This window comes from Oncorhynchus tshawytscha, linkage group LG19 (assembly GCF_018296145.1).
Source record: "Oncorhynchus tshawytscha isolate Ot180627B linkage group LG19, Otsh_v2.0, whole genome shotgun sequence".
In the NCBI taxonomy this organism is placed as follows: Eukaryota; Metazoa; Chordata; class Actinopteri; order Salmoniformes; family Salmonidae; genus Oncorhynchus; species Oncorhynchus tshawytscha.
This window is the reverse complement of record NC_056447.1, coordinates 22,597,305-22,741,483: the sequence shown is the minus strand read 5'-3', so window position 1 is coordinate 22,741,483 and position 144,179 is coordinate 22,597,305. Positions and strand designations below refer to the sequence as shown.

The 144,179-nt window shown below is 43.0% G+C and overlaps 1 protein-coding gene across 1 annotated transcript; it reads right to left on the bottom strand.

The window, feature by feature from the left end:
* Positions 1-39,152: 39,152 nt before the first annotated feature.
* Positions 39,153-125,935, bottom strand: LOC112218486 (zinc finger protein ZFPM1-like). The gene is made up of 9 exons (XM_024379323.2): positions 125,491-125,935; positions 80,736-80,873; positions 75,939-76,073; positions 58,713-58,846; positions 48,179-48,281; positions 47,688-47,912; positions 46,289-46,519; positions 44,098-44,340; positions 39,153-43,064 (listed from the first exon to the last, which is right to left on the bottom strand). Exons 1-9 carry the CDS (start codon positions 125,528-125,530, stop codon positions 40,675-40,677), a joined length of 3,639 nt encoding a protein of 1,212 aa, XP_024235091.2. The 5' UTR covers positions 125,531-125,935; the 3' UTR covers positions 39,153-40,674.
* Between the last annotated feature and the right edge of the window lie 18,244 nt (positions 125,936-144,179).

The following is a 144,179-nucleotide window of genomic DNA, read 5'->3' as shown; positions in this document are numbered from 1 at the left end:
CCTATTCGCCAGTCTGAACCATGACTCTCTGAGTGTGCTTAAGATTAATAGCTTGACCAATTCTACTTTCAAGTTCTTGGATTCGGTTGCTTTAAATTGAATGTAGCTTTTCAGGTTTATTTTGAGAGGCGAGAAGTGGGAGCAATGGGATCATTCTTCTTAAGTGTTGTTAGGATGTAACTTGAAATCATTTTTTTGTGCTGTTTGGACAAACTAAGGTGAATTGTTCCGAATCTGAAGTGGTGTTGAATTTGTTGAATTAATGGCTACACAAGAGGGGTGGGGATCTGTCTGTCACCCATTTCTATTTTGGTTGAGTGGGTAATGCTTTTCTGGCTCCGAAAATGCTGCTTTAAAACATGAGACTGACTGAAAGTGTGCCTTTAGGCCACAGAGATGACCAAAGTAACTCATTGCTAATCATGGAACAAGGATCACCTGTCATTTTCTTTCATTATATTCAGTAGGCTTAGTGTGTGTGTGTGTGTGTGTGTGTGTCTGTGTGTGTGTGTGAGTCCTTCAGTCTACCTGAGAGCTGCTTCCTGGTGAGCATTTTTATTTTACATGGGACAATGATACGTGATTGAACTCAAAGGGTAACTTGGTGCTGTAACACTTTCTCAAAACAACACAACTCAGTGTAATGATAAGGTTGGCACACCGCCAACCAGGCACATGCCAGGCAGCAGCCAGGTGGCAGGGGGAGGTCGTCTGCGCTGCGGAGGGTCAAAGCTCGCGCTGACTCACAGATTCATGTTTAATTGGCCTGTAATTAAATTACTCCCTAAAAAACTCTGTGTGAATTATCTGGGCCAGACACCGCTTTCGCTCTTCCCTTTTCATTGCATATGGCGTGACACTTAAAGCATTGAAGGAAGGATAAATATGATAACTGCTCACTTCACGCAAGTGCAGAGGTTAACATTCTTGCTTCTTTTTTATGGAGTCGTCATGCTCTGAGCAGGTTCAAATGAAGCGTGAAAAAGACTTTGTGAAAGGCCTAGTAGCACAGAGGAAGAGGGAGAGATAGAGTGAGGTAAAGATACCCTTCAGCTATTACAGGCAGTCTGGGGGATGAATGACCTTGACAGGAGTCTGTCTGTCTGTATGTCTGTCTACCTCTGTCAAATTTTCAATCAAATGTAATTATAAAGCCCTTTTAATCCTGACCAGCCCTGTTGAACGGCAATGTACAAATAGGGCTGTGCTGTGTAGAGCAGTTACGACAAAGAACATTTGAATTCTTAATTATAGTGTCACCTGACCTCTTGAGCATGTCTCTCCAGAGGTGGCACCACTGGTCCCAGAGTGGCGGGCTGATTTTTTTCCTTCTGATGATAGACCTAACCAGGTATAACTCCGGAACCTAGTTGTAGCAGGTACAGTAAGGATTGTCCTTTTGTCTCAGAATAGTTGAGCGTGCTCCAAAGTTGCACCATTTATCTTTTACTGAAAACAACAAAACTGTAAAGAAATTCCAGTAGGCCTAGCCTAAAACTATTATATTTGCTTCATCCCCATTGTTTTTTAAAAGTAAAACATGGGCAATGTATGGCATTTATGGCAGCCAGGCAAAGTTGAGGCTGCTCTGTGGTTGCACCATGGATAGCGGAGAGCGCGCTTTGCATTTTTTGCACTACCTCCGATATCCATGGATCTGATTGGTCAAAAAAAACACACACACACACACACACACACACACACACACACACACACACACACACACACACACACACACCCTGCAGCACTGTGATGAGAAGGAGGATGTGAAACAGTTGGCAAATCATAAGGCATGGCAAGTCAGTCTAAAAGAACTATGCTTTGTCCTTCTTTTCAACACTTTTGCGTCACAATTTTTTAGTAAACCAAATCAAGTGGTGCGTCTCTCTGTCCTTAAACAAGCTCATAACAAAGCAACATGACCCCAGAGCCCTCTTCTCTAAAACAGCAAACATACTTGAGACACGGTTGTTCTCCACACCCTCCACATCATACATCGACCCAAAACCCATTAGTTAACCATGTAGCTTGAGGGGGATGTTCCTATATTATAGATTATGGACTGAAAAGGCAAGAGACAAAGACTACAATGTATCAGAGGTTACTTTACTTTTAGCTCTGTCGATGCCTATTGGAAAATCCCAGGGTTGTCAGAACATTCAGGCATTATAGAACAATGTTTCTGTTCTCTATCTGTTCTCTGTCGGCACAACTACGCCACAGCATATAGCGCTGTCTCTCTGAATCTGCCTCTGAGTGGGCTTGAACCAGGGTCCTCTACATCGCCAACACACAAGGCCGACCGCTTGACAACATGCGAACCGTTTGAGCAATACAAAACTTACCAATTGGATAGGTCCATCGGCAAAATTTAAAGCTAGCTGTTGAGTGAGGTTACGGTATGTTCTTAATTCCGTTACACTCACCCTCTTTAAACTTCCTCCAGTAGTAAAACTGCAACCATGGCATCCGTGACAGAGAGAGAGAAGCGTCTATCCATGTAGACGGGTAAGAGAGTCTAGCTAGCTATATTTCAGATATTACACATTTCTAATTTTGTTAGAAAGTTGTTTTAAATTCAAGTTAAGTGTACTGTTAGCTAGCTAGCTAATGTTAGCTGGCTGGCTAGCTAGCTAACATGACATGTATGATCTGTGTAGTAATATTATTTGTTTCGCAGAGACATTTGCATTGCTAGTTATAGACTAATGTTAGCTAGCTAACATTGAACCTGGTTGGTTAGCTACCTGCAGATTCATGCAGGGTAGTAACATTATGAGTAGGGATTATGGTTCATTGTTTAGCTAGCTAGCTACATGTCTAAACAAAGGGCAATAGTTTATGATGTCACTGCAACAACTGTCGAGAGACTTAGCTGGTAAATTTGCTTTGGCTATCTAATCCGATTTCAGAGCACTCTCGTCTGAGTGTGGCAGAGTGCAGAATAACTGACAAATTTAAAAACACTCAACACCCATTGAATATGGCAGATGTCAGTAAACGTTGGCAAAAAAAGCTTCATAAAAATTTTGCCAGCAGCACAGTTGCAGTCACAGATGATCTGGATAACATAGAAACAGCCTAACCAGCTCTGCTAGGGTGAGTAAAATTGTTAGAGTGAGCTGTTCTCTCATTTGTGTCTGTAAGTAGCTCGCAAGCTAGCCAGTTAGCTTGGGTGCTAACTGGCTAATGCCGGAGAACCTGTTTTCCTGTTCCCTCGTGTCATAGCCCCTGTGGTCTTGGATGTAGATGTGGACATTCGCCAGGCTCTGGAGAGGGAACCTGCTCCTACTACTTGTCCTCCTTAGCACATCTATGTTCCCACGATGACAAAGGAGCAACTGTTGACCTGGGAACACACAGCTGTCCTCGCTGGACATCCTGGGATCACCCGTACTATACAATCACTCTCCAAAAGTATTGGTGGCCCACCTTAGCGCAGGAAGTTACACGCTAGGTCAACTCCTGTTCTGTGCGTGCCCAAACAAAGCCTCCTCGGCACGCTCCAGTAGGGAAACTCCTTCCCGTGCCTCAGCATCCCTGGTCTCATCTGTCCATTGACTTTGTTACCGATCTCCCCTCCTCTGACGGTTTCACCACTATTCTGGTGGTTGTGGACAGATTTTCTAAATCATGCCGGTTTATTCCTCTCTCTGGTCTCCCTTACCTCTCTCCAGATAACCGAGACACTGTTCCTGCAGGTCTTCTGGTACTATGGACTCCCGGAGAACATCGTCTCCGACTGTGGACCCCAATTCACTTCATGAGTATAGAGGGCTTTCATGGAGAAACTGGGGATCACAGTCAGCCTCACTTCCGGGTATGGGCCTCAGTCCAACGGGCAGGTGGAGAGGATGAACCTGGAGCTGGGGAGGTTCCTGAGGAGTCACTGCCAGGACTGGCAGAGGGAGTGGGCTTGATTCCTTCCCTGGGCGGAATTCACCCGGAATTCATTATTTCACTCCTCCACCATGCTTACTCCCTTCCAGTGTGTCCTGGGTTATCAGCCGGCCTGGCTCCGTGGACTCCACGCCGAGGCCCCTGCGGTGGACGAATGATTCTGACTCGCAGAGGAGGTTTGGAGTGAGGCTCCAGTGTGCAGTCTGTCACCAGAAGTTAACATAGATAACATAGAGCAAAAAGCTGAGCCCCCGGTTTGTGGGGCTGTTCAAGGTTCTCTGGGGGGTCAACAACGGTAACGTATAGGTTACAGCTTCCCAGTGACTACTGTATCTCACCATCGTTTCATGTCTCCCTTCTCAGGACAGTGGTTCCTGGTCCCCTAGCTGATGCTGTCCCCCATGACACCCCTCCACCCCCCTTGGATGTTGAGGGAGGTCCCACCTATGCCGTTAGATCCCTACTGGACTCCCGGTGTCGTGGAGGTTGGCTCCAGTACCTGGTAGACTGGGATGGGTAGGGCCCAGAGGAGCAGTTTTGGGTTCCGGGGGAGGACATTCTGGACCCCAACATCATCCGTGATTTCCATCTTTGCTGACCAGCCCGCTCTTTGTCCTCGGGGCCATCCCTCTGGCCGGCGTCATCCTGCACCTGCTTCCCAACTCCCAGTGACCACGTTACATTCCCATTGTTCCTCAACTGTAGTGTATAATATACCATTTCCTAGCTCTGAATCTCTATTTTGATCCAATGTAAAAAACACAATTTTAAATTTTTGCTACATAAGACCAAATCGAGCCAGTCGATCACAAATATCCATATGTTTTCATGGCTATCTTTCCATATTCTGAATGCATTCTCCATAGACTACATTCTAGTCTTGAACCAATCAAATTTAAGGTACACAGTATTTAAAGGGATTGCTTTAGATAAATGAACAGAAAAACAAATTGAGTGTTTTCTGGGATTTAATTAAATTTATTCACTGCATGCAAGGGAGCCACACTCGCAAACCTTGTTATGCACCTCCATAAGGTAAGTCTGAATACCAACTACTGAGAAGTGCATAGGAAAAGCAGGTATAGGAAAGGTGTAACTTTCCTAAGTCTGAATCAGCCCCAAAGAGTATAGAAAAACAAAAATATGTGCCTCATTAAACTCCCAAACCCAACTGAAACAGAGAAATCCTTCCTCCTACTCAACCCTTTTGTCTGTGGGGAAACAAAGTAATACCTACCATAGGAGCTGAACAATACATACAGACTCAGATACATTAATGAAACTGCAACACTTCCTCACCTCCTGGCTTGTTCATTTATATGAGACTCTTCCATATCATTCTCAATAAACGTGTAGCAGCCAGGGTTAATGTGGCTAATCATGAATTCCAGTGAATCAGAAAATATGCAACATTGTTTCCAAAACACCTATCATTTTCATCCCATTTCATTCTTATATTTAGTCATTCAATGACACTTCTTTTCGATCATGTCCATGCCAAGATTGTTTCAGCTAGAGACATTACAATGTGGTCGAAATACATCACATCCTGAACTTACACGCAACAGAGGATCTCTGGATCAATAAGTCTGCTACCCTCAGCCTGCTATATATACAGTACTCAACTCACTTGTAAACCACTGTTTGTCCAATATCCCCAGATCATTTGACATACAGTATTCATGCTGTATACAGTAGTAGGAATACGAGACACTTGATGGCTAGAAATGGAACGGATTGTTAAAAAGTCTCCCCTAAGCACCTCAGATGACACCCCTTGAAAGAGAGTGATTCTTCATTTGGGCTGATCTGTGACCCCCTAGCACCTCCCCCAGTTAGAGTAGAATTAGGAGAATCTCAGAGTAACACACAAGGAAACTTTATCGACACACACAGGAATGAAATGGACATGGAAAGGTAATGGAAGTGTTTTTTTAACACACACACTGTCTCACTAGTCCAGAGATATGTCCAGATATTGCTGTGCAGGACAGAGGTGAGCTTGCTGATCGCTCTGTCACTGCTTGGAGAAGTCTGTGAAAATGTGTGACCTGCAGAGTCAGGAGGATGGGCAGATGTTCGGCCCCCTAACAACCAGCCCAGTAACTGCCCTGGCAACCACCATAGCAACCAACCAGTGGTCAGGGCCCTAGGTCTGACATGCCAGTTTATGGTCCCTGGCTTGCCTGCTAGGCTTCAGTGGGTGAAGGAAGCCTACTGCAAGATTTGGAAAGTTACGGAGTTTGTGTCCCTGAGAGAGAGGCCCGTGAGAATGATAAAACATTACTTTTGAATAGGGGTGGGCAATAATGTTGGCTCGAGGACCACGTAAGTTTTTTTATTCCAGACCCGATTTGTATATGGAAAGCAATTTGCTGGCCGGAAAAAGGGCATTTATTTTAATATATACTGTATACAGTCAAGACCAAAATTATTGGCACATTTCCTGCAATTCTACACATTTTCATGTGGCAAGACAAACATGTTATAGCTATTCCACACATTTTGCAGTGAGGGTGAGATAATTTAGCATTTGTAATGCCAATTTCCTGCTATTCCATACATTTTTTTTACATAAGAGAAAACGTTCCAGTTTTACTGCGAATTTCATAGAATTTTTTTTTTAATGACGTGTTCATATGCTATCAAATCAAATCAAATGTTATTTGTCAAATGCTTTATAGACAACAGGTGTGGACTAACAGTGAAATGCTTACTTAGGGGTCCATTTCCAACAATGCAGAGTTAAATATAACATTTATAAATAGAAATAGTGACACAAGGAATAAATACACAGTGAATAATGAATAAAAATAACAAGTAAATATAACATGGCTATATAAAGGGAGTAGAAAATAACATGGCTATATACATAGAGTACCAGCACCAAGTCGATGTGCAGGGGTACAAGGTAATTGAGGTAGCTACTGTATGTACTGTACATATACAGTGGGGCAAAAAAGTATTTAGTCAGCCACCAATTGTGCAAGTTCTCCCACTTGAAAAGATGAGAGAGGCCTGTAATATTCATTATAGGTACACTTCAACTATGACAAAATGAGAAAAAAAATCCAGAAAATCACATTGTAGGATTTTCAATGAATTTATTTGCAAATTATGGTGGAAAATAAGTATTTGGTCACCTACAAACAAGCAAGATTTCTGGCTCTCACAGACCTGTAACTTCTTCTTTAAGAGGCTCCTCTGTCCTCCACTCGTTGTATTAATGGCACCTGTTTGAACATGTTATCAGTATAAAAGACACCTGTAAGCAGCTTGGTTTGAAGAAATCAACTGTGGGAGCAATTATTAGGAAATGGAAGACATACAAGAACACTGATAATCTCCCTCGATCTGGGGCTCCACGCAAGATCTCACCCCGTGGGGTCAAAATGATCACAAGAACGGTGAGCAAAAATCCCAGAACCACACGGGGGGACCTAGTGAATGACCTGCAGAGAGCTGGGACCAAAGTAACAAAGCCTACCATCAGTAACACACTACGCCGCCAGGGACTCAAATCCTGCAGTGCCAGACGTGTCCCCCTGCTTAAGCCAGTACATGTCCAGGCCCGTCTGAAGTTTGCTAGAGAGCATTTGGATGATCCAGAAGAAGATTGGGAGCATGTCATATGGTCAGATGAAACCAAAATATAACTTTTTGGTAAAAACTCAACTCGTCATGTTTGGAGGACAAAGAATGCTGAGTTGCATCCAAAGAACACCATACCTACTGTGAAGCATGGGGGTGGAAACATCATGCTTTGGGGCTGTTTTTCTGCAAAGGGACCAGGAGACTAATCCGTGTAAAGGAAAGAATGAATGGGGCCATGTATCATGAGATTTTGAGTGAAAACCTCCTTCCATCAGCAAGGGCATTGAAGATGAAACGTGGCTGGGTCTTTCAGCATGACAATGATCCCAAACACACCGCCCGGGCAACAAAGGAGTGGCTTCGTAAGAAGCATTTCAAGGTCCTGGAGTGGCCTAGCCAGTCTCCAGATCTCAACCCCATAGAAAATCTTTGGAGGGAGTTGAAAGTTCGTGTTGCCCAGCAGAAATGTCCTCTGGTCTGATGAAACAAAAATAGAACTGTTTGGCAATAATGACCATTGTTATGCTTGGAGGAAGAAGGGGGAGGCTTGCAAGCCAAAGGACACCATCCCAACAGTGAAGCACGGGGGTGGCAGCATCATGTTGTGGGGGTGCTTTGCTGCAGGAGGGACTGGTGCACTTCACAAAATAGATGGGGGAAAATTCTGTGGATATATTGAAGCAACATCTCAAGACATCATTCAGGAAGTTAAAGCTTTCGCGACGCGGATCCTGTGTTCTGCCTTTCAAACAGGACAACGGAATGGTTCCCATGCTGCGACCCAAAAAGACGACTCCAAAAAAGAGGGAAACGAGGCGGTCTTCTGGTCAGACTCCGGAGACGGGCACATCGTGCACCACTCCCTAGCATTCTTCTCGCCAATGTCCAGTCTCTTGACAACAAGGTCGATGAAATCCGAGCAAGGGTAGCATTCCAGAGGGACATCAGAGACTGTAACGTTCTTTGCTTCACGGAAACATGGCTCACTGGAGAGACGCTATCGGAGGCGGTGCAGCCAGCGGGTTACTCCACGCATCGCGCCGACAGAAACAAACATCTTTCTGGTAAGAAGAGGGGCGGGGGCGTATGCCTTATGGCTAACGAGACATGGTGTGATGAAAGAAACATACAGGAACTCAAATCCTTCTGTTCACCTGATTTAGAATTCCTCACAATCAAATGTAGACCGCATTATCTACCAAGAGAATTCTCTTCGATTATAATCACAGCCGTATATATCCCCCCCCCCCCAAGCAGACACATCGATGGCTCTGAACGAACTTTATTTGACTCTTTGAAAACTGGAATCCATTTATCCGGAGGCTGCATTCATTGTAGCTGGGGATTTTAACAAGGCTAATCTGAAAACAAGACTCCCTAAATTTGATCAGCATATCGATTGCGCAACCAGGGGTGGAAAAACCTTGGATCATTGTTACTCTAACTTCCGCGACGCATATAAGGCCCTGCCCCGCCCTCCTTTCGGAAAAGCTGACCACGACTCCATTTTGTTGATCCCTGCCTACAGACAGAAACTAAAACAAGAGGCTCCCACGCTGAGGTCTGTCCAACGCTGGTCCGACCAAGCTGACTCCACACTCCAAGACTGCTTCCATCAAGTGGACTGAGAGATGTTTCGTATTGCGTCAGATAACAATATTGACGAATACGCTGATTCGGTGTGCGAGTTCATTAGAACGTGCGTTGAAGATGTCGTTCCCATAGCAACGATTAAAACATTCCCTAACCAGAAACCGTGGATTGATGGCAGCATTCGCGTGAAACTGAAAGCGCAAACCACTGCTTTTAATCAGGGCAAGGTGACTGGTAACATGACCGAATACAAACAGTGCAGCTATTCACTCCGCAAGGCTATCAAACAAGCTAAGCGTCAGTACAGAGACAAAGTAGAATCTCAATTCAACGGCTCAGACACAAGAGGCATGTGGCAGGGTCTACAGTCAATCACGGACTACAAGAAGAAATCCAGCCCAGTCACGGACCAGGATGTCTTGCTCCCAGGCAGACTAAATCACTTTTTTGCCCGCTTTGAGGACAATACAGTGCCACTGACACGGCCTGCAACGAAAACATGCGGACTCTCCTTCACTGCAGCAGAGGTGAGTAGACATTTAAACGTGTTAACCCTCGCAAGGCTGCAGGCCCAGACGGCATCCCCAGCCGCGCCCTCAGAGCATGCGCTGACCAGCTGGCCGGTGTGTTTACGGACATATTCAATCAATCCCTATACCAGTCTGCTGTTACCACATGCTTCAAGAGGGCCACCATTGTTCCTGTTCCCAAGAAAGCTAAGGTAACTGAGCTAAACGACTACCGCCCCGTAGCACTCACTTCCGTCATCATGAAGTGCTTTGAGAGACTAGTCAAGGACCATATCACCTCCACCCTACCTGACACCCTAGACCCACTCCAATTTGCTTTCCGCCCAAATAGGTCCACAGACGATGCAATCTCAACCACACTGCACACTGCCCTAACCCATCTGGACAAGAGGAATACCTATGTGAGAATGCTGTTCATCGACTACAGCTCGGCATTCAACACCATAGTACCCTCCGAGCTCGTCATCAAGCTCGAGACCCTGGGTCGACACAACAGTGGTATGCTTGATTACCAACAACGACGAGACGGCCTACAGGGAGGAGGTGAGGGCCCTCGGAGTGTGGTGTCAGGAAAATAACCTCACACTCAACGTCAACAAAACTAAGGAGATGATTGTGGACTTCAGGAAACAGCAGAGGGGACACCCCCCTATCCACATCGATGGAACAGTAGTGGAGAGGGTAGCAAGTTTTAAGTTCCTTGGCATACACATCTCAGACAAACTGAATTGGTCCACTCACACAGACAGCAACGTGAAGAAGGCGCAGCAGCGCCTCTTCAACCTCAGGAGGCTGAAGAAATTCGGCTTGTCACCAAAAGCACTCACAAACTTCTACAGATGCACAATCGAGAGCATCCTGGCGGGCTGTATCACCGCCTGGTACGGCAACTGCTCCGCCCACAACCGTAAGGCTCTCCAGAGGGTAGTGAGGTCTGCACAACGCATCACCGGGGTCAAACTACCTGCCCTCCAGGACACCTACACCACCCGATGTTACAGGAAGGCCATAAAGATCATCAAGGACATCAACCACCCGAGCCACTGCCTGTTCACCCCGCTATCATCCAGAAGGCGAGGTCAGTACAGGTGCATCAAAGCTGGGACCGAGAGACTGAAAAACAGCTTCTATCTCAAGGCCATCAGACTGTTAAACAGCCACCACTAACATTGAGTGGCTGCTGCCAACACACTGACACTGACTCAACTCCAGCCACTTTAATAATGGGAATTGATGGGAAATGATGTAAATATATCACTAGCCACTTTAAACAATGCTACCTTATATAATGTTACTTACCCTACATTATTCATCTCATATGCATACGTACATACTGTACTCTATATCATCGACTGCATCCTTATGTAATACATGTATCACTAGCCACTTTAACTATGCCACTTTGTTTACATACTCATCTCATATGTATATACTGTACTCGATACCATCTACTGTATCTTGCCTATGCTGCTCTGTACCATCACTCATTCATATATCCTTATGTACATATTCTTTATCCCCTTACACTGTGTATAAGACAGTAGTTTTGGAATTGTTAGTTAGATTACTTGTTGGTTATTAATGCATTGTCGGAACTAGAAGCACAAGCATTTCGCTACACTCGCATTAACATCTGCTAACCATGTGTATGTGACAAATAAAATTTGATTTGATTTGATTTAGCTTGGTTGCAAATGGGTCTTCCAAATGGACAATGACCCCAAGCATACTTCCAAAGTTGTGGCAAAATGACAACAAAGTCAAGGTATTGGAGTGGCCATCACATAGCCCTGACCTCAATCCCATAGAAAATGTGTGGGCAGAACTGAAAAAGTGTGTGCGAGCCAAGGAGGCCTACAAACCTGACTCAGTTACACCAGCTCTGTCAGGGGGAATGGGCAAAAATTCACCCAACTTACTTTGGGGAGCTTGTGGAAGGCTCCCCGAAACGTTTGACCCAAGTTAAACAATTTAAAGGCAATGCTACCAAATTCTAATTGAGTGTATGTAAACTTCTGACCCACTGGGAATGTGATGAAAGAAATAGAAGCTGAAATACATAATTCTCTCTACTATTATTCTGATATTTCACATTCAAATAAAGTGGTGATCCTAACTGTGTATGTAAACTTCCGACTATAAAGTGGCTAAGGTGTATGTAAACTTCCGACTTCAACTGTATGTATACTGTAGCTAAGAAAGAAATACTAAGTGTGTTGTGTAGTAGGTTGTTAGTAGCCCATGTGCCTCACCCTAATAATTTGCTCCCTTCCCCCCTCATAACTTAGTCTACTGTTCTGATTTAGTGGTGCACATTTAGCCTATAGCCTGTTTTAGAGAAATGTCATCATCAAATATAGTAAGAGCTTTCATTATCTGCTTATATGCCCCCATTATTTATCATACGGTTCTGACTTGGTGTACTGGGAGAATACTGTCAGAACGGCCCATGTTCTGAATTCTGTCGCTGTACATTTCAAAAGTGCTGAACAAATAGTTATATTTTCTGCGTCCGTCCTAGCTCACTCTTAATCAAAATTACAGATGGCCTCTTATCTGCTCGTCGACCCCTTATGTCTTAGTTTGTACATATCAATTGTTACTAGATTCCACATTTGTTTAATTAGGGTGGCCATATAAGCAATGTTTTTTTAAAGTCAGAAAAGGAGGCTGAATGAACTGTTTCACTGCCAGACAAGGCTCCGCTGAGGTCTAGCAGTGGTAAGGTGTTTGGACTGTTGTTGGGACTCTTCTGTTGGGACAGCTTTATATAGGCCCTAACAGTGTGTGGGCACCATGTATCACCAGTATAGTGCAATTTATGTATTGTTTAGTGTTGTGTTGTGTATTGGCTTTGCTGGCATGCATCTATAACATTTTTGGGGGACTTTGCCCCACAAAGATTTACATGCTAAAATCACCACTGATATGACCCCACTGTAGAAAGGGGAGACTCTCACAAACACGATGTTCTCTGTTTTGCTCTATGACCCCCAGAAGTGTCATGGGACTCGTCTAAAGGTAACCCATACAAATTAATAGAAGTATGGCGGTAGTTTTGTGCCAACAAAAATAAGGGCTTAAATATGTGTAAAAAAAACGTAATCTTTTCCTGAGCTTTCTCATATCTCATAGATATAGGACAAATACTTAACGTATTCCTTATGATAATTTTTTTCACTGTCTTGTTTTGACATTTATGAATGTGTTATTCGTTTCTATAGACTAAATAAGTAAAAGGAAAATACAACATTTTGTCAAATAATTTTTGTATATATATATTTAAACCTAAAGGGGTCCTAAAATTCCAAATCAAATAACTAAATTATCCATTATGTGACCTTTATAAAACAATTCCATATGTCAGCTTCCTCCACCCTCCAACGGGTTAGACTTTTAAGAATTAATTGACATGGAGGTGGTAAGAAAACGATCAGACATTCTGAACATTTATTTAAGCGTTTGGCCATTGTTGTTCTGCTATAGTTTAACCACAGTTCCAAAAAATGCTGGTATGCGATGGAGAAAAACTCTAAATTAAAAAAGTAGAAGGTCAATGCAGATTAAATTTAGCTTTATTTTATTTATAAGAATCGTTAGTAGTGCCAATAATTTTGACGCGTATCTTTCTTTAGATTTTTTAAATTATTGTTAAACTAAATATCTTTTCTCTGAGTAATTGTATTAGTATAAAATAATATTGTTTTCCTAATTTTTATGCATACGATATAGGTCAGTATTTGTATTATTTATTTATTGGTCTTTTTTACTCATCTTTATCAAGGGTGCCTATAATTTGGGTTGTGACAGTATGTCCATTATAATTTCTACATATATTTTATCTAGTTGAAGATGTTCAAGAGTGGTCTGAGTTTTTTTGGGTCAAAATAATAATTTGCCCAAAAAACGTCAAACCTCCTGCAGGCCAGATTGAAGGGCCTTAGTTTGCCCACCCCTGCTGTAGATGAAGACTGAGTACTGATGCACATGCTTCATCAGCAAGCCTGGCTGGCTGTGCAATTAAACTGACAGTCATATCACAATTAGACGTTATAATGTGCTGGTCTCATTAGCCTTTTATTAAAGTCTCAGTGCAGTCAAAAATGTGATTTCCAGTGTTATGTACATACAGTGCCTTGCGAAAGTATTCGGCCCCCTTGAACTTTGCGAACTTTTGCCACATTTCAGGCTTCAAACATAAAGATATAAAACTGTATTTTTTTGTGAAGAATCAACAACAAGTGGGACACAATCATGAAGTGGAACGACATTTATTGGATATTTCAAACTTTTTTAACAAATCAAAAACTGAAAAAATGGGCGTGCAAAATTATTCAGCCCCTTTACTTTCAGTGCAGCCAACTCTCTCCAGAAGTTCAGTGAGGATCTCTGAATGATCCAATGTTGACCTAAATGACTAATGATGATAAATACAATCCACCTGTGTGTAATCAAGTCTCTGTATAAATGCACCTGCACTGTGATAGTCTCAGAGGTCCGTTAAAAGCGCAGAGAGCATCATGAAGAACAAGGAACACACCAGGCAGGTCTGAGATACTGTTGTGAAGAAGTTTAAAGCCGGATTTGGATACAAAAACATTTCCCAAGCTTTAAACATCCCAAGGAGCACTGTGCAAGCGATAATATTGAAATGGAAGGAGTATCAGACCACTGCAAATCTACCAAGACCTGGCCGTCGCTCTAAACTTTCAGCTCATACAAGGAGAAGACTGATCAGAGATGCAGCCAAGAGGCCCATGATCACTCTGGATGAACTGCAGAGATCTACAGCTGAGGTGGGAGACTCTGTCCATAGGACAACAATCAGTCGTATATTGCACAAATCTGGCCTTTATGGAAGAGTGGCAAGAAGAAAGCCATTTCTTAAAGATATCCATAAAAAGTGTTGTTTAAAGTTTGCCACAAGCCACCTGGGAGACACACCAAACATGTGGAAGAAGGTGCTCTGGTCAGATGAACCCAAAATTGAACTTTTTGGCAACAATGCAAAACGTTATGTTTGGCGTAAAAGCAACACAGCGCATCACCCTGAACACACCATCCCCACTGTCAAACATGGTGGTGGCAGCATCATGGTTTGGGCCTGCTTTTCTTCAGCAGGGACAGGGAAGATGGTTAAAATTGATGGGAAGATGGATGGAGCCAAATACAGGACCATTCTGGAAGAAAACCTGATGGAGTCTGCAAAAGACCTGAGACTGGGACAGAGATTTGTCTTCCAACAAGACAATGATCCAAAACATAAAGCAAAATCTACAATGGAATGGTTAAAAAATAAACATATCCAGGTGTTAGAATGGCCAAGTCAAAGTCCAGACCTGAATCCAATCGAGAATCTGTGGAAAGAACTGAAAACTGCTGTTCACAAATGCTCTCCATCCAACCTCACTGAGCTCGAGCTGTTTTGCAAGGAGGAATGGGAAAAAATGTCAGTCTCTCTATGTGCAAAACTGATAGAGACATACCCCAAGCGACTTACAGCTGTAATCGCAGCAAAAGGTGGCGCTACAAAGTATTAACTTAAGGGGGCTGAATAATTTTGCACGCCCAATTTTTCAGTTTTTGATTTGTTAAAAAAGTTTGAAATATCCAATAAATGTCGTTCCACTTCATGATTGTGTCCCACTTGTTGTTGATTCTTCACAAAAAAATACAGTTTTATATCTTTATGTTTGAAGCCTGAAATGTGGCAAAAGGTCGCAAAGTTCAAGGGGGCCGAATACTTTCGCAAGGCACTGTATTTCCACATGATGAAGATGGAATAATACTGTGAAAATTATCATAATGCCCTTTTAGTGTAAGAGTTGTTTTAAAAGACTGCTTCAAGTTTCTGCCTGTTTTTGTGGGATGGAGTTTTGGCTTTCCGTGGTGACATCAGCATGCGGTAAATTAGACCAATAAGAAAGAGAGTTTAAAACCTCTCTGCCAATAAGAGTACATTTTCAGTTTTCCCTTCCCAACTCAGACCATTCCCAGTCAGTCCTGGCAAAATTCTTGCTTGAGAAATTGCCCTTTGCTAAAAAACTATTCTTGTTTACTTTTGACTATTTTAATTGAAAACAATCACAATAAGGTACTTCATTCTTACTCAAAAATGATTTGATATTGAGATAAAATGGCTGCATTGGACCCTTAAAAAAAAACTAAACTAGAGGGGGAAAAAAACAATCCAAATTAAAATGTGTCCCCATGACAGAAGAAGCCTCGACCTCAAATTACATTTTTCCATATCGAATGCCATTACCTGAAAAGTAGTCCTTGTAAAAATCTATGAATGTCTTGCCTAATGATGTTAACTGAGAGCTGTATGAATTTGTCCAACAAACAAGCCACATAACAGACAAGACTAATGCCCTCTATCCCAGGGGACATTCAAAGTATCTCTGGTCTGTGTGAGCTTTTCTTACTTTAGGCAGAGAAACTATTGTAAGACAGGAAAACTTTGAGGCTGGTGGGGGTGAACCACCGAGAAGTTGGCCTCCTCTGACACACTCACCCTTCTGTAGACAGAGCCAGACAAGAGCCCAGGGACTGAATTCTCTCTAGGCAACAATATGTAAGAGCACAGACAGAGGCTCACAAGTGGAACAGAACACTCACTCACACTCTTACACAAAAACACAAATGCTTTCATACGTGAATGCACGCACACACGCACACACAAGGTTCCCTGAATTTGGCGCTGCCTAAAGAGGCTATGAGGCATAACAGGATTGAATGCTCGAAGCTGAGGAAAAAAATAATCCCATGCTACAAAAAAACAGCAGTTATCCACAGAGGAGTCTTGAGTTGACAGATTGGACCTTTCAGATTAGTTTTAAACAAAGGGGAACATTGTGACAGGCAGCTGTTTTCTGACCTAAAAACAGGTGAGATAGTTCTCCACCTCAAACATTTGATAAGTATTGCATTGCATAAAACAAGTGGTGGAGAGGGATGGAGAGATATACCTGCATTACTACCATATTCCTGTGGATTAAAGCTATTCAGTGACTGGATAATTGAGAGAAAAAGCAGCACATGGGTGTCATCCTGTAATTATGAGCAACATCATAATCCCTTATATTTCACAGGGATCAGGCATTTTACTTACAAATCACTGGGGAACGGCAGTTGGTTTGAATTTGAGAAAGGAATGGCTAGAGGAGTTGAGGTAGAGGAGAAGGGTGAACGTCTGTATTTCGCTCCTGCATTCCCTCGATAGCCCTCACATACCAGTTAATGAAAAAGGGTTTTATCTGCTATGTGGCTCTCTTCATTCTTCTTTTTCCCCCTCTACAACCTTAATTAGACATTTTGAAGACAGGCTGCTGCCGCAATGTCTTTCCTAATTTTCTGTGTAAAATGCGGGTGAGATATTACCCATGATTGTGGCCTAATTAATACAACCTCACTAAAAGTTTGTGAAATGGAATGGAAAGGAGAGCGAGATAATCTCCGTCACTGTCTGATATGGCCTTGTAATGAGAAATATATTCAATAAGAATCTCAACCATGTTCCAAAGTGCTTTTCACATTATCTGGTTTCAGGGAGAAAAAGTGTGCTTGATTCTTGGAAAGATGTCCTTGCCCCTTTTGCACTGAATGAAAAGGCTTTAGTCTCATCATGACGAAATAAGGAACAAAGAATAAAGTATGAGTAATGCAAGTTTTTCACCTTTGAAAAAGTCCATTGAAAGTTGTGTGACTGTATTGCGAGGACTTGGCAGACCTCAGTCAATAACTGATATCCAACTCAAAGGGACACTCCCTGTGAATGGATCGCTCCACTGACCACAATGGACTGCTGCGGACACATCCTAAGAGCATGATCATTGCAGGAGAGATAAAAAACGGGTGATCCTCAGCAATTTCTGCTGCCATACAATTGCTGATGCTCAACCTTCCAATTGAACAGCCACACGGTTTTTTAGCATCACTCCAATACACACATTTCACTTGTGAGTTAGATAGATTATTAGGAAGTGTGGTTCATCATTATTTGGACAGTATAGATTACAGTGCCTTGCAAAAGTATTCATGCCCCTGGGCATTTTTTCTACTTTGTTGCATAACAGCCTGTAATTGAAATGTATTTTTATTTGGATTTCATGTAATGGACATACACAAAATAGTCCAAATTGGTGAAGTGAAATTTAAAAAGTAACTTGTTTAAAAACATTCTAAAAAAAATAAAAAACAGATAAGTGGTGTGTGCATATGTATTCACCCCCTTTGCTATGAAGCCCATAAATACGATCTGGTGCAACCAATTACCTTCAGAAGTCACATAATTAGTTAAATAAAGTCCACCTGTGTGCAATCTAAGTGTCACCTGATCTGTCACATGATCTCAGTAAATATACACCTGTTCTGAAAGGCCCCAGAGTCTGCAACACCATTAAGCAAGGGGCACCACCAAGCAAGAGGCACCACGAAGACCAAGGAGCTCTCCAAACAGGTCAGGGAAATGGTTGTGGAGAAGTACAGATCAGCGTTGGGTTATAAAAAAGATCCGAAACGTTGAATATCCCACGGTGCACCATTAAATCCATTATTAAAAAATTGAAAGAATATGGCACCACAACAAACCTGCCAAGAGAGGTCCGCCCACCAAAACTCACAGACCAGGCAAGGAGGGCATTAATCAGAGAGGCAACAAAGAGACCAAAGATAACCCTGAAGGAGCTGCAAAGCTCCACAGCAGAGATTGGAGTATCTGTCCATAGGATCACTTTAAGCCGTACACTCCACAGAGCTGGGATTTATGGAAGAGTGGCCAGAAAAAAGCCATTGCTTGAAGAAAAGAATAAGCAAACACGTTTGGTGTTCACCAAAATGCATGTGGGAGACTCCCCAAACATATGGAAGAAGATACTCTGGTCAGATGAGACTAAAATGGAGCTTTTTGGCCATCAAGGAAATCACTATGTCTGGCAAAAACCCAACACCTCTCATCACCCCGAGAACATCATGGTGGTGGCAGCATCATGCTGTGGGGATGTTTTTTCCCATCGGCAGTGACTGGGAAACTGGTCAGAATTGAAGGAATGATTGATGACGCTAAATACAGGGAAATTCTTGAGGGAAACCTGTTTCAGTCTTCCAGAGATTTGAGACTAGGATGGAGGTTCACCTTCCAGCAGGGCAATGACCCTAATTATACTGCTAAAGCAACACTTGAGTCGTTTAAGGGGAAACATTTAAATGTCTTGGAATGGCCTCGTCAAAGCCCAGACCTCAATCCAATTGAGAATCTGTGGTATGACTTAAAGATTGCTGTACACCAGCAGAACTCATCCAACTTGAAGGAGCGGGAGCAGTTTTGCCTTGAAGAATGGGCAAAAATCCCAGTGACTAGATGTGCCAAGCTGATAGAGACATACCCCAAAAGACTTGCAGCTGTAATTGATGCAAAAGGAGGCTCTACAAAGCAATGACTTTGGAGGGCTGAATGGTTATGCACGCTCATGTTTTCAGTTTAAAAAATAAATAATTTATTTCTTGTTCGTTTCACAATAAAAATATTTTGCATCTTCAAAGTGATAGGCATGTTGTGTAAATCAAATGACACAAGCCCCCCCCAAAATCGATTTTAATTCCAGGTTGTAAGGCAACAAAATAGGAAAAATGCCAAGGGGGGTGAATACTTTCGCAAGCCACTGTACTTTTTAACAGATTTGAATCATGTAAACACATTTGAAACTTGAGTTTATAGAATGGCTCATAGAATGGGTGACAAAAGACATGCGTAAAAACCCTGACGCACAATTAAAATATGAAACTAATATTGTCAGAGATGTCTGTCATATGAATGATGAAAACCTATGAGACAGAAAGGTGTGTGCTATTGAAACTGTCTGGGATTTCAAAAGTAATTAAATAATTTTATTCTACCTGAGCCAGTCTTGCTACCAGCAACCCACTTCCACAGAGAGATATGAGTGAAAATCCTCAGGAACACTGCAGCCTCAACTCACATGCATGACCTCCATCAAAGCTGTTTAATACCTCTTAAGGATCGGACATTTTTTTAAAAATTTTCATCTAAAATGACATACCCAAATCTAACTACCTGTAGCTCAGGACCTGAAGCAAGGGTATGAATATTCTTGATACCATTTGGAAGGATAACACTTTGAAGTTTGTGGAAATGTGAAATTAATGTAGGAGAATATAACACATTAGATCTGGTAAAAGATAATACAAAGAAAAAAAATGAGTTTTTTTTTTTGTTCCATCATCTTTGAAATGCAAGAGAAAGGCCACACTGCATTATTCAAGCTGAGGCGCAATTTTGATTTTGGCCACTAGATGGCAACAGTGTATGTGCAAAGTTTTAGACTGCTCCAATAAACCATTGCATTTCTGTTAAAAATGTTGTATCAAGACCGCCAAAATGTGCCTAATTGGTTTATTGGTTTATTGGTTAATTGGTATACATTTTCAAGTTATTAACTGTGCACTCTCCTCAAACAATAGCATGGTATTATTTCACTGTAATAACTACTGTAAATTAGACAGTGCAGTTAGATTAACAAGAATTTAAGCTTTCTGCCCATATCACCCTCTATCTAAAATGATCTGCCAAAATTGTTGCAACCCCTATTACTAGCCTGTTCAACCTCTCTTTCATATCGTTTGAGATCCTCAAATATTGAAAAGCTGCTGCGGTCATCCCCCTCTTCAAAGGGGGAGACACTCTAGACCCAAACTGCTACAGACCTATATCTATCCTACCCTGCCTTTCTAAGGTCTTCGAAAGCCAAGTTAACAAACAGATCACTGACCATTTCGAATCCCACCGTACCTTCTCCGCTATGCAATCTGGCTTCCGAGCTGGTCATGGGTGCACCTCAGTCACGCTCAAGGTCCTAAACGATATCATAACTGCCATTGATAAGAGACAATACTGTGCAGCCGTATTCATCGACCTGGCCAAGGCTTTCGACCCGGTCAATCACCACATTCTTATCGGCAGACTAAACAGCTTTGGTTTCTCAAATGACTGCCTTGCCTGGTTCACCAACTACTTCTCTGATAGAGTTCAGTGTGTCAAATCGGAGTGCCTGTTGTCTGGACCTCTGGCAGTCTCTATGGGGTGCCACAGCGTTCAATTCTTGGGCCGACTCTCTTCTCTGTATACATCAATGATGTCTCTCTTGCTGCTGGTGATTCTCTGATCCACCTCTACGCAGACGACACCATTCTGTATACTGCTGCCCCTTCTTTGGACACTGTAACCTCCAGATGAGCTTCAATGCCATACATCTCTCCTTCCATGGCCTCCAACTGCTCTTAAATGCAAGTAAAACTAAATGCATGCTCTTCAACCGATCGCTGCCCGCACCTGCCTGACCATCCAGCATCACTACTCTGGACGGTTCTGACCTAGAATATGTGGACAACTACAAATGCCTAGGTGTCTGGTTAGACTGCAAACTCTCCTTCCAGACTCACATTAAGCATCTCCAATCCAAAATTAATTCTCGAATCAGCTTCCTATTTCGCAACAAAGCATCCTTCACTCATTCTGCCAAACATACCCTCGTAAAACTGACTATCCTACCAATCCTCGACTTCGTCGATGTCATTTACGATACAGCCTCCAAAACTCTACTCAATAAATTGGATGCAGTCTATCACAGTGCCATCTGTTTTGTCACCAAAGCCCCATATACTACCCACCACTGCGACCTGTACACTCTCGTTGGCTGGCCCTTGCTTCATACTCATCGCCAAACCCACTGGCTCCAGGTCATCTACAAGTCTTTGCTAGGTAAAGCCCTGCCTTATCTCAGCTCACTGGTCACCATAGCAACACCCACCCGTAGCATGCGCTCCAGCAGGTATATTGCACTGGTCATCCCCAAAGCCAACACTTCCTTTGGCCATCTTTCCTTCCAGTTCTCTGCTGCCATTGACTGGAACGAATTGCAAAAATCTCTGAAGCTGGAGTCTTATATCTCCCTTTCTAATTTTAAGCATCAGCTGTCAGCTGTAAATAGCACACCCGACTACCTCATCACCATATTATTACTTACCCTCTTGCTCTTTTGCACCCCAGTATCTCTACTTGCACATCATCCGCACATCTATCACTCCAGTATTAATGCTACATTTCTATTATTTTCACCTCTATGGCCGATTTAATACCTACCTCCGTAGTCTTCTACATTTGCACACACTGTACATAGATCTTTCTATTTTTATTTTATTTTGTGTTATTGACTGTGCGTTTGTTCATGTGTAACTCTGTGTTGTTGTTTTTGTCGCACTGCTATGCTTTCTTGTCCAGGTCGCAGTTGTAAATGAGAACTTGTTCTCAACTGGCCGACCTGGTTAAATAAAGGTGAAATAAATAAATACAAATAAATTAAACTTGGCTGCTTAAAAGCTGCTTGTTGAACGGTTAAACTGCCCCATTTTCCTTCCACCACTTAAAAAATACCACCACGGCCACACCCGTGTCCCCACTCCCCATGCGCCAACTGTAGCGTGCAAAACATGTCTCTGTATCAGAACAGTGGGCTTTATGGCAACTATACCACCATATGTTCAAGCAAACCACCAAACTACCATTTTTTTACAGCAGTGTTAGTCAGTGCGGAGTTAGACAGAAACTGGTCATTTGACTTTTAGATTACCTCTTCTCTTACAAACTGTCCAGCCTCAGCACCACTTGTCAGTTTCCAAGAAATTGGCAGTATTTCTTTAACTGCTGGGGTAAATTGAATGGGAGAGTGCATTCAGCTGCCAATATGACAGTGATTCAGAACAACGAGCTAGCTTGGTCCTCATACAGTGTGTAACCACTCTTCTGGGATGTGCTTTATACTGCACATCTTGTCTCGAAATGACTCCTCTCATTGACTCACAGATTCAACATGAAGGCCACCCACTTCATTTTCTTAACTGTTTCATTCCATTTATATATCATTTTCTGAACAAACACAGGAGAGACATTTATTACACATGCATAAGAAATCTATAGTCAATACAGAAATGACAAAAAAATATCAAGGATATGGGGTGTTACGAGATGTCACCAAGCCAAGAGATGGCGCTGCTGTTATGTGTATCTGAGTGTGATACTATATAAGTACTAGCGAGCCAATTTAGGCATTACTTACCATGCTGTATGCATGCTACCGAGTGATGCTTAAGTAATGACTTTCTAATCAACATTACCTTGGTCTTGTATAGAACAAACAGCACACAAAACATGGGGGAACATCTCTCCATCTCCACTTAGAGAAGGATCAGTAGGCTACAGGTAGTTTCGGTTCGCCTCCCACAATAAGTTTTTTGTCCCATTCCTCCTGACAGAGCTGGTGTAACTGAGTCAGGTTTGTAGACCTCCTTGCTCGCACACGCTTTTCAGTTCTACCCACACATTTTCTATAGGCTTGAGGTCAGGGCTTTGTGATGGCCACTCCAAAACCTTGACTTTGTTGTCCTTTTTGCCACAACTTTGAAAGTATTCTTGGGGTCATTGTCCATTTGGAAGACCCATTTGCGACCAAGCTTTAACTTCCTGACTGATGTTGCTTCAATCTAACCACATAATATTCCTCCCTTATGATGCCATCTATTTTGTGAAGTGCACCAGTCCCTCCTGCAGCAAAGCCCCCACAACATGATGCTGCCAACCTCCGTGTTTCAGGGTTGGGATGGTGTTCTTCGGCTTGCAAGCCTCCCCCTTTTTCTTACAAACATAACGATGGTCATTATGGCCAAACAGTTCTATTTTTGTTTTATCAGACCAGAGGACATTTCTCCAAAAAGTAAGATCTTTGTCCCCATGTGCAGTTGCAAACCGTAGTCTGGCTTTTTTTATGGCGGTTTTGGAGCAGTGGCTTCTTCCTTGCTGAGTGGCCTTTCAGGTTATGTCGATATAGGACTCATTTTACTGTGGATATAGATACTTTTGTACCTGTTTCCTCCAGCATTTTTACAAGGTCCTTTGCTGTTGTTCTGGGATTGATTTGCACTTTTCCCACCAAAGTATGTTCATCTCTAGGAGACAGAACGTGTCTCCTTCCTGAGCGATATGACGTCCTCATGGTCCCATGGTGTTTATACTTGCGTACTATTGTTTGTACAGATGAACGTGGTACCTTCAGGAGTTTGGAAATTGCTCCCAAGGATGAACCAGACTTGTCGAGGTCTACAATTATTTTTCTGAGGTCTTGGCTGATTTCTTTTGATTCTCCCAGTATGTCAAGCAAAGAGGCACTGTGTTTGAAGGTAGGCCTTGAAATACATCCACAGGTACACCTCCAATTGACTCAAATGATGTCAACTAGCCAATCAGAAGCTTTTCCAAGCTGTTTAAGCTGTTTATTGTCCAAGCTGTTTAAAGGCACAGTCAACTTAGTGTATGTAAACTTCTGACCCACTGGAATTGTGATACAGTGAATTATAATCTGCCTGTAAACAATTTTTGGGAACATTACTTGTGTCACGCACAAAGTAGATGCCCTAACCGACTTGCCAAAACTATAGTTTGTTAACAAGAAATGTGTGGAGTGGTTGAAAAACTAGTTTTAATGACTCCAACCTAAGTGGATGTAAACTTCTGACCCACTGGGAATGTGATGTGAAAAAAGTGCTGAAATAAATCACTCTACGATTATTCTGACATTTCACATTCATTAAAAAACGTGTTAGTCCTAACTGATTTAAAACAGAGAATTTTTACTGGGATTAAATGTCAGGAATAGTGAAAAACTGACTTTAAACGTATTTTGCTAAGGTGTGTGTAAACTTCCGACTTCAACTGTACATATGAGATGAGTAATGACAGATATGTAAACATTATTAAAGTGACTAGTGTTCCATTCCTGGCCATAAGTGGCCAGTGATTTTTACTGTATGCCTATAGGCAGCAGCCTCTAATGTGCAACTGATGGCCTTGATATAGAAGCTGTTTTTCAGTCTCTCGGTCCAAGCTTTGATGCATCTGTACTGACCTTGCCTTCTGGGTGATAGCAGGGTGAACAGGCAGTGGCTTGGGTGCTTGATGTCCTTGATGATATTTTTGTCCTTCCTGTGATATCAGGTGCTGTAGGTGTCCTGGAGGGCGGGTAGTTTGACCCCGGTAATGCGTTGGGCAGACAGCACCACCCTCTGGAGAGCCTTGTGGTTGTGGGCAACTTGATTGCGGGCGGTACAGTTGCCGTACCAGGCGATGATACAGCCCGACAGGATGCACCACCCTCTGGAGAGCCTTGCGGCTGTGGCCGGTACAGTTGCGTACCAGGCGATGATACAGCCCGACAGGATGCACCACCCTCTGGAGAGCCTTGCGGCTGTGGCCGGTACAGTTGCTGTACCAGGCGATGATACAGCCCGACAGGATGCACCACCCTCTGGAGAGCCTTGCGGTTGTGGGCGGTACAGTTGCCGTCCCAGGCGATGATACAGCCCGTCAGGATGCTTTCAATTGTGATTCAATAAAAGTTTGTAAGGGTTATAGGTGACAAGCCAAATTTCTTTGGCCTCCCGAGGTTGAAGAGGCTCTGTTGAGGTTGAAGAGGCTCTGTTGAGCCTTCTTCACCACACTGTCTGTGTGGGCGGTTCATTTCAGTTTGTCAGTGATGTGTACACCAAGTAACTTGAAGCTTTCCACCTTCTCCACTGTGGTCCCGTCGATGGAGATAGGGTGGTGGACCCTCTGCTGTTTCCTGAAGTCCACAATCAGTTAGCCATTCTCTGGCAACGACCCATTTTTAATTACTCCATCATTTGAGAGGCGCATCCATGGAGCATAATGAGGTCTTGCTTAACGAGGCCTTGCCAAATGAGCCGTTGACTTTATTCCCCTGCCCTGTGATTGTTGTCTGATCTCTGGGTGGGTAGGGTAGGTACACTGTTGCACTGATCCCCTGAGCTCACCTCCCTTCTCTGCTCCAGACTCAGCAATCCACAGGATTCACTGCTATTACTCTGCTTACTTCACAACTATACTCTGCTGAGAAGGCCAATTGCTAACACAAACACGCGATAAGAATACGCCTTGTTTTCAATGTGCCACTCAAATATGCATGCTCACTCCCTCCCACACACACAGGCACACACAGATGAAAAGACAGACTCCAATTCCCTAGTTGGGTGTATTTTATTCTAAGGAGCTACATACTCCCTAAAGAGCTTTCATAATACACACACACACACTCCACTACCAACACATTTTACCTTCATAAAAGTGTACAAGACACAATGTAAGTACTCAGTCATCCCCTCCCCTGTTGGTCTGGGCTAGAGCTATATCAGTCTGCAATTCTGTTTCATTATGCATGCATGTTCCCTCAGCATTCCACCAGCACTCTTTCATTACATGTGTGGAGAACCTCTCGGATACCATGCTATCATTCATTAGGAGTGTGTCACATGTCACATGGGCCAAGAGGGCCATAGCATGTCCAGCATGCCCCTCCTCTCTGTCTGCCTGGAGGGGGGTCAAAGATCAGTGAACACAGGTAGAAGAGCACATTATTTTTTCAGGAGACACTCTTTATTCCTCTGCCCTGTGATCTTGCTGATTTCTCTCACTCCTCATCTCTCTCTCATTCGCTAGCTCTAATGACTTTCTGTTCAGGGCCAAAAGTACAGTATGACGATGTGCAGGGCTACACAAACAAGGAAGACTATGAATCACAGCTGCCTGGAGGGGTAGTCAAAGGTCAGTGAACACAGGTAGAAGAGCACATTTATTTGGCAGAAAATCCTCTCTCCTCATCACTCTCTCTCTCTCGTGCTGATTTCTCTCTCCTCATCTCTCTCTCACTCACTAGCTCTAGTGACTTTCTGTTCAGGGCCAAAACGACAGAATGACACAAACAAGGAAGACTATGAATCACAGCTGTACACACATGCAAATGGACTAACTCCACCTGCACAAAGTAAAATATTTTTACAATATATAGAAATCTATCTTATTCTTGTCCTTGGAGACTAATGAAGATGTCTAGCACTGTCGAGACAGAGAAAATTATTCAAACCATAAATGCGTCACAGTGGATTACTCACACAAGGGGGCGATGAGTTCTGTGAAGGTTACAGATATATGTAAATGTGTTCTCTGTGCATTTCATTATGTTATCCAACTCTTATTGTTTCAGGGCTGAAACTACTGAATTAACCTAAACTCAGCAAAAAAAGAAACATCCCTTTTTCTGGACCCTGTCTTTCAAAGATAATTTATAAAAATCCAAATAACTTCACAGAACTTCATTGTAAAGGGTTTTAACACTGTTTCCCATGCTTGTTCAATGAACCATAAACAATTAATGAACATGAACCTGTGGAACAGTCGTTAAGACACTAACAGCTTACAGGCAATTACGGTCACAGTTATGAAAACTTAGGACACGAAAGAGGCTTTTCTACTGACTCTGAAAAACACCAAAAGAAAGATGCCCAGGGCCCCTGCTCATCTGTGTGAATGCTGCAAGGAGGCATGAGGACTGCAAATGTGGCCAGGGCAATAAATTGCAATGTCCATACTGTGAGACGCCTAAGACAGCGCTACAGGGAGACAGGACGGACAGCTGATCGTCCTCGCAGTGGCAGACCACGTGCAACAACACCTGCACAGTATCAGTACATCTGAACATCACACCAGGGGGACAGGTACAGGATGGCAACAACAACTACCAGAGTTACACCAGGAATGCACAATCCCTCCATCAGTGCTCAGACTGTCCGTAATAGGCTGAGAGAGGTTGGATAGAGGGCTTGTAGGTCTGTTGTAAGGCAGGTCCTCACCAGATATCACCGGCAACATCGTTGCCTATGGGCACAAACCCACCGTCGCTGGACCAGACAGGACTGGCAAAAACTGTTCTTCACTGACGAGTTTCGGTTTTGTCTCACCTGGTCAGATTCACGTTTATCGTCGAAGGAATGAACGTTACACCGAGGCATGTGCTCTGGAGCAGGATCGATTTTGAGGTGGAGGGTCCGTCATGGTCTGGGGCGTTGTGTCACAGTATCATCGGACTAAGCTTGTTGTCATTGCAGGCAATCTCAATGCTGTGCGTTACAGGGAAGACATCCTCCCTCATGTGGTACCCTTCCTGCAGGCTCACTCTGACATGACCCTCCAGCAGGATAATGCCACCAGCCATACTGCTCGTTCTGTGCAAGATTTCCTGCAAGACAGGGATGTCAGTGTTCTGCCATGGACAGCGAAGAGTCCAGATCTCAATCCCATTGAGTACGCCTGGGACCTGTTGGATCAGAGGTTGAGGGCTAGGGTTATTCCCCCCAGAAATGTCCGGGAACTTGCAGCTGCCTTGGTGGAAGAGTGGGGTAGCATCTCACAGCAAGAACTGGCAATTCCGGTGCAGTCCATGAGGAGGAGATGCACTGCAGTACTTGATGCAGCCGGTGGCCACACCAGATACTGATTGTTACTTTAGATTTTGACCCCCCTCCCATTGTTCAGGGACACATTATTCAATTTATGTTAGTCACATGTCTGTGGAACATGTTCAGTTTATGTCTCAATTGTTGAATGTTGTTATGTTCATACAAATATTTACACATGTTAAGTTTGCTGAAAATAAACGCAGTTGACAGTGAGAGGACATTTCTTTTTTTGCTAAGTATAGTTACTATTCACTTCAGTTCTAAAAAGGCCTCTACCCATCAGCTTCACTAAGCCACACAGGAGGAGCACTTACAGGAGTGCAAAGCATCATCATTATAAATAACATCGGTCCGATTCTGACGCAAGCTTGTGTAAATGAATTGCAATTCCCTTTTACTGCTCTTTTCTTTCTATGCATCTGACCTTGAACTTAGGCATGGGAATAGCATGCTATTCACCCACTATTCGTTTGAGATGGAGCTCGGGGAAAAAATGAAGGTGTGGCGGAGGTGTGTCTACAGATACGCCGTATTATGACCTTGACTTCATTTTCTCACACTTCCTTCACCAGCGAGGAAACCATGAATAAGGTCAAGCAAACCTTCCCGTTCCAAGTGGAAAAAGCATCTACTTCATTTTTTCCTGATAGACGGCAGCATTCTCATTGCACTGTAATTTTATAAATTGATAAGATCTATTGAGCTAGGTAAATGAGTAATCCATTTGGAGAAGGGGATTGTAAATACAGATAGCAAATGTTTTAAATTATTTTTCCTTTTGACCCCTGGAGAGGAACGTGAAACCAACCATATGGAAGCAAACTGAAATCATATCAACATTACAGATATTGTTGCCCCTTATCCACAGTGAAATGGGATATAAATAGCTGTGCCATTATTCAGGATGCCAATTGTGTGCCATCACAATTTGCATGAACGAAATTTGGAGACCCAAGCTATAGGCTTCTGTCGGGCTGAACCTGCCGGGTTGATGTATACATTTTAAAATGTTTTGATTATATGCCCGGGCTTTTTTCTGTTTTATTTTACAATTTGTATCATATTAAATATGAACAACTATCAGGAGTAGTGGAGGCTCCTCACAGGAGGAAGGGGAGGACCATCCTCCTCAGTGAACATTTTTTATTATAATAATTGCGAAACATTTAAAAAAGTTATACTTTTTAGATAAAACTATACTAAATATATTGTCACCCAAAAATGTATTGAAACACACTGTTTTGCAATGAAGGTCTACAGTGGCCTCAATAGCACTCTGTAGGGTAGAAACATTGTGCAGCAGGAGGACAGCTAGTTCCCTTCCTCCTCTGGGTACATTGACTTCAATCCAAAACCTAGGAGGCTCATAGTAATTATGACAACTTACGCAGGACATCCTCCAACCTATCAGAACTCTTGTTGCATGAACTGACATTTTGTCCACCTAAGCTACAGCTAGCTAGCACTGCAGTGCATAAAATGGGGTGAGTAGTTGACTCAAATAGAGAGAAAGATCAGTTGAACAGTTTGTAACAAATACATTTCTTCAAAAATGAAAGAGGAGAGAGAGAGGTAGCTATATTTCATATTTTTTCCACTTTCACTTACTTAGCTAGGGAATGCAGCTAGCTAGTTTAGCCTACTCAAACACCCAGCTCAAATAGAGGGGTACTATGTTACCTAGCTGGCTATTCAACACTGGAACTCTTCCAAGTCAAGGTAAGCTTTTGGTTTTATTAATTTATTACCACCCGGGCCGGCGGGTGTGTCTGCTAAACTGCCTTCTAACTGTACACTGTACTGCTAAGTTTACTAATGCGTTAGTTCTGGTAGATTGTAACAGCTTTCCTCCTCCTCTTCTGAGGAGGAGTAGCAAGGATCGGACCAACCGTTTATTCACCTGGTCACAGACAGCTAATGTGTTGTGCACTGAAGTCGAGAAGCAAAGGGAAAAAGTGAGAGGAGTGTGTGTAGATGCGAGAAGGAATTATACAGTGGTCAAAGTGATCATGCTGTTCGTTTGTGGCTGCTATAAAGTGAACTGTGTTTATTTGTGATTAGGGGTGTATTCATTCTGCTGATTCTATTGACAAAGTTTCTTAAACAGAAGAAAAAATAACACAACGGGGATAAACATACCTGAATTTGTCCAATAGAAACAATTTTTTGCAACTGTTGGACTAATGATTCATCCCTAGATCAGCTAGATGCAGATAAGATTCTGCAAGGCGGTATTAAAATGTGTCAATGTCTGTCACCTTGATTACTCAAATTTCTCTCGACCTATTACCTGTTTACATTGTAAACTTTCAATCACAGGCTAGGTTGTAGCAACCTCATGATGGGTATGGGGGACATTTTTTTTTATCATGTAGTAGCCTAAACCTAGATGTTACACTGAGCTGGGTGAATGAAATATGAATAACAGTCGTCCAATATGATGTAATAGAAATAAGGCCATGCTCATAATAAAAATAATCAACCTCCTTCATCTTAAATGGCATAGATCGCCAATGATCAGGAGCCACCGTCAGTAATACCCACATACATTTATTTTTGCATCATTCCATTCCATTTACCTTTCTTTCCTCTGACACGTTCATGTAAGTTGTTCCTGAGGGTATCTAGCATTATTGGATCACATTTAGCACATTTTGTGCAAAAGTTTGGGACAAATACCCAATTTGAATCATTATGGAACTCGGACCACACGTAGCAGCTTAAACCTGGAGCCAGACGCATGGTTCATGACCACTAGAAGGTTGTCATACAGTTCCATGATTAGTGAGTATTAGGGTAGATTTATAGCATTATAGTTCAACCCCTATTGTAAACTTTTTTCCACCTTCTAATATTTGAATCGATTGAACTTGAATATGACAACTTTCAGGATGGATCAAAGCACTATTTTCTATTCATGAATATATTTTCTGCATAAAGGCTGTCTAAACCGTTCTTTATATTTCATACATACTTTACAAGATCATAGTAAATCTACCAGTTGGTGCTGAAACAGAGACAAAGATGAATAGATACTGAAGCATTCTTTAATTGATTCATATAATCTGAACCCTTTCTCTTGATGTGTTCCCGTTGAGTCTGTCAACAAAATTATAAGTAGACGGTATTTAAAGGCAAGGCTTATAAGATAAATGTACTGAAAACTATATTGGCCGGCAGGTAGAATGGTTTTCAACTGTTGACTGACATTTATTCAGTGTGTGCAAGGTAGCCACACCTGCAGAGCGAATTACGCGATTGAAAAGGGTAAGTCTAAATACCAAATACTGAGAAGTGCATAGGAAAGGCTTGTGTAACAATAGCATACATTCCAAAATCAAGATCGGGCCCATAGTGAGAAGGCATATTGAATAATGCAAGTTTAAACCCTGTCAGCCTCCTCCTCTCCTCTGCATCCCCACCTCTTCACCCTAAAGGCAGCAGTCATGATTTTAAATTATTAGAGTTTTCTTCTCAGTGAACCTTACGACTCCATATGTGGTACCAAATGATCTCTCCATGGCTTTTAATGTAACGTCCCACTGCTCTCATGTCTCCGTCTCTCAGTCTCTCCCCACTGGGCACACACTGGTTGAAACCACGTTGTTTCCATGTAATTTTGATGAAATTACATTGAACCAACGTGGAACAGACGTTGAATTGACGTCTGTTACCAGTGGGCCTGCTCTGCCCCCTCCAGCAGCGAGGAACACGCTGTAATCTAGTCTGGTCATTACTGGGAATGCTCAGAGGTGGCACCAGAGGGTTGCTGTGTTTTTACTTTCACTCAGATTGGATTGCAAGACGCTCAGTTATATAACGAGTTGTTCAATGGCCATTACAACCTTGACCTCAGAAAGGGTTTTCTTTACATCCTGACTTTAGAGATATATACACAGAACATTGTGTCCACTGTTTGTCACATGGGAGAGAACAGGAGCCAAACATATCAACGAGAGAAAGGACTTTATAGAGGCAATGTGAAAATCCTCCCATCAGACACAGGTTCATCATTTTCCACTGGGCTTTCATTCACCCTCCATCCTTTCCTAGGACTGAAAGCACAGTGGGAACATCCTTAGGAAATGATAGAGTCCAGATACAGCCCATCTCTATCTGTTTAATGATGAACTATAGCTTCAGGCTGAATGATGGAAAACCTCAGTTACAGCAAGAGCCAAAAGCAGAGGTAGCTAGTAGGTACATTCCTCGTGAGTCATGACACCATTTCTCCACATTAACACAACATTCTGTCATGAAATGTCAAACAGATTTAGCATGATTGAGCTTGTGGGTCTATCAAACATGCAAAAGCAGATATTGACCAAATCATTTCACCTGGACTCCACTTTGACGCCTACATAACTTTGTCCCCAGGCTCAATTGCTACTGCGTATAGACAGAGAGAGGGGTCCGACAGAGAGAAAGCTGGCTAGAGACGAGAACTATCCATCGACAGAAACCTCCACAATGGGTGTCTAATAACTGTCATCTATCCCCAGAAGGGGGCAGTATAGAACTCATGAGTCACATACCAGACCCAAACAAGCAGTTTTTCTTTTATGTGTCCTATCTTGATGTGGAGCTAGTCAGACAGCTAGGTGAGGATGTAGAACAGGGCTGTGGGGAGGTGACATGTAAACACTGGTTGAAACACTGGCTGAGGGGCATTGAGGTGTGTACTGTGGGGTGTTCTGGGAAATAGAGGTCAGTAACCCCATCACCAAACCACACACCCAGGATGATAAAAGCCAACGGGGAGGAGAAGAGGGCAACTGTTCTCCATTGAGTTCCAAAACACAGACACACACACAATCACCTTCCACAAACAACAACAGGCACACAGTAACGGACAGGTATTCCACACAAACACATGCATAGACACACAAAACATTTGTTCCTGATAATGAACAATGTCATCTATCATCACCATGCAAACAAAAATAGAACAAGTTGTCCAAATGCAGAAATGACCATGGCAATAGTCATGACAAAAAAGGGGGTAGCCAATTTTTTTAATGTATAACACACAGTGCATTCGGAAAGTATTCAGAGCCCTACACTTTTCCCACATTCTGTTACGTTACAGCTTTATTCTAAAATTGATTCAATTGAAACATTTCCTCATCAATGTACACACAATATCCTATAATGACAAAGCAAAAACAGGTTTTCAGAAATGCTTGCTAATTAATAAAAAACATGTAAGTATTCAGACCCTTTGCTATGAGACCCGAAATTGAGCTCAAGTGCATCCTGTTTCCATTGATCATCCTTATGTTGTTTCTACAACTTGATAGGAGTCCACCAGCGGTAAATTCAATTGATTGGACATGATTTAGAAATGCACACACCTGTCTGTATAAAGGTACCACATTTGACAGTGCATGTCAGAGCAAGAACCAAGTCAAGAGGTTGAGGGAATTGTCTGTAGACCCCCTGAGAAAGGATTGCATCACAGCACAGATCTGTGGAAGGGTACCCAAAAGATGTCTTCAGTATTTAAGGTCCTCAAGAACATAGTGGCCTCAATCATTCTTAAATGGAAGAAGTTTGGAACCACCAAGACTCTTCCTAGAGCTGGCCGCCCGGCCAAACTCTGCAATTGGGGAGAAGGGCCTTGGTCAGGGAGGTGGCCAAGAACCCAATGGTCACTCAGACAGAGCTCCAGAGTTCCTATGTGGAGAAGGGGAAACCTTCCAGAAGGACAACCATCTCTGCAGTACTCAACCAATCAGGCCTTTATAGTAGAGGGGCCAGACGGAAGCCACTCCTCAGTAAAAGGCACATGACGGTCCGCTTGGAGTTTGCCAAAAGGCACCTAAAGGCCTCTCAGACCATAAGAAACAAGATTCTCTGGTTTGATGAAATCAAGATTGAACTCTTTGGCCTGAATGCCAAGCACCACGTCTGAAGGAAACCTGGCACCATCCCTACGGTGAAGCATGGTGGTGAAGCATCATGCTGTGGGGATGTTTTTCAGCGGCAGGGACTGGGAGACTGGTCAGGATAGAGGGAAAGAGGGAAATATGAAAGAGCAAAGTACAGAGAGATCCTTGATGAGAACCTTCACCTTCCAACAGGGCAACGACCCTGAGCACACAGCCAAGACAACACAGGAGTGGCTTCAGGACAAGTCTCTGAATGTCCTTGAGAGGCCCAGCCAGAGCTGGACTTGAACACAATCGAACATGTCTGGACAGACCTGAAAATAGCTGTGCAGCGACGCTCCCCATCCAACCTGACAGAGCTCGAGAGGATCTGCAGTGCAGAATGGGAGAAACTCCCCAAATACATTTGTGCCAAATTTGTACCCAAGAAGACTCGAGGCTGTAATCGCTGCCAAAGGTGCTTCAACAAAGTATAATAAAGGGTCTGAATACTTATGTAAATCTGATATACATATTTTGTTTATTTATTTTATTTCTTTGCAAAAAAAAATCTATAAACCTGTTTTTGCTTTGTTATTATTGCTTTGTCTAAGAGCTTGATTTTAGACCGGGGCCGATATTGTGTGTAGATGGATTAAATTATAGTTTTTTTCATCAATTGTAGAATAATGCTGTAACGTAACAACATTTTCAATAAGAGAAAGGGTCTGAATTTTCAAAGGCACTGTATACACAGGCAGGGTAGCCTAGTGGTTAGAGAGTTGGACTAGGAACCGGAAGGTTGCAAGTTCAAACCCCCGAGCTGACAAAGTACTAATCTGTCGTTCTGCCCCTGAACAGGCAGTTAACCCACTGTTCCTAGGCCGTCATTGAAAATAAGAATTTGTTCTTAACTGACTTGCCTGGTTAAATAACACACACACACAATATTTAGAACAATGTAGAATAATAGTGAAGACATCAAAACTATGAAATAACACATTTGGAATCATGTAGTAAACAAATTAACAGGTGTGCCTTGTAAAAATTAATTTGTGGAATTCTTCCCTTCTTAATGCTTTTGAGCCAATCACTTGTGTTGTGACAAGGTAGGGGTGGTAAACAGAAGATAGCCCTATTTGTTAAAAGACCAAATCCATATTATGGCAAAAGCAGCTCAAATAAGCAAAGAGAAATGACAGTCCATCATTACTTTAAGACATGAAGGTCAGTCAATACAGAAAATGTCAAGAACTTTTAAAGTTTCTTCAAGTGCAGTCGCAAAAACCATCAAGCGCTATGATGAAACTGTCTCTCATGAGGACCGCCACAGGAAAGTAAGACCCAGAGTTACCTCTGCTGCAGAGGATAAGTTCATTAGAGTTAACTGCACCTCAGATTACAGCCCAAATAAATGCTTCAAAAAGTTTAAGTAACAGACACATCTCAACATCAACTTTTCAGAAGAAACTGTATGAATCAGGCCTTCATTGTCAAATTGCTGCAAAGAAACCACTACTAAAGGACACCAATAAGAAGAAGAGACTTGCTTGAGCCAAGAAATACAAGCAATGGACATTAGACCGGTGGAAATCTGTCCTTTGGTCTAATGAGTCCAAATTTGAGATTTTTGGTTCCAACGACTGTGTCTTTGTGAGACGCAGAGTAGGTGAACGGATCATCTCTGCATGTGTGGTTCCCACCGTGACGCATGGAGGAGGAGGCGTGATGGTGTGTGTTTGCTTTGCTGGTGACACTGTCAGTGATTTAATTTGAATTCAAGGCACACAACCAGCATGGCTACCACAGCATTCTGCAGCGATATGCATTCCCATCTGGTTTGCATCTGGTTGGACTATCATGTTTTTCAACAGAACAATGACCCAACACACCCCCAGGCTGTGTAAGGGCTATTTGACCAAGAAGGAGAGTGATGGAGTGCTGCATAAGATGACCTGGCCTCCAAAATCACCCGAACTCAAACCAATTGTGATGGTTTGGGATGAGATGGACTGCAAAGTGAAGGAGAAGCAGCCAACAAGTGCTCAGCATATGTGGGAACGGCTTCAAGACTGTTGGAAAAGCATTCCAGGTGAAGCTGGTTGAGAGAACGCCAAGAGTGAGCAAAGCTGTCATCAAGGCAACGGGTGGCTACTTTGAAGTATCTAAAATCTTATTCTACAATGTAGAAAATAGTTTTAAAAAATAAAGTAAAACCCTGTAATAAGCAGTTGTGTCCAAACTTTTGACTGGTACTACTGTATATGTTCCGGCCCCCGACCATCCGCTCAAGAACAAAATCAGCCACAAGCTGAATCTAGTTGGGGACCCTAGTTATAGACCATTTCAGAGAAATATAACCACTTGATGCTCTGCTTGATCGCAATACAATTGCTTAGAATCAGTCAACAATATGATGTGCTGTGATAAAAGTACTTTTCTTCACTCCATGCTATTGGGAACTGTCAAACTAGAGTTTTCCATGATAATACAGGCACTGAATGTAGAATTTGGCTTTAAAAAGTCATTAAGACAGCATTGAATTTACACAAAGAGCACCACTCATCTAATAACAATGGTTAATTCATGCTGCTAACAATTGAATTGCATAATCTATACATCTGATTTGACTATGTTTAGAAAAAAATAGTCCATCTTGATGCTTTGGAGCTTGTTGATTGGCTATAAATACTGACTGTAGTACTCCCGAGTCCTGACCAATCGACAAGCTGGGTCTCTGAAAAATTATGCCGCTCAGGATGTTAATATAATTGTTTCCCTAATTAGCTATGCTAAGCAGTGGTCAACACAATTCAAACGTGCTGTATAATGGGATATGATGAGGTAACTAAAATGAAAGAATTCAGTATGTCCACAACATCCATCATATTGGTTATAAAATAAGAAGTGTAGGACTGACTGTACTGTTAGTACTAAACCAGCATAGGCTTGAGACTTGGGGGTTAATGCTTTTCTTTAACAGGAAATATATTTTTTAAGCATGTCAGCACTGTGGAGATGACTCTTTCAGTTCTCTTACGTATGGAGGCTCACACATTCACCGAAATAAGTTATATGAAAAGAGAAATGATGTGTGGCCTGAAATCTATTGAAGCAAGCATCATAAAAGCCAAGAGAGATACAATTAGGAGAAGAGGTAAAACGGCAGGTCTAGTGTGTGGGTGGACCAGTTCAATCAAATGTGAAAGAAGACAGACGTTTGACACTCTTTAATGTCTCTCAGGACGTTTATTTCCCATGCATAGTTTGGACAAGTGTGTAGTGGAATTTGAGATTGAAATTAAAAAAAGAAAAGATCTGACATTCATTATTACTTTTCCATTAGGAATCATTCACAAAATGTTTTCAATTAATGTGAAAAGGTGGAAATTGATCAGCAACTCTTTCAAGGGATGAGTTTGGACGAGGAAAAGTGCTGTAAAAACATAAATACATGACAAAAAAGCCTCTAAAACTAAAACATTCAGCACATTTGTACAACACAGTGCAATATAAAGGGGAAATTCGAAATGGTTCTCAGCACTGAGCTCCTCGATTTGTCACTTGTTGAAATTGCTAATCTCTTTTAGAAATGAGAACGCAATCGAATTGTAAACATTATTGAGTAAGATATGACTGATACAGCACTGTTCAAAACCACAACAGAGCAAAAATCCAAAACTTTTCACTGCCATTTTGTTTTCCAGTTTTTAGTGCAGAGAAACATCTGCCTGTGTAACACAGAGAAGAGAACAGCACAAGTAACAAACCGATCCATGTAGATCATCATGAGAGGTAAGGATAGTGGAGCACAGGACCAGCTAACTCAACTCTACGGTAAGGCTGTGCCAGTATAGCCAGTTCTGACTGAGGAAAGATTGCATTTCGCAGGTCTATTCAACAACACTCCGTAAACCAGGGATGTACAGTTGAAGTCGGAAGTTTACATACACCTTAGCCAAATACATTTAAACTCCGTCTTAGGTCAGTTAGGATCACCACTTTATTTTAAGAATGTGAAATGTCAGAATAATAGTAAAGAGAATGATTTATTTCAGCTTTTATTTCTTTCATCACATTCACAGTGGGTCAGAAGTTTACATACACTCAATTAGTATTTGGTATCATTGCCTTTAAATTGTTGAAGTTGGGTCAAACGTTTTGGGAAGCCTTCCACAAGCTTCCCACAATAAGTTGGGTGAATTCTGTCCCATTCCTCCTGACAGAGCAGCTGTAACTGAGTCAGGTTTCTAGGCCTCCTTGCTCGCACACACTTTTTCAGTTCTGCCCACAAATGTTCGATAGGATTGAGGTCAGGGCTTTGTGATGGCCACTCCAATACCTTGACTTTGTTGTCCTTTTTTCCACAACTTTGGAAGTATGCTTGTCATTGTCCATTTGGAAGACCCATTTGCGACCAAGCTTTAACTTCCTGACTGATGTCTTGAGATGTTGCTTCAATATATATCTACATAGTTTTCCTGTCTCATGATGCCATCTATATTGTGAAGTGCACAAGTCCTTCCTGCAGCAAAGCACCCCCACAAGATGATGCTGCCACCCCCGTGCTTCACGGTTGGGATGGTGTTCTTCAGCTACTGCTCCAAAATGTAGGATCTTTGTCCCCATGTGCAGTTGCAAACCGTAGTCTGGCGGTTCCTTGCTGAGACGTCTTTCAGGTTATGTCGATATAGGACTCGTTTTACTGTGGATATAGATACTTTTGTACCTGTTTCCTCCAGCATCTTCACAAGGTCCTTTGCTGTTGTTCTGGGATTGATTTGCACTTCTCGCAGCAAAGTACGTTCATCTCTAGGAGACAGAACGCATCTTCTTCCTGAGCTGTATGATGGCTGCGTGGTCCCATGGTGTTTATATTTGCGTACTATTGTTTGTACAGATGAATGTGGTACCGTTCATCAGGTGTTTGGAAATTGCTCCCAAGGATGAACCAGACTTGTGGAGGTCTGAGGTCTTGACTGATTTCTTTTGATTTTCCCAGTATGTCAAGCAAAGAGGCACTGAGTTTGAAGTTAGGCTTTGAAATACATCCACAGGTACACCTTCAACTGACTCAAATTATGTCAATTAGCCTATCAGAAGCTTCTAAAGCCATGACATCATTTTCTGGAATTTTCCAAGCTGTTTAAAGGCACAGTCAACTTAGTGTATGTAAACTTCTGACCCACTGGAATTGTGATACAGTGAATTATACGTGAAATAATCTGTCTGTAAACAATTGTTGGAAAAATGACCTGTGTCATGCACAAAGTAGATGTACTAACCGACTTGCCAAAACTATAGTTTGTTAACAAGAAATTTGTGGAGTGGTTGAAAAACAAGTTTTAATGACTCCAACCTAAGTGGATGTAAACTTACGACTTCAACTGTATGTGTGTTTGTGTTTTAGACATGACAGTTTTAGGAGCTACAGTATCTACCGTGTGTCTCTCTACAATCCGTGAAATACATCTGCTGTCCTTGCCTGTCTCTTACACCTTCTCACATTTTTTCTTCTTCTTCTTCTTCATTACCGGAAAAACACAATAGAACAAGCAAACACTAACAGGTGTCAATTAATCAACATAGATTTAAATGGATCCCATGTCTAATTCAAGCATCATATAGCAAGATGGTTGTGTATCAGCAGCTGCAGATTGGCGGGTGTAATATGTTGATACAGTAGGAGGTTTGTGGGTTAAAGGTCAGGTTTAATGGGGAGATGGGTGGTGTTGTGAAGGGCATTATAGGAACAGGAAGTGAAGTGTCTTCATCCTGATACTCAGGTCCAGTCATCTTCGTTCTACCCAAATTTAAAACACCAGCATTAAAGAAAAATGCTGACAATAATGAAAATAAGATTCAGTGTCATCCCAGTGATTACTGTGAAAGATATTATATATCTACACTTACAAAAACACCTTTACACACCAAGATTGAAACAGTTCCTTCGAAAAGTTTGAAAACAATACAAATAAAAAATACAAATATTTTCAGACGCTAGGTAGTTTTCTGTTGACATGAAATCAGAGATAAATATTTCCCATGCTTTCCGTTGCATTAAGAGAAATTACAATTGTGATTTTGGAAAAACGAAAATCTATCCATTTGCAAATATTTCATCTGTAATTGATAACCTTGTGACACCCATTCCTGTAATTCAGCTAAAATGCTTTCTAGTTAACAAAAGAGCCAGTGTTCAAACAAAACCATATAATTATTTTAAAGCATCATACACTATGCACAGGTAGGTAGAAATAAAAAGGTGGAGATGGTCTGCTCCACAAGAGGGCCCTGTGGGACAACAGTTGTCCCCAATCAATGACAGGTCATGAGCATCAATGGCTCAGGAAAAGAAAGTTTCGTCATGAGCAAGAAATGCTTCAAACAATCACAATCAAATCAAGATAACTGTAATATAAACAGTTAAATTAAGCTTGCTCAGGAGATTAAATGTTGGATCTAGAAATCCCATTATCAACATTCTGTGAACCTTGGAGGTGAGAGGAGAAGGAGAGGGCTAGGGGACAGGTATTGAGGTGGTGGGGAAGGGAAGGTGGGCACAAATGTGTGTGCAGGTAGCGTATCTCCGCTCTTAGTGTAATACGAACTTTGACCCATAAGAAGAAATAAGTTACCATAGTAACAATACCGGGAGCGTCAGCGTCCGAGCAGCTAACCAGTGCCTGGCGAGTAACAGTCACATTTACTTCAGACTGTCCAGAAGTGGTGCTATGCCATGGTGGCACTGACACAGGTGAAGAGCTGGGGCTAGGCTGTGAGGGGACACTGTGCAGAGACAGGCATGTTCACTTGACGTGCTCAGCGCTGTGGGAGGAACAGTAGTACTTTTTGTGGGCTATGAACGTGGACAGGCTGCTGAACTTGATATTGCACAGCCGGCAGAAGCGGATGTTACCGTTCTGCAAAGGGGAGACCAGGAGGGTCTTGGGTGTGGTAGGTGCCGGGACAGCAACAGGGAGTGGGAGACCCAGGGTGAGGGCTGCCCTGTCTGGAAGCAGAGCAACAGCAGCCTGGTGGTTCATAACCCCAACCTCCCTCAGGACCTCAGGCACAGGGGACACAGTCAGGGGGAGGGACCTGGTGGGAGACACAGCAGGAGGGGCTGCTTTGGGGGAGCTGCCACCCCCAGCATGGGGACCCAGGGGGCTAATGTTCACCAGGGGAGAGGAGGGGGATACAGTGTCCATTCTGACCCGAATGTTGATGCTGTCCCTGCGGGTCTGGAGGCCCAGTTTGGGCGGGGTAACTGGAGTCTCATCCCTGGGGCTCAGGCTGGGGCTGATGACAGCTGGCTGGCCTTCCAGGTTCAAGACCAGGCCATGCATGGATCTGAAGTGCTCCACCAGGTCACAGGTCACCGCCCTATTGGGAGGGCAGTAGGGGCAGACCACAGGAGGAGAGCCTGGGCCTTTGGCTGCAGGGCCGCTGTGAAGGGATGTAGCCTCAGAGCCAGGCAAAGCTGAGGGGTGAGGGCTGGGCGAGGCCCCCTGAGGAGCCTTCTCTGTGGGGAGCCCATTGGCCTCTGGGGAAGTGGAGGCTGGTCTCTTCAGCCTGTGGAGCGTCTTCAGGGTGTGGGCCTGCAGGGTGGTGGCCGGGCAGTAGTAGGTCTTGTGGGCCAGGTAGTTTTCAATGCTGTTGAAGCTGATGCTGCAGGCGGTGCACTTGTGGTAGTCAGTGAGGGGCAGAGCAGAGATGCTGCTGCTGCCCCGTGGGGTGTCCCTCAGACGGGGCCTCTTACTCAGGTCGATTGGGCCGTCTCCATCAGGGCTGGTGCTACTGGAAGTGGCTGGACACAGGCCCAAGGCCATGGCAGGAACAGGTGCCTCCAGGACCTTCCCCAATGAGGCAGCAGCCTCCTGCTTCACAGCCGGGCTCATCCCTGGAGCAGAGGGAAAGGCAATAGCAGCAGCGTTGGCTAGGGCCTCAGTCCGAGCCATGTGGATCTCATACATCTTCTTCCTCTTGCGCGTGCGGATGGGCTGAGGCAGGAAGGTGGCTTTGCCAGCGCTTGACCGCTGGTTGGACGGATCGTGGCGTGAGGCACAATAGAAGCGCTTATGGACCGTGTAGTTCTCATGGCGACTGAAGTGAATGTTGCAGGCCTGACAGAAGGTCCTGGTGGGGTCTTCTTCCTGGTCCTCTGCTGAGCCGCTGGGGCTCTGGCTGCCCTCACTGACCAGGTCTCGTCCTCCTCCACCACCTTCCCCCTCAGAGGAAGAGGAGGACACAGCCTCCTTCACCCCAGGGTTCTCACTTTTCATCTCCACCAGCTTGCCCTCTGTGCCGGTGCTGCCTGGAACAGGGTCTGAGTCACTGTGGGAGGCTGTGGCAGCCTGAGGGGATGAACCGTGTCGGACAGAGGGGACGGTGACCCCCGAGGCCCCCTCCTTCACTGGGCCAGCCGCGTCTCCCTGCTGATGCCTGCTGGAGCAGTAGAGCTTCTTGTGAACGTAAAAGTTGTTGATGTTGTTGAAGGTGATATCACACTCTAAGCAGGTGGCCCCCTTGTGGACAGTGGCGGTAGTGCCTGCGGGATAAAAGGCTGGTGCTGCCCCAGGGGACACCTGGCCTTGCTTCAGCCGGCTGTGGACCATCTCAGACATCTTGGCCAGGATCTCTGAGGCCTGGGGCAGGATGGCTGCCTCTGGGCTGAACATGTACTGTGGCAGGAATACAGCTCCTCCAGGCAGCACTGAGCCAGCTCCTCCCGGGTGGGCAGGGCTGGAGCCAGGGGTGGGGCTGGTTGGCTCTGCCTTCACAGCCACAGCAAAGGGACTCCTGGGGGAGGTGGAGGTCTGAGAGCACCCTACCCCTGTGTGTCCATGGCTCTTCCCCTCCCGGTCCTCCTCCTCCTGCCCCTCATTCTCAGAGTCTGAGCGCAGTTCCTCTTTGATCCTCATGTCTGTGGGGAGGTGGTCAGGTGGGCTGCAGCCTCGCGGGGTGGCTGAGCTCCCATTGGCCCCAGGGCTGGAGGAGTCAGGGTGGGGTACGCAGGCAGGGGGCTCAGGGTGGTCAGCTGAGGACGGGGTGCTCTGGCGGGGTGAGGGGCTCCTCTCTGCCGGGACCCTCACCTCCAGGTGTGTGCGAACATGCTGCTGGAGCTGGCCGGGTGAGTCTGTGACGTGGCCACATATCTGACATTTCAACACAACACCAGAGTCCCCTGGACTTAGACCTGCCACAGAGAGACAGAGACACACACTATTAGAAATTGGTTTCTTACTATTAAACATAACATTAGATCACTGGTGATTATGCTTCATAGCCTATAGGACCGGGTCATCATCAATATACCCATAATCTCTCATGGAGAGACCCTCCAAAAAACACACGTTTTATTGTCACATACCCTGAATAGGTGCAGTGAAATGTGTTGTTTTACAGTTTCAGCCATAGTAAAACAGCACCCCTGGAGCAAAGTAGGGTTAAGTGTCTTGCTCAAGGGCACATTGACAGATTTTTCAACTTGTCGGCTCTTCGAACCAGCGAGCTTTCGGTTACTGGACCAACGCTCTAACCGCAAGGCTACCTGCCACCCTTACACTATGTAAACATAAAAGGTACTGTAGAATCTGTCTAGAGACAATGGGAAGCATCGGATAGCAGCAGCAGTAGTTCCGGGGCTTGAGTTTTTCGTATTTGGGTGTACCAGGGCGAGGGAGGTGCTTAAACTTGGGGCGGGGGTACGCTGCGAGGTTATTCCTCCAATTGCAGACTACGAGAACCTGGCCATGCTTGATATATCACATTTTTGCCATAGCCAGTTGGCAAGTATGCTAAAACATCTCATTTTTAATGTCATTTTTAAGCACAACTGTTGCAGTGGCTTAAAACGAAGTGATGAAATGGACACTGCTAATTCAAAATAGTGTTGAAAACAGCCTTACATATCCATGGTGAGTCTTACACTGCTTTCGTGTGTCAACATGGATGATAAATGCGAAAGGAGGGGGGCTTGGCTGAGAGTTTCTGTTTGCAAGGGTGGAGACTTTACAAATCACATTATCGCAATTTCTAACAGATCTCCCCCAGAACTTCATCAAGCATCTGACCAAATTTCACAATATTTTAGTTCTGGTTTAACCTATATTAATATACCCATAGAAAACATGGTATCTCTGCATAGTTGCTGTTCTGAAGTAGAGGCAGTGCTGTTATCCTCTCACTGCAATTGTAAACAAAAACATGTAGTCTGTTCATGTATTTACCTGTGGACAGAGGCAGTTTGGGCAGGCCAGGACCTGGGGAGTACACTTCACTGTGCGAGCCGGGCTGACAAACCATGTGACTGGTAACCAGGTGGCTATAGAGGATGTCCCTCGTGGTGGAGATGAAGCCACAGCCGTGACACACTCCGTTTTGCGTGTCCGTGTGCACCTTCAGGTGACGCTCACAGTTGGCTTTAGTGGTGAAGGCCGACAGGCAGATCAGACACACAAAGGGACGCTCACCTACAGACACACAGGATACAACACACACAGCTCAACAAAAGTGTGTAAAGCTAACATACACTGAGTGTACAAAACATTAGGAACACCTTCCTAATATGGAGTTGCACCCCCTTTGCCCTCAGAACAGCCTCATTTTGTCAGGGCATGCTCTACAAGTTGTCGAAAGCGTTCCACAGGGATCTATACTCGGCCTTGTCTCAGGATGATAAGTTGGTGGTTGAAGATATCCCTCTAGTGGTGTGGGGGCTGTTCTTTAGCAGAGTGGGTGGGGTTATATCCTTCCTGTTTGGCCCTGTCCGGGGGTGTCATCGGATGGGGCCACAGTGTCTCCTGACCCCTCCTGTCTCAGCCTCCAGTATTTATGCTACAGTAGTTTATGTGTCGGGAGGCTAGGGTCAGTTTGTTATATCTGGAGCACTTCTCCTGTCCTATCCGGTGTCCTGTGTGAATTTAAGTATGCTCGCTCTAATTCTCTCTTTCTCTCTTTCCTTCTCTCTCTCGGAGGACCTGAGCCCTAGGACCATGCCTCAGGACTACCTGACATGATGACTCCTTGCTGTCTCCAGTCCACCTGGCCGTGCTGCTGCTCCAGTTTCAACTGTTCTGCCTGTAATTATTATTATTTGACCATGCTGGTCATTTATGAACATTTGAACATCTTGGCCATGTTCTGTTATAATTTCCACCCGGCACAGCCAGAAGAGGACTGGCCACTCCACATAGAAGAAACCTAGAGAGGAACCAGGCTAAGGTTTTGGCCTTTCTAGGGAGTTTTTCCTAGCCACCGTGCTTCTACACCTGCATTGCTTGCTGTTTGGGGTTTTAGGCTGGGTTTCTGTACAGCACTTCGAGATATCAGCTGATGTACGAAGGGCTATATGAATAAATTTGATTTGATACCCATTTCAAAGGCACTTAAATATGTTGTCATGCCCATTCACACTCTGAATGGCACACAGACACAATCCATGTCTCAATTGTCTCAAGGCTTAAAAATACTTCTTTAACTCGTCTCTCCCCCTTCATCTACACTGACCCAAATGGATTTAACAAGTGACATCAAAAAAGCAAGTAACATTTTATTTGTCACGTACACATGTTAATGCGAGTGTAGCGAAATACTTGTGCTTCTAGTTCCGACAGTGCAGTAATGTCTAACAAGTAATATTACAATTCCCCAACAACTACCATATAAACACAAATCTAAAGGGGTGAATGAGAATATGTAGATGTACATTTTTATTTATTTTATTTCACCTTTATTTAACCAGGTAGGCTAGTTGAGAACAAGTTCTCATTTGCAACTGCGACCTGGCCAAGATAAAGCGTATGGATGAGCAATGGCCAAGCGGCATAGGCAAGGTGCAATAGATGGTATAAAATACAGTATATACATGTGATATGAGTAATGTAAGATATGTAAACATTCTTAAAAGTGGCATTATTTAGAGTGGCATTTTATAAAGTGACTAGTGGTCCATTTATTAAAGTGGCCTGTGATTGGGTCTCAATGTAGGTAGCAGCCTCTCTGAGTTAGTGATTGGGTCTCAATGTAGGCAGCAGCCTCTCGGAGTTAGTGATTGGGTCTCAATGTAGGCAGCAGCCTCTCGGAGTTAGTGATTGGGTCTCAATGTAGGCAGCAGCCTCTCGGAGTTAGTGATTGGGTCTCAATGTAGGCAGCAGCCTCTCGGAGTTAGTGATTGGGTCTCAATGTAGGCAGCAGCCTCTCGGAGTTAGTGATTGCTGTTTAGCAGTCTGATGGGATCATAGCTTTCACCTGGATTCACCTGATCAGTCTATGCCATATGGAAAGAGCATGTTTTGAACATTCAGTGTGTTATAACTGGCTATTAAAAGTGCAATACTTACGCAAATATTCACACTTAGGGAATCTGCTTTGAGAGAGAGAGCGAAAGTAATGTTTTGTTAGAGAGACGACAGTTCTCACCACTGTGTGTCCGCATGTGGATCTCCAGGGAGCTGGCGCTGGGGCAGCTCTTGTTACATTGTGGGAAGGGGCAGACACGCTCATTGGGGTAGGAGTCCTTGGGCTTGTCCTGTGGAGGGGAGCAGGAGGACTGCTGCTTCTGCCGGCTGGCACAGTAGTACATGAGGTGGGCCTGGAGGTTCCTCTCACTGCGGTACCAGATCCCACAGTCCTTACACGGAAAGATGTCCTCTGGACCAAGCAAACAAACAACTGTTATCACTTATCAAATGATTAGTACATAAACAATGCACGAGAGCAGTGCATGTTCATTCATAAAAATTCATAAAAATGAAAAATAGAGACAGAGAGACTTTCATGTAAACATCATGTTCATTGATGTGCACACACATCACCACACACGCATTCAGCTGCGTCACATGATCGATTCAATAGCGGAGCGAGAAAAAAAACACTTGATATTGCTCCGGGGTCTCCAAGGCAACAAGAGCACAGAGGTTGTGGGAGCGAGCGCCCGCCCGCGCGGGGTAATCGTACTGATCTGGTGTCAGGGCTCATGTTAAACAGGCTATTTTTGATAACGTCCGTAATTACCCACAGTCCTCAGCACAGAGCTTCTACAGCAGGAACCGGGATACGGCTGATCATGTTTTACCCTTTAGCTTGATTTGTGGTGATTAATCATGGACTCATCACAGCATGTCCATGCCTGCTCCCGCTGCTGACTACACTGCCAATAGGGGACTTTATGAAAAAGCGTGAAGGCAATTACAAAGCAGTCTCTACCTCTGAGACCAGGCGGTACAGAGGAGTTACATTGCCACCTTGTGGTGTACTGGGTGAATGAGAAAATGTGGCACGGTGAACCTTTGCACTTGCATTTATCTAGGTTCCAACATTGAGTCCCTCAATGTTGTTCACATTGACAGTATATACACAGTACAGTAACTGCCAATGCTTTGTGCTATGCATGTGCTCACCATAGACATTAAAACCAGTAGATGGTGTTAGCGCTGACATTCCTATGGAAAACTCCTGATGGAGCACGAAGTATTTTCATTTTTAGCGCCATATTGCTGAATGGGGCTGAATAGCACCAGAAAATAGCTAAAGATCATAGTGAAAGTGGCCGTAACTAGCAAAGGATCATGGTCAACGTAAATACAAATTTGTTCATAACTGACTTGCCTAGTTAATTAAAGGTTACAATGTACTTGTTTTCAACCTGCCTGTCGACCCCCTCTAAGTTTCTACGCAGTAGCCGACAAGCAGAGCTCGTGACTTCATGCTCCAGACTGGACACTGGGGGCTTGAGTGCTTACACAGACACATGTACGAAAGCACACAAGACACACTTATAAAAAGAACACATTATTATCCTGAGCAATCTGAAACTCACTGTTGACAACTGCTGTGGCCAAGATGGCTGCCATCCCAGCCTGCTGGGGGAGGAGCTGTATCTCAGAGTGGAGGGATGCTGGGTAGACACCTGTAGGCTCCTCCTTCACCGCTACACCCTGGGTCTTAGAGGGGGACCGCTGCTCCATAGAGGGTGTAGACAGCGTAGCCAGCAGACCGTCCCCTGTGGAGATGTCCTGAGTTACCTTACAATACAGCTCCTCACCTAGGGAGAAGAGATAGAGTCACACACACAACAACACACGTCACACCAGGGGCATGTAGTGAAACATAGATGGTATTGTACAGTATGTTATCTATGGAATGTATAGTAATCTATAGTAGGTCAAAAGATCTCCGTTCTGGTCTCACTCTAATAAGAGACCTCTGATTGTAAACCTGGATAAGAGCACCAGAACTAAAAATGTAACAATGAAAATGGTGCATTATCTGCATGAGTGCTGTGTTGATTGTTTGGGCAGTTTGTAGAACCTTGGCTGTAGATGGTACAGTTGGTATCTGTTGCATCAGAGGTTAACAGGACTCTACGGAGCCAGCAGTCTGTGTCCTCACACACCAGGCTCAACCTGGAGATCTGTAGACACACAAACAAACAAACAGAGACCGTCAGTCTTGCTCTGGAAACACAGGGTCACGTTTTTAATACAGAATGAGGTGCGGCAAATAATTATCATAAGCCATCATCACGTATCCTCTGATTCTCACACACTTTTCCAAGTCTTTTCAGACAAACTGATTTTGATACAGAACATTATACAGACAAAGACCTACTGAAAAGTGAGGTTTAACAATGAATTAATCCTGACAATGTCCTCTGAATAAACTGTTCAATAATTAAAGCACATCGAATATACACTACAATAAAGGGAGTAATCTTTTCCAGCAGTAAGGGGCAGGCCTGTAACATGGGCAATCAGAAGCATAGAGGGAGAGGAAGGGGGCACAGGCTGAACAAAGACTTGCTGAAAAGAGCTATAGACAGGGCATGGAGAGAGGGAAGGAACAGAGAGACCCCAGGAGAGAGGAGAAGGAAAGGTAAGAAAGGAGATCCGATGACGTCGTAGTGCTCCTTTTCACCCGGGCGCCCCTCTCAGGAGCTTCTCTCAATACACGATGGGACAAAAGGTGTGTGAGTGGAGGGGAGTCATAATCTAGCTGTGTGTGTTGAAGAATGTGTGTCAGTGTCTGCACATGTGTGAGTGCTGCTGAAGCCAGGGCAGGGCAGACCAGAGAGAAACACACACCTGTGCCGTCCTCAGCACAATCTTGTCTTTGTTCAGTGGAGGCTCACAGAGCATTCCACCTGACAATCACTCCCACAGGCTTATCGTGTGTCTGTATGAGACACACACTCATCTACGTACCTCTGTGTGTTACGGCACAGTTAAGCAGAGTGCGTTCGTAACCAAATATCTTATAGCAGTCCCAGTAAAATGTTGTCTTCATTGTGAGGTTCAATGATACATTCATGAGAGTGTGTAGTAAAACCATAAACACAGTCACATCAGGTGGAGCTCCACAACTACCGTATAGTATAGTTGCACAAGGCCTATAGCAGTTCTACACCTGTATGGAGGCCTGAGGACATATAGATTCTAGAACACTGTCTCCACTAGGTGGCAGCAGTCATTAAGCAGCAACAGCCCTGACAGACACACCGCTTCAGGGGAACCACAGTTCACTCAGTCTGCTTGCTACAGGGGATAACTCGGTACACATATTCCAACATGGCACCACATGGACTGAAACTTTTTGAGAGAATATGAGGTATGAGTTTAAACTGACGTGTGTACAAGGACTGGGGGTATATGGGGTGAGTTGGGAAGCAAGGGAGGACAGTGGAAGGATTTATTTCTGAATCGGTCTGTTCTAGCCTGAAGACGCTGCGTATTGTATTTCATGGAGAACTTGCGCTGATGTGGAGATATGGCTTCTTTTGTTTTAGTTTGTAACCCAATGCTGGAGCCGTCTGTGCTATAAGTGCTGCTAATTTGTTTCAGACTAATTTATCATAAATCTATCACGATGCTTTGGTATTCACTGAAGAAAAGGCCAGTGTGGTCCGACTTGAGAAAATTTCACAGGAACATTTCACACAAGACTACTGTATATAGGACAGAAAAATAAAACCTTACAACAGAATCAGTTGGGAGTTTTGGACAGTTTGAACAAATGCAAAATGCTCTCTGAGAGACTCTCTGAGACTAGCAGTGAGAAGAAAAGGTGGATATGGTGGTTTAGCTGGCTCTGATCTGGCTTTGGGCCCTGACTGCACTAGGGCTTGAATGATGGCTGGAACCAACACACAGTGAGATAATATGAACTAAAAGACATGGGGCAAGATTGCAGTTTGATAGGATGTGTAATTAACAAAGCCAACAGAGGCTGTGGCCGCCAAAGATTGTTAAGTTAAGAGGAGCAGAGAAGCCTCTAGTATCACATCTCCCTAGCCTGGAGGACATAATCAACAATCACAGTATCAAATTAAACATATAATCAAACAGCAAGTCCCTGCCTGTGAACACACACACACACATACACACATACACATACACCAGCTAACAAGCACACTCCACCACTAGTGATGTAAACTATCCCACAATGCAGTGTCCAACATCCCTAACTGAAACACTTTCTAATGAGGAGGGAGAGAACAAGGAAGGGGGAGCCAGAGGAGGACTAAAAGACTAAGAGGAAAAGTGAATGTTGCTTAGTGCTGCCTGTGTTCACCCTGGTGGTCTCCCTAGGATCCAGGCACTTTGAGATCGCTTCAAGTCCCTCAGTGAGGGAGTCTTTGAGGTGCAGTCTAAGCCCCCTCTTCTGGACCCTCGTCTCTCATGAATATTAATCAGCTCAGCCGGGCTTTAATCTGCCTGATCCCCGCACTGCTGCCGCCGTGACGATAGCAAATCTAATTATTTGGTATTCTGATATTAACCACCACTAGCCCCCTCCCCACACCATACAGCCTCACCATAGCCACCTTCAACTCCCAAACATGCACAGACACAGCCTCAGTGCGCACGCACCTCACCGCAGCCCACGACGCCCTCTCCTTATCACTCCCAAAAACGCCCTCTTCTCACACCGATAAAACTTGAATGCAAATGATGCTCGGCTGATTTCATTTCTGTATTCGTTCATTTTGTAAGCCCTGTCGTTGCGGAGTATAAAAAGGAATATAGAATTCACCCCAGATGCTCTTGTCTGGTGGTTGGAAATGAAGGGAGAAACCTTTCCCTGAACTAACCCAAAGTCTAACCTCGACTCAGATCAATTCAGCTTAATATACGGTTAAATGAAAGCAGAGGAAATAAGACAACTCCTCCCCCATCCTCCAGTAGATTAGAAGATTAAGCCTTCATACCACAGTCAACTCTCCACATATATTTGAATTTGCATACACATCATTGCTACATAATTTGCTGAATATTCCCTGGTGATTAAAGCAATTATAGAATCCTGTTCTCTGTGGAACCATGAGAAACACAATGAAATGATTGGTCAATAATGAGCTTCTTTTTCAATGTGTGCATCCTGGATATTGATATCATCCAAGTGTGTTTGAATGTACTCTATGAAGCGGACACAGCTGGACAGACAGAGAAGAAAAGAACAGGAAGGTAGAATAGTCTCTCCTTTCCTGGCCAGTGCAGCTGACTTCCATTGAATTCCACCATAGACCTCCTGACTATTGGGGCTGGCCTGGTCTTTTTTCATACTCGTTTTTCCTCTCACTCTCTCTTTCACCCCCTCCTACCATTTACCTCTTCCCCTTCGCTTAATCTTCCCATCCTACCCGCTCTACAGTACTGTATGGCTAATCATGCCCTCTCTCATCCCTCTCTCTTTCCCATTCCTCAACCTCCCTCTCTCATTCCTACCCCTCTGTCTGCCCTTCTATCTCTATCTCTCCCCTTCAGGAAATGGTTTCTTTCCCAAAAGGGGAATGAAGGGGGTACTCACTGTCCCAAACAAAGAGGTCACTGTGTGAATCCTCCAAAAATACAGAGAAGAAAAGGAAGGAAGATAAACATCAGAAACCTACTCAACATCCGCCTCTCACACACACATTCTCTCTCTCACACACACACAGACACACACACACACACACACACACACACACACAGACAGACACACACACTTCTTTAACACAAATAAATATGCACATTAATACACTAATACATGTGTACTTACTGTACAAACACACTGAAACCCATTCCCTTATACTGGTCTGCTCATGCACAGCCACACATCTGCATATACACTATATATACAAAAGTATGTATACACTCCTTCAAAATAGTGGATTTTGCTACTTCAGCCCCGTTGCTGACAGGTGTATACAATCATGCAATCTCCATAGAGAAACATGGCAGCAGAATGGCCTTACTGAAGAGCTCAGTAACTTTCAACGTGGCACTGTCATAGGACGCCACCTTTCCAACAAGTCAGTTCATCAAATTTCTGCCCTGCTGGAGCTGCCCCAGTCAACTGTGAGTGCTGTTATTGTGAAGTGGAAACGTCTAGGATCAGATGTGAAGTGGTAGGCCACACACGCCCACAGAACGGGACTGCCGAGTACTGAAGCTCGTAAAAATTGCCTGTCTTCAGTTGCAACACTCACTATCGAGTTCCAAACTTCCTCTGGAAGCAACATCAACACAATAACTGTTTCCATGGCCAAGCAGCAGCACACAAGCCTAAGATCACCATGCGCAATGCCAAGCGTTAGCTGGAGTGGTGTAAAGCTCGCCGCCATTGGACTCTGGATCAGTGGAAACGTGCTCTCTGGAGTGATGAATCACTCTTCACCAACTGGCAGTCCAATGGACAAATCTGGGTTTGGTGGATGTTAGGAGAACGCTACCTGCCGAATGCATAGTGCCAACTGCAAAGTTTGGTAGAGGAGGAATAATGGTGTGGGACTGTTTTTCATGGTTCGGGCTAGGCCCCTTAGTTCCAGTGAAGGGAAATTATAATGCTACAGCGCATTCGGGAAGTATTAAGACCGCCTGCCTTTTTCCACATTTTGTTACGTTACAGCCTTATTCTAAAATTGATTGAATAAATAAAATCCTCAATCTACACAATACCCCATAACAACAAAGCGAAGCAGGTTTTTCCATTTTTTTTGCACATTTATTGAAAATAAAAACAGAAATAACTAATTTAGATAAGTATTCAGACCCTTTGCGATGAGATTCGAAATTGAGCTAAGGTGCATCCTGTTTCCATTGATCATCCTTAAGATGTTTCTACAACTTGACTGAAGTGGTAAATTCAATTGATTGGATATGATTTGGAAAGGCACACACCTGTCTATACAAGGACCACAGTTGACAATGCATGTCAGAGCAAAAACCAAGCCATGAGGTCGAGGGAATTGTCCGTATAGCTCCAAGACAGGATTGTGTCGAGGCACAGATCTGGGGAAGGGTAACAAAAAATGTCTGCAGCATTGAAGGTCCCCAAGAACACAGTGGCCTCCATCATTTTTAAATGGAAGAAGTTTGGAACCACCAAGACTCGGCCCGGCGAAACTGAGCAATTGGGGAAATGGGCCTTTGTCAGGGAGGTGACCAAGAACCCGATGGTCACTCTGACAGAGCTCCAGAGTTCCTCTGTGGAAATGGTAGAACCTTCCAAAAGGACAACCATCTCCACAGCACTCCACCAATCAGGCCAGATGCAAGCCACACCTCAGTAAAAGGCACATGACAGCCCACTTGGAGTTTGCCAAAAGTCACCTAAAGACACTCAGACCATGAGAAACATGATTCTCTGGTCTGATGAAACCAAGATTGAACTCTTTGGCCTAAATGCCAAGTGTCACGTCTGCCACAATTTCGGGAATTGAAATTGACAATGCCCCCGTGCACAAACCGAGGTTCAGACAGAAATGGTTTGTCGAGATCAGTGTGGAAGAACTTGACTGGCCTGCACAGAGCCCTGACCTCAACCCCATCGAACACCTTTGGAATTAATTGGAATGCCGACTGTGAGCTAGGTCATCAGCACCTGACCTCACTAATGCTTGTGGCTGAATAGAAGCAAGTCCCCGCAGCAATGTTCCAACATCTAGTGGAAAGCCTTCCCAGAAGAGTAGAGGCTGTTATAGCAGCAAAGGGGGACCAACTCCATATTTTGAAATGAGATGTTCAACAAGCAGGTGTCCACATACTTTTGGTCATGTAGTGTGCCTCCAAGAAAAAATAATCCAGGTTTGATGAGCTGCATGCAAATGACATGTAAAAATATAAAACTGCGATACTTAAAACAGGCAAGATAAGAGATTTGAAAATGAGGCACTCTTGGAAAGCGGGCTCCAGAACTGCCGGAGATGAGCCTCGGAGATAGGTTTTCCCTCTCTCCTTTACTCTCCGCCCCGCAGAAGCAGGCGCAGATGACAGCGAGCTGCAGATACCAGCCCAGTCACAGGGACTGAGTGATGAGAATAAGCACCCCCTCCCCATCAACTCCATCTCTCCAATCCCACCTTTTTCCATTCCATCTCCCTTCCTCTCTGGCACTGCCTTCATCCTTTTGCTGGCTTTTGCCATTGCACTTTCCTATAATTTCTTTTTTTCTCCCTTTTGCCCCTCTACTTGCCCCTACCATAGTCCACCTATTTGGTCCATTCCCTTTCGCTAGTCAACATCTTCTCAGTGTCTGGCAGGGGCAGAAAGAGGGAGAGATGCCATAGTGGAAGTGTCTGAGGAAGAATTTAGGCCTCTAAGTTCTAAGCTCTGTAGCACAACCTCAGGTCCTTGTTGCCAATGAACATATACATGGACGTGCTCTCAACATATCTGCCATCAAGATTAAGCTAGTTTAGTGCACTTTATTATTATAGACATTCAGGAGCGATCAAGAGGGTGACATGTGCTAAATTACAGATTTGGGGTCTTCTGGAGCGACTGTTTTTTAATTAAGATCTCATTTGAGAGGGCAGGGTGCAGAAGGCTGCCAAAGACCGTCTCTGTTGATAATTTCAGATCAACTGGAGAGATTTACCAGGAGGTAAACAAACACTGCTAGATAGAGAATGAGAGAGAGTGAGAAGGTTCTCACCTTCACTCGTCCTTCGTAGGGAATGACAGAGCAGTGAGGGGGGAGAGACTCCCCAAAAGTGTGTTTGCAAGCCGTGGGTGGCGGACCTTATCATTTGAGTTCTCCTGGAGAGATTATTGAGGGATTAGTGCTAACGCTTGTTTCTAAAACATGATGAAAAGACGTTCCGCACGTGATAACGCTTTGAACTCCACACTCCACTGCTTCTAGGATCATGCCTCTAGGCTTCGTTTCTGTGAAAGACAGGAGGGTGAAGAGAGGGAACAAAAGTGATGCGTAAATTGAGTTCTTCTGCAGTGGTGTGTGCTCGGCAGAAGATGGTTTGGAGGAGTATCACTCAAACTATGGTGAAACTATAAGGCATGGTGCTCTTTTCCTTGTTGAAGCATTGCCATTATGAAGTTATTCTAACTTGGTTGATACCACCAAATCATCACTACATATCAGGTGTAACCTACTAATCTTAAGACTCTTTTGACCAAGATTTGATCAATTTGTGATGTAATCAAAACGAGGGGAACTATATCAGATTAGTCTGATCCAATCAGAAAATACACACCTCAGTTGCCATGAGACGAGGACATGTTCACTGAACGACAAACTCCCAGCAATCTAAGGAAACCTGGTCAGCTCATCAGTAAACATTATTACACTGTGTACCAAAGTCCAACATCCATATCAGACAGAATATATTTAAATAGATTTTAATGCCTCTTTCTCAAGAGATGAAAATGACAGGATTTCCATATGACACACACACAGCCCAGTGACATTGATAATCTAACGAGTGAGATCTCTTTAAGAGAGACCTGTCATGGATATCAACTCACTATCCACCCCGTTTCCTTAGAACTGACTGCCGCTCATGATCCCCACCCACACAAAGCAACAAACATATGCGCGAGTGAACACACACATTTCTTGTAGAAAAAAATGGTATCAATCCCTCCAATAGAGTTCCAGACACGTGTAGGTTCTATGCCAAGGTGCATTGAATCTGTTCTGACCTGTCGGGGCCTAACACCCTATTAAGACACTTTATGTTGGTGTTTCCTTTATTTTGGCAGTTACCTGTATATCAGATCAAAAAAGAACAAGTCTTATATTAGCTAGGATCTATGCTTGTTGTGTGAGAGTGCACTAGTGTGCAGTGTGTGTGGGTGTTCAAAGCGAACGCTTGTCTTGTTGTGTTACAGGGTAGGCCCGTATTAAACTGATAGCTTATCTGGCAAGATCAAATAAGAAGCACATTTGCTCAGAGAAGGCAGAGCACAGCAGGCAGGTTTGGCATGGATCTGCAGGTCTGCCAGGCGAGGCGGGTGGTGCCAAGTCACCATGTGATGTGATGAGGGGCAGAACCCCAGGGCTCTAGACGCCACTGCAGGCTGCATGACACCACCACTGGGACAGGTCTGAGGTGGAAAGGGACAGGGAGGAGGTCACACTAACAGGACAGCACATGGCATACTGCCATGAAACCAACACTGAATGTCTCTTTTCTGTTACAAAAACATAATCTTGTAGCTGAATCAGGTAACCCTTTGTCCAATCCCCATACACATAATATTCCCTACTGAGGCCAATCAAGCAGAAAGGTTGGTAATAAGTGTAACTCAATCACAGCAAAATAAACAAAAGTTAGCTGTGTAAATTGGGTATTTGGAATTGTTTAGACTGTCAATGTTGAATCTTTACACAGTACACGATGGCAACAATCATGCAAAGCCAAATGAATTGCACATCCATTGTAAGCACCAGTAGTTTATTAATAATAATTGGTCTCTTTATAGTGGGAGAGAACGCAGCAGAAAGCAATCTTAGCTAAGCAGAGATAGAGATGAAGGGCTGCGTAGCGGTGGATCTACTCTATTGAGGGTAACCCTGACCCCTGCTGACCCCTGGGCTGGCGGCCTGGCGGGCGGGGAACTGTGGGAGGAGGATGCGGAGTGACAGTGGGAGACACAGGAGGAATGTGAGATTAAACCCACTATCTCCTCCTGACTGAGGGTCAGTCTTCACTCTTTCAGCCCGCAGATAGCAGAGGGAGAGAGAGAGGGAGAGAGAGACAGAGATGGAGAGGGTGAGGTTAGAGAGAAGGGAGAGAGAATTCAAAAGAGATGGTCAACGCCGAAAATCTACTAAAAACTGCATTGAGAAGTAGTCTTCTTGAACATGAAGGTTAGTGGAAGGGAGAAACAAAAGATGGGGATGGGTGTGTGGAGAAGATAATAAACTAAATCTTAGAAATGAGAGCCTATCAAAGAGATGGTCAGGAGGATGGCGCCACGCAGAGATAAAATCTACTAAAAGGGGTGGGCTGGTCTGGGTTTGCTGGGCTGCATATGCAGGACCAGTGAGTCAGTCAAGCTATATGCATCACAGAGTATGACAGTCTTTCAGAAAAATTACATTTTTACTGTTCTATTTATTCCTTTGGAATACATACCAGTTTATAATAGCATTATAAAAGGCACCTGAATCTGATTGGTTGAAAGCTGGGGTTTGTGGTATATGGCCAATATACCACGGGGTTTGTGGTATATGGCCAATATACCACGGCTAAGGGCTGTATCCATTGCGTCGTGCTAAGAACAGCCCTTAGCCGTGGTATATTGCCTTCGGAAAGTATTCAGACCCTTTGACTTTTTCCACATTTTGTAACGCTACAGCCTTATTCTAAAATGTATTACACATTTTTTTCCCCCTCAGCAATCTACACACAATATCCCATAATGACAAAATGAAAACAGGTTTTGAGAAATGTTTGAAAATGTATTAAAAATAAAAAAACAGAAAAGCCTTATTTACATAAGTATTCAGACCCTTTGCTATGAGATGCGAAATTCAGCTCAGGTGCATCCTGTTTCCATTGATCATCCTTGAGATGTTTCTACAACTTGATTGGAGTCCACCTGTGGTAAATTCAATTGATTGGACATTATTTGGAAAGACATACACCTGTCTACATAAGGTCCCACGGTTGACAGTGCCTGTCAGAGCAAAAACCAAGCCATGAGGTCGAAGGAATTGTCCATAGAGCTCCGAGTATTCAGTATTGAGCATGGAGTTGAACTGATCGAATATCTCTAGAGACCTGAAAATAGCTGTGCAGCGATGCTCCCCATCCAACCTGACAGAGCTTGAGAGAATCTGCAAAGAAGAATGGGAGAAACTCCCCAAATATAGATGTGCCAAGCTTGTAGGGTCATACACAAGAAGACTCAATGCTGAAATCGCTTCCAAAAGTGCTTCAACAAAGTATTGAGTAAAGGGTCTGAATACTTATGTAAATGTGTTATTTAAAAAAAATGTTTTTATATAAATTAGCAAACATTTCTAAAAGCCTGTGTTTTCTTTGTCATCATGGATGTGGTATTGCGTGTAGACTGATGAGGGAAAAACCCAATTTAAACAATTTTAGAATAAGGCTGTAACATAACAAAATGTGGAAAAAGTCAAGGGGTCTGAATACTTTCCGAAGGCCATATACCACACCCCCTCAAGCCGTATTGCTTAAATAGAGCATGGATTACAAATCTTTAAAAAGTATTTGATCCAGTCCAGAGAAAGTGTGTGTGTATGTGTTTTTGTGTATGAGAGTGTGCAATGTTCTGGTATCTGTATCTGGTCAGTGCCAGGAAAACTCTTCCAGCTCAGAATCACATGATTAGACGGACTTTCAGCACATGATGAATAAGAGACAACTCCAGCGAGAGGAACATCCTGTCTCTAACATTTCCCAAGGAAATGCACATAGCGATTGGCCATGGGGTAATATGAGCGTGCATACACGCACACAAAGATATTTCCATTTCCCACCACTGACAGATTAATGGGTGATAAGTCATTTTTTAATTATCCTGTCCCATTGACAGAACCTAACCCTCTACTTGACCTCTAAGATCTCCCTCCATGCACTTTGAACCTTCACCTCTGACTCCTGGTCATCTCCCGCATCTTCTGTTTGGACGATCCCAGCGTATGGCCCCCATAGTGTGTCAGTGGTGAGGTCCCTGCAGGCCAGGACCTTGGGGTAAGCAGCATCATCACTCAGCTCCAGATCATCTACAGATAGAAAGGGAGAGAAGAGAACGGGAAGAGAGAGATAGGAGATAGAGAGAGATATTAAGTCACTAAGGTCCCACAAGCAAACAAGATACACAGCCAAACAAAATTAAACCAAATCCAGGTAAAAATACGGTCTCAAAACACAACTACAATGATCTACGTCATGTAAAGGCCAGAGCCCTGGAGATAACTGAGGAACAGACATGGGAGTCAAGGCTTTTTGTAAACAACCGGTGTAGACTAACAGTGAAATGCTTACTCACAGATCCTTCAACAATGCACAGTTAAAAAAGATAAAACATCGAACAAAAATGTCATTAGTGACACGAGGAATAAATGCACTGTGAATAACAATAACGAGTAAAAAATATCATGGCTATATACAGGGAGTACCAGTACCGACTCGATGGGTAATGGAGGTAGCCATGTACATATACTGTGGGTAGGGGTAAAGAAACTATGCAACAGGATAGATAAAACAGTAGCAGCGGCGTATGTGATGAGTGTGAAAGTGTGTGTCGTCGGTATGCATGTGTACTCGTGTGTGGGCGTATGTACTATGTGTGTTGGGGTTTCAGTGTAAATATGTGTGAGTGTGTGGGTAGAGTCCAGCGTGTGTGCATGGAGTCAGTGCAAGAGAGTTAGCACAAAAAAAGGTCAATGCAGGTAGTCCAGGTAGCCATTTGATTAGCTATTTAGCAGTCTTGTTTCGAGGTCCTATGGCTTGGAGGTAGAAGCTCTTCAGGGTCTTGTTGGTTCTAGACTTAGTGCACTTGTACCGCTTGCCGTGCGATAGGAGAAAGAACATTCTATGGCTTGGGTGGCTGGAGTCTGAAAATTCTTTGGGCCTTCCTCTGACACCGCCTGGTATAGAGGTCCTGGATGGCAGGGAGTTCCGCCCCAGTGATGTACTGGGCTGTACTCACCACCCTCTATAGCGACTTATGACTTACGGGTGCCTTGCGGTTGCCGAACCAAGTGGTTATGCAGGTGCCGTTGATAGGATAGTCTTGAACGGAGCTTGTACAGAGTTCATCCAGTTTGTTCTCCAGGGACTGCACTCCAATACAACAGAGGGCAACGGTGGTTCACCGACGTGGTCGCGTCAGTATGCCCCCTTGCTTGCATCTCTTTTGTAGCCGCTTCCTCTTTCGAGACCTGGGTATTTAAGGCCTGGTCCGGAGTAAGCAGAATGTAAAGAGCTGCCAACTCGTTGAAATAGACATTTCCCTCCAAATCGAGGTTAATGATCACTGTTAAGATGTCCAGAAGCTGTTTTTTCAGTCATAGGAAATTATGGCGGGGACATTATGTGAGCTGGCGCACACACAGAAAAAATATTTTTATGTGGAGGTGCTGACTAACGACGAATATAAACTATAAAAATAAATAATACAGAAATTTGCACACAATTGGGTAAATCACCCAATAAATTACTGGGAGTTGATATATGGAATGTGCGACTATCTTTATGATTTATTTTGATAGTCTATAGGAGACATTATGTACAAAAGAAGTTAAGATCAGCTTTAAAAAAGCTGGTAAGACTGCTACTATCCACTTTTCTGGAGGGGGGTTACTAGACTACTAGAACAGGAGGAGACTCAGGCCATTGAGGAGGAGAACGATTCACTAACAAACTGACACCCCTTACAACAACACAGAGGTTCAACCAAGTAGGATCTCAAAGGCTTCAACAAAAACACACGTCTCTCACAAAGGGATGATTGAGAAAGACATGTAGAAATTCACTGAGTCCAGTACATACAGTAAGTCGTCATATGACACAGCCCCCATAGCAATGGTGCTCTACAGTGCAGTCCCATTGGAAATCTGCTGTGTACCCCCCCCCACCCCCCACCCACATGGTTCAGCTTCACTTTCGGGGCTCGGGCTAAAGTGCCGAGACGATAAGAGTGTTTGTCTAACACTCTCCATGTCAAAACACTCATCTATCTTCTCTGTATCTATCCCCACCAGAGAACAACAGACAGACGCTGATAAAATGGCTTTCCCACAAGCCTAGAGTGGGAGAGAGAGGGATGGAGAAAGGGGGGGTGGCAGGGAGAGAGAGGGATGGAGAAAGGGGGGGTGGCAGGGAGAGAGAGGAGTGAAGGAAAGGAAGAAAATAATTCAGACGCAGTAGTGAGAAGGAGATTGGAACGAATCAAGCTTGTGAATGTGTTTTTGAGTGTGTTACTGTGTTAATGTGACCACTGTTTGACTCCGGTTGTCATAAATGGAGCTCATACCACTACATTTGAACACATTGTAAGCCACTGTATGAAACTGCACTGGGCTAACAAACTCATAATTAAACAAACTCCATTGAAAATCTCTGAAGCTAAAATGTATTTGATTCCCATAAAATGTTGAAGACTATACAGGCAATATGCCCATGTCTCTATTAGCTATTAGTCCGTGTTAGTCTTCTGTCCACATCAGTGAGGCTGAAGTCCAGTGTCCAGGCTTGGCCTATCTCCCATCACCCCCTGTTCAGATCACACTGTAACCCCCTAATCTCAACACTCCATCATTGTCCAGTCTGCTGCCCTGTCCCTGGCTGGTCTCGGTCACATGAATCCTTATCAACGTGACCACCACTATTAACCTAATTGTGAAATTGTCTGCTGAGATTTTACCTTTGTGAGGAAATACAAAGAGAGCACACTGAGAGTCAGTGTTTAGAATGCCTATTCCCCCTCAGGAGACTGAAAATATTTGGCATGGGTCGCCAGATATTCAAAAAGTTCTACAGCTGCAGCATGGTTGCATCACCGTCTGGTATGGCAACTGCTCAGCCTCCGGCCGCAAGGCACTACATCACTGGGGCCAAGCTTCCTGCTATCCAGGACCTCTATACCAGGTGGTGTCAGGAGAAGGCCCTAAAATTTGCCGAAGACTCCAGCCACCCTAGTCATAGACTGTTCTCTCTACTACCGCACGGCAAGAGGTCCGTGTGGGCCAAGTCTAGGTCCAAAAGGCTTCTTAACAGCTTCTACCCCCAAGCCATTAGACTCCTGATCAGCTAATTAAATGGCTACCCGGACTATGTGCATTGACCCCCCCCCCCACACATCTTTTACACTGCTGCTACTCTCTGTTTATTATCTATGCATAGATTTTCAAAAAATATATATGTTTATTTATATATATTTTTTTTCGACTTCAGTTTGAGTAAATACCTAACACTTATTTTTCTTAAAAGTGCATTGCTGTTGAAGGGCTTGTAAGGAAGCATTTCACTGTAAGGTCTACTACCCCTGCTGTATTCGGCGCATGTGACAAATAACATTTGATTTGATTTAGAAGCTACAAATATTTGATCCTGCTGCCCAGTCTTCTCCCTCTCGATCATCTGTAGCACAGGAAGGCGGCGTCACTTCCTGGATGGCAGGGTCCAGCTCTGAGGTGCCCACGGCCAGCCGCCCGGGCACACCATCCAACCGGTGGCTTCAAATAAGAGATCAGTTTCATCCTCCCACTGAGACGGAGGGAGTGATCACGAGGCCCCTTTTAATCACTGCACATCTGTAATCTCTGCAGGTTAGCATGGCGCTACTCTACGCAGGGCCTCCTCCTGTCCTAATCACTGCTAATTACCACTACCACCCACCACAAAACCCCATAATGACCTGGGGCTCTTATCAATACTGCTCAATGCCCTGCCGCTCGCCTCTCGGCCTGATACTAGCCCCTTTGTAGAGGCTCTACACCCCCACAGCCCTGTTCAATGCCCTGCAACTTGCCCACTCTGCCTGATACCCTGGCCCCTCTCCTCGCCTCTACACCATATCTATACCCTCACAGCCCTCAAAATATCCCCGGACTGGAACACAGACTGCCACGGACTGCTGCGTGACCAGTGGCCACAAAAACACAGGCCTTATCAATAGGGATCTTGCACGACAGAGTCCACATAGACTGAGCGGCCAGCCTTATCAATATAGCTCCACTCTGGCAGTGTCCACACAAAGCCTCATCAATACGGCTGCTTCACCAGCCACTGGGGCGCCCTGTCCGTTTACAACAGCAGACAATAAAACAAACAATCACTCTATCATTAATGAAATGACTAATGCAATTACCCGATGAGTAGAAAGATGGGGATAGAGGGAGGGTAGGACGGAGAGGAAGGACAGGAGGGTGAATAATGCAACAATGAGGTCATAAATTAGTAACAAAAATACATGTGTGATATACATGTACAATATTTCAAATGCATCATTGACCTGGATGTAGCCAACAATCACATAACCACTTTTATTTTATAGAGACCTTGTATGTTTGTGACCTGTTGTGGCACGTATCCACAGACAGACTCATGCAAATTCCCTTCCTCTCTGAACCCTTCAAGAGGAACAAAGGAAACATCACATCTAAGCTGAGAAAAAAAACATACTTGTTAACAGACACCTGAAAGTAGTTTGACAAGTCTGTCAAATTGTCATGAGCTCAGTGAACATTGATGTCCTGCCGTTACATGGCCCTATGAGTAACACAACACCACCAAATGGGTTATAAATTATATCATGTTAAATAAAGTACTACCAATGACTGTAGTTTGTGGTATAGTACTGTAGGGGGACCAGAGTTCAGACTAGATTTCCCAAACAATGTTTTGAGACAGACATACAGTAGCACTTCCTGGTACAGGTCAAATACACAGCGTACATTTATCTAGTTATTCTCAACAATTGATGGGACTCTTGGACAGCAATTCATGGTCTAATGGACAAGAACTTTGAGTTATTGAGCAATGAATGACAACATCACCAGCATTACTCAACGACAATGACCAACATTACATCAGCCAACCTAACCTAGCGTTCTGTTGGTTGTCACGTATGCATGACCAATGACTAACAAAAAGCAGTTACACAACCCTAAGTAACAGGTGCTCCCCAACACCATAGTCTCCTCTATCAAGGCTAATTGATTTTTAAAAAACAATTGTTGATATCAAATGAGCACATCGCTGCGGAGCCATTGATTTTTTTGACACAGTACAACAGGAAATCTTTATCAGGGCCGTACTACGACCCCGCGCTAATAGGTGGGGTTTAACCTCTGCTGAATGACAAATCCCTGAGCTTTCTTCCCCACTCACTCAGCATGGGGACTCCCTCTCTGCTCTGCCCTGTAACTCCCAACTGAGGAAAGCAGATGGGCCCCTATCGGTAAATCAAAATCAAATGTTATTTGTCACATGCTTTGCAAACAACAGGTGATGACTGACAGTGAAATGCTTACTTACGGGTCCTTTTCCAACAATGCAGAGTTAAAGATTAAAATAAAAAGGTAAAATAAAAATAGATGGTGACACGAGGAATAAATACACAGTGAATAATAAATAACAATAAGGAGTAAAAAATAACATGGCCATCTATATACATGGAGTACTAGTACAGAGTCGCTGAACAGGGGTACAAGGTAATTGGAGGTAGCTACTGCATAGGTAGGTATAAAGTGACAAGGCAACACGATAGATAATAGACTGAGGAATAAAGGAATGTCAAATCATTTCAGCCTCCTGAGGGGGAGGAGGCGCTGTTGTGCCGTCTTCACAACTGTGTGGGTGTGTCTGAACCATGTTAATTCCTTAGTGATGTGAACAAAGAGGAAGTTGAAGTTCTCGACCCGCTCCACTACAGCCCTCATAGATGTGGACGTTTCCTGTAGTCCACAAACAGTTTCTTGGTCTTGCCGATGTTGAGGGAGAAGCCGTATTCCTGACACCACATTGCCAGGTCACTGACCTCCTCCTTACAGGCTGGCTCATCGTCGTCGGGGATCAATCCTATCACCATCTGGCCGTCAGCAAACTTAAAAGATGGCGTTGGAGCTGTGCGCAGCCATGAAGGGTTAGGGATAGGATGAAAATGTCAGTGAAGACACTTGCCAGCTGGTCAGCACATGCTCTGAGTACGCCTCATGTCCTGGCCCCGTGGCCTTGTGAATGTTAACTCTTACTCATATCGGCTACGGAGAGCGAGATCACACAGGTGTCCGGAACAACTGGTGCTCTCATGCATGGTTCTATGTTTCTTATCTGGAAGTGAGCATAGAAGGCATTTATCTCATCTGTTAAGCTTGTGTCGCTGGGCAGCTCGCAGCTGTGTTTCCCTTTGTAATCCGTGGTAGTTTGCAATCCCTGCCACAACCGCTGAACATCAGAGCCGGTGTAGTAGGATTCGGTCTTAGACGCTTTGCCTGTTTGATGGCTCGAAGGTCGAAGCAGGATTTCTTATAAGTGTCCAGATTAGTGTCCCACTCCTTGAAAGCGGCAGCAATAGCCTTTAGCTCAGCGCAGATGTTGCCTGTAATCCATGACTGGTTGGGTTATAAACATACGGTCACTATGGGGACGACGTCATTGATGCACTTATTTAGGCCGGTGACTGATGTGGTAAACTCCTCAATCAGATGTGTACCGGAACATATTCCAATCTGTGCTAGTCCTGTAGTTTAGCATCCACTTCAATGGATCATTTCTGTATTGAGCGTGTCACTGGTACTTCTTGTTTGAGTTATTGCTTGTAAGCAGCAAGCAGGAGGATAGAGTTATGGTCTGATTTTGCCAAATGGAGTTCCATCTACACTCTCTAACAAGAAACATTTCCATAATCATCCAAGCAGACCCAGAGTCCCTTCGGGTCCAGTAGCGGTTCAGTTGAAAATATACACATTTCTGGGATATGCACCTCATGCTCAGGACGCAATCATTTCCATTTTACCCTCTATTGCACAGCAAAGATAAGACACCTGCATCGCCACGCTAATCAGATGAGCTTCAACAGAACTTTATCATTGACATTTACGACTGTTTACCCAACTAATTTCTTTTAACTGCACTGCTGAACTTTTATCAGCAAAATACATACCCTAGGAAAGAGCAGATGCCAAACATGCAAATTACAAATATGTGAAATAAGATAAAATAACTTAAAACAAAATGGGAAACATTACTGTAAGCCAGGGTGGCAAGACAGTGTTGACAATATGTACTCCTGGGAATACAGACAGAAATGAAGAATGCTGACATTCACATGCAAAACTTCATTTTGAGTTCAAAGCTCAGTGGTTGAATGTGTTTACTTGCAATAAGAGCCTGTGATTGAGATACATGACTAGTAACACCCTTGTCTGAGTTTATGCTTCAAGTATACTTTATCACTCTAAAAACACAGCCAGCTGGGAGTCCAAGGTTATGTAAAAAAGAAACATACAAAAAGGGCAAGCACTGAATGTCATCATTAATAGTGGCTATGTGCAATGTACTTCCTGTGTCTCCGGGAGGCTGTACCAACAGGGGGCACTGTAAAACAGAGAGCAGCCTCGTTAGGGTCAAGGGCAGCAGCAGTAGGACTGGAGGGTCACAGACAGGGGAGAATGGTTAGATCTGATCAAGACACCAATACTACCCCTGATCTCCCCCCCTCACACACACACATGCGTGCGCTTGTGCGTGCGTGCGCATGTGCGTGCGCTTGTGTGTGTATATGTGCGTGTGAGCTCAATCTCTATTCATTCTTTGCCTCCATCTCTTACAGCCTCCCCTTCCTCCACTGCTACCCTTTTAGAAATTGAAAGTAGAGACCTTCCAGAAACTCTCCCTGATAATCACACATAAATTAATTAGAAAATGTTTCTTGACATTCTCTCCGCATAGATGGAGGGAAAAAAAAGACTCGGGCAAAGCCACAAAATTAATTGTACGGTATGTGACTTCGATAATTAATTCAATCATTAATTCATGTCTTCTTTAACAACTCCTTCTGGCTTCATGAAGGACATTTCAATCATAGCTGTATCAGGATGTAGACTTGGAAAGTGAGTGTAGAATGAAGCTACTGTAAACGGTCAGGGCCATGTACAAATCCACTAGCTAGAAGTTAGAAGGCCTAAGGCGCTATAATAATAGCGCACAAGGATGTGAAACAACGTGCAATAAAATATGAGTCCTTTTCTTAGACTCTGGTCTGTGTCTGTACTTTAAAAGAGCAAACCGTTTTAAACATAATGCTGCTTCCTGTAATAAATCTATATAGAAATCACAGGCAGTGGTGTAGTGGAGGGTAAATGCAAGTAAACGCAGTTTACCCACCTTTTCCCCCCATCTCCCAACAGTTTTACCCACCTTTTTCCCCCATCTCCCAACAGTTTACCCACCTTTTTCCCCCATCTCCCAACAGTTTACCCACCTTTTTCCCCCATCTCCCAACAGTTTACCCACCTTTTTCCCCCATCTCCCAACAGTTTACCCACCTTTTTTCCCCCATCTCCCAACAGTTTACCCACCTTTTTCCTCCATCTCCCAACAGTTTACCCACCTTTTTCCTCCATCTCCCAACAGTTTACCCACCTTTTTCCTCCATCTCCCAAGTTTACCCACCTTTTTCCTCCATCTCCCAACAGTTTACCCACCTTTTTTTCCCATCTCCCAACAGTTCACCCACCTTTTTTTCCCATCTCCCAACAGTTTACCCACCTTTTTCCCATCTCCCAACAGTTTACCCACCTTTTTCCCCATCTCCCAACAGTTTACCCACCTTTTTTCCCATCTCCCAACAGTTTACCCACCTTTTTCCCCATCTCCCAACAGTTTACCCACCTTTTTTCCCATCTCCCAACAGTTTACCCACCTTTTTCCCCATCTCCCAACAGTTTACCCACCTTTTTTTCCCATCTCCCAACAGTTTACCCACCTTTTGCAGAAAAATGCATTAAAACAACAGGGAGCGTTCTTTTTGTCACTGCGACCGGTGAGCAGAGTTACCCACCTATTTGTTGACCACTACATTACTGATCACGGGTAAGAAAAGGGAAGTATTAATGGGCTAACGGAGGAGAGACAATTGAGTGTGCTCTTGTACCACTTCCTAAAATGGCTACTTGTTCCTACAGTTTTAACGGCAGATTTTGTTAGAGGAGTGTGTCAGAAAAAATGCCAGAAATTCCCATTTCCTGGTGTTAATTTATTGAATCAGGCTGGAGGTGGTAACTACTGTATTGACATTCAATCATTCCAGAGATACTTCCATTTGGGCACACCAAGCCAACGATGCATTTCAGAAAATGCATCACCCTCTCCAAGTTCACCACAGTACAGTACATTTGACAATGCTCTTTCCCCTGCATGAAATCTCATCACACACATCAGATCTAAACCATATAAAAACATTCAGTATAGTGGAGCAGTGAGCTGGAGTGGGAAGTTGGTGTGAGTCTGGCAGTGGAGAGATAGAGGACAGGAGGGGGAAAGAACAAACTGAAACGCAGGGTAGGAAGGACAGGATGTGGGCTAGCACTGCTGAGAAGCCAGGCATCTGATAGGGTCGTAATCACCATGGCTCTGTCCCGGCAACAGGCGCTAACACATCGGCGATGGGAGCAGCTGGGCTGATAGGGCCTGGACAGCACTGAGAAATGTTCCTTTAGATTATACCCCTCGCCTATCAATCATCACGGGGGGAACAGAGTGACACAGAGACAGGGCCAGTTGAGAGAGAGCGAGAGTGAGAGGACAGGGGTGGACAGGGGTGGGGTTCAAGAGGAACTGAGATAGAGGGGGTTGAGGGGGTTGTTAAGGCTTAACTACAGTTGCTCCTTCATTCTAGATAAAATACACCAAAGCAGGTCCATCATTAAACAGTGAGCTTATTATTTTTGCCACAGTGAAACAGACATGTAACGGCCACCATATTTATTCACAGGAACAGATCACATTCACATGGAAGTAAACACATTCAACCACTGGGCTTTGAACTCAAAATGAAGTTTTGCATGTGAATGTCAGCATTCTTTATTTCTGTCTCTATTCCCAGGAGTACATTTTGTCTTCGACCTTAGATTTTTATGCAACCATTTTTTCCCAAAAAAAGATTCAAACATGTTTGCAGAAAGAACAGGGTGTCAGCTATGGCATATATTTTGCAAAATATATATTTTGGTTATTGAACTAGAGCAAGTCAAGTTGATTTAAACATAATTATTGTAACGGAATTACATCATGGGTCCCTGATATGTACTACATAGAAATGTATAATTATGGATATGAATGTCATTCTCCTCATGTTTCACAAGTAGTTTGGACATCCCAACGCAGCATAGTAGAACACAGTACAATGTAGCACAGCAGAGTAGGGTAGAGTAGAGTTCAGTACACTACCTTTATTTACTGTACTATACTCAGTACTTTACTCTACTGTGCTATGCAAACTTGTGAAACATACATCTACAACAGTTTCAGACTTGGTCCAGTCCAGCCAGGCCAAGGTGGACTGACCAAATTTCAAATACTCTTCAACGTCCAGTGCTCAATGTGTGAGGGTGCTGGTTACAGTAAATGGAAAGAGAGGAGGCTCATGGGTAGGTGTCAGTAAGAGCTGGAAGAGGTCACATTAACTGGAGAGAGAGACATCACCTACAGAGAGATGAACCTGGAGAAGAGTCCCCTAAGCAAGCTGGTCCTGGGGCTCTGTTCACAAACACAAACACACCCTACAGAGCCCCAGGACAGCAGCACAATTAGACCCAACCAAATCATGAGAAAACAAAAAGATAATTACTTGACACATTGGAAAGAATTAACAAAAAAACTGAGCAAACTAGAATGCTATTTGGCCCTACACAGAGAGTACACAGCGGCAGAATACCTGACCACTGTGACTGACCCAAAATTAAGGAAAGCTTTGACTATGTACAGACTCAGTGAGCATAGCCTTGCTATTGAGAAAAGCCGCCGTAGGTAAATATGGCTCTAAAGAGAAGACAGGCTATGTGCTCACTGCCCACAAAATGAGGTGGAAACTAAGCTGCACTTCCTAACCTCCTGCCCAATGTATGACCATATTAGAGATACATATTTCCCTCAGATTACACAGATCCACAAAGAATTCGAAAACAAATCCAATTTTGATAAACTCCCATATCTACTGGGTGAAATTCCACAGTGTGCCATCACAGCAGCAAGATTTGTGACCTGTTGCCACGAGAAAAGGGCAACCAGTGAAGAACACACACCATTGTAAATACAACCCATATTTATGCTTATTTATTTTATCTTGTGTCCTTTACCATTTTTACATTGTTAAAACACTGTATATATATATAATATGACATTTGTAATGTCTTTATTGTTTTGAAACTTCTGTATGTGTAATGTTTACTGTTAATTTCTATTGTTTATTTCACTTTATATATTCACTTTATATATTATCTACCTCACTTGCTTTGGCAATGTTAACACATATTTCCCATGCCAATAAAGCCCTTGAATTTAATTGAATTGAGAGAGCGAGAGAGAGAAGTTGTCCACTCAGACAGATTTATAACTCTTGGTTTGACCACCGACAACAGAAAGAAAACAGTTATGAGCTGAACATGACAGTATGTAAATTCAGTTGCACTAATTCCGTGACCGATTTCTTGGTTATTCCATTACCAATTTGGTAACGAATTACAAGCTTTAATCACTAAATAATATAGGCTCTTAGGAGAATATCAAATTGGGTGTCAAATGAACGCTATGAACTTCACATGTAGGCAGTGGTGTGTATTCATGGATGCCAAGGGAAGCCAGGCTTCAACAAATATTTCACCAATGAATAAGTAAATAAAATCATTTATATTTTGTCTCTCTGTGTTTTCATAATTTTCTGTAAATTTGCTAGTGGCTGAATCTCACCGGAGAAATCATCCGAGCGAGGGAAACAATGCCCCTCTGTCTCAGCATGTGTAGCCCACGGACCTGATTCTCTCTGGACCAAAAGAGTATAACATGTTGCCGACGTAGCATTTGATTGATTGACTGATGCCAGCAAGAATTTGGCCTCCCTTGATCATTTCTTTTTTGCCAATCAGCATTGAGCTGAGCTCAACTGTGGGATGTTCCAGTGCAGCAAAACACCCCCCAAGGGAGGCCAGTTTGGATTTGGCTTCAGACCAATCAAATCACGTATCTGTTTCTGGTCTGCTTGTGTTGATGTCCTGTAGTAGCTAGCTTCTAAATCTGCCCTTTCCTAAGCCATGGATGGAGATGGGGATTTGGACTTGTGGTTATGATTATGACAGCGATTCTGATCTAACCATAAATGAATATGTTGTGCCACTGGCCTGAGACAAGTTCAATATGCAGCCTAGATGTAGCTTAGTAGGCTCACATTAACTAGATAACTAGCAAGCTTGGCTGGTTAATTGTTGCTCATACAAGGAAGTAGCCTATGACAACAAAAAACTAAAAGTGTACTGTATGACAGAGCCATAGACCGGTTTGCCAACATTCAACTAGTCTACAAGTAGGGTGAGTCAACATTTTTGTTTAAGCGCGCACACACACACAGAAATCAGTGTGTGTGTGCTATGTGGTATTTAGCAACATTGATTGGACTAAATCGTTTTTGGTATATTTACATTTGTTTTCAGTATTAAACTAAGCATATACAGCCTTGTTGATTTGATGTTTAAATGTTTAAGTAGAAATGGTGATGGAATAGCAGAGGCAGTGCTCCTGTTGTCTTTGTGCTGATGTGCAGGAACTCTGTGGTTCTCAATCAAGTGTTGTTTAGTAAACTGTTGAAAACATTAACTTGCTTGACCATGTTGCAGGAGATATAACTTTCTGTATGCAACATTTGCTTTGTGGACTTCACCGGACAGATGTTGCTTTCCTTTTTTTTATTTTTATGAAACAAACGTATTTGTAGTTGAATTTATTCTGCCACTGTGTAACTGTTGTCTTTCTGTTATCACGGCCTTATTGTGTATCACAGTGGTGTATGAACGAATGGGTTAGAGAGCAAACAACGCAATTATCACAACATAGGTGGCATTTTTGACTGGCTTGGCTTGCTCAGTGATTTTACCCATGCACCGCTACCGCATGAAGGTGCTCATGGGTCCTTTTCGATGGAAATGCCCTGAATCAACATGTCCAATGGGCACAGAGTATCTAAAAGGCAAACAAACCTCCGGGAATGTGTAAGAAATAGCTTCTGAATGATAAATATAATCTGCTGTAATAGACAGGTTACAGAGAAGCCATGAGAAAAAGGTCTAGTAATGAGTGGTTGGCTTTCTATACACCAGTCTGCTGTGTGCTCATTATAAGGACATATCAAGAGACCAATATTTCCCTTAGACACACATTCTCGGCCTCACACCAGAGGGCGAAACACACTCCCTCACCCGATCCCCGCACTCCTACTCCTCAATCCCTACCCCTCAAAAGTGATGTCAGACCACAGTCAAATGTTTATGATGTGACTGAGACAACGGTCTACATAAATGTCAATAGACCAACCGTAAACCCCCTCCCCCAGATAACAGAATGTCTTCACACAACCACAGTTACTGCCAACCGGATCACAAATGAGCTGCTTTACCCTAGCATTGCCATTATAGAAAAATGTTTCTTCTTTCGCCAAGACATGCTGTAGATATACACCCACCACCTTTGCAGAAATGAAAACTGTATCACCACAATCAGTACACTTCATCCATGAAAGAATCACTTTGATTGGTGGTCACAGCAAACAAGTGTTCTTGTCCTTAGAATCATCATCTAGGTACAAACGGATACTTTCTGTAGCAAAGTATTGTCCTATTGGTATTTTTGTTGATTTCTAATACTAAGAGAAAATAGCTACACAAAATTATGCAAATGTGTTATTACTGCACTTGATACCTCCACTGCCTTCTGCCTTTCGTGACAACACAAGGAATAGGCTGCAATAAAACCTCAAAAGTAAAACCGCTATATCGCAACCTGATACACACAACTAAACTTGTATAACTTCTCATTTGATGGATATCTTTACAGAGAAATAAAGCAATTTGCAAAATAATAAAAAAGCAAAGCACACAAGGAACATTTTCCAGATAACATTACTGCCTTTAATATTATGCATAGTGATAGGAGATTACACAGGAGATTACGGTCTCCAAAACTGCTAAATATAAGGCATGTTCAAAACCTTGCTGTTAGGTACATGAATTTTCTTTATAAATTCACATAAAACCATATATCATACGCAGATTTAGAAACAGACATCATAATAATCATATTTTTTTATATTCATGATTAAAACTACTTGTATTTAATACTTTAATCTTGGTATACCTGTAAGGAGACATGTCAGTTCTACCTCTGCCTTTTCCACTTTAGTTCTGCTCATCCCTCATCCCCCTGCTCGCCCGCCAATTCCCTCTACAGAGCTCTCCTATAGAGGGATATGCAGATTCAGTCACTCTCTGCTGACAGAGAGACAACCTAACCCTCTATAACACACCTTCATATCAGGACCACTCCCTCCCTGCCTCTCACCCACCACCACCGCTGCCCAAAATAAATTATCATAATTTATATGCCATTGATAATATGCATATTACTATGTCACTCCATGGTCCTTCATAATTAAATATTATAAAAATCCACCATGCCTGATAAATAATAATAATTATTATTATTACGTTGCCATAATAATTTATTATTGCGGGTAATTTGGAGGATAAGGATAGAGGAAAATGCTAGCAAGGCAGGTCTGCTGGGTTTCTCCAGGTCCGATTGCGCAGCTCAGTGACACTCAGTCTGTTCTGTTCAGTATGTGGAGGAGAGAGAGCCAGGAGTGACAGTCTGTGAGCCACGAGGGATTACTGTGATGGCTATTTGCATATCAAGAATTTTAAGCAGAGAGGAAAATATCAAACCCTCCAGCCAGCAAGGTCATTCAAGAGACACATTTTTTTCTCTTCATCATTTATTTTGCATATCATGCAGCAGGACACATCCTAGATTAAAAAGCCTCTTTGCCATATCATACTATCCCTGCCAGACACTTGGTCCCAGCCACCGCCTTCCATTCTAAAACACCACACCCTCATCAAACTCTATATTACACACACCAACTCCATTACAGAGAAATACAACCACAGACACACACCTCATCTTCCAGGTGGCCTGAAAAATATAGCAAGAATATCATTTGTTAAATAAATATTTGAGCTAGTGTAAGCCTTTTCCTACAGCATCCAACTTCTTTAGATATTGCTTATAATCAAGGCATATTTTAATGTTAATGGTTTTCACTATCAATTAATGTCACAAAGGCAATGTATTGATAGTAAATATAATTATTTAATTTTTTATCCTGCTTGTTAACGATCGTCTATAGTCATATCACTCACTTGGATGAAAGTGTAGGCTACAACCATATGATAACCACTTATGGCCCTACCAGGGAAAATAACACACTAATGAGACTTCACAGGAAGATAGTATAATGCCTTTCTGATGGGAAGTGTCACATTTTATTTTCTAATAACAGGAAACGAATGTGGTCGACAAATATAGGCATGGGAAGAATTCAAATCCTTATTTTGAGCAATTACAATATGAGTCTTCCTTCTGTTCGTGTGAAATGTCATGTCTGAGCAGTGGTAATGACACAGACACAATGCAATATAATTTACAGGAACGAAATAGATGTAAAAAAATATATAAAAATCCTTTCTATAAAGAATTGCTCACGTAATAATCATTACCATTATATTGTAAAAATGGGATTTTTGCACACAATTGGAAATTACATGAAAAATATTTCTACACTGTAAATGAACGACAAATATTCATGATTGTGTTCATCATTGACTCATTATGGCATAGAGAGAGAGCGAGAAGACTGCGAGGGCCTGAAGACATCAGTCATGGAGACAGAATATATCAAATTTCTCACATGAAGCGTGGCTGCCATGACATGAACATCTAGAAAGCACAGAAATTGAGGGCAAGCACCAATCTCTGGCAGACAGGAGCATGACAGTCTGCATTTGTGAGGAAGAAAATAGTTAAGTTGGACAGCTTGTGAGAGCGACAGAGAGAGACAGAGAGAGGGAGAAGGAAAGAGAGAGTAAGAAGGAGGGGGAGATGTCTGTGGTGAGGACCTGACCAGACCCTGCTCTCTAGTGTAAACCACCCCCAAATCCCTGTACCCAGACGGACAGCCAGACAGGAGGTAGAGACAAAAACAGATATGCAGCTAGAAAGTTCTGTATCTTCAGCCTGATCCAAAAACAGGGGTAAACTAAGTGACAGTGAGAAATGAGCAGAGCGCTAACACAAAGAAGAAAGAGATTAAAGCCTTTAACATATGAGAAAATGTTCCTCTCCCAGAGACTTGTGAGAAATCGCTGATGGAGACTAAACGAATGTATGAACAAGACCACGTTCACCATGTCTCCATTCCTGACATTCAGAGGAAGAAATAACAAGAGGGAAGTGCATGTCTGGGTTTGGGGGTTGTTAGTGGTGATGGGGGGATTGTGGGGGGCCTTGACGATAAGGGAAAAATTCAGACCGGTCAAAGTTTCCCTTTTGCCAATCGTGCTCCTGATAAAGACAGCGCCTGCTCCAGTACTGATAGAAGGGCTATCTCTCGCTCGTTCCCCCTCTCTCTTGCTCTCCCGGCAGTTAGTTTGTGAGGAAAAAAGCCTATCACACTAACATCACTGTGCTGCCATCAACCAGCAACCACACAGCAATTAATATCGCTCCAATTACTGTTAAAGGGACAGGCTGGGACATGACGATAATGAAAACATCCTCAACTAAAATAATTAAAAAACACTGACATTCTCACTGATGGGCACACACACACTCACACACACGGTTTGAAAATAAATATGAAAGATAGATCCTATAGTAATCTTCTTACATTATTTAACTGAACAGAAGAAAAATAAAACAGCTATGACAAGAGGGAGGGAAAAAATATGATGGCAATTGCTTGTTAAATCCTCTGTGACATGTTTGTGTTCTCAGATGGGTTTTTGTTACAAGTTGAATAAATTGCCATTGGTCACATTATTAAAGGCTGCCTCTCCCAAACAACAGCCTGGGCACATCACACCATCTACACAATAACACAGCAACTTAAACACACTTACTTTACAAAACAAATACACAGCCCTCAGTCAAGACTGCTATGACACAAAAACAAACACATTACACAAGCACCACACAATAAACAAGACAAACTAGACATGGATTCACAGTCTCTGACTAGTCGGACAGACAGACAAACTGACTCACCTGGACCCCTCCAATGTAGACAGTCTTCCTCCTCTTCCATCTCCTCCTTAGTGTGTGTTGGACCTTTCTCCTCCTCCTCCTCCTCCTCCTCCTCATCATCATCAGGTGCACAAAGGGATTCATGTGTCCTTGGCTCTGTTGAAAGAAGAGGGCATCAGAACAATGAGACATCTATTCAAACAACAGGGTTGGTGCATTATACATTATATACGTATCATATTATAGTAATATGACGTTACACAGAGACATGAAAATAAACACTATTTAGAAGAGGATTGATGGCCATCCAGTGGCTATTTATCCACTTTTGTCTTATTCAACCTGTGTGAGTGTGTGTCATAGTAACCACTGCTCTAATATCCAAAAGTTCTTTCCGGGTGTATGTAATAACACAAAAAACGTTCTGGGCTAATAACGTAAGAAATAAATAAATAAATAAAAATTGCAAAGTGGTTTAGGATCTAGAAGCAGAGCTGCCATGTCTATCAGCGCCATCCATCCAGAGGACAGGACACTGTGTGTGTGTGTGTGTGTGTGTGTGTGTGTGTGTGTGTGTGTCGTGCGGTGCTCGCAATTCGTCACACTTGAGTGTGTATGTGTGTGTACAATGAGTCTACTCCACACATACTTTCCTCATCATTGGCGGTTCCTGTCTGTTGATCAAAGCCCTCAGAATAAAGCCTCCATAGCTGTGTAACACAACACCTCAGCACGGAGATGGACCCTTTGATTCTCCAAGCGACACCACAGACAGAAAACCTCATTAGAGACGATGTCTAGTGATCTCTCCCTCTCTGCCTCTGTCGCATAAAGGCAAACCACCTCCAACAAAGACACAGACAGAGTATACACTCTAATCACTGTCATCAATATCCCTGTCTGTCTTTGATGAAGGTGATTACTGAATCTCTCTCTCTGATCAGTGTTCACTGTGTAGGGAGAACTCTGAACCTCCTCTTTGACTTTGGTATCATACACTTTACTTCCACTGTGTTCCTACATAGCAGAATGGGCTGATTATCAGCCATTAGCTTAATCAGAGGGACTCTCCCGCCCCTGCCCCACTCACCTTCTCCCCTTCCCCAAATCCCTTCCCATCAACCCACCCCGATAACACCTCGGCCTTGTGCACAAAGGGCATGTTTACCATTGCATTCTCGCTCAGATAAACAGCGATAGCGCTCGATCGATACCCAGCCATAAACGTCCGCCAACGTGACGCCCTCAGAGAGGTGCTGTTATTAATGTAACAGTTGAAGATTAGATCTGTATCGTCAACAAACAAAAAAAATCAACCATTGCCCGCCCCCTCCTCCCTAAAAATCCACCCACCCCATCCAACTCTCCATCCCACCCCATACACACACACACACACACACACACACAGCCTGTCCCAGCACATCAGCCCCGACACTACTAACCCTCCCTCCCTGCCTAAACAGTCCCATTATTTTCAGCTATAAATCACATTGAATGGCATATTGATTTTATCATGCAGCGCTCAGCTGGGGGAGTGGAGCTGGAACCACAGTTATTGCGTTTAATATTATCAATATTATCTCCCATATCATCTGAGCCGAGGAGGCAGGTATCAGGAGTCGATGACAGAGACTTTTCTGCCGCCCCCTCCTCCCCCCTCTCTACCTCCTCCCCTCCTTCTATGCCTCCCACCCCCCCAACCGAGAAAGCCTCTATCAATCTGATAAGCAGAACTTCCCCTGTCACACCTGCAGGGCAAAGTCACCCAACAAACTGAACTTCTAAACCCAGACTCCTCTTTCTCATCCCCAACTCACTGTGTGTCCTCCCCCTACTGCATTGTTGACCTCTGCTCTTAACTCATGTTAACTCACTGGTGAACTCCACTGGTTCCCACAGAAACAAAAACAGGGATGCTACTTGAGCACAAAGCCCTGTGAAGAGAAAGAGTTATTTGGACCAGCAGTGTTGGTCTCTCTCACTCACTAGTTTTGACTAGCATATGTTTTATTATCCTAATAAGGTCTCAGACAAGGGTCCTTGTTTCAGTAAGAGTTCCTGTATTCACCTGTAGACCATAGATCTCATCAAACACTGAGAATGAAGAAACATTGAAAGGAAGCAGTCACACCACGACAGAGACAGATGGATTGAGCAGATGAGTAGCGTATGTGTGTGTGTGTGCATGTGCAAAGGTACATTCTTTGTTCATTGCAAATTAATATATTTGTTTTCTGTCTAGAAGATGAACACAGAGCGGGTCCTGTTACTGGTAGAATGTGTTTTTCTCTCTAAGTTATCAGGAGCTTATCACCTGTGTCTCTCTCTCTCCCAGATGGTGGATAAGGGACCTTGCCTTTATTAGCCAGCGCTGGCCCGATAAAGACCTGGTATTGATCCCAGGTTGAAAGAGCAGGTCCGTCAAACGCGGCTGATTTACAGAGAGCTGATAATGGCAGGACCGGGCAACCGAGGAACCAGAGAGAGAGCTAAATCAACAAGGTGACGTGTCGCTTTTCTCCATTCAGTTTGGGGGGGGCAGACAAAGACACAAGAGAAAACACAAAAATACAAGCTTTATTTGTCTCTGAAATGTAATCGACGTTCTATTCTTCTCCATCGCGAGTGAGTGCGCACACACACACACACACACACTTAATTCTCTCATCCTCACCTGCAGCACACAAGCTGAAACCAACACACAACCCTGGGTAATCTTTAATCTAGTCTCAATTGACAGAATTTCCATGGGTTTATCAAACCAATACAACCAGCAGATGCTTATCACTTAACACTCCATCCCAAAATTTCACAAGAGCAGGAATTTGTCTTTTAAAAAAAGAAATACAGAACTCTGTAATAACTCAAAATAACATGATTCGAAGATAACCCTATTTGGTAAAAGACAAAGTCCATATTATGACAAGAACAGCTCAAATAAGCAAAGAGAAACAACAGTCCATCATTACTTTAAGACATGAAGGTCAGTCAATTCGGAACATTTCAAAAACGTTGAAAGTTTCTTCAAGTGCAGTTGCAAAAACCATGATGGAACTGGCTCTCATTAGGACCACCAAAGGAAAGGAAGACCCAGCGATACCTCTGCTGTAGGGGATAAGTTTATTAAAGTTACTAGCCTCAGAAATTGCAGCCCAAATAAATGCTTCACAGAGTTCAAGTAACAGACACATCTCAACATCAACTGTTTAGAGGAGACTGCGTTGGTCGCATTGCTGCAAAGAAAGGACACCAATAAGAAGAAGAGACTTGCGTGGGCCAAGAAACACAAGCAATGGACATTAGACCGGTGAAAATCTGTCCTTTGGTCTGATGTGTCCAAATTTGAGATTTTTGTTCTAACCATCTTTGTGAGATGCAGAGTAGGTGAACGAATCATTTCCACGTGTGTGGTCCCACCGTGAAGCATGGAGGAGGTGGTTTGATGGTGCCTTGCTGGTGACACTGTCTGTGATTTATTTAGAATTCAAGGCACACTTAACCAGCATGGCTACCACAGCATTCTGCGTGATATGCCATCCCATCTGGTTTGCGCTTAAGTGTGACTATCATTTGTTTTTCAACAGGACAATGACACAACACACCACCAGGCTGTGTAAGGGCTATTTGACCAAGAAAGAGAGTGATGGAGTGCTGCATCAGATGACCTGGCCTCCACAATCACCCGACCTCAACCCAATTGAGATGGTTTTGGATGAGTTGGACCGCAGAGTGAAGGAAAAGCAGCCAACAAGTGCTAGGCATATGTGGGAACTCCTTCAAGACTGTTGGAAAAGCATTCCAGGTGAAGCCGCTTGAGAGAATGCCAAGAGTGTGCAAAGCTGTCATCATAGCAAAGGGTGGACACTTTGAAGAATCTAAAATATATTTTGATTTGTTGAACACTTTTTTGGGTGATTCCGTATGTGTTATTTCATAGCTTGTCTCCACTATTATTCTACAATGCAGAAAATAGTCAAAGAAAGAAAAACCCTTGAATGAGTAGGTTTCCAAACTTTTGGCTGGTACTGTATGTACATGTGAAATGATCTTTTCAACATTCATTGATGGTGTGCCCCTATTCTGTATAGTTTTGGTTAACAATTAACAAGTAGTGGGATATTGGGATATGATGAGTTTATGGGAATTAGTGGTTACATAGCACTGGCAGTTGATTTGAGAGAGTATAGAACTTATTATCCAGGAACCACATAACGTATATTTTAACTTACAACTAATAAAGAAATCATAATGAATAGGGGGAATCAATCAAATCATCAATGCAAATATTGAATAATAGAGTCAACATAACAGCCGCAGTCATACCTACTGTAGTGAAGACAGCCGAATAGATAAATAATTAGTAGAAAACATATGACTGAGACCGAGACAAAAGACTGAGGACTGAGACGACGCTATCAATATATCTCCAAGACCCTGGTGCCATCACAGAAGACAACTGTTGTATGAATCAACTGAAATGATGAGCTCACCACAGATAGTTCCACAGAATGAAACAGGGCACTTGCCAAGAATTGTTCATAACCTGGGGCAGAATTAAAAGCAATGGTTCAGTGAGAAAAACCAGGGAACTACCACTGGCAGTAGTATTTGAGTGGCATATGAGCCATTTGGCAATAGTGGCAGAGAGTCAGGTCACTCACAGCATCTCAGCAAGCTACAGTACCAGCCATGAGGTAAGACATTGTGAGAAGCAGTGGATCTGCTCAGATGCCACCAGGTACTCACTGAGTTGTGTTGCATGGTTATAAGAGGATAGCTGTATGTTTCTCAGTGTTGCCCCAGGCTGAGAGAGCTCACCTTCATTGTACAGGGGGGTATATGGTGGTGGACTGGAGCTGTCACATTCTGCTGAGTCTGAGGCTCCGCCCTCATCGCCCGATAGGCTGACATCCTCAGGTGTGTTGTCCTCACCACCCTCCAGGTCACCAATAGAACCTTACAGAGGAAAAAAAGAGGGAACATTTAATTGAATTGAAAATCTTTACTCATTTATATGAAGGCATTAACCTCTAAACCACAGCACAATAACATCAGGTGAAGGAATCCATACCCCAATTCATGACTATATATTTAGCCATTTAAATACAGTGAAACTAGAATATTGTGCTGTCACTCTTCAGTGGAGATTACTGAACAGAAAGCTCTGAAGTGATTACATTTTTTCATTTCATGTCCCTTGTAAAATTGATCTCATGGAATTAGGAATGCCTCAAAAAATTAAGGATATCAAATTCTGCACAACAGATTCCGTAATGTGTGAAAAAACAAGTGCTATTCCCTGAATGCAACATTTTTAATAAATTTTATATTTGGTACACTAAAGCGGTTTTACTAATGTCATAATAAGATAATTAACTCACACCTGATATTGTATTTCTATAATCCCTGCTGACTACCTGCCGATTTTGTTGCTGAGCTATTTTAGACCGGTGAGAATAGCCTAAATTAAAGAATAACAATATCATGTTTTAATAATAATAATGCTTTAAAATAATACAAATGAATTGATATGCATTCTCCTAATAATTATAATCCAGACTAAGTAAAACCAAGGATGAGAACACAAAACCTTTCCTTGTTTTCATCAGACCCAATCCCCATCATCACAGTCTCATTCTATTGGTGCAGGTCGGGAACAGCTCTCTCCTCATATGCTTTCACTCTACTGTCACACACAGAAAAGGTTCTACATGAGACCACTCTAATTATGAAAGCCCACCAGTATTTCAAATCGGATTGGATGCCACAACTCTCTGTGGACATAACATTACAGCCTATTCCCAGGAGAGCACATAGATTAATAATCTATCTCCGGCCCTATTCCATAAAGACGATTAGGAACCGTCAAATCGGTGTAAATGGTTATTCTACTGATTACCATGGGAGTAGATAAACAACAAATGCAAACAAAGGCATTGCAATTAAGTCTTGGGGCACAACACAATTTTAAACAAGTACATTTTTGTCAAATTAATACTGGATATTAAAATGGGATTTTACCCCATAGTTTGTAAATGAATTCCCATGAGGTTGTGATGAGCGAAGTGGGATTGTTCCAAGCTAAAGCCGTGACTGGGGGGCGTATATATTTACACTCCTAGAACAAAAAGGCCTATAATCTATACAAAGCACACAACAATACCCGTGAATAAAGAGTCTTGTAGAAAAAGAGAAAGGCAATTTTTCTAATTCTGTTAATTTCACTTCCAAGCAATTAAAACGAGGCAGAGATAATGCTTGGAAACAATCGCTGCCTGACAAAGTGTTTCGGTCTTTGTAAATGAAACATCTTTAGGCTAATTTTGACTTCCACGCCTGCATGGTTCACGGTTTCAGATAAAATTAACAGTTAGATTTGGACCTTAATACTAAATAAAAAAAGATGAAAGAAAAAAGATCGATCCCGAACACAATATTTTAGAATTATGTGGCTTGAGCTTTGGTAGATCAAATTTACAGTATATCTGTGAGGACATTTTCATACAATTAATTTTCCTTTAATCATAATTGTACAAAGGGACTTCTCTGTATAAAATTCCAATTATATTTCTTGTTAAAAATGTAAGTTTGAATTATCATTTCTTTCCTCATTACTGTTCTGGTTTAATGAATCAAATCGCTGCACCACTGCTTTCAGACATCAAATTGTGGGGAATAAGTTGAAACTTTTGCTTCATTTATCCACAAAAAAAATATATAATATTTTTCCCTATTCGGGATAGTTGGAAGAAAGGATAGTACAGGTTACTTGATAAGCATTGTACCATCCTACATCTGAACTTTTCAAAAGTTATAACCACAAATTGTTTAAAACTCACTGAATAAATTGACTGTTAAACAATTCAGAATTAGACTTAATTAAAAAAAAAAAGAATTTGTTAACCAATCATATTAGGTATATTAAGTAACTGAAAACAACACAGAAATATGCCACACAATGGAGATGTCGCCGAGTATAATTTGAGGAGCAAATGTCTGGACTGTCAATAAAGTATTGAAACATCTAGTATATAACCTGAACTCATATCATAAACTAAATTCTGAAATAAGTCTCAAGTCATTCATGTGCGTGCACTCACACAGACACACACACACACACACACACTAACCTGCATGCATCTGGGACACAGAATTTTCATCATAAAGACAGTGAAAAAGAAAGAGAGCGGGTTGGGGGGAACTCAGAGCAGCCTCCAACTCCATCTGCCACTCTAATACAGCACAGAACAAAGTGTAAAGCTGATGAAGGCAGAGGAGATACTGCTTTATTAACTCACCGTCCACATCAAACCTGTGTGCTCAGCAGCGGTGATTAAACACAGAGACAACACATCAAACCTGTGTGCTCAGCAGCGGTGATTAAACACAGAGACAACACATCAAACCTGTGTGCTCAGCAGCGGTGATTAAACACAGAGACAACACATCAAACCTGCATGCTCAACAAGACTGATTAAAACAGTCGCCGCGCCTCGCCAGCTCTTACACTAATACTCATCTTACAAAACAGCAGAACAAGAAGAGAAGCGCTACTTGTATCAGACAATCAGACACTTGTGAGAAAGAAGAAAATCTTAAAGGAGGATATTTAGAGAGTGAGAGAGGCCCCTTCGTATGTACTCTTGAAGAGGGAACTGGGTTACCTGACATAGAGTCACATGCTGAAGAGGAGCCTCTTATTGTTCAGACTTAAAGGAATGACGAAGGATTGAGTAAATATTATTTTAACTTCAGTTCTATCAGGTCTTTCAAGCTTGAACCCCCAAGAGGGTTTAAAGCCCACTTCAATTATCAGAATTAAGCTTTTGTTATACTTTGCAAAAAATGTAGTCCATGCGATCGGAATGATTTCTCTAATTTGATATCTAGGTGAAATAAAACATATATTTCCTTTGATCCGAGGAAAGTAATGATGAATGACTTCATTGATTACGCCGTAAATTAAACAAATCTAGCTAAATGTATAGAATTTTAATTTTAATAGATTTTTGTAACTTATTTTTTTACTTATTTTGTACATAATATTGCTGCTACCATCTCTTATGACCGAAAATAACTTCTGGACATCAGAACAGCGGTTACTCACCACGAACTGGCAGAAAACTACACTGCTCAAAAAAATAAAAGGAACACTAAAATAACACATCCTAGATCTGAATGAATTAAATATTCTTATTAAATACTTTTTTCTTTACATAGTTGAATGTGCTGACAACAAAATCCCACAAAAATTATCAATGGAAATCAAATGTATCAACCCATGGAGGTCTGGATTTGGAGTCACACTCAAAATTAAAGTGGAAAACCACACTACAGGCTGATCCAACTTTGATGCAATGTCCTTAAAACAAGTCAAAAGTAGGCTCAGTAGTGTGTGTGGCCTCCACGTGCCTGTATGACCTCCCTACAACGCCTGGGCATGCTCCTGATGAGGTGGCGGATGGTCTCCTGAGGGATCACTTCCCAGACCTGGACTAAAGCATGGAGCGAGACATGATGTCTCAGATGTGCTCAATTGGATTCAGGTCTGGGGAACGGGCGGGCCAGTCCATAGCATCAATGCCTTCGTCTTGTAGGAACTGCTGACACATTCCAGCCACATGAGGTCTAGCACTGTCTTGCATTAGGAGGAACCCAGGGCCAACCGCACCAGCATATGGTCTCACAAGGGGTCTGAGGATCTCATCTCGGGACCTAATGGCAGTCAGGCTACCTCTGGCGAGCACATGGAGGGCTGTGCGGCCCCCCAAAGAAATGCCACCCCACACCATGACTGACCCACTGCCAAACCGGTCATGCTGGAGGATGTTGCAGGCAGCAGAACGTTCTCCACGGCGTCTCCAGACTCTGTCACGTGCTCAGTGTGAACCTGCTTTCATCTGTGAAGAGCACAGGGCGCCAGTGGCGAATTTGCCAATCTTGGTGTTCTCTGGCAAATGCCAAACGTCCTGCACGGTGTTGGGCTGTAAGCACAACTCCCACCTGTGGACGTCGGGCCCTCATACCACCCTCATGGAGTCTGCTCCATCAGAAACAGACACATGCACATTTGTGGCCTGCTGGAGGTCATTTTGCAGGGCTCTGGCAGTGCTCCTCCTGCTCCTCCTTGCACAAAGGCGGAGGTAGCGGTCCTGCTGCTGGGTTGTTGCCCTCCTACGGCCTCCTCCACGTCTCCTGATGTACTGGCCTGTCTCCTGGTAGCGCCTCCATGCTCTGGACACTACGCTGACAGACACAGCAAACCTTCTTTCCACAGCTCGCATTGATGTGCCATCCTAGATGAGCTGCACTACCTGAGCCACTTGTGTGGGTTGTAGACTCCGTCTCATGCTACCACTAGAGTGAAAGCACCGCCAGCATTCAAAAGTGACCAAAAAAATCAGCCAGGAAGCATAGGAACTGAGAAGTGGTCTGTGGTCACCACCTGCAGAATCACTCCTTTAATGGGGGCTCTTGCTAATTGCCTATAATTTCCACCTCTTGTCTATTCCATTTGCACAACAGCATGTGAAATTTATTGTCAATCAGTGTTGCTTCCTAAGTGGACAGTTTGATTTCCCAGAAGTGTGATTGACTTGGAGTTACATTGTGTTGTTTAAGTGTTTAAGTGTTGAGCAGTGTATTTTTCTTTTAACGAGTCTGACGAGTCTGACGTGAATGACATACTGCTTTCCTGGGAACAGGTCAAAATCCCCGTTATTTGCGCGAAGAGAAGGTGGAGAAAAAGGGTCCGGAGGGTGGGCTGCCTTCTGAGAATTCGTAGGCGATCGATTAAACCCCCACTGCCTTCCGTTCTGCTTGCAAACGTACAATCTTTGGAAAATAAAACCGATGACCTACGCAGAAGAATAAACTACAAACGGGACATTAAAAACTGTAATATCTTATCCTTTCACGGAGTCGTGGCTGAACAACGACAGCTGGCTGGTTATACGCTGTATCGGTGGGATAGAACAGCGGCATCTGGTAAGACAAGGGGTGGCGAACTATGTATTTTTGTAAATAACAGCTGGTGCACAATATCTAAGGAAGTCTCAAGGTTTTGCTTGCCTGAGGTAGAGTATCTCATGATAAGCTGTAGACCACACTACATACCTAGAGAGTTTATCTGTATTTTTCGTAGCAGTCTACATACCACCACAGACAAATGCTTGCACTCAATGAGCTGTATTCCGCCATAAGCAAACAGGAAAACGCTCAGCCAGAGGCAGCGCTCCTAGTGGCCGGAGACTTTATTACAGGGAAATTTAAATCTGTCTAACCAAATTTCTATCAGCATATTAAACACCTCCCTCTGCAACCAGAGGGAAAAAAACTGTGGACCACATTTACACCAAACACAGAGACGCATACAAAACTCTCCCTCGCCCTCCATTTGGCAAATCTGACCATAATTCTATCCTCTTGATTCTTGCTTACAAGCAAAAATTAAAGCAGGAAGCAGGTGCCTCCTGCTTTAAGTGAGTCGGTCAATAAAAAAAGTGGTCAGATGAAGCAGATGCTAAGCTACAGGACTGTTTTGCTAGCACAGACTGGAATATGTTCCAGGATTCTTCCAATGGCATTGAGGAGTACACCACAGTCATTGGTTCATCAATAAGTGCATCGATGACATCGTCCCCACAGCGACCGAACGTACATTCCCAAACCAGAAGCCATGGTCTACAGACAACATCCTGACTGAGCTAAATGCTAGAGCTGCAGCTTTCAGGGAGCAGGACTCTAACCTGGAAGCTTATAAGAAATCGTGCTATGCTCTCCGACGAACCATCAAACAGGCAAAGCATCAATACAGGACTAAGATCAAATCGCACTACACTGGCTCTGGCGCTAGTCGGATGTGGCAAGGCTTGCAAACCATTACAAACTAAAGGGAAGCACAGCCACAAGCTGCCCACTGACACAAGCCTACCAGACGAGCTAAACTACTTGCTTCGAGGCAAATAACACTGAAACATGCATGAGAGCACCAGCTGTTCCGGAAGACTGTGTGATCATGCTTTCAGCAGCCCATGTGAGTAAGACCTTTAAACAGGTCAAAATTCACAAGGCCGCAGGGCCAGATGGATTACCAGGATGTGGACTGCAGGCATGCGCTGACCAACTGGCAAGTGTCTTCACCAACATTTTCAACCTCTCCCTGTCCAAGTCTGTAATACCAACATGTTTTAAACAGACCACCACAGTGCCTGTGCCCAAGAACACTAAAGTAACCTGCCTAAATGACTACCGACCCGTAGCACTCATGTCTGTAACCATGAAGTACTTTCAAAGGCTGGTCAAGGCTCACATCAACACCATTATCCCAGAAGCCCAAGATCAACCCCAATTTGCATACTGCCCTGACAGATCCACAGATGATGCAATCTCTATTGCAGTCCACACTGCCCTTTCCCACCTGGACAAAAGGAACACCTATGTGAGAATGCTATTCATTGACTACAGCTCAGCGTTCAACACCATAATTCCCTCGAAGCTCATCACTAAGCTAAGGACCCTGGGACTAAACACCTCCCTCTGCAACTGGAACCTGGACTTCCTGACGGGCCGCCCCCCAGGTGGTAAGGGTAGGTAACAACACATCCGCCACGCTGATCCTCAACACAAGGGCCCCTCAGGGATGCATGCTCAGTCCCCTCCTGTACTCCCTGTTCACTCATGACTGCACGGTCAGGCACATCTACAACACAATCATTAAGTTTGCCGATGACACAACAGTGGTAGGCCTGATTACTAACAATGACGAGACAGCCTAGAGGGAGGAGGTCAGAGACCTGGCCGTGTGGTACCAGGACAACAACCTCTCCCTCAACGTGATCAATACAAAGGAGATGATTGTGGACTACAGGAAAAAGAGGACCGAGCACACCCCCATTCTCATCGACAGGGCTGTAGTGGAGCAAGTTGAGAGTTTCAAGTTCCTTGCTGTCCACATCACCAACAAACTAACATGGTTCAAGCACACCAAGACAGTCATGAAGAGGGCATGACAAAACCTATTCCCCCTCAGGGGACTGAAAAGATTTGGCATGGGTCCTCAGATCCTCAAAAGGTTCTACAGCTGCACCCTCGAGAGTACTGACTGGTTGCATCACTTCCTGGTATGGCAACTGCTCGGCCTCTGACCGCAAGGCACTACAGAGGGTAGTGCGTACGGCCCAGTACATCACTGGGGCCAAGCTTCGTGCCATCCTTTTATACCAGGCGGTGTCAGAGGAAGGCCCTAAAAATTGATCAAAGACTCCAGCCATCCTAGTCATAGATTGTTCTCTCTACTACTGCACGGCAAGCAGTACCGGAGCACCAAGTCTAGGTCCAAGAGGCTTCTAAACAGCTTCTACCCTCAAGCCATAAGACTCCTGAACATGTAATGGCTACCCAGACTATTTGCATTGCCCCGCTCCACCCTTCTTTTACACTGCTGCTCTTCTCTGTTGTTATCATCTATGCAAAAAAATAGGGTCACGTAGAAATGTCCTTGTTTTTGAAAGAAAAGCAAATTTTTTGGCTACTAAAATAACATCAAATTGATCAGAAAAACAGTGTAGACATTGTTAATGTTGTAAATGACTATTGTAACTGGAAACATCTGACTTTTAATGGAATATCTACATAGGCGTATAGAGGCCCATCATCAGCAACCATCACTCCTGTGTTCCAATGGCACTTTGTGTTAGCTAATCCAAGTTTATCATTTTAAAAGGCTAATTGATCATTAGAAAACCCTTGTGCAATGATGTTAGCACAACTGAAAACTGTTGACCTAATTAAGCAATAAAACTGGCCTTCTTTTGACTAGTTGAGTATCTGAAGCATCAGCATTTGTGGGTTCGACTACAGGCTCAAAATGTCCAGAAACAAAGAACTTCCTTCTGAAACTCATCAGTCTATTCTTGTTCTGAGAAATTAAGGCTATTCCATGCGAGAAATATCAAGAAACTGAAGATCTGGTACAACGCTCTGTACTACTCCCTTCACAGAACAGCGCAAACTGGCTCTAACCAAAATAGAAAGTGGAGTGGGAGGCCCCGGTGCACAACTGAGCAAGAGGACAAATACATTAGAGTGTCTAGTTTGACAAACAGATGCCTCACACGTCCTCAACTGGCAGCTTCATTAAATAGTACCCGCAAAACACAAGTCTCAACGTCAACAGTGAACAGGTGACTCCGGGGTGCAGAGTTCCTCTGTCCAGTGACTGTATTCTTTTGCCCATCTTAAACTTTTCTTTTTATTGGCCAGTCTGAGATATGGCTTTTTCTTTGCCCTTCTGCCTAGAAGGCCAACATCACGAAGTCGCCTCTTCACTGTTGACGTTGAGACTGGTGTTTTGCGATAATGGGCCTCTGTATGCCTATGTAGATATTCCTTCTTTTTTTTAAACAGCCGTTTCTAGCTACAATAGTCATTTACAACATTAACATTGTCTACACTGTATTTCTGATACATTTGATGTTATTTTAATGGACAAAAAAATGTGATTTTCTTTAAAAAACAAGGAAATGCCTAACTGACCCCAAACTTTTGAAAGGAAGTGTACATGTACATATTACCTCAATTACCGACTAACCAGTGCCCCCCGCACATTGACTCTATACCGATAACCCCCTGTATAGTCTCGCTATTGTTATTTTACTGCAGCTCTTTAATTACTTGTTACTTTTTATTTGTTATTTATTTTTTAAACAGCATTGTTGGTTAAGAGCTCGTAAGTAAGTATTTCACTGTAAGGCTGTTGTATTCGGCGCATGTGACTAAAAACATTTGATTTGATATGAAATCCTGGTGACATTGATCGCTCTGAAGATCTCCAAATCTCCTGCGATGATGGTTGAGTACTCTTCAGACAGATGAAGGACCAGAGTGCAGTAGGGTGATGGGCGCCACAGGTGACCACAATCCCTGACATCGCAGATAAGCCCGAGGGCCTCTGGGCTACACTGCTCTGCGCTCTCACTGCCCTGACAGCAGACGAGTGGCATGGACTCACTCTGGACCGACTGCAGACAGACAGGTGTAGAGTCAGGGAGATGGAGGCTCTGAAACAGGCTGGGGCCCGGCACACCACTCTACCTGGGTTTAGAATTACCATACCACTCCCTAGCTGCCTCACCAGCCCTCAGTGAAGACCCAGGCCCACATAGAGGCTATAGAGAGGGCAGTCACACACTCTGTAATGCCTGTATATGGGGATGAAAGGGAAATTAGCATGGTTGGTACACTACATACTTTTCTTCCCATAAAACACAGGTTGTATGTAGAATGTTGGGGTTGTGGAAGAGAAAATAAGTCTTCCATATTTTAGTGTCTGCATCTCATGTCATTCCATCACTTTATATATAAGTAGCATTCCTGTGAGCAGAACTGTCTGTCAAACCAGAGCCAGACTAAACACAGTCAGAAAAGATGTGAGAGCTTTAGTCTGTAACTGAATAGAAAAATATATCTGCATAAAATGTCTGTCAACGCCATCAGTGAAATCATACGAATGACTGATTATAATACTTATGATAATGAGTGTGATTATAATATGATGATAATGTGTGGCAATGATATTCATGTGCACAGGGCATTGGAGCACTTCAAACAGGGCCCGCCTGATCCCAAACGTGGACCACGTGACAGCAGGACGTCAAACATCAAACAGTTAAAATCCCCGGACAGAGCACTGAGGTACTGAAGCTTTGACAAACACCCCCCTTTCCTTTACATCTCCCCAAATTAAATCTCTCTTTTCCCTTTACTTACATCCCTCACCCCATCCTACAGTATATAATCACCCCCCTATTTCTCCCCTTTCCACCCTGCCATCTCTCTTTTATATTCTTGCTCTCCCGCTTTCTTCCTCTCTACCCCCCCACCACCCCTCCCTCGCGCTCAGGAAAAAAAACGCTGTGACTGGGAGCGTCACTCTGTGCGGATAGCTGGGAGCCGTTCTCGGTTATCGGCTCCTGCAGACTCTCTCTGCTGGTCTGATCTGTCTCCTCTTCATTAAGCAAATACGCCGACGTGGAAATGAAAACATAATAGCTATTTGATTTCCAGCGAGATATTTTGCATATTGGTTCGGAGCTGATAGTGGAATTTCATCAAGTCGTTCTATTTTTTTTCTTCATTGCTTTAAAAAGTGAATTACTGAGCTGGGCGGCTTCAGCAGGATTTCTTTACATTGCTGGGAAGAGAGAGGGAAAAAAAACATAGTTCCCCAGGAAGACTACTTAAACGATTAAATATCCCCCATTTCCCCTTTTTCTCCTTTTGATAACACGAAATACATTTAAAGAATTCACAGTGCTTTAGGTTCACTATACAAATCAGAGATAGGAAGGAGAAAATTAACTCCTTAATGAGCAGGAGCTCTTCTCCCTGATAATGGTCCAGGGGAGACGACGGGGTGAATGAACCCACAGAAAGAGAACGGGACTAGGGAAGTAAAACAGGAAGGAGTTAGTAACATGGAGGGAAACCAGCTTCCTTCTGCCTGGATATCACTCTGTGGGCGCTGAGAGGGCAGGTGTGATGGTAGATAGCACCAAGGTTACCCACTGCCCAGCATCGCCAGTGATGGATTGTCCAGTACAGGGGTATACTTCATGCCCCCATGAGAGAAAAACTACCCCTGCAAGGGGAGATCAACAAACCTCTTCACACCAATCTATCAGATAGCACCACCTCTCAAGAGGACATTTCTGCTGGGCTAAAATAAATCTTCCTCTTGTTTTCCATGTTGGAACATGGTGTTTTTAGCCCTGATAGGGTCCAAGCGTCTTTGCGCCTCATACACACTAACAGCATTACATTCACAATGGCATTCTTACTTTTTCATCTAGCTCCACTAGCAGATAATGTGACACTTCATGGGCAGCAGGGTGGGAAAGCAGGTTGTTTAAGACACTTGTTATACCAACCACACCTTATACCTTGAGATACAGTATATTCCCCACATCAATGGCATCAAAACAGCATTGTGTGCACCAAGGTACATGGTGAATGGTGAGGTATAAAACAATACCTGTAATTGCAAGGACATTTGACAAGATTTCATCACATTTGTTTGGGTGCAGAATACAGATTATTATCAGCGAATTTCATTTGTCAATACATTTCACACGGCTTAAAAATCAACAGGCTTCTGGTATGGAACATTCAAGAGCACAGCAACATCTAGCTGTGTGACCTAGCTATGACCTGGTGACCTCTCAACCAGTTTAGTTATTTGACTATAAACGTCACTGTCCTTGTTCATCTACTTGTAATTACAGCAACTGTTAAAGCATTAACAGTTAGCAAAATAGTAACATCTAACAGTAATGTTCAACAGGTTTAAAATGTGTCTATATATATATATATATATATATATATATGACACTTCATAATCATAATGAGGTTCTTATATGACCAGTGTGGTATATGTTCCCTCTCTAGGATACAGTATGTGGAATGATGTCCCCTCCTCCCTAGACACACATCACAACAGTTCCAACTTGGCACCTCATCAAACACTCTCCCGGTGAAAGATGGTCATTATTATCAAGACCATGATAATATCCCACAGAGGTTATATAGGAGGGCAGGACCTACGATCCACTCATTATAGGATGTACTGTACGTAAGAATGTGTGTGTTGTGTTGTCTAAAGGGAAAATTGTGTACTGTATGTGCACCCATTTTCTTGTGTTTAAAATGTAATTTCATTTTAAGAGAAGGTTTTGCATCACGCTGCCTGTACGTAGGAAGGTTATTATGAATACATTTCTCACTCACACACAGACACAACCTCCAAAAACAAGACACACACAGACACAAAAACAACCACTATGAAAAACATTGACAACAATTTTCCCTAAATAAGAAAAAACGACACTGTCCTACTCGATCCCATCTCCATGGTCATATTTGCTCTTGGGCAGAGAGTACAGCCAGAGCAGAGCACGAGGGGAGAACCAGGGGGAGTTGAGTTGCCAGGCGGCTTGAGCCGAGACCCTGGACTATTGAAGCCAGGCATGCAGACAAGAGCCAGGCGATAAGCGCCCTGATAAAAGATTGAAAATAGCAGCAGATTTTAACTTTCCCACCGTTCCCAAGATCCATGGGGAGAGGGGCGGGGGATAGGGGGGGGGTTTGAATCAACTACTTATTGCACTGCTCCCTATCTATCCTGAACAACCAGCAAGGCCACTGAGTGGGTATACTGACGCACTCAGACACACACCCCTCCAATTCAAATTTTTGACTAGTGTGTGCGTGTGTGTGTATGGAAACTGGATAGAGGGACCTTTTGCAATAACATCTTCCTCCATCTTTTGATCCTAATACATACACATTTCACATAAATCTAATGCTCTGGACTTCCAACATACACAAATAAGGTACAAGAGGCTTGAAAATGTATCCTTCTCCTTAGTATAGGAGCCATAAATAGGTAGTGATTCTGGGGACTATAGCGTCCAGCTGTGGGTCTGTACACTGAAACCAAGTAAATAGCTTGCTGAGCCAATTGAAAAGAGATGTACCTATTAGAATTCAAAATGGGCATTATTATAGGCATCACTAGGGGTTTGTAAAGGGGTCACTATACCCCCCCCTCCTCACACACACACACACAAGGTCAGTAGATCTTAAGTTTGACTGTTATTTTCCAAAACAGAAACCACAGTAGAACAATCTCTCCACACTCTAGTCTGGAAGGATAAATAACAGTGATATTGTTGCATATTCTTTATCAGAATCTCACATGCTATATAGGAAGTGTCCTTGAGCACCGATGAGAATTTCCACACACATTCTCATAGAATTTAGGTAATTTTGTGTCAAGTGTGTGTAAGATCTTAGGGTCAAACTCATAACTTGGCATGGATCCTAACATGGCCTTTAACGCCAATTACACGCACGCTTAAGTAAATCTACACAGGTCTGAGTAGTTCATATCCTAACTTTTAGTTTGGTGCCAGTTTTTCTCTGTGCCATCCATTTTCAGAGCAACACCACTACAAGAATGGAACTGGACATGCAAACAAAGAAAGACATCTGAGTGAGTCAAGTTAGAATCTTGGTAATTACTTATGTGGGAGGGAATATGTGAGAGATCTCATAAGAGGAGGATGATTGCAATCCCTCCACCGCTCTCCTCCTTGATCTTAACCCTGAATGAAGATGGGAGGGGGAATGATTATGATGGTATGCAGAGGAGAGGAGAAGAAGAGAGAAGCTTCAACCCACTGCCATTTCTCCTCCACTAACGCTCTCAAAGCGCTGACAGAAACCAGCAGGAGATCTAAGCACCTCCTCCTCCTGAGCCTTGTTCTATCTCCTCCTCTCTTTTTGTCTGAAGTGCCGCGGCCTTCGGTTGGCCGTCTTATCTGAGTGTTGACCCTGAGGCCTTAGCTTAACTCTCCAACCAGAGGGGCCTACAACCGTTGCCACTGCTCCAACAGACAAACACTTACACAGGTGTTTCTGCTAGCGCGAGAGACTAAACACATCCCCGAGCCAGAGAAGAATAAAAAACTGCCCAGATTTGGATCAACAAAACAGTGCTCAAAGTGCAGAGGCTGCTGGGAAGCTGGAGCGAAAGTGACCCCCAGTGAACATGTTGGGGGTTAGGGTTTAGACTAGACTGATATAGCCCTGATAGGAGACGATTAGAGGCCTCGACTCATGGCCTAGCTGCTCTTATCCACTTAACGCTGCTTTATACAAGCTATTGGATCACTGTGATCTCTCTATGCTTTGATATCCAAATTGTTCTGGCTTGTATCTACAGTGTTTGAGTACCTTTAAAATGGTGTTAACTACACAATGTATTTGCTTACTAAGAACGGCAGTATCATAGCCTACTGTTCTCTTAGTACTGCTTAGTGAGTACGCACCTGCTCTTTAACCCACTCAGTATACCGGCTGCCCTGTGGAAGTCACAACTGTCTATTTCTAAGATGTGTAATATCTGCACATAACCTGTTAAACCACAATACTCTTTTATGGCTCTCCGGTAATTGTTATGACTTAATTATACATCCTAAAAGAACATAAAAACACTCAACACAGTGGTTACTGCTACTACCCCCTGAAGAGAAACCCTGGAAAAGGAGGAGCTGCATAGAGCCAGGATATACAATAACACTAGTCTTCCACATCACTACATCCAACTGTAACTTACCGAGGTATTGCATGATCATATGACCATAGGACCATGCCAGTTTATATCGGTCTAACAACAAATTTCAGATTTAGAGATCAAGAAAAATAAATTGAAAGGCCAAAAAAAAGAAGGGCAGAGAGCGGGGAAAAAAAGGGACACGGAGAGTTTTAAAAAGGGGGGCAGAGGAGCGGGAAAAAAGGGACACGGAGAGTAAAAAAAAAAAGGGGGGGGGGCAGAGGAGCGGATGGCAGTTGAAATGTTTATCTGTCCCTCCTGTCACATGGCTTAAAAAAATAAAAATAAAGATCCTGGGAGTGTGAGTGTGATAACTCTGTGGAGCATGTAGAGGGGATGTAGAGGAGATAGCGTGGGGTTAGCTTGTTAAATATAACCCACTGCATGGCTGGCAGCAGCAAAGAAAGGGGGTATTTTCAAGAGGCAGGGCATCACTGTAGCCCTCACTGCTCTGATAACATCCAGAAGAGGGAGAGGGAACGCAGCCCAGAAAAGAAGCACTCACATCTATGCATCTTCCCTGGTTGCAAAAGGAAGTATCAGCACCCCTCGAACGCAAAAAGTCACAACGGGATTTCTGATGGGAAAAATGTGTTCTTCTCAGATGATGGGACGATACGGGGGAGTACAGCCAAATGTCAAAGATGATAACTGTAAGAGTGTAGAGAAACAAGTGAACATACACAGTACACACCCACACACACACACAATTGAATGCACATACATACATAAACACAGAAACACATACCATTTGAATATATGGTATATGATTTACTAAAATAACCACAATGGATAACTAGTTGTAAAAAGTAGCTGTATAATAGGCTCAAACCTTGTAGTTCCCACACACGTTTATTAAAACAAAAACGTCTTGATTACAAACATAGTTATTACTGGTATAAAATGCAATAAAGCTAAATGCTGGGTATTTCCATTGAAAACAAAAAGAAAAAAGCACCAACATGTGAGCATTGGAGCATATCAAATTGGGTGTCAAATGAAAACTAAGAGCCTTATATTTTGGGGAAATTAAGGCCTAGATACCATTTTTCAACCATATTCCATCTTAAAAATTAGGCACGGCTTTGATTTCTGGATTAAACAGATGGAAAAGGGTCTTAGAAAACATCTACCAGAAAAAGTCTTTAAAGGTATCAGAAATACATCAGAACACAATAAATGTTAACGTCCATTTCATTTTGGTGAAATTGATTACCTTCTGTAAGTTTAAGAAATATTGTAATTCGGTTACAAAAAAAATCACATATTTTGTAATCTCTCGCTCTAAGTAACAAGTAATGGTAGACCTACCAATTAGCTATAGCGATTTCACTGATATCAATTTTCTTACCAAACTCATAATTGGTAACGACATTACCAATAAAATAAATGACTGCAAATGAATGGGCTACAATGACAACTCATAATAATCACAAACCACAGTTGGGTCACCTGTACTGTCCTCCCTTCCACTGGCATACTATTACGTTCAGCTCATAACTCTTTCCCTTTCTGTCGTCTGGTGGTCAAACCACAGACTATTAAAAAAGTCAATCTGGACAACCCTTCCCTCGCTCTATCCCTCTCTGCCTTTCTCTCCTGCTCTCCAGTTAATGTCAATCTCTTACTGACACCTACCCATGAGCCTCCTCTCTTTCCATTTACTTTAACCAGAATCCTCACCCACTGAGCTCCGAATGACACCGGATGTTCATGCACTGTGCTCTACTGTGCTGCGCTGTGATGTCCAAAGCCTGTGAAACATGAGGAGAAGGACATTCACATCCATAACTATGCATTTCTATGTAGTACATATCAGGGACCCATGATGTAATTCCGTTACCGTAATTTTGTTTGCGGGTGTAAATCCACTTAATTTACTGTAGTTCAATAACCAAGAGATATTTATAACCTCAAGGTGCCATAGCTGACTCCATTCTATCTGCAGACATAATCCAACCTTCATTCGGAACAGTTATTTTACATTTTTTGGAAAACATGGTCGCAAACTATGTTACCACAGTTTGCATCTGCACAGTTCTTCAAAAAAAATGTTTTGGTTAAATTTTCAGCGGAAATTGTTAAAAGTAGTTCCTGTGCATAGAGTTGTATTGTGTGTTAAACGTTGAAATCAATGTTTTTGTTTGGCATACATTTTTAAATGAAAAAACTGAGTCAAAACGTAACTCAGTTACCGTGGAATTGCCCCACATATTTTAAAATAATACGACAGGTTAGGTATTAGTTTATAGCTTTAACAAAAATATTATTACAGTGTTATGTTGTCTATATAAATCACTTCCTAATAAAGCCATATGATTGGTGATCTTTCACGAAAGCTAGGTCTCATCATTAACTATGAGCACTATGGTTCCTCTATAGTTGCAATTAGTCATAAATATACTTATACATTTTAGTAGGATATACATCACCCTTAGCTGAGGGAATAAACGAGATAAAAGCCACAATTCATCAGTCACTAGCTGAGCTGAGTACATACCACAGCTCTCATTAAAACAGGGTTGTTTCATTAGTTTGGAGTATTAGTTAGCTCTGATAAAGTCTGGTCCTGTCTTGTCTGGTCTGCCGTGGTGTGCAGTGCCAGGGCGAGGTGTGTCTGTGTGGATGACTGTAGATAATTTTAATATCAGGCTGGTGTGGATTGCTGATAGTGTTTTAAGGCAGGGCCCAGTGGACTGAAAGCTGGTAGTACCTATCTGTAATTAGTAACCATTCTCTATCACTGATAAGATAAACTCACCCTGACCTTTTCAATTTTGGTCGCCATGGCAACAGGCACTCTACCCCCTATATTATTTTAGTGATTAAACAGCCAATAGCAGCGAGATGTGAGAAACTGATAGGGATGATTAATAACAGTGTTGGTTGAAGTGTGTGTGTGTGTGTGTGTGTGTGTGTGTGTGTGCGTGTGTGTGTGAGTGTGTAGGAGGGCCGTCAGTGTCACAGAGCCATATGAATAGGCTCAGGTAGGCTTTTTGTGGTGAATAATGGAAATTTAAGATGAGCTGAAAGGGAAATAAAAGCAGGGGGATGAGAGCGATAGATGTCTCCTTTTTGAGAGGCACTCTCAGAGGAAAGGGAATATTAACGTTACCTCCCCCTTCCCCCTCTCAGCCTAGCCCATTGCCCACCACTCTTGAGGTTCAGCACTGGAAGTGTTATCTTTAGATTAATAATAAATGCTGGATTCCAGTATTACACTCACTTAAACCGTGTGGTTTTAGAGTGCGGAAAAAATACCTTACTCAGAGAAGCTGCTGGAAATTCAGATGGTGAAGCTTGCTTATAAATGTAACCATTCATACTGCTATTACACTGTTTCAACCAGGATACAGCCCCAAGAGTATAGTCATGGAGAGTCTTCTTATACATGGACCTTCCTGCATGTGCCATATAGTCGAGAAGGATTTAATCTAAACGGGACTGAAGGTTAAAAGTAACCCAAAGATGTAATATAATGACCCCTCCACAGTCAGCCCAGTACCTTTGAACTATTAACCAGTCCCATCCTCTAATATCACTAACCAGACCAAACTCCCATAATCTTCACCGGGGCCCCAAAATCTCCCTTTATTAATACCAGTGAGGCCCAAAATCCCACTCCCTGGAACAGATCAGTCTGCATTTGCATAAAAAGGAAATAGCAGGAATAAATGCAAAGTCTGACCAGTTGACTGAAAGGTCACAGTGGCTTTGTACAGCATGAGGACAAACAAGCCTGGGCCATGACAGTGTTAATCGGTTAGATCGCTGCGCTGATACAAGGAGAGAATCTTTCCCTAAACTAAGGGGAGATCTCCATGCATCTCTACTGGGGTTTTATATTGCGCCCTTATTACTCAGAATGTAGGTAAGGCACAACTAAAGAGCAGTAAGCTTGGTGCTGTAACCTTGGTCCACACCACAGTGTACTTTGATATACAGTAGTGTTTGAGAATATGCACATTTCGTGTAGTCTCCATTTTGCAGCTATTGGGAAATTGGGAAGGAGGGTCAGTGGAATGTGGTGCCATGAAGGATTTAGCCAATCAGATAAACGTCAGCCATTCTGAGATATTTCTGAGATAAACCATTCCACAATATCTCTAGAACCATTCCAGGCCTTTCAGTAGAAGAGATAATGAATCCCATAGTGCTGAGTGATGTGCTCACAGAGGGGATCAGACACACACCTACTGAACAGTCTACACACACCATTTTGAAAACCATTTTTCGGATAACACAGTGCTGGGATAAGCACTTAGAGTAGCACTTACAAGGCCAAGGGGCTGTTGGACACACACACGCATACACACACACACACACACACACAGGGCATGTCCGCACGATTGCTTGAGTAAGCGAATTAACCACAGTGATGGCTGAGGAGACCCTCACAAATGATTTCTTATAGTCTGTATCACTTCCCTGACAGTTGATGTTCCACTTTCTTTTTCATTATTTATTTATCTATTTTTGCTTTGTGTGAATTCAGCAAAAATACTTCTAAAGCACTTAATGGTGCTATCGAGAGCCCAGATCTGCTGCCACACGCTGCCTGGCGGTTTCATTTGAGATATTCACAGGCCGGCCCCAAAGAACCGCAGCATTATCAAACGTCTAACGAGACTGACACGGCCAATTATTGACAAATGATTCCTTTAGAGCGCACCCGGCTCCCTTGATGAGCACAGAGTTCCTTGATGAGCACATAGTCCCCCCTTCGTCCTCTGGGCCCGAGGACTCGTGTCTATCAGATTCTATTAAACGCTCAACACTTTGGCGAACAAAGCTGCCTGCGCTTTGCATTGCATTAACTGCTATTATACACTCATGAACTTTGTCAAAATCATAATGGTTCCCTCTTTTATGCTCTTAACAACTCCAACCACTTCTCTTTTTGTGCCACTTGTTATAGGCAGATGAAGGTAAAAAGATGTCTTCGAACCATCAGAGAACAATATGTCAGAAGACTGAGGGGACACCAATTGTGCTGGTTCCACACATATCCTTATCAAACATCACAGCTCTTGGAATTCAAAGTTAAAGAATAGGAACCATTTGAATACCCAGAAGCTAATATCTATAAAGGAACTAATGCTTTATCAGAAATTTGTACTGTGCACTTTTGAGTCTCCAGCCTCCTTATCAATTGCATCGTAATCGGGGGACTTTGATGCATGACGCGATGGCTCAGGTGATAGATAGAAGCTTCTGATGAGCTCAGGTGGACAGAGAGGACAAAGGGATCAGGGGATAGAGGGTAAAAACAAGTCTGAGACATGAGATGAGAACTTTGATACAGATGCAACAGAATAAGAACACTAGGCAACAGGCCCAAAGGTCAAAGGAGAGATTTAAGGAGGGAGGGAGGGGAAAGTGAACCCTGTGTAAAAAAAAAAAAGTTAGTAAATGACGTAGAGGGTCAGGACAGAGAGTGGGTCTGTAAAAACAAGGGCTTGACCCACGACCCGTGGCTGGTGCCGAGGCTTTTTGTTTTTCAGCCCAGGCCCTTTACTCCCTCTGCCAAGTCCACATCCTCTCTAACGAGGGCGTAGTTTCTTAACATTCATCATCGCTGAACTCTGAAACTTTATCAGCTCCGGAGCTCGGCGCCACGGACACGGCCCCGGCTTTCTCAGCTCTCAGATAGGCCTGATAACACACTGATAGATTACAGCTGATTGTTTTACTTCAGGGGACACTGCTGCTGCTAATACTAATAATTTGACAAGACTCACTGGTGAGGGGAGGAGGGGCAAGAGCACAAAGAGGAATGGGAAAAGACACTAAATGAGTTGGAGAAAGGGAATGCGTGTGTCTGTCCGTCCGTGTCTGTGTGACGTTCTTTGTATTGATGATGGAGAAAGAAAGAAAGAAAAAAGCAAGGAATAAGGAAGTGTATCTTACCCTGAAATATCTCATTCCATGAACGAATAGGTATAAGTGATAAAAGACGAGAAAGGATGAGGGGAAAGTAGAGAGCGGATGGTTGACTAGAGGACATTAGCTAGATCTCATTGCTGGGATGGCGACAACCATCCATCCACTGTTACCTTGTTCTCCTGGTCCATTGCAACTAATCTTTAGCATGCATCAGGAGCCAGGGACAGAGGGCACCTCCACCCCACCTCCTGCCTCCCCGACTAGGCCTGAAACAGAGCCCCTCTACCCCAGGACTCACACTGATGCACAGATGCGCGCACACAGCCACACACGGACCAGAGGCACAAAGAGCAGCGGAAACCTTACCCTGCAGGGGATGGCGCGTCAGGTGACCTACGGTTTAAAACAGGGTCAAGTGTGATGCACAAGGACACCACACAAAGACTAGTTTCTCGCTACAGTTGCAATCTATAACAAACCAGAGAGAACAGATTGAGATAAACCAAGATAGAGACAGCTCTTCCATTTCGTTATCTGTTGAAATTCATTTGACATTTTTCTACACTGAACAAAAATCTAAAACGCAACATGCAATACTACTGAGTTAGAGTTCATGTAAGGAAATCAGTCAATTGAAATAAATTCATTTGGCCCTAATCTATGGATTTCACATGACAGATATGCATTGGTCGGTCACAGATACCTTTAAAAAAATAAAGTATAGGCGTGGGTCAGAAAACCAGTCAGTGTCTGGTGTGACCACCATTTGCCTCAGGCAGCGCGACACATCTGCTTCGCATAGAGTTGATCAGGCTGCTGATTGTGGGCTCTGGAATGGTGTCCCACTCCTCTTTGGCTGTGCGAAGTTGCTGGATATTGGCAGGGACTGGAACATACAGAGCATCCCAAACATGCTCAATTGGAGACATGTCTGGTAAGTATGCAGGCCATGGAAGAACTGGGACATTTTCAGCTTCCAGGAGTTGTGTAGAGATCCTTGTGACATGGGGCCGTGCATTATATTATTATTTTTTTTATTTTTTTTATTTTTTTACTAGGCAAGTCAGTTAAGAACAAATTCTTATTTTAAATGACGGCCTAGGAACAGTGGGTTAACTGCCTGTTCAGGGGCAGAACGACAGATTTGTAACTTGTCAGCTCGGGGATTCGAACTTGCAACCTTTCAGTTACTAGTCCAACGCTCTAACCACTAGGCGACCCTGCCACCCTAGATTAATGGTAAGACAATGAGCCTCAGGATCTCGTCATGGTATCTCTGCACATTCAAATTGCCATCGATGATTGTCCGTAGTTTATGCCTGCCCATACCATAATCTCGCTGTCACCATGGGGGATTCTGTTCACAACATTGACTTCAGCAAATTGCTTGCCCACACAACACCATACATGCTGTCTGCCATCCACCCCGTACAGTTGAAACTGGGAATCCGTGAAGAGCAAACTTCTCCAGCGTGCCAGTGCCCATAGAAGGCGAGCATTTGCCTACTGAAATCAGTTACGACGCCAAACTGCAGTCAGGTCAAGAACCTGGTGAGGATGACAAGCAAGTTTCCTTGGGACCGTTTCTGACAGTTTGGGCAGAAATTCTTCGGTTGTGCAAACCCACAGTTTCATCAGCTGTCCGGGAGGCTGGTCTCAGACGAGCCCGCAGGTGAAGAAGCTGGATGTGGAGGTCACGGGCTGCCGTCATTACACGTGGTCTGCGGTTGTGAGGCCGGTTGGACATAACACCAAATTCTCTAAAACGACGTTGGAGGTGGCTTATGGTAGAGAAATTAACATTCAATTCTTTGGCAACAGCTCTGGTGGACATTCCTGCAGTCAGCATGTCAATTGCATGCTCCCTTAAAATTGTGTTGTGTGACAAAACAGCACATTTCAGAGAGGCCATTTATTGTCCCCAGCACAAGGTGCACCTGTGTAATGATACTGCTGTTTAATCAGCTTCTTGATGTGCCACACCTGTCAGGTGGATGGATTATCTTGGCAAAGGAGAAACGCTCACTAACAGGGATGCAAACAAATTTGTGCACAACATTTGAGAAAAATAAGCTTTTCTGGGATCTTTTATGCAGCTCATGAAACATGGAACCAACACTTTAAATGTTGTGTTTATATTTTTGTGCAGTATTTTTATTTATTCCCCTTCTGGATGCATCTTAACAGATTTTTCAGGTTTGCATCAGTATTACATGGTGGCCATTTTGAGACCAGAAGGGAAACCAGAGTAGACTAGTTAAATACCAGAGAATCAGTACTGAGAATTAAAGCTATTGTATTAGAACAGGTGCAATTAATGATTAGGATGTAAAGCAGGGTCAAAGGGACGGCCTGCCCCTCTTCGTTGTGAGGGGAGAGCTCCTCAGCAGAAACCTAACAATAACCAGACCTGCTGTCATCTACGACAACACAGGCCTGTCCACTGTGTTCCTGCCTCTCTATTAGTGTCAGATTGAGGTCTGCCTTATCTAAGCCAAGCAGCGCTCTATGTGTCTGTGTGGATCATGAGGACGGGGGCTTTGGTCTGAGCAGAAAGACGTAGCGGGGGAAAAGGGTTAAACAAGGTCCAATCTCCTAACACAAAAACAACCACACAACACTAACCCTTTATTTTAAAACGTTTTTAAAAATAATAATAATAATAATAACTGAGAGGAAGAAAAACATATATTCTTAATTTTTGCGTCAACATTTTATCAGCCTCCCCATGAATAATCCATGCGGTAATTTCTTTCTTTCTCCTTTTTGTTCCTGGCATTTTGGTGGAGCGAGATAAGGGGTAAAAAAACAACAGAAGGGCTAGGAGAGTGAAAAAGAGAGATAGATAACATTGATATCAACTCCTACACAACACAGTCATTCCCTTATCTAGGCTTTTTATCACACCCCCCCCCGCTTCCACTCTCTATTCTTTATGGCCTAAAAGAAGGACTATTACCCTTAAAAATGAAGTCAGGTTTTGGTATCAAATTAACCTTATGTACACATTTTAACAGGCCTGTTAATGTGTATAATTCAGCAGCAGGGATAGCTGTGGTGAAATGGTCACAGGGGAGTATGGGGAAAAAGTCAAAGACAGTTCATTTGAACCAGTGGGAGAGTAGCACACACTTGGAAGCAGACACAGACTCACCCTATCCTAAAGTCATGTTTCAAAGAAGAGTAAAAAAAATATTTCAGACAAGACTCACTCACAGAAAAAAACACATCTGTAGTCTATCAAGGTCAGTTACTGTGCCCCGAACAAACAGCACGTTGTTACAGGCCGCTGTTCTCACAATGGCTACAGGTCTGTCTCTGTCAGGAGGGGGCCTTTTGGGGAGGTGTTCCTCTGCACCTCTAAAGGGGACAACCACCCACTTCCTGTTCTGAGGCTCTAACAGGGCCCAAGCTTGTGGGGACAGATTCCACTGTGACAGAGAGAGGGGTGGGACATTTTACTACTGGGATAGGCCAGTGAGTTGTTGCCATGTGCAATCAGCGCTTGTCTAGCTCGTGTCTAGGTGTGCTACAGGCTACGTGAACAGCTCATCTGACTCAAAGCTATGACATACAACAGAGAGACAGTAGACAGGAAGAGTGACATCATATTACAATATGGGAAGAGGAGGCATTGAGGAATTCCACTCCTAATGGAACACTATTAATGAGAGGGAAAGAGAGCAGAGGAGAGGAGAGAGGGGTGAGTGGAGGAGAGACGACAGGAGTAACGATGGAAAGAGAGTAAGGGGAGAGAGAAGAATAAGAGGAAAGATAGGGAATGTGGATTAAAAGCAAATGGGTTACAGGATTTGGATGCTGGAGTCTATCCATCACTGATCATCCTGGTATCTCACTGGTGCAATCAGTGATAAAAACTCAACCTGGAAAAGCCTGTAACTCCAATGGGAGTTCATTGGGCTGTAGATATGGCTGCTGCCCACGCTCTGTACTGTTTCCTCTGGCCTCGCTGCTAATAGATGGCACGGACAACCAAAACAGCACGACCCTATTATGTATACATATGCAACCTAGATGTATAATAGACCTCCACACTACACTACCCTCAAACTTTCCCAATTATTCTATCATACACTCTATCCCTATACCTCCCCTCTCCCTACGACCCTGCTCCCTCTCAAAAAGGCCTACAAAGAAAGAGAAATTAAAAAGAGAGGTTTTTCACCCTGACGCACCCCATCCTTTCTAGATAGAGGGAGAAAGAGAGAGAGATAGAGAGAGAGAGTGATAGGGAGGAAGAGAAAGAGGAAAAAAAATCATAATTTATCTGTGTATTATCAAGAAAGGCAGACACTTTAATCAGTCAGCTATGAAGTCAGTATTTCCATTCTTATCTGTCGCAGGAGTGGAAATGGAGAGCAGATAGCGCTCTGGGAGCCCATCGGTGGGCAGGAATGATAATGGGGGAGAGAGGGCTGGCTATTGGACCGCTGTGTCAGCCCTATCTGCACCCATTATCAACAGCCTTATCGGCACTGCCATCAGCCAAGCTGTAATGGGGCCAGTTCAACTTTCCACATTATCATACCGCCAAGACCTGGTTCAGCGAGGCTAGAGGTCTGACTAGAGAGAAAGAGAGAGAGATTTCTGCAAGAGAATGAAGGATAAAGATAGAGTGAATAAAAAAGTAGGACTGGTAGATAGAGAAGAAAAAGAGAGCAATGAGGAGAATAAAGGGTTTTGGAAAACAGATAAATAAAAATGATCTAACTAGGCAAGCCTGGTATCGAACCAGGGTCTGTAGTGACTGAGATGCAATGCCTTAGACCGCTGCACCACTCGGGAGCCCAAGGTCACACTAACTACAGGAATTATAATAATTATCATAAATTTACAGTAACAACCAGATATTTACTTAGCATTTTACATGGTAATTCCACAACAATAATCTATTAATAATTAATTGTGTTTGTTTATTTGGGTTTCAATAAAACAAAGAACTACTAGGCACCTTTTCCAATTGTTTTAATTTATTTTAGAAAGTACCCACTGGCATCACAAAATGTCCTTGTATATACCAGGAAAAACAAGTAGAAACATAACGATGAGATAAAGTGCACATTCCTAATCCCCTAGCTTATCAATATAGTCTACACAGGTTGCACTGGCTACGAACAGACACTGTAGGTGGGTTCACGTAGTAAAAGGATGAAAATTATGTTCGACATCTGATTGCCAACGGAAGTCGTTAAACCACCCGATTGCTCTTCCTCTTCCCCATTTTTACTCTCTTGTTGTTCATTGATGGTCAAGAAGGCAACTTCTTCATTTACACACTATATAAAGGAAATGAGTTTCAGCTGTGGTCATACTGTCTGACTCAATCTGCCATGTTATTCCGTCATCTCGTCTGAGCACAATAAGGTATTTCATTACGTGCACATATCAATAAGATACTAAGAAAGGGAAAATATAAGATATAGTTTGGCATGGCATTGGAAGAAAACAAAGGGAGTGGTTAGTAACATGATGTCTGGACTACATCATCTCTCCTCACAACAGACAGACTTCTAAATGTGAAGGGGTGAAGAGTCACTGGACTTGGAGAGAGCTAGTAGTAAGTGGGGTGGACAAAGACACCACCTAACCCATATATGGGTCTGATTGGATCCCTATTCCCCTATGGTTTTACTGAGTACTCCAGAGCATATCTTAGATCACTTAACCATCCCCATTTCATACTGTACACTGAAAAGTACTCCTTAATGACGTGTGATATACTACCTGTGGCCCCGCAACTATCTAAATCCCCTCCACCGAGAGAACTGTCTTTGACTGACAGGTTACTTATCAGCCACAGAGCAAGAACACACATGTTTTACACGAGAGCAAAGCAAACCAGGCTAAGACCACTCACAAATAACAGGGTTGGCCTGAATGAGTCATACTGTACACATGAGAGAGAGAGGAGTTACTGATCCCTGGTTCCTGCCTCAGTTCAACTGGACAGGGAGAGTTACTGGCCAGGGAGTGTAGAGTATCTGCATCCCAAACAGCATCCATTTCCCTACATAATGCACTACTTTTGACCACTAGAGCACTATACAGGGAAAGGGTGCCATATGGGACACATCCTATCTGGCCAGAGTGTAGTGTATGAGAGCAGACAGTGAGAGGAGCCGCTGGTCTAGACCACCTCTGTTAAGGTGGGTCCCTGGGGCAGTCTAGCATCTCCTCTTTCTGGGCCTTTGTCCCTGACGCCCTGCAGTTCTTATCGTCTATTTTCCTCCTCATACACACTGTGTGTGTGTGTGTGTGTGTGTGTGTGTGTGTGTGTGTGTGTGTGTGTGTGTGTGTGTGTGTGTGTAATATAGATTGTTATGGGTGATCTGAGTGGGGGTGCAGAGTCATAAGTCCATGCAACATACTGTACATATATCATATTCTACAGGTCAAGAAGACACACTTCTGTGTACATCCCGTATCACAGTAGCGGTTGGGGGCAGGACCGTAGTGTTCCCGTTGTACTCCGATCCCTCCACCTGCCTGCCAGCTATAAAAAGCAGGTCAGGCTGGATTGTTTGCCCAAGCATTTTTATACCCCGGAACCGAACAGAGCGCTGAACACAGTAGGAGTAAATGGCCTCTCTTATCGTCTTCGCTAGGGGGAACTTGTCATAACAGCGTCACACACTACCCCCCAGCCAGCGGCCTGCCTGCCGACTCAGCCCGAGTATGGCCATGTGGCCAACGGCTACCCAGGACACACATAGAAACACCATCTCTATCCAGACCTCTGCATCAAGACAATGTATCAATGTAAAGATCTAACATACAACACCCACACAACCTTACTCCATCAATCATATCCTGAATAAAAAGTGTCATCGCATCAAACCATACCCCACATAAATATCACTCATCAACTGGATAACGGACACAAAACTAAAGAATTGTTGGTCTCATTTTGCAATGTGTCCCTAACGCCTATGTATTCATTTGGTTGTTACATAGGCAGGTACAGTGTAATTACAGTTTAGGTACACATGATTAAAAGGTCCTTACAACAGACAGCAGCACCAGCAGTGTTTAGAATGGAAGGTGGGACACAGCTGTTATGTACTTGAGGAAAGGGCTCTTTGCTTTAATGTTGTGGAGGTAAAAGTCCACCTGTACTACAGGAAGGCATATGACCACACCAAAGACAAAACACAGCAGCAGTTACTGCAAAAGTAAATAGTTTGACAAAGATTAGGCTACTGTAGGTACAGGTAACTGCCAAAATAATGGAAACACTTGGGTAAATGAGAGATACAAAGTATATTGAAAGCAGGTGCTTCCACACAGGTGTGGTTCCGTGTGGTTCCTGAGCTAATTAAGCAATTAACATTATATTATGATTAGGGTCATGTATAAAAATGCTGCGCAGGCCTTTATTTTGGCTACACCTCCTGGCAATGCCCCCGTCCACAGGGCACGAGTGGTCACGGAATGCTTTGATGAGCATGAAAACGATAAACCATATGCCATAGCAGTCTCAGTCACCAGATCTCAACCCAATTGAACAATTATGGGAGCGGTGTCTGAGACAGCATTTCCCACCACCTTCAACAAAACACCAAGTGATGGAATTTCTCTTAGAAGAATGGTGTTGCATCCAGCCAAGAGAGTTCCAGACCCTTGAAGAATCTATGCCAAGATACATTGAAGCTGTTCTTGCTCATGGTGGCCTAACACCCTATTAAGACACTATGTTTTAGCAGAGAAGTTTGGAACTCTTTCTTATTGGTCTATTAACTAATTTACCGATTAGTGATGTCACCAGGCAGGCCAAAACTCCATCCCAATGAAAAAGGATAACATTTCAGCTCGTATTTTCAAACCGCATTATCATAATTTTCACAATTTCATAGTATTATTCCAACCTCATAGTGTGGTAATGAGTGGCGGTCGGTGCCGTTTAGGTTTATGGCATGGCTTTATTTCCATTACAGCATATTGGATGACTGTCATTCATATTCAATTCACTCGGCTCAATGTAACATAAATAGGTTTAGGCTACTACAAGATACACATATTTGCTCTATACCCATCATGAGGTTGCTAATTGGTGTAATCAAGGTGACAGACAGTAGCTAGGTTTCCATTTAATTTGCAACAGATTTTCATGTGAATATTCTAAAATCTGAATAAAACATTATGCACATTTTCCCACCAGAGATGTGTTGACATCAAACTGACATTTTGCAGATGAAAGGCTGTGTGTTGATGACGTAGTGCACATAAAAATATATTTTGCCACTGAATTCCCATCAGCATGAAAAACACAGGTTATATAGGTTTCCATGGCATTTTCAACCCTACTGATGGTTTTGTCACAAAAACTGTTGCGGTATACAACAAATGTGCCCACTCTGGCCTAGGCATTGGCAATCTAGCCAAGAGCTCACAGATACAGTGCGGGTAGGCTACCTACATGAGACGATTATGGATATAATTGGAAATAGTGGCGCCGGAGAGGATGGCCGCCATTTTACGGCCTCCTGACCAATTGTGCTATATTGTGTGGGGTTTTTTGTGCTCTGATCCAAAACCAATGCTGTACATAATGTTTTGGCCATCGTTTCATATGACCGAAAAGAGCTTCTGGACATCAAAACAGCGATTACTGACCTTGGGTTGGATGAGGACTTCTACTTCAACAAATTGAAGGCTAAGGACATAATGCTCATCCCAGACCAGGCCCAAATCCCTGTCACTCGGAGGAGGCGGAGCTATAGAAGTCGGCATGAGAGATATGTAACGAGACTGCGACGGCGAGTACATAAGTGGCCATTACCCTCCGTTGTATTGAGAAACATGCAAGCACTGGAAAATAAACTGGATGAGCTTCATTCAAGACTATCCTATCAACGTGATCAGAAGAACTGCAATATACTATGTTTCACTGAGTTGTGGCTGAACAATGACATGGAAAATACAATATATTTTCTATAAATTGTCAGGACATAACAGCTGCGTCTGATAAGCTGAGGAGAGGTGTTGTTTCACTTGGTCGACAACAATTGGTGCACAATCTGTAATATTAATGTCACGCCCTGAACTTGGTTATCTTTGTTTTCTTTATTATTTTGGTTAGGTCAGGGTGTGACAAGAGGTGGTTTGTTGTGTTTCTGTCCTGTCTAGGGTTTTTGTATGTTTATGGGGTTGTTTACTAGTCTCTAGTGTTTTGTATGTCTATGGTTGCCTAGATTGGTTCTCAATTAGAGGCAGCTGTTTATTGTTGTCTCTGATTGGGAACCATATTTAGGCAGCCATATTCCTTGGGTAATTTCTGGGTGATTGTCTATGTGATGTTGCATGTTTGCACTCAGTGTTGATAGCGGTCACGTTCGTTTCGTTATTTTGTTTGTTTGTTTAGTGTACTTCGTATTCATTCGTCTTACATTAAAAGTATGTATTCACATCAAGCTGCGCTTTGGTCTCCTCACTACGATGATCGTGAAAATTAAGGAAGCCTCAAGGATCTGCACACTGAAAATAGAATGGCCTGGTGTAGACCACACTATCTACCAAGAGACTTTCCATCAACATTTTTTGTAGCCGTCTATTTACCACCACAAACTGATGCTCGCACTAAGACCACACTCAACAAGCTGTAAAAGGCCATAAGCAAACAAGAAAATGCTCAACTAGATGTGGCGCTCCTATTGGCTGAGGATCTTAACGCAGGGAAACCTAATTTCTACCAACATGTCTCCTGTGCAAATAGAGGCAAAAAAAATAAAACTCTAGATCACCTCTACACACAGAGATGCATACAACGCTCGCCATCTATTTAGCAAATCTGACCATAATTCCATCCTCTTAATTCCTGCTTACAAGAAAAACTCCAACAGGACGTACGGGTGCGATGAAGTGGATGCTAAGCGGACCTCGGAAGGTGAACCTTCAACCCATTCTAACAGGACAATTGACCCTAAACACAAAGCCAAGACAACGCAGGAGTGTCTTTGGAAAAAGTCTCTGAATGTCCTTGAGTGGACCAGCCAGAGCCCGGACTTGAACCCAATCAAACATCTCTGGAGGCCTGAAAATAGCTGTGCAGCGACGCTCCCCATCCAACCTGACAGAGCTTGAGAGGATCTGCAGAGAATGGAAGAAACCCCCCAAATACAGGTGTGCCAAGCTTGTAGCGTCATACCAATGCAGACTTGAGGCTGTAACCACTGCCAATGGTGCTTCAACAAAGTACTGAGTACAGGGTCTGAATACTTAAGTAAATGTGATATTTCAAAAATATATATATAAATTAGCAAAAATTCCTAAAAACGTGCTTTTTGCATTGTCATTATGGGGAATTGTGTGTAGATTGATGAGATATATATTTTTAATACATTTTAGAATAAGGCTGTAACAAAATGTGAAAATACTTTCCGAATGCCCTGTATGTTCCGGCATTCATCCGATGGCATTGAGGAGTTTACCACTTCAGTCAATGGCTTCATTAATAAGAGCATTGACAACGTAGTCCCCACAGTGACAGTTTAAGTCGTAAGTTTACATACACATTAGCCAAATAGATTTAAAGTCCATTTTTCACAATTGACAAATGCACGAATGCTGCCATCATTCCACAGTTTCTGGTTAGGGAAGGTTTTAAGTCACAGTGGGTACAACATCTCCTATACACTTCCTTACAAACACGCTCTCTGAGTTAGCATATACAGTTGAAGTCGGAAGTGTACATACACCTTAGCCAAATACATTTAAAAACTCTGTTTTTCACAATTACTGACATTTAATCCAAGTAAAAATCCACTGTCTTTGGTCAGTTAGGATCACCACTTTATTTTAAGAATGTGAAATGTCAGAATAATAGGAGAGAATGATTTATTTCAGCTTTTATTTATTTCATCACATTCCCAGTGGGTCAGAAGTTTACATACACTCAATTAGTATTTGGTAGCATTGCCTTTCAATTGTTTAACTTCGGTCAAACGTTTTGGGTAAATTCACCCACAATAAGTTGGGGGAATTTTGGCCCATTCCTCCTAACAGGGCTGGTGTAACTGAGTCAGGTTTGTAGGCCTCCTTGCTCACACACGCTTTTCAGTTCTGCCCCCAAATAGGATGAGGTCAGGGCTTTGTGATGGCCACTCAAATACATTGATTTTGTTAAGCCATTTTGCCACAACTTTGGAAGTATGCTTGGGGTCATTGTCCATTTGAAAGGCCCATTTGCGACCAAGCTTTAACTTCCTGACTGATGACTTGAGATGTAATTTTAATTACACATAATTTCTCCCTCATGATGCCATCTATTTTGTGAAGTACACCAGTCCATCTTGCAGCAAACCACCCCCACAACATGATGCAGCCACCCCCGTGCTCCACGATTGAGATGGTGTTCTTCGGCTTGCAAGCCTCCCCCTTTTTTCTCCAAACATAACGATTCTATTTTGTTTCATCAGACCAGATGACATTTCTCCAAAACCTACGATCTTTGTCCCCATGTGCAGTTGCAAACCGTAGTCTGGCTTTTTTATGGCAATTGGAGGTGTACCTATGGATGTATTTCAAGGCCCACCTTCAAACTCAGTGCCTCTTTGCTTGACATCATGGGAAAAATCAAAAGAAATCAGCCAAGACCTCAGAAAAAAAATTGTGGACCTCCACAAGTCTGGTTCATCCTTGGGAGCAATTTCCAAATGCCTGAAGGTACCATGTTCATCTGTACAAACAATAGTACGCAAGTATAAACACCATGGGACCACGCAGCTGTCATACCGCTCAGGAAGGAGACGAGTTCTATTTCCTAGAGATTAATGTACTTTGGTGCGAAAAGTGCAAATCAATCCCAGAACAACAGCAAAGTACCTTGTGAAGATGCTGGATGGGACATCGATCCCGAAGAAGTTGACCAACAACACAGTGTTTTAAAATGTAAGAAAGAAATGTGCTAAATAAACTAAAGAAAAACAGTAACACAATAAAATGTCAATAAAGGCTATATACAAGGGGTACCGAGTCAATGTGCCGGGGTACAGGTTAGTCGAAGTAATTGAGGTATTATTAACATGCAGGTAGAGGTAAAGTGACTATGCATAGATAAACAGAGTAGCAGCAGCTTATGTGAAGAGTGTGAAGGAACGTAAATGTATGCGTGTGTGACGTTTTAAGAAATACCGCTACACCCTCCGACGAACCATCACAGGCAAAGTGTCAAGACAGGACCAAAATTGAATGCTACTACACCGGCACTGACGCTCGTCAAATGTTGCAGAACTTGCAAACTATCACGGAATACAAAGGAAAACCCAGCCGAGCTGTCCAGTGGCGCCGAGCCTACCAGACAAGCTACATAACACCTTCTATGCTCGCTTCGAGGCTAGCAACACCGAAGTATGCATGAGAGCACCAGCTGTACCGGACGACGGTGTGATCACGCTCTCGGTAGCTGATGCGAGTAAGAACTTTAAACAGGGCAACATTCACAAGTCCGCAGGGCCAGATGAAATACCAGGATGCGTACTCGGAGCATGCGCTTACCAGTTAGCAAGTGTCTTCACTGACATTTTTAACCTCTTCCTGACCCTGTCTGTAATACCCAAGTTTCAAGCAGAACACCCTGTGCCCAAGAACGACAAGGTAACCTTTCTAAATGTCTATTTTATCACTCACATCTGTAGCCATGAAATGCTTTGAAAGGCTCACAATGGCTCACATCAACACCATCATTCCGACACCCTGGACCAACTCCAACAGATCACAAAATCTCTATTGGGCACCACATTGCCCTTTCCCACCTGGACAAACGGAACACCAACGTGAGAATGCTGTTGACTACAGCTCAGCGTTCAACACCATACTGCCCTCCAAGCTCATCACTAAGTTAAGGACCCTGGGATTAAACACCTCCCTCTTCAATTGTATACTGGACTTTGATGGGACGCCCCCAGGTTGTGAGGGTAGACAACAACACATCTGCCACGCTGACCCTCAACACAGGGGCCCCTCAGGGGTCTGTGCTTAGCCCCCTCCTGTACTGCCTGTTCCTCCACGACTACGTTGCTGCACACGACTCCAACAACATCATTAAGTTAGCTCACAACACAATGGTGGAAGGCCTGATCACCAACGACGACGAGACAGCCTATAGCGAGGAGGTCAGAGACCTTGCAGTGCGTTGCCAGGACAACCTCTCCCTCAAAGTAGGCAAGACAAAGGAGCTGATTGTGGCGCACGCCCCCATTCATATCGAGGGGGCTTTAGTGGAGACGGTCGGGAGGGTCAAGTTCCTCAGTGTCCAATCACCAAGGACCTATCATGGTCCAAACACACCAACACAGTCGTGAAGAGGGCTCAACAACGATTTGGCATGGGCCCTCAGATCCTCAAAAAGTTATACAGTTGCACCATTGAGAACATCTTGCATACGGCTCAGTACATCACTGGGGCCAAGCTCCCTGCCATTCAGGACCTCTATACCAGGCCATGTCAGAGGAAGGCCCTAAAAATTGTCAGACTCCAACCACCCAAGTCAATCTATTGTCTCTGCTACCACATGACAAGCAGTACCGGACCACCAAGTCTGAGACCAGCTTCTACCCCAAAGCCATAAGGCTTCTTAACAGTTAATTAAACAGCTACCTGGACTTTCTGCTTTTCACCCCTTAACTTCATGTACATAGTACTTCAATCAATCACCTAACCATTTCTCACATAATTATTTTACCGACATAAAAAGATCCCACAATGTCGAACCAACAAATTGTCTGCTGGCATTTCATGTTTCCATCAACCCGGTCTTGACATCCGCATGAAATGGTTGGATGGAAACATGGATAGCGACACATTCAATAATGCATTTGATGTTTTATTTTTCCCTTATTTTACCAGGTAAATTGACTCAGAACACATTCTCATTTACAGCAACGACCTGGGGAATAGTTACAGGAGACAGGAGGGGGGATGAATGAGCCAATTGTAAGTTGGGGATGATTAGGTGGCCATGATGGTATGAAGTCCAGATTGGGAATTTAGCCAGGACAACGGGGTTAACACCCCTACTCTTACGATAAGTGCCATGGGCTCTTTAGTGACCACAGAGTCAGAACACCCGATTAACGTCCCATCTGAAAGACGGCACCCTAGAGGGCAACGTCTCCAATCACTGCCCTGAAGCATTGGGATATTTTTTTTTTCACCCGAAGAAAGGGTGCCTCTTACTGGCTCTCCAACACCACTTCCAGCAGCATCTGTTCTCCCATCTAGAGACTGACCAGGACCAACCCTGCTTAGCTTCAGAAGTAAGCCAGCAGTGGGATGCAGGGTGGTATGCTGCTGGCTTGCACACTCTTGCTGCATCAAGGTGATCTCGGGTGTAGTTATTAGTCCAAACAGTTGCAAAATGGAACAAAAACTACAGTTTCTATTGGACAAATTCAGGTAGGTCCATCCCCGTTTCTTTCCGTTTAAAAAAAAGTTTTGCAACAGAATCGGCTGAATTAATACACCCCTGATAACCTCTAAAAGCCAAACCTTCATACCATAACTGCTAACATTAACCACTACGCAGCCTACATCATTGAAACCATATTAGCCAATGCCATAGTCAAGATAGCTACTAGAATTAAAGGGAGTAAGTAAACCGACAATCCATGTGTATAATCACACAGTACAGTAACAAGTTTAGCCTTTACACCAGTGAGCACCGGTGGCAATAATTTAATAAAACCGAAAGCTTACTTTGACTTGGAAGAGCTGCAGTGTAACATAAATAGCATTCCTCTCTAAGGTTGTCTCTCTCAAATTTGTAAGAAATGTAATTGTTCAAAACTTTAACTTATATATATATATATATATATATACACACACACACAGTGGGGCAAAAATGTATTTAGTCAGCCACCAATTGTTCAAGTTCTCCCATTTAAAAAGATGAGAGAGGCCTTCATCATAGGTACACTTCAACTATTACAGACAAAATGAGAAAAAAGAATCCAGAAAATCACATTGTATGAATTTATTTGCAAATTATGGTGGAAAATAAGTATAAGTATTTGGTCACCTACAAACAAGCAAGATTTCTGGCTCTCACAGACCTGTAACTTCTTCTTTAAGAGGCTCCTCTGTCCTCAACTCATTACCTGTATTAAATGGCACCTGTTTGAACTTGTTATCAGTATAAAAGACACCTGTCCACAACCTCAAACAGTCACACTCCAAACTCCACTATGGCCAAGACCAAAGAGCTGTCAAAGGACACCAGAAACAAAATTGTAGACCTGCACCAGGCTGGGAAGACTGAATCTGTAATAGTTCATTAAGCAGCTTGGTTTGAAGAAATCAACTGTGGGAGCAATTATTAGGAAATGGAAGACATACAAGACCACTGATAATCCACACGCAAGATCTCACCCCGTGGGGTCAAGATGATCACAAGAACGGTGAGCAAAAATCCCAGAACCACGCAGGGGGACCTAGTGAATGACCTGCAGAGAGCTGGGACCAAAGTAACAAAGCCTACCATCAGTAACACACTACGCCGCCAGGGACTCAAATCCTGCAGTGCCAGACGTGTCCCCCTGCTTAAGCCCGTACATGTCCAGGCCCGTCTGAAGTTTGATAGAGAGCATTTGGATGATCCAGAAGAAGTTTGGGAGAATGTCATATGGTCAGATGAAACCAAAATATAACTTTTTGGTAAAAACTCAACTCGTCGTGTTTGGAGGACAAAGAATGCTGAGTTGTATCCAGAGAACACCATACCTACTCTGAAGCATGGGGGTGGAAACATCATGCTTTGGGGCTGTTTTTCTGCAAAGGGACCAGGACGACTGATCCGTGTAAAGGAAAGAATGAATGGGGCCATGTATCGTGAGATTTTGAGTGAAAACCGCCTTCCATCAGCAAGGGCATTGAAGATGAAACGTGGCTGGGTCTTTCAGCATGACAATGATCCCAAACACACTGCCCGGGCAAAGAAGGAGTGGCTTCGTAAGAAGCATTTCAAGGTCCTGGAGTGGCCTAGCCAGTCTCCAGATCTCAACCCCATAGAAAATCTTTGGAGGGAGTTGAAAGTCCGTGTTGCCCAGCAACAGCCCCAAAACATCACTGTTCTAGAGGAGATCTGCATGGAGGAATGGGCCAAAATACCAGCAACAGTGTGTGAAAACCTTGTGAAGACTTACAGAAAACATTTGACCTCTGTCATTGCCAACAAAGGGTATATACCAAAGTATTGAGAAACTTTTGTTATTGACCAAATACTTATTTTTCACCATAATTTGCAAATAAATTCATTAAAAATCCTACAATGTGATTTGCTGGATTTTATTCCCTCATTTTGTCAGTCATAGTTGAAGTGTACCTATGATGAAAATTACAGGCCTCTCTCATCTTTTTAAGTGGGAGAACTTGCACAATTGGTGGCTGACTAAATACTTTTTTGCCCCACTGTATATATATATATTATATCACAGAGTACCAGTCAAAAGTTTGGACACACCTTTATTTTTACTACACTGTAGGATAATACTGAAGACATCAAAACTAACACATATGGAATCATGTAGTAACCAAAAAAAGTGTTAAATAAATCAAAATATATTTTAGATTTGAGATTCTTCAAAGTAGCCACCCTTTGCCTTGACGACAGCTTTGCACATTATTGGCATTCTCTCAACCAGCTTCATGAGATAAAAAAAAGTTAATTTGTGGAATTTCTTTCCTTCTTAATGCATTCGAGCCAATCGATTGTGTTCTGACAAGGTAGTGGTGGTAAACAAAAAATAAATGGTAAAAGACCAAGTCCATATTATGGAAAGAACAGCTCAAATAAGCAAAGCGAAACAACAGTCCATCATTACTAAGGTCAGTCAATCAGGAACATTTCAAGAACTTTCAAAGTTACTTCAAGTACAGTTGCACAAACCATCAAGCGCTATGATGAAACTGGCTAGCATGAGGACCGGCACAGGAAAGGAAGACAAAGAGTTACCTCTGCTGCAGAAGATAAGTTCATTAGAGTTACCAGCCTCAGAGATTGCGGCCCAAATAAATGCTTCACGGAGTTCATGTAACAGACATCTCGAGGGATGCACCGATATGATATTTTTGGCCGATACTTGATATTTTCCTTGCCAAAAAAAAAAAGACACCGATACCGATAACCAATGTTTCAAATTTTAGTGGCCTTTGAAGCATTCTAGTACAGTTAAATAGTTAACACACATGGACGCAGCGGTCTAAGGCACCGCATCTCAGTGCAAGAGGCGTCACTACAGTCCCTGGTTCAAATCCAGTCTGTCTCACATCTGGCAGTGATTGGCGCACAATTGGCTCAGCGTCGTCTGGGTTTGGCCGGGGTAAATAAGAATTTGTTCTCAACTGACTTGCCTAGTTAAATAAAGTTCACACACACACACACAGACCCCCCAAAAATTTGGTTGGCATTTACTTATGTCCCCATTACCAGTAAAACATAATCAAAAACTATTTATTTCACTTACTTGCTATGCTGTATCATTGTATCACTGTATCATTCAGTCGTTTCATTCTCAACCAGGATTTCTATGGAACACCGCTTGGGTCTTTGCGTGTCAAAAAATATATGTGTCAAGTAATACTATTTGACGTGTCAAATAAGCTTGTTGAACAATCAGGATCAGAATATGACTGCACGTCACATAATAATTTAACTCGTTCACACATTTTTTTACGTAGTTATTACAAAATCACTCCTATTTCATATGTCACAACGATCCATCGATATGTATGCTATGATGCTGGTAAAGTTGTCTCGCGCACCTACAGTGCTGGTCATAAAAAAAGCTAGTTAGCGAGCTCATGGATGTAAACAATGTTCTTCCCCAAAAACATAGCAAAACGACAATCTGTTTCAGTAGCTCTAGTTAGCTAGCCAACTATATAGCTCGGTGTCATCGTCTAAAATAACCTCAATTTATAAGACAGTTCTTATTTGATTAATGGTGGTCGGACCCATCTATGTGAAGCTAGCCATAATAAGGATTAGCCATAATAGTGGGCTTTGCGGTTAGCCTTCAAAATAAAAGTATTGCATAATTCTACTATTTGTATTCATTTGCATCACTGTCAATTACATACTTTTATTTTGAAGGAAAACTGCAAATTCCACTATTGTGCCTAATCCTTATTGTTGCTAGCTTCACAACACATAACCTGGTCCGGTCGAGCCTCACTAGCCAGCTGTTTATAACGTTAGCTTTGGGAAACAGGGTTAAGTAGCTGGATAGCTATTTATTTTCATGAACTGACGTTTAATTTCAATTGGTGAACAACAAGTGGCAACCTAGCTAATACTTACTCACAAGGATTCCTAAATCATTGCTAAGATTAATGAAAATTACTGCAGTTTCTACTGTTTTCAGGCTGTTTGTATTGGTGCTAGCTAGGTACGAAGCTAAAGCTAGCTACCCCAGAAGGTGCGGTCGAACAAATTATGCTTTATTACCAATGCGGTATTGTAAACACATCGTTCGTGGCCGGTGTTTGCAGACTTTTTGTACAGCTTTGACAGTGCTACTGTATATTTTTTGAAACGCAAAGACCCAAACGGCGTTCTATAGTATGCATGTCGTGAAGTTAATAGCAGTAACTCCGGTAGGGCAACATCTGAAAAACAGCGCACTTGGTAGTCTGTACCAGTGCTTGACCAGTCGGCGAAAGCCAACATCACCCACGACAGAAAACAGTTTATTGTCAAGGGCAATTAATTCTATTATCTTGGCTTTAATGGATTTTGCCTTTGAATTGTCTCACTGAAATGTTCTTACTCTTTCAAATGACTGCTCGACTTGTTAACTGCTCGATCCACACAAAAGATATTGTGGGCTAGGTTAGGAATGCTGTGTTGCACTTGTAGCGCAAAATTTTATGTGGCATCATTACGTCATGTATCTACATTATATAGGTATTCACGTCAGCTTTGACATCAGTTTTGCACATCGGCATTAAACTAGACATCGGGCCGATACCGATGTTGGCATTTTTAGCTAATAATCATCCGATTCCCATATGTTCACCGATATATCGTGCATCCCTATTCACAACCACAGCATTCTTCAGCGATACGCCATCCCATTTGGTTTGCGCTTAGCGGGACTATCATTTGTTTTTCAACAGGACAATGACACAACACACCTCCAGGCTGTGTAAGGGCTATTTGACCAAGAAGGAGAGTGATGGAGTGCTGCATCAGATGACTTGATCGAGCTCAACCCAATTGAGATGGTTTGGGATGAGTTTTCCTGATTGACTGATCTTCGTGTCTTAAAGTAATGAAGGACTGTCATTTCTCTTTGCTTTTTTGAGCTGTTCTAGACATAATATGGACTTGGTCTTTTACCAGATAAGACTATCTTCTGTATACCACCCCTACTTTGTCACAACACAATTGATTGGCTCAATCGCATTAAGGAGGAAAGAAATTCCACAAATTAACTTTTCAAGAAAGCTGTTCATTAAAATGCATTCCAGATGACTACCTCATGAAGCTGGTTGAAAGAATGCCAAGAGTGTGCAAAGCTATCATCAAGGCAAATGGTGGGTACCTTAAAGAATCTAAAATATATTTTGATTCATTTAACACTTTTCTGGTTACTACATGATTCCATATGTGTTATTTCATAGTTTTGATGTCTTTACTATTATTTTACAATGTAGAAAATAGTAAAAATAAAGAAAAACCCTTGAATGAGTAGGTGTATCCAAACTTTTGACTGGTACTGTATGTAATATATATATTATATATTATATTTTATATATATATATATTATAAAAACACAGAAAAATCTATTTTTTGACTGCACTGGGCCTTTAAGTAAGTATTCTCTCTTTATAGGCGGTTCTTGCCTCAGAGGTCAGAGGTGAAACCGTTTACAATGGCTCCAGGGGGGCCAAAGAGCAGAGCATCACAATTCACGCTACACGGTCCCCAGAGTAAATAGCAGGAAGGTGTAATAACTCATCCACACACCAAACAGGCAACATTTCCTCTGTAAACCTGCCAACTTCCCTCCACTAACAGGCCACTCACCCATTCCAATAACACTGTTCACAGTCATCAGCTCTATAGACCATAACGTAAGTGCAAAATAAACTGATACACACAACACTCCACCAACAAAATGAGCAAATCCCTAAAAATAATGTTCTCAAACTGAACATACTATTTAAAACCATCTCAATTACAACTTAATCGGTCATCTAATATGTAGAAAAATCAACCACTTTAAGCATTATGCTGATGCTGTACTTTTCTCTCATTTCCCCCCCTTTTTAGCAGTATCAAGTTATGCTCCTCATTTTTCACCAAAAAAAAAAAAAACACATTCAAGATAATCATCGATGAACACAAATTTCCCTGCATCTCAATGGTATCTTACATGGAATCTACACTGAGTAATATGTGGTATTAGTTTTAATTAAATTAATCAACTACAATGCTTGTTAGGAAAAAAAATGGGGCGGGGAAAAAGATGAGGTTGAAAGAGGGAGGGAGAGAAATGCATTCACACCTATCATCTAATTATACAACAACATTAATCACATTAACGGTGGAACTGATTGCCAGGGTCCAGGCCTTGCTGCTCCTACGTGTCGCTTTGCTATTGCAGTGGAGTCTTAGCTCCTGCCTGCTCTGTGCTGATAACAACTCTAATCATACTTGGCAATCTCTATCTGCACCGGAGATCGGCCCCCAGGGCTTATCAAAAGTTCACATCGAGCTAAAAGCAGAACAAATAAGGAAAAACACACAAGAGAAAGCCACCAAGGCACTGTGTGTATATATGGGCATATGGGTTTATGAGTGTGTGTGTTTGTCTGACACAGTGGTTTTCTTTGGTACTGGCTTGGGAAGATTGGATCAATGTTTCAATTGTATAACTATGAAACTGTCATGTGAACCAGAAAGTTAAAAGTATATGTCAGATAATATAGAAAAGGGTTACAATCATCCATACAAATGTTACAAATATAAAATCTAAATTAAAAAGTTGATGCATAAATAAACATCCATGGTCTGAAGAGATAAGGTCAATGGGTAATTCAGAGGTGGCTGAACCTATAGACATGACATCATGGTTTCTATAGGAGGCCATGCATTATTCATGGTGACCTCTGAGCTTTATCCGTGATGTCATGAGGGCAGAGCTGCAGAGAGAGTTGCAGCTGTATCTGTGGATCTGCCTGAGCTTATCTACCAGTGATCAGCAGGCGGCCTTATCAGCCCTGCACATCTCAGAGGGGAAGCTGCCTGCTTTTAAACCTACAATACATCCATCTACCATGTCTGTATTCCAGGCTCTTTTTGTTGTTGCCTTATCAGACCTGCCATCCCTGTTTCTGGTCTTATCCTCTTCTCCCACTTTTTAAAGTATCTAGAGATACACCCAACTAGTCCCAAACAACAACACAAACACAACAAAGATGAGAATGCAGCAGCCGAATGTAATTATAATGCAAGCTCCATCCCAATCGCCTTCATCTGTCTCATGCTCTTAATATCGGAGAGCGATCGCCGCCCCGCTTATCCTGTCTCCCATCTCAACCGCCAAAATAAAAGCCCTGGGATCCGGATGCAGTGGGTTGCATGCATATCTTTCCATCAAGGAGGGATGGATAATCAGTTTGAGAGATCTTCACCGTTGGGAAAATGACGCACAAAAGAAGCAGACAAATATCTAACCTGAATTTAGGCTTTCAGCTTCCGTAATGCTGGACACAACATTTGTTGTTGGACCATCATTCCAAATGCTGTTACCATCATTCCAGCAAATGTGCTATAACCATAACATAAAATACAGGCTGGTACGAAGAAGCAAGCTTGTGATGCTTATGGAACAATATTGTGGACGTAATCTAACCCCAATTCTTTATCACCACTCCTCCTCCATTAAAATGTCTGCCAAGGCACAAGAGAATCATGGGACTTGTTTCTCTGTGCACCGTCAAGAGGCCGGGGAAGCATGATGGTGTAAGAACTGATAAAGACAAAGGCTATGACAACCCTGAGACGCATACATCCTTTCCAGGGTCTGGACTATATCCACATTCCACGCGAGACTGATGTGTGATCAGTTGATAGAACACTATTGATAGACCACTATGAAAAGGAAATAACAAATATTGTTTTTTTTGTATTATTTAAATTACAACTAGCTAGCCTACAGAACATCAACAGCATAACATGAAGAAGATTTGACTTATAGTCAAAGACTTTAAAACCTCTCACTATCATGTAGCCTTTTCCAGTGGCTGCTTTGATGATGGCATGTTGCAGATCCTATTTGGAGTAGATTTGGGCCATTGGCATGAACGCCCAATGGTGTGCCTTTTACTAGAAGCTTTTTATGAGCACTTTAAACACAGTGCCTAACATATACTAATGTTACCTTGTGTGATTTCTCTTTCCTTTTCAATAGTCGCTTTCTGCTTTATTTTTTAAGCAGCCCTTCCAAACTCAACCTCCAAGATATTGCTACTGTGTTTATCAGACCAAGGCATCTCTTCTGGATGAAGAACTGAAACAGCGCATGGCAACAGAGCAAAACAACTTCTCAGCAGTAGTCAGTAAGTGAGGGTGTGTGTGAGAGAGAGAGTAAATATTATTAATATTTTCATTAACTGCATAATCATGCAAACCTTCACACAATTTGTAAACAGGAAGAACTTGTCAAGCAAGGAGACCAAGCACCAGACCAAAATAAAAACAATTTTAAATGGAAGCCTATGCATTATGGAGTTAAAAGGATAGATTAAAAAATATCCTATTGTAACCCACTATCAGCAGGCAAGATCAGCTAGGCGTGCTATCTGGTGTCCCATCTCTGGAAAAAGAACAGTAAAGCCTGGGGAAAATGCAACGTCAGCCTCAGTGCAGCCTCAGACAGAAAACAAATAAAAAAATATCCAATTTTAATCTTTATCTCGTCTGAGATCGGATCGCTGTATATCTGTGTTCACATCGCCTTTTTCAGAGAACAGTGACGTTTCCACAACAGAATTAAACAGGAAACCACTGTTTCAGTTCAGTTGCTAATGGACAAAACGTTTTTAAAAGAGCAAATTCAACTTTTTATTAAGCCTACAGCAACTGTAAATAAAGTAAAGAGAAACTGCAAGTTAGGCTAAATGGCCCTAACTAATTAGGTAACACAACGTTTAAACCTCCTGCGATAGACCGCATTAACCATTTTTCAAATGTAACCTAACCTAGATCTAAATGAATAATAGCTTTCACTCTATGATGTTTCACATTGTTTAATAATTTATTGCACACTCTCACTGTGGAGAGTTGAGCTGGAGAGCCTGCAGATGTTGCTTGCCACTGAGTGAGATGTGCTTTACATCACATTTAAAATAAAACATGACATTATTTTGAAATAATTTTGAATATATATGCTATAGTAGGGCCTATTTAGCATTTATAATAGTAGGCTAGCCTACGAGCTCAATGTTATGCTAGCTGACTATATTTTAAATTGGTTTGTGTCAGTAGCCTAGGCTATCAGTAAAACTGTTGGCTACCCTACACAAAATGAAAAAACTATGCACATTTTCACAAAATCCTTAAAAAATACTTTGTTACATAATAACATTTTTAAATTAGGTTTGCAGGTAAATGCTAGAAATATTATTTTGGTCACTGCTGAATTTCACAAACCTGTCAACACCTGTCAAAGTGTATATTTCACACTCACAACTGCACAATGACACTTAAAGGGGAAATCTGCAGTAGCTACATACATTTTGTTGACTTAAAAATCAATATTTACCCATAGATTCTTGAAGAATATAACTTATACATGCCTCATGAGATTAGTTCAACTCTTGTACCCCATCACTGTACATACCATCACTGTACATAACCTACATTACTCATCTCATATGTTTATACTGTACTCTATACCATCTACTGCATCTTGCCGTCTTTATGTAATACATGTATCACTAGCCACTTTAAACAATGCCACTTTTATATGTTTACATACCCTACATTACTCATCTCATATGTATATACTGTACTCGATATCATCTACTGCATCTTGCCTATGCCGTTCTGTACCATCATTCATTCATATATCTTTATGTACATATTCTTAATCCCTTTACACTTGTGTGTATAAGGTAGTTGTTGTGAAATTGTTATGTTAGATTACTCGTTGGTTATTACATCATTGTCGGAACTAGAAACACAAGCATTTCGCCACACCATGTGTATGTGACAAATAAAATACGATTTGATCAGAACCCAAAATATAAGATGGTTTTGAGATATTCCAATTTTTGTAAACAAAGTACTTGTAAACAAATGCTGTATAGCCTCAAAACATGGTTACAACTCTAATGGTCCCTCCTTGCATCCATAGCTCTTTGAGAGTGGTTACATTTATCCAGCCCCATCCCTGTTGTTTAGCGAAACAGTAGCGGGGATCTCGCTTTGTTATTGTTTCAACAGCTGATTGCCGCTTTAAAGATAAATGTGAACTTATTTGTTCTTACGTTTGATCTGCCGGGGTTTGCTCTGCTTTCTTCGGGACATGGCTTTATCCTGTTCTTGTTCAGCTGGAAATAAGTGATCTTCTTCCCAAGAAGACCTCTACTAGCAATGAAACACAGCTCGATCTCCACCCGGAGATATCCGCATGACCTGCACTTTGATATTATTTGACGCGCGATAACTACCTGTGGTCAAGTAAGCTTTAGTTACTTTTAAATGTCTTCCCAGATGTGCGGTCTTCTCCTAGCTCTTCCTCCTCTTCCTTGTGATGTCTTGACTGTCACCGAAGGGATGCCAGTGCCTGCAGTTGTGTCGCTATCATTATTGTATTAAATGTTGCCGCTTGATTGTTTTCGTTTTTCCTTTATGTTTTTCCCTAGTCCGCTCCACGCTCTAGTACAGGCAGCCAGTATCAATGGAGCGCGAGCATGACACTAAACAGTACAGCTGATATGGAGACATGACACACCCCTCTAACGCCACCTGCGTCTGACGTAGATATAGCGTCTCGATGATGGGCGTCAACAGTTGGCCCCCAAATCCTTGATTGTATACCTACTTAGATTTTATACATTTATTACGTTTATTTTGACTGTTTATCTTAACTTATCTAGGTTTATCTGGAAGGTTTATCAAAAACTGAAATTATTCTGGCATTTATAATTGCATAATCTGGCAATAGTAGCCTATGATTCACAGCAAATCTGTAGCCTATCTTTATAATGTACAAACTATAAGGCTAATAGTCCATCCCTTGTACTTTGCCTACAAGATAAAAGACAGTTATGATAAATAATATTGAAGTTGATGAGAAATTAAGACATGCATAAGGAAAGTATTTTAGGATAATACAGTGCCACCGACACGGCCCCGTACCAAGGACTGCGGGTCCCCCCTCTCCTTCTCCGTGGCCTACCTGAGTAAGACATTTAAACATGTTGACCCTCGCAAGGCTGCTGGCCCAGACGGCGTCCCTAGTTTCGTACTCAGAACATGCGCAGACCCGCTGGTTGGTGTGTTTATGAGCATATTCAATCTCTACCTATCCCAGTCTGCTGTCCCCACGTGCTTCAAGATGGCCACCATTGTTCCTGTACCCAAGAAGACAAAGATAACTGAACTAAATGACTATCGTCCCGTAGCACTCACTTCTGTCATCATAAAGTTCTTTGAGAGACTAGTCAAGGATCGTATCACCTCCACCTCCACTACCTGCAACCTTAGACCCACTTCAGTTTGCATACCACCCCAACATGTACACAGACGATGCAATCGCCATCACTCTGCACACTGCCCTATCCCATCTGGACAAGAGGAATACCTATGTAAGAATGCTGTTCATTGACTACAGCTCAGCATTCAACACCATAGTACCCTTCAAGCTCATCATTAAGCTTGAGGCCCTGGGTCTCAATCCCGCCCTGTGCATTTGGGTCCTGGACTTTCTGATCGGGTGGTGAAGATAGGAAACAACATCTCCACTTCGCTGATGCTCAACACTGGGGCCCCACAAGGGTGCATGCTCAGCCCCCTCCTGTACTCCCTGTTCACCCATGACTGCGTGGCCATGCACGTCTCCAACTCAATCATCAAGTTTGCAGGTGTCACAACAGTAGTGGGCTTGATTACCAACAACGACAAGACAGGGCACTCGGAGTGTGGTGTCAGGAAAACAACCTCTCACTCAATGTAAAAAAAACAAAGGAGATGATCGTGAACTTCAAGAAACAGCAGAGGGAGCACCCCCCTATCCACATCGACGGGACAGTAGTGGAGAAGGTGGAACGTTTTAATTTCCTCTGCGTACACATCACAAATGTACACACCTCTTCAACCTCAGGAGGCGGAAGAATTTTGGCTTTTCACCTGAAACCCTCACAGATGCAACTTTTACAGATGCACAATTGAGAGCATCCTGTCAGGCTGTATCACCGCCTGGTACGGCAACTGCACCGCCCTCAACCGCAAGGCTCACCAGAGGGTGGTGCGGTCTGCACAACGCATAACTGGCGGAAAACTACCTGCCCTCCAGGACTCCTACAGCACCCGATTTCACAGGAAGGCCAAAAAGATCATCAAGGACAACAACCACCCGAGCCACTGCCTGTTCACCCTGTTAACATCCAGAAGGCGAGGTCAGTACAGGTGCATCAAAGCTGGGACAGAGAGACTGAAAAACATCAATCAAGATGTCATCAGACTGTTAAACAGCGATCACTAACACAGAGAGGCTGCTGCCTACGTACAGACTCGAATCATTGGCTACTTTAATGAATGGATCACTCGTCACTTTAAATAATGTCACTTTAATAATGTTTACATATCTTACATTACTCATCTCATATGTATATACTGTATTTTATACCATCTATTGCATCTTGCCTATGCCGCTCAGTCATCACTCATCCATATATTTATGTGTACATTATTTTTCACCCCTCAAGATTTGTGTGTATTAGGTAGTTGTGAAATTGTTAGATTACTTGTTAGATATTACTGCACTGTCGGAACTAGAAGCACAAGCATTTTGCTAGACTCTCATTAACATCTGCTAACCATGTGTATTTGACCAATAAAATTGTATTTGATTTGTATTTATGTGATCCTCTTTAGTGCAATTGTAAATGCAATGTCATAGGTGATGTGGAACACCGCATTTTTACTACAAACTTAAGCAATTCAGGACAAATTAATTGATTCGTTTTTAGGTAACTGATGGGTGCCAAGCATTTCAAGTTTTCATTTCATTCTTAGAGGATTTTTTTTTAAAGTGCTTTACATGGAAATATCTGAATAAAGCCACTGTATAATTTCAAATAATGAATTATTAGCTACAAATAATGAATGTGGCTAGATCCTGAAACATCATTCATTGAGAACTGCAGACGTATCATATATATCAAGTACTATTTGTATGTGAAAATGTCATGGGATGCTTTTTCTCCATTGTTTACATTTATGTTGCATACTCTTTGAGGGTTTGCACATGTTAAGGAGTGTGGCTTTAATAGTCCCATCGCTTTTCATGCTAGCAAACTAAAAACCAAGTGATAGATTGTTAGCAACATAAAGTCTCAAGTGTGCAATATGTATTCTCAATACTTAAAAAGGCAGTTTGTATGGATTTGATCTGTTTATCTGTTTTTCTACAGTTTTACATTTGACAAACCATTCAGGAATATGTAACAAAATACTTCTCCAGAAGGCATAAATTGAGAGTACAAATCAACCAAAACAACAGCTTACAAGACAAGTTTTTAAGCTGTATTCACTGCTGCCATCTAGTGACAATGTGAAAATCTTGTCAAGTAGAAAAGGCTGGTGTCTAACAGCAGGATAGCTGTTATGTTGTATCAACATGTGAGTTTGTCTTGATGATGTACAGAAATTGAGACTAGTGTTACATCAGATAATCTGATACTCACTAATCATGCTAATCTTTAAAGATCTTGTCATTGTTTTTCACAGATACAGAACACACAAGATAAAACATTACCTTTTTGGATTTACCACAGTCATGAGAATCTGTTGATTCCTTATGATACTGGCAAGACCGGTCGGTAACCCTTCACATTACATTGCTCTTCTACTTGTGTAGTAATGCTGTTATTGAAACAATGTTATCTTGTCATATCATATGTTAATTACTGTGTAATAACGTTACTCCTATTTTGTGTGTTTGTGTGTGTGTGTGCGTGTGTGTGTTTGTTTGTTTGTGTGTGTGTGTGAGTATGATAGAAATACACAGGTGGGTGTGGCATCAGCTTTGCTAATGATAGTATGTGTTTAGTACTTATAAGGATTAAACACTTTTAAAGAGTCTATTGACGCACCCATGCGTAAGTAACAAAAATAAAAAAATCCCTGTCAATATCCGTCAGTTTAAACTAAAGATATATATTTTTTTGCATGGGCTGAGTCTTAATCCACCGCATTTCGCCTACATCGGCCTTCCACATCTGCACCAGGAGGCATCTCGAAAGAAAACCGTTCTCACGAAAACGTCTGTACCATCCGAACGGTGTGGCCTAAAAACAATATGACTTATCTATGGAAAGGGGGGACTCTCACGAACACAATGGTCTTCTCCGTTTGATGGTGGACTTATATGAAATTGGAAACGCTGATGTGCAAACTTTTGTCTGTAGCATCGAAAACAATTGGGTTACATGGTATGACCATCTTATTTTGGTTGTTACCGATAGTAGCCTTAGTAGCCTAATTTCTCTTTCGCTCTGGAAACAAAGTGGAATATGCTGTGCTCTAAAGATAGCATGGTATTGCCACACAAATATATTAGAAAATAATTGTCAATCTAATCAAAAAAACTGTGCTCACAACCTTTATCTCCTAAATGATGACGCTGGTGTATTTTGTTAGAATTTTGGAATATAGTGTGCAATATGCTTTAAAGTTTTAGCAAGCGTGAGTCCATTCAGGCTCGAGTCCCGTGCATGAAACAACACAATAACGAGCTCGAGAAATGTAGCCTATACTGAAGCAAAGATTCACCCACATTTTAGATAAGAAAATATCTGCCTACTTTTCTGTCATGCCAACCATCCATGATCCAGCCAAATCAAATAATTCCATGTGTCTGCCTTCTGTCTTCGTAACCTTTCACATAGCCTATTCTAATGGTATGGGGTAATCCAATCAGCAACACTGCAGCTGTTGATTGCAGTGATCAGCATTCATCATGTACTGTATGCTATATATAATCAATACACAAATTTCAATGAGCAGGGTATTTCATGCAAACACAGGTTATAAGAATACTTTCCCATTTTATAGCCAACAACACAGTAAACGCAATCACTTCAAACTGAACATGGGAATAATGAAACTAGCTGCACTTTGTTTAATTTGACCTGCTTTCTATTGATATTTCTTTGTATATCCATAACCATTATGTGGATTCATGATTTTGACTTGCTGAGAAAAGCTGCTTGCCTTTCTGTCTCATCCCGACTCTCAATATGTTATAGCTGGAGATCGAATTTGAATATTGAAACAATGTTGGAAATGTCAGAGAGACAGACAGCAAGGTTTATTCAAATCTCCGCTGTTGAAAACTAAATGTTAGTCTAAAAGAAATGTGAGATAATGTCTAAATGTTTTTATAGTGGAAATCAAATTTAGAAATTGCCTGGCTGGGCTGATGAGACAGTGGATTGGCAGTCAGATGGAATAAGGTACATAGGCATTTTTTATCATTATTTAATTTTTTATTTAATTTTACCCCCTTTTCGTGGTATCCAATTGTTAGTACTATCTTATCTCATCGCTACAACGTACGGGCTCGGGAGAGACGAAGGTCGAAAGCCATGTGTCCTCCAAAACACAACCCAACCAAGCCGCACTGCTTCTTAACACAGCGCGCTTCCAACACGGAAGCCAGCCGCACCAATGTGTCGGAGGAAACACCGTGCTGAGACAAGGATATCTCTACCGGCCAAACCCTCCCTAACCTGGACGACGACAAATAGCCAATCAATCAGCCGGTTACCAACTCTACGTAAACTTTTGGAAAAAATTGTGTTTGACCAGATACAATGCTATTTTACTGTAAACAAATTGACTACAGACTTTAAGCACGCTTAAAGGGAAGTACATTCAACAAGCACAGCACTTACACAAATAACTGATGATTAACTGAGAGAAATTGATGATAAAAAGATTGTGGGAGCTGTTTTGTTAGACTTCAGCACGGCTTTTGACATTATCGATCATAGTCTGCTGATGGAAAAACGTATGTGTTATGGCTTTACACCCCCTGATATATTCTGGATATAGAGTTACCTGTCTAACAGAACACATAGTGTGTTCTTTAATTGAAGCATCTCCAACATAATCCAGGTAGAATTCGGAATTCCCCAGGGCAGCTGTCTAGGCCCCTTACTTTTTTCAATCTTTACTAATGACATGCCACTGGCCTTGAGTAAAGCCAGTGTGTCTATGTATCCGGATGACTCAACACTACACATAAGCTACTACAGCAAGTTAAATCACTGTAACCCTTATGAAAGAGCTGCAGTTAGTTTCAGAATGGGTGGCAAGGAATACGTTTCAAAAACGAAACACATTGTATTTGGGACAAATCATTCACTAAACCCTAAACCTCATCTAAATCTTGTAATGAATCATGTGTGGAATTGAGCAAGTTGAGGTGACTAAACTGCTTGGAGTAACCCTGGATTGTAAACTGTTGTGGTCAAAACATGTTGATACAACAGTAGCTAAGATGGGGAGAAGTCTGTCCATAATAAAGCATTACTCTGACTTTTTAACAACACTATCAACAAGGCAGTTCCTACAGTTTAGTCACACCTAGATTCAGTTGTGTGGTCAGGTGCCACAAAGAAGGATCTTTTAAAAATGACAATTGGCTCAGAACATAGCAGCACGGCTGGCCCTTAAATGTACATGGTGAGCTAACATGAATAATATGCATAATATGTATGTAAATTTCTCATGGCTCAAAGTGGAGGAGAGATTGACTTGTTTTTGTAAGTGCTGACATGCTGAATGAACCGAGGTGTCTATTTAAACTGCTAGCACACAGCTCGGACAACCATGCATAGCCCCCAAATGCCAGGTCTCTTCACAATTGCCCGGCCCGCAGCAAAGATTCACTAGAGCGCGGTGGGACAAGGATTTCCCAGCAGGCCAAACCCTCCCCTAACCCGGACAACACTGGGCAAATTATAGAAACAAATCAAATGTTATGTTATTTGTCACATGCGCTAAATACATCATGTATAGACCTTACTGTGAAATGTTTACTTACAAGCCCTTAACCAACAATGCAGTTCAAGAAATAGAGTTAAGAAAACAAAAGGGTGGAGAGTCAATGTAAATAGACCAGGTGGCCATTTGATTAATTTTTCCACAGTCTTATGGCTTGGGAGTAGAAGCTATTAAGGAGCCTTTTGGTCCTAGACTTGCCACTCTGGTATTGCTTGCCGTGCAGCAGCAGAGAGAACAGTGTATGACTTGGGTGACTCAAGTCTTTTACAATTTTTTATGTGCTAGCTCATGGGTATACTGATTGCGGTTGGTTGCAACACAGACTGGGATTGAACGCAGGTCTGTAGTGATGCCTCTAGTCATGCGATGCAGTGCCTTAGACCGCTGCGCCACTCAGGAGGCCCACAACCTCCACGTTTACAAGCCTGATGTGTGGTCATGGCTAGAAGGGATCAAATTTTTGTCAAATTAAAGTTAAAAGTCATATATATTTTTTGCGTTTTAGCTAATCCTAACCCTTTTCCTAACCTTAACCTAATTTTCCTATCCTGTTACGTTAATTTTCCTAACCTGAAAAATCCATTTGAACGGTCATCCAACTCGCAATTCCAACTCGGGAATTCAGACCTAAAGACCAACCTAAAGATCACTGACGTCATGATTACAAGCATTTCGCTACACTCGCATTAACATCTGCTAACCATGTGTATGTGACAAATAAAATTTGATTTGATGATTTGACCTCATATTTTTCCAGAGTTCCCAGTTGTTTTGAACTGCATTAGGGTTAGCTAAAATGAAGAAAAATAATCCACTTTTTATGTTCATTTGAGAAAAGCTGGACTGGCCCATGGCCAGAGATACCAGATCAGTGAGTCGGACTGCTGTTGGACTGCTTTTTTTCCCACTGCCGCAAAATCTGGACCATTACACCGATTCTTCACAGCTAGCTAGTTGCTACCGAGTGGCTATTGTGGCTAATGCCCTTGTCCAGAAGCATGCACCAGTTAGCCTCAAGCTAGCCTTGAGCTAGGCCCATCTCCCGGCTAGCAAACGAAGTACACCAACTACAATACCTCTCTTGCCAATTTGGCCTGTACACGGCTGATCTGCTGACATAATTCGGCTGATGTGCTCTCAAACGGCCTCTGCTTCGTGGATGTGCTGAAGATCCATCTGCTAGCCCCAGCAATCTAGCTTCCTGAACACTATATCCCTCTCGCCTAGCATAATAATTGATTACCGAACGGCTCCCTGTTTCATCTATTGTTGCTCATTGGACCCTATGATCACTCGGCCACACAGCTGATGCCTGCTGGACTGTTCATTAACACGGTACTTCATTTTGTTTATCTGTCGACCCCAGCCTCGAACTCAGGCCCTGTGTGTAGCTAACGGACCCCCTCTGCCCATTTATCGCCATTTACTCGTTGTTGTTGTCTTAGTTGTTTACCCGTTGTTGTCTCACCCGTTGTTGTCTTAGCTCTTCCAATCAACACCTGTGATTGCTTTATGCCTCTCTAATGTCAATATGCCTTGTATACTGTTGTTGAGGGCAGCTCTCATTGTTTTATTTTACTGCAGAGCCCCTAGTCCTGCCTCAGATAGCCCCCTTGTCCCACCCCCCACACATGCGGAGACCGCACCTAGCTTAACTAGCGCCTCCAGAGATGCAAACTCTCTCATTGTCACTCAATGCCTAGGTGTACCCCCACTGTACTCGCACCCTACCATACCCATGTCTGTACAAATCAAATCAATGTATTTATACAGCCCTTCTTACATCAGCTGATATCTCAAAGTGCTGTACAGAAACCAAGCCTAAAACCCCAAACAGCAAGCAAGACAGGTGTGGAAGCACGGTGGCTAGGAAAAACTCCCTAGAAAGGCCCAAATCTAGGAAGAAACCTAGAGAGGAACCAGGCTATGAGGGGTGGCCAGTCCTCTTCTGGCTGTGCCGGGTGGAGATTATAACAGAACATGGCCAAGATATTCAAATGTTCATAAATGACCAGCATGGTCAAATAATAATAATCACAGTAGTTGTCGAGGATGCAACAGGTCAGCACCTCAGGAGTAAATGTCAGTTGGCTTTTCATAGCCGAGAGTATCTCTAGCGCTCCTGCTGTCTCTAGAGAGTTGAAAACAGCAGGTCTGGGACAGGTAGCACATCCGGTGAACAGGTCAGGGTTCCATAGCCGCAGGCAGAACAGTTGAAACTGGAGCAGCAGCACGGCCAGGTGGACTGGGGACAGCAAGGAGTCATCATGCCAGGTAGTCCTGAGGCATGGTCCTAGGGCTCAGGTCCCCCGAGAGAGAGAAAGAAAGAAAGAGAGAATTAGACAGAGCATACTTATATTCACATAAGACACTGGAGAAATACTCCAGATACAACAGACTGACCCTAGCCCCCCGACACATAAACTACTGCAGCATAAATACTGAAGCCTGAGACAGGAGGGGTCAGGAGACACTGTGGCCTCATCCGATGATACTTCCAGACAGGGCCAAACAGGCAGGATATAACCCCACCCACTTTGCCAAAGCACAGCCCCCACACCACTAGAGGGATATCTTCAACCACCAACTTACTATCCTGAGACAAGGCCGAGTATAGCCCACAAACATCTCCACCATGGCACAACCCAAGAGGGGTGCCAACCCAGACAGGAAGAGCACGTCAGTGACTCAACCCACTCAAGTGACGCACCCCTCCTAGGGACGGCATGGAAGAGCACCAGTAAGCCAGTGACTCAGCCCCTGTAATAGGGTTAGAGGCAGAGAATCCCAGCGGAGAGAGGGGAACCGGCTAGGCAGAGACAGCAAGGGCGGTTCGTTGCTCCAGTGCCTTTCCGTTCACCTTCACACTCCTGGGCCAGACTACACTCAATCATATGACCCACTGAAGAGATGAGTCTTCAATAAAGACTTAAAGGTTGAGACGGAGTCTGCATCTCTCACATTGTTAGACAGACCATTCCATAAAAATTGAGCTCTATAGGAGAAAGCCCTGCCTCCAGCTGTTTGCTTAGAAATTCTAGGGACAATTAGGAGGCCTGCGTCTTGTGACCGTAGCGTACGGCAGGACCAAATCAGAAAGATAGGTGCAAGCCCATTTAATGCCTAGTAGGTTAGCAGTAAAACCTTGAAATCAGCCCTTGCCTTAACAGGAAGCCAGTGTAGGGAGGCTAGCACTGGAGTAATATGATCCATTTCTTTGGTTCTAGTCAGGATTCTAGCAGCCATATTTAGCACTAACTGAAGTTTATTTATTGCTTTATCCGGGTAGCCGGAAAGTAGAGCGTTGCAGTAGTCTAACCTAGAAGTAACAAAAGCATGGATACATTTTTCTGCATCAATTTTGGACAGAAAATGTCTGATCTTTGCAATGTTACGCAGATGGAAAAAAGCTGTCCTTGAAACAATCTTGATATGTTCGTCAAAAGAGAGATCAGGGTCTAGAGTAACGCCGAGGCCCTTCACAGTTTTATTTGAGACGACTGTACAACCATCAAGATTAATTGTCAGATTCAACAGAAGATCTCTTTGTTTCTTGGGACCTAGGACAAGCATCTCTGTTTTGTCTGAGTTTAAAAGTAGAACGTTTGCAGCCATCCACTTCCTTATGTCTGAAACACAGGCTTCCAACGAGGGCAATTTTGGGGCTTCCCCACGTTTCAGTGAAATGTACAGCTCTGTGTCTTCCGCATAGCAGTGATAGTTAACATTATGTTTTCGAATGACATCCCCAAGAGATAAAATATATAGTGAAAACAATAGTGGTCCTAAAACGGAACCTTGACGAACACCGACATTTACAGTGCACTATGCCCTGAGACTATCCTACCATGCCTAGGAATCTGCACCTTTAATTCTCTGTTCCCAAACCAGTTCTTATATCCTTTAGCCGAACCCTTATCCTACTCCTCCTCTGTTCCTCTGGTGATGTAGAGGTTATCCAGGCCCTGTGTGTCCCCAGGCACTCTCATTTGCTGATTTCTGCAACCGTAAAAGCCTTGGGTTCAGGATTGTTAACATCAGAAGCCTCATCCCTAAGTTTGCTTTATTCACTGCTTTAGCACACTCCGCCAACCCTGATGTCCTAGCCGTGTCTGAATCCTTACTTAGGAAGACCACCAAAAATTCTGAAATTTCCATCCCCAATTACAACATTTTCTACAACATCAAGACTGGACTGCTAATGGGGGTGGAAATGCAATCTACTGTAGAGTTAACCTGCAGAGTTCTGTCATACTATCCAGGTCTATGCCCAAACAATTCGAGCTTCTACTGTTAAAGATCCATTTCTCCAGAAATAAGTCCCTCACTGTTGCAGCTTGTTATAGACCCCCTCAGCTCCCAGCTGTGCCCTGGATATCATATGTGAATTGATTGCCCCCCATCTATCGTCAGAGTTCGTACTGCTAGGTGACCTAAATTGGGATATGCTTAACACCCTGGCTGTCCTACAATCTAAACTAGATGCCCTCAATCTCACACAAATGATCAAAGAACCTAACAGGTACAACCCCAAATCTGTAAACATGGCACCTTCATAGATATCATCCTGAGCAACTTGCCCTCTAAATACACCTCTGCTGTTTTCAACCAGGATCTCAGCGATCACTGCCTTATTGCCTGCATCCTTTATGAGTCCGCGGTCAAACGACCACCCCTCATTACTGTCAAATGCTCCCTAAAACACTTCTGCGAGCAGGCCTTTCTAATCGACCTGGCCCGGGTATCCTGGAAGGGTATTGACCTCATCCCGTCAGTAGAGGATGCCTGGTTATTTATTTGAAATGCCTTCCTCACCAACTTAAATAAGTATGCCCCTTTCAAAAATGTTGAACTAAGAACAGATATAGCCCTTGGTTCACTCCAGACTTGACTGCCCTTGACCAGCACTGTTACAGACCTATATCTATCCTGCCCTGCCTTTCTAAAGTCTTCGGAAGCCAAGTGAACAAACAGATCACAGACCATTTCCAATCCCTCCGTACATTCTCCGCTATGCAATCTGGTTTCCGAGCTGGTCGCGGGTGCACCTCAGCCATGCTCAAGATCCTAAATGATATCATAACTGCTATCGGTCTTCATCGACCAGCCGTCTTCATCGACCTGGCCAAGGCTTTTGACTCTGTCAATCACTGTGTTCTTATCTGCAGACTCAACAGCCTTGGTTTCTCTAATGACTGCCTCGCCTGGTTCACCAACTACTTCTCAGATAGAGTTAAGTGTGTCAAATCGGAGGGCCTGTTGTTCGGACCTCTGGCAGTCTCTATGGGGGTGCCACAGGGTTAAATTCTTGGGCTGACTCTTTTCTCTGTATATATCAATGATGTCACTCTTGCTGCGGGTGATTGTTTTATGCACCTCTATGCAGACGACACCATTCTGTGTACAACTGGCCCTTCTTTGGACACTGTGTTAACAAACCTCCAAACGAGCTTCAACACCATACAACACTCCTTCCATAGCCTCCAGCTGCTCTTAAATGCTAGTAAAACTAAATGCATGCTCTTCAACCGATCGCTGCCCGCACCCGCCCGCCCGACTAGCATCACTACTCTGGAAGGTTCTGAATTAGAATATGTGGACAACTTCAAATACCTAGGTGTCTGGCTAGACTGTAAACTCTCCTTCCAGACTCATATTAAGCATCTCCAATCCAAAGTTTAATCTCGAATCGGCTTCCTATTTCACAACAAAGCAACCTTCACTCATGCTGCCAAACTTACCCTCGTAAAACTGACTATCCTACTGATCCTTGACTTTGGCGATGTCATTCACAAAATAGCCTCCAACACTCTACTCAGCAAATTGGATGCAGTCTATCACAGTGCCATCTGTTTTGTCACCAAAGCCCCATATACTACTCACCACTGCGACCTGTATGCTCTCGTTGGCTGGTCCTCGCTACATATTCGTCGCCAAACCCACTGGCTCCAGGTCATCTATAAGTCTTTGCTAGGTATAGCTCCGCCTTATCTCAGCTCACTGGTCACCATAGCAAAACCCATCCGTAGCACGCGCTCTAGCAGGTATATTTCACTGGTCATCCCCAAAGCCAACACCTCCTTTGGCTGCCTTTCCATCCAGTTCTCTGCTGCCAATGACTGGAAAAAATGGCAAAAATCACTGAAGTTGGAGACTTATATGTCCCTCACTAACTTTAAGCGCAGCTGTCAGAGCAGCTTACTGATCGCTGCAGCTGTACACAGCCTATCTGTAAATAGCCCATCCAACCAACTACCTACCTCATCCCTATATTTGTTTTTGTTTTTCTGCTCTTTTGCACACCAGTATTTGTACTTGCGCATCCTCATCTGCACATATATCACTCCAGTGTAAATTGCTAAATTGTCATTTCTTCGCCACAATTGGCCGATTTATTGCCTTACCTCCTTACTTCATTTGCACACACTGTATACAGATTTTTCCATTGCGTTATTGACTGTACGTTTGTTTATCCCATGTGTAACTCTGTGTCATTGTTTTTATCGCACTGCTTTGCTTTATCTTGGCCAGGTCGCAGTTATAAATGAGAACTTGTTCTCAACTGGCCTACCTGGTTAAATAAAGGTGAAATACATTTTATTTATTTAAATGCGTACATGCTTTGCAAGAAGAACAGTTTCCCTAATAATTCTCTTTACATGGACACATCTGAAATCAGGCTACCTGATGGCACGTTGATAAATACAGAAAATCGTCAATAAATGTTCTATTTCAGCAACCATGTTATTTTTGGGAAGTATATTTGATTTGAGTTCGGACATATAAAGTTTGTAAGTGAAAACTATAAGACGCATACATTCCATTGTTCCGAACTCACTTCATATGCACAAAAGAGGGAGGCTTGCGTTACCAGTGCTGGCACATGCACAGATCAAATACACAGCTGGAACGCCTATTAAGCTGTTTACATGTCCTAATCATTCGAAAGATTGCTAGGAAACCCAGGTGTTTTAAGCGGCATATACTTACTTAGATTTTGACCTTATGTAACAGTATAACTTTAGACCGTCCCCTCGCCCATACCCGGGCGCGAACCAGGGACCATCTGCACACATCAACAACAGTCACCCACGAAGCATCGTTACCCATCGCTCCACAAAAGCCGCGGCTCTTGCAGAGCAAGGGGAACTACTACTTCAAGGTCTCAGAGCAAGTGACGTCACCGATTGAAACGCTATTTAGTGCGCACCACTGCTAACTAAGCTAGCTGTTTCACATCCGTTACACTTACACTGATTAATAAGCAGAGTAAGGTGTTTACATGACTATTGTATAATCTGTCTACTGCCATAATCAGTTTAATATAGAAGTATTCCTGTGCATGTAAACTACTCAGTGAGAGAGTGTTGAATTTGGTCAACTAAAAAAGTATGGCTTATTTGCAACATTTGATTGAATATAAGTTGTTAAGAGAGTGCTGATATATTTAGGACGTGATATCCAGGCAAAATTGAGAAAAAATACTTTATATCAGAGTTGTCTCGAGATGGCTATGCATATTCATGCCATCAAGTTAGTAGCATAGCATCGCTCTCCATGGAATACAGGCGGTTGATGTCAACAAACATCAAATATTTTTTGAAGTATTACAAAGAAAGGATAGGCGGGAGCTAGACAGCCGGCCGTGCTGCTTTGTGGTCAACAACTCCAATTGTTTGGGCGGAGAGACATGTAACTTGTCAGTATATCCATAATGTTTGGTCACAGCTAGCTGTGTAGTCACGTCAAGGGGGGAGGTGTGTGTTTCTTTATTAACATCTGGTGCATAATCTCTAATATTAAGGAAGTTTCAAGGTTCTACTCGCCTGAGTTAGAATACCTCATGATAACTTGTAGACCATACTATTTACCAAGAGAGTTTTCCTCTAGTTTTTCGTAGCTGTTTATTTACCACCACAAGCCGATGCTGGCACTAAGACAACACTCAACAAGCTGTTTAGGGCCATATGAAAACAAGAAAATGCACATCCAGAGGCAGCACTCCTGGTGGCCAGTGATTTTAATGCAGGAAAACTGAAATCCATCTTACCTAATTTCTACCAGCATGTCATCTGTGCAACTAGAGGTTAAAAAACTAGATCACCTTTACTCCACCCACAGAAATGCATACAAAGCTCCCCTCGCCCTAAACTCTCTAACCATAACTCTATTCTCCTAATTCCTGTTTACAAGCAAAACTAAAACAGAAAGTACCTATACGCCAAGCAACAGAGCTATTTTGCTAGCACTGACTGGAATAGGTTCTGGGATTTGTATATGTATTGCTTATGGATCCCCATTAGCTGCTGCCAAGGCAGCATGTGCTCTTCCTGGGTTCCAGAAACATTAAGGCAGTTATACAATTTTAAAAACATTATAATACATTCACAACAGATTTCACAACACATTATGTGTGTGCCCTCAGGTCACTAATCTACTACCACGTATCTACAACACAAAATGCATGTGTACGTGTGTGTATAGTGTGTATGCATGTGTCTGTGCCTGTGTTTGTGTCTCTTCACATTCCCCGCTGTTCCATGAGGTGCATTTTTAAAATCGAATTGCAATGCTTGCATGAGTTACTTAATGTGGAATAGAGTTCCATGTAGTCATGGCTCTATGTAGTACTGTGAGCCTCCCATAGTGCATTCAACATGTCAATACCTCTCATCAATGCAAGCAGTGATGAAGTCAATCTCTCCTCCACTTTGAGCCAGGAGAGATTGACATGCATATTATTAATGTTAGCTCTCTGTGTACATCCAAGGGCCAGCCATCCCTAAGTCTCTCTTTGTGGCACCTGACCACATGACTGAACAGTAGTCAAGGTGGGACAAAACTAAGGCCTGTAGGACCTGCCTTGTTGATAGTGCTGTTAAGAAGGAAAAGCAGCACTTTATTATGGACAGACTTCACCCCATCTTTGCTACTGTTGTATTGATGCATTTTGACCATGACAATTTACAATCCATTGTTACTCCAAGCAGTTTATTCACCTGAACCTGCTCAATTTCCACATTATTCACTACAAGATGTATTTGAGGTTTAGGGTTTCGTGAAAGATTTGTCCCAAATACATTGCTTTTAGTTTTTGAAATATTTAGGACTAACTTATTCCTTGCCACCCATTTGGAATCTAACTTCAGCTCTTTGTTAAGTGTTGCAGTCATTTCACTCGATGTAGTAGCTGATGTGTATAGTGTTGAGTCATACGCATACAAAGACACACTGGTTTTTACTTAAAGCCAGTGGCATGTCGTTAGTAAAGATTGAAAAAAGTAAGTGCTGCCCTGGGGAATTCCTGATTCTACCTGGATTATGTTGGAGAGGTTTCCATTAAATAACACCCTTTAACACCTAACACCCACCTAACACCCTTTCTGCTGGGTTCCACAAAAATAAATGACCTAAAAAAAAACTCATGCTTTCCCCCAGTCTTTCTCTTTCAAAACACAGGCTCCAAAAGGTGTTCCCAAGCTATGTCATTTTCACTTCGCTCCCCATTTTCCTCCGTAGCCACCCGGTATACCCGTGCGTTGGCCTTAATCAACTTTACCTCATCTTGAGGTAACTCAGCACTGTACATCCATTTCAACATCAATGCCCTCAGAATATGATATCCCAACAATGCTGCCAAAGTAACCCCTGCTACTACTAACACTGTCCATGATGCATACCTCAAAATGTTGAATTTGCTCCATAGTCCAATTCCATGCTGTTACTATAGCATCCTTCAGTTACTGTCCGTCCCTACAGCTACGGCCGTGAGAATAACTACTGCATGGAATCTGTCTCCTGCTCTTCTATTGTTTTTGTGGTTCACTGATAGATCTAGGACTGACCCTTTCAGATACTCCCTACCTGTCTCCCAACTCATACCCGATCCCCTAGCCATCAACATCTCCAATGACCCCCTGTGTTCTTTTACAGTCAGTATCTGTGGGTGATACTTTCCTGTGCTCAATTTGTGTACACATCGCTCATCCCAAGGCCGATCTACCTCCCACCCCTTTGTGAACACCCTCATTATACTGTAAACTTTGTAAACCTTCTGACACTTTCCGTGTACTGTCACTCGGTCCCAATCTTCTGGGAGATATGTCAAGTGTTTGCTAGCTGTTAGAAATGGGGAAGAGATTAGCGCCGTCGGAAGAGAATCCAATCTAGCAAAACTCTGAGTCACATGTTTCTTCATCACACTCTGCAGGAGATGTGATGCTAATATTACAGCGAACTTCCCTTCAGGTGATGTGGCCTCATGTATACAGGGATCTGTGGCTATTCTTTCAAGTGTTATACCTTCTTTGACAAACCCATCACTGAAATTTGACAACAGTGGCTGAAATGACAACACTACGTCTGCTTCTCTGACTATGATCTGGGTATGTGCAACGTTTAGTTTAACTTCATAGTAGTCTCTATATTGTGCACAGTTAGCTGTCCTCCCTCTCCCACGAGCTATCTCCTGTACCAATATATATAGAGGAGTGGTATTATACCCCAGAGACTATCACCCATTCCTTAATTTATGAGCCCCACAGATCTCCACCCCAGTCACATTCCATCCCGCTGTCCCAATTCCCTATAATATTATTGCCTTGGTTTTGGGACTCCACAACACATAAATCCTTCCATCTAACCCAGAACACATTATTCACTACTATAGTTTTAAACATACTGTACATTCTCAAATCAATTAGTCAATTTCCACCCATCCCTCCTCTGGAACAATGATCACTTATGTTCCACGACACCTAAAAACATATTGACTTGAACAGGGAAGAGAGAAAATACATGTTTAGTAATTTCACACCACCCTTGATGCGACTACGACTGGGGAAAGAACCGTCCAGCTGTTCTGTTCTATGGCCAATGGGATGATAGTCTTCATGCCAATCTCCTTTAACCTCATCCTTGGGTGTTAACGCAAGACACAGACTATGAGCCTTGTATGTAATTAATTGTGCTGTATCATCCAGCAATCCATATGTATTGATATGCTTTAACATTAGGATTATGATGACATGGTAACACAAAGCCCCTTCGTGGTTGACCCAAGCTGTCATATAGTGGGCTCTCTTTCTTGGAGAACACTAAAAGATAAGGTTTCTAGGGAGAAAAACCCTCCCTAGACCCAGTAAATTCGAGCAGCGCACCCTCCCCTCACATTGAGCTCTCCTCACAGCTGGGTGTAGCGTTCTCTCTTATCTCCTTTTCGAATCATAATTAAAACATTTGATCAATTATCCAACCTACATTTAGAATGACAGTTCTTAGTGCTTTACGTTGAGTCCATCACTCAAATTAAAGCCCCTCAACCTCGCACACATCATCGTTGTTAATATGTACATTTACAAACGGGACCACATATTTATGGAATTAACTTTTGTCATGACAACCCACATTTGTCGCTGTTCCACTGTCGTGAGTGGCATGGTAAATACAGATTGGTATCTAAATGCATTCTTAGTCTAGATTACTATAAATTTCACAGTGTGCAGACCTCCACAATCAACCTGACCTTAGTTCCTTTGTTTTGTCTTTTGTTTTAGTATGGTCAGGGCGTGAGTTGGGTGGGTTGTCTATGTTAGTTTGTCTATGATGTTCTATTTCTGTGTTTGGCCTGGTATGGTTCTCAATCAGAGGCAGCTGTCAATCGTTGTCCCTGATTGAGAGCCTGTTTTCCATTGTGTTTTGTGGGTGGTTATTTTCTGTTTAGTGTTGTGTTGCACCTTACAGGACTGTTCGTTCGTTGGTTGTTTATTGTTTGGTTTTCAGTGTTCATTAAAATATGAACACCTACCACGCTGCACCTTGGTCCTCCTCTCCTTCCCCAGACGACAAGTGTTACACTGATACCCCTACTAAACAATTACAGGCACGGTTGAACACCACCCCTTTCTCCCGGCACTCGTCTTCTAGGTATCTTCATTGGTTC

Coding starts and splice junctions, on each gene's coding strand:
- LOC112218486 (XM_024379323.2), bottom strand. CDS start 125,530: ATGTCCCGAAGAAAGCAGAGCAAACCCCGGCAGATCAAAC. Junction 58,847..75,938: donor TCTACATTGGAGGGGTCCAG/GTGAGTCAGTTT, acceptor TTCTATCTGTAG/ATGATCTGGAGCTGAGTGAT. Junction 48,282..58,712: donor GAGATGACCAGGAGTCAGAG/GTGAAGGTTCAA, acceptor GTGTGTCTACAG/ATCTCCAGGTTGAGCCTGGT.